Source organism: Rhineura floridana, chromosome 9 (genome assembly GCF_030035675.1).
Source record: "Rhineura floridana isolate rRhiFlo1 chromosome 9, rRhiFlo1.hap2, whole genome shotgun sequence".
Lineage (NCBI taxonomy): Eukaryota > Metazoa > Chordata > Lepidosauria > Squamata > Rhineuridae > Rhineura > Rhineura floridana.
The window spans coordinates 49059028-49193976 of NC_084488.1; the positions used below are offsets into that span (position 1 = coordinate 49059028).

The following is a 134949-nucleotide window of genomic DNA, read 5'->3' on the forward strand; positions in this document are numbered from 1 at the left end:
ATAGTGGCAGCAACATACTGCTTTTTTGCTGCCCTCACTGCCCCTAAATATAGCTTACCATAGGCACTTACCAGTGTGTAACTGCACCTACCAGGAGTTCGTCTCCATCTGCACTCAAGCCATCTCACTCTCAGCTCTGGGGTATATACCAACTAAAATGTAAATGTACTGCCTTCAAGTCGATTCCGACTTATGGCGACCCTATGAATAGGGTTTTAATGAGACAGAGGCAGTGACTGGCCCAAGGTTACTCAGTGAGCTTCATGGCTATGTGGGGATTCGAACCTGGTCTCCCAGGTTGTAGTCCAACACCTTAACCACTACACCACACTAGCTCTATGTTAGTCTATTTCTTTTTTAATTCTATGCAAAGTGCCTGTGCAAACGTTTATGGGACAGATAGCATAATTACATTCATTTATACAGAAAGACATGTACTACAACTTAAGAACCCACGTTCATTAATTTTTTTGAGTTTTTTTTCTAGCATGTACACCAGGAGCAGAAAAGGGGAGAAAAGTATAATTGTGTTAATTCAATTAATGTAAAAAGTAGAGTGAATTTGAAAAGTAACATAGGAATGTTACACAGAGAAGTGAAGACTGAGGGGAGATATGAGAGTACTCTTCAAATACTTGAAAGGTTGCTACACAGAGGAGGGCCAGGATCCCAGAGTGCAATCATCCCAGAGTGCAGGACACGGAATAATGGGCTCAAATTACAGGAAGACAGATTTCAATTGAACATCAGGAAAAACTTCCTGTTAGAGCAGTATGTGATGTTCCTATATTAATGTATATATGGTAAGTGTTGGTTGTTTAGAAGATACATGGTAAGTGGAGTGAAAGAGGGGGAGTGAATGGGCAGTAGAATGCGAGATGATTGGCTGAGTGTTTAAAATGGCTGAATGTATAAAAGGAAGAGTGAGAGTGGAATCTGGGGGGGAGAAGAGAACTGAGTGGGTTGCTTGGTGGGGTTTAGAGAGTTGTTTACCAGGAGGGAGGTGGAGTTCGGATTAGTATTGAGTAAAACCATATGCTTATGTGCCTTAAGAAGAAATCTTGTTAATCTTGTTAGCTTTGTTATCTGTAATAATACTTAATTTGGTTTACCAAAGGCCTGATCCTTGGCTGGGGTTTCACAGACCAGAAGGGAGGGTGTCAGGCCCAGGATGTGACTCAGGAACCAGACCAACGGCTGTAGTTAATTTGTGTTTTATTAGGGTAATGTCCAAACAAAGACTGCGTTTTCTCATGAAGCAATACAGGGATACAGGTCCTGCGGCATTGGGAGAAAGTTGACAGAGCAAGGGACTTCTTCCCGCCTGTTCTTTAAGAAGGGGCCAAACGGGCGCGCAATCTTTCGCTCCTCCTTAACTGCCCCTCAGGTACTGCCTGCCTTCCCCCCTTCTCTCCTGTCTTTTCAGCTGTCTGCGTGTGCGCGGTGAGGGGGGAAGCATCACCCCCTCCTCTTCTGAAGTTTCCGATTCCAGGACGGGGGATAGGGGAGAGGCTGATGGTAAACTGCCTCCCCGCTTTTCGGCTGTGAGCAGCCCTCCCTCTTTCCCCTCTTGCTCTGAGCCTGAAAGAGGGGGAGGCGTGAGAATGTCCAGGGAGGGCTCAGGCTCCCCGTTGCTAAGCGACCTTATCACTGGCAGTTCCTCTGTTTCGTCTTCGCTCCAAAGGGGGGAAGTTCCTCCCCCTTCCCTCTGCCATCCATCCGAATACTCTTCTCCCAACTCTCCGGGATCCAGCTCCCCGGGATTGGGACCCCAGCTCTGCCTTCCGACACCATCCCCCCTCCCAGGCTGTGCCCCCCTCCCCTTGTCTGGCTTGGGACGGTGGGGAAAACGTTGATGGAAAAGTTTTACCAATTCTGGAGCATGCACATCAGCTGCATCTTCCCATGATCTGTCAGCCACCCCATAGCCTTTCCAGTGAATCAAGTACTGCAGCTTGTGGCGTCTGATCCTGGAATCTAAGATCTCCTCAACTTCAAACTCAAGCTGCTCATTTACCAGGAGTGGAGCTCCGGGAGGTTCCTCTGGCCGTAACTCACTGGGAGGGGCGGCTTTCGTTAAGAGGGATCGATGGAACACAGGATGTATTTTAAACGTGTCAGGCAGCTTCAGTCGGTACGCCACGGGATTGATATGAGTTTCTATTTCGAAAGGACCCACCCTCTTGTCTTGTAATTTTCTACATTTGCCCGGCATCTGGAGGAAGCGGGTGGACAGCCATACCTGGTCTCCCGGTTGAAGGGGGGGGCCTCCTTCCTGTGCAGGTCAGCAACTCGCTTGTACTCCGTTTTGGCTTTGTTTAACTGCTGTTTCAGTGTCTGTTGCGCCGCTTGCAATTCCTTAAGGAAGTTCTCAGCTGCCGGTACCAGCATTCCTTCTGAGCTGCTTGGAAAGACTTTAGGATGGAATCCATAATTAGCGAAGAACGGGGTTTGTTGAGTGCTGGAGTGCAGAGAATTGTTGTAGGCGAACTCTGCAAAATGCAAATATGATACCCAGTCAGTCTGTTGATAGGACACATAACTTCGTAAATATCTTTCCAAAACGGCGTTCAAGCGTTCCGTCTGCCCATCTGTCTGGGGGTGATGGGCGGAGGAGAGTTTTAATTCCGTCTGCAACTGTTTCCACATTGCTCTCCAAAATTTGGCTGTGAACTGAGTTCCTCGGTCTGAGACTACGCTGTTTGGCAATCCATGCAGCCGGTAGACTTCTTTTATGAATAACTTGGCCGTTTCTTTAGCCTCTAAGGCCCCTGCACAAGGAAGAAAGTGTGCCATTTTGGTAAGTAGATCCACCACTACTAAGATGGCTGTCATTCCTTGGGACTTGGGTAGATCAGTTATAAAATCCATGGAGAGGTCCTTCCAGGGTTCGTGTGGGACAGGCAACGGTTGTAACAGTCCTGCTGGTGTCCCTGTTTGTGTTTTTGTCCGCAGACAGACAGAGCAGGACTTTACATAACTCTCAATATCCCGACGCATTTTAGGCCACCAGAAGTCCTTGGCCACGTTCTGAATGGTCTTGTAAATCCCAAAGTGTCCCGCTGTGATGGAATCATGACACTGGCGTAGGATTCTGAGCCTTAATTCCCCTTCTGGCACATATCTGGCGGTTTTGAACCATAACAGTCCATTTCTCCAGTGAAAGGTTACTTCTGAGTCTTGACCTTGTCCCGTCTCCTGCTGATATTTTAGCATGTCTGCATCTTCTTGTTGTGCCTTTTTGAGTTCCTCTTCCCATGAAGGCTGGCATACTCCCAACGTTAATTTCTCTGGCGGGATTACGTACTGAGGCTGGTCCTCGGATTCACTTTCTTTGTATTGTGGCTGTCTGGATAAGGCATCCGCTCTCTGGTTTTTGGCTTGGGCATGGTAAGTAATCTGGAAGTTAAACCTAGTGAAGAACTGGGACCATCTTATCTGTCTCTGGTTCAGCTTTCTGGCTGTTTGGAGGCTTTCAAGATTCTTGTGGTCGGAGCGCACTTCAATTCGATGAGAGGTCCCCTCTAGGTATTGTCTCCAGTTTTCAAAAGAGTCCTTGATGGCCAGCAGCTCCTTCTCCCAAACTGTGTAGTTCTTCTCTGCAGGCTTTAACTTCCGAGAGAAGTACGCACAGGGGTGCAGCTCCTTCCCTTCTCGGTCTAATTGTAGCAGGACCCCCCCGATGGCAAAATCTGAAGCATCTGCTTCCACTACGAAAGGGCGGTTCGGATCAGCAAAGTGCAGAATGGGCTCAGTAGCAAACCTTCTCTTCAGCTCCTCAAAGGCCTCGGTGGCGTTCTCTGTCCATTGAAACTTCTTCTTCCCCCTTAAACAGTCAGTCAGAGGAGCTGTTAATTTGGAAAACCCTGGAATGAACTTTCTGTAATAATTGGCAAACCCCAAAAACCGTTGTACATCCTTTTTGGTGACAGGTTGGCCCCAGTCCAATATGCAGCTTACTTTCCCTGGGTCCATCTCCACGCCTTCCGCTGAGGTTCGATATCCAAGGAAGTCTAGAGACTTGAGGTCAAATCCACATTTCTCTAATTTAGCATACAGGTGATTTTCTCTCAGTCTCTTCAACACCGTCTTCACATGCTGGTCGTGGTCTTCCTGGTTCTTTGAGAACACCAGGATATCATCTAAGTAACAGATTACATACGTGTCCAACAAGTCTCTAAACACGTCGTTCATGAATTTTTGAAAAATTCCTGGTCTTCCACAAAGCCCGAACGGCATGACCAGGTATTCATACTGTCCGTAAGCGGTCAAGAATCCTGTTTTCCATTCATCTCCCTCCTTCATTCTGATCAGATTGTACGCTCCTCTCAAATCCAACTTCGTGAAGATTTTTGCAGAGCGCAGTCGGTCCAGCAACTCTGAGATCAGGGGCAACGGGTAGCTGTTGGGGATGGTGATCTGGTTCAATGCGCGATAGTCGTTACAGGGTCTGAGTTCCCCCCTTCTTTTTCACAAACAATAGTGGCGCTCCAGCAGGGGATTGTGAGGGGCGTATGAATCCTCGCCTCAGGTTTTTATCCAGGAATTCCTTCAGGGCCTCCCTCTCATTCTCTGTGAGAGAGTAGATTCTCCCTGATGGGATGCTGGCTCCTGGCACTAGGTCAATCGCACAGTCGTAAGGGCGGTGGGGGGTAAAGTCTCTGCCTCTTTTTCATCAAACACATCTTTAAATTCTTCATACTTTGGCGGCAGGGTCACTTGCTCGATCTCTTGCACTGCCCCCGCTAAGGTGTTCTTGATTCCTTCAGGTTGACAGTTCTCCTGGCAATACTGTGAGGTGAACCACACCACCGCCTCCTTCCAACTTATTTTGGGTTCATGCTTTGCTAGCCAGGGCATTCCCAGAATCACCTCAAAGTTCGAGAGATCTGACACGTATAGCGAAATGAACTCTTCGTGCCCAGGGATTTGAAGTTTCACTTCCTCCGTGGCTTGTGTCACCCCTCCTGACTTCAGGGGTCTCCCATCGATAGTCTCCACAGCTAGGGGAGCGTCCAGTTTCCACCGGGAAATTCCATGACGCTTGACTAACTTTGCATCAATAAAATTTGTGGAGGCTCCACTGTCAATTAAGGCAGTGGAATTAAACACCACTCCTCTGGAAGTTGTAATCCGAATAGGCAAGACCAACACCCCCTTTGAGGGAGGTTGGATTGTTGGGGGGCCTTTATACAACGCTGCCCCCAGTCCACCGGCCTGCACGTGGACTGGGTGTTCTAGTTTCCCGACGGCTCGGCTTTCCCCCCTTTCAGTCCACAGTCTCTGGCCACATGGCCTGGCTTTGAACAATAAAAGCATAAACGTTCCTGGCGTCGTCTTTCCTTTTCTTCTTCCGACAGTCTTGGCCTAGCCCCTCCCTGTCCCTCAGTTGCATTACCTGCCATCCCTGTAGTGGGAAGGGTCTTGTTGCGGGATGCCGAGGCTGAGTATCTCGGGACCTCCTGCTTCCTTTCCAGGCGCCTTCCTTCCATCCGGTGATCTATCTGTAGGCATAGCCGGATGAGCCCTGGTAGGTCAGCGGGTGGGGAGGTCCTGGCCAACTCATCCAGGATTTCAGCATTTTATCCACTCCGGTACATAAACATCAGGGCGGCGTCATTGTAACCAGTTTCCTGGGACAGAATTTTAAAAGCGTTAGTGTACTCGGAAACAGTCCCTTTAGCTTGCTTCAGAGCGCCTAGTTGCCGCGCTACTGTTTCAGCCCTCTGCGGGTCTTGAAACATCTCGGTCATCTCCTGTATAAATCCTCTGTACCTTCCTAAGACAGTATCCTTTCTCACGAGATACGGAGTCACCCATTTTGCAGCTTCTCCCTCCAGGAGGCTAATCACGAAAGCTACTTTAGCCCCATCGTCTGGAAATTCCGTGTGCCTGACATCCAGATATAACTCACATTGAGCCATGAAGGTTGCCAACTGATCACTTTGTCCCGCGTATTTTGGGGGCAATCCAATGGGAACCTTTACTACGGCAGCTGGAGGGGCTGTTCGCATCTGGTCTATCGTGGCCTTCAAGGTTTGATTATCCGTCTTCAGCGCCTTGACTGCTGCTAGCAGGGCTTGAACATCCATCTGCAAATCAGCTACCTTAGTCCTCAAGAGTTCCACTTCTTCCGTCTCAGAAGTGGGGTTCGTCCCCCCCGCTGCTCCCTTTGACATCTTGTCCCAGTCAAGTGAAGAGAGCGTTGAGGGCGATTTAGGTGGCTCTGTCAAGCTGTCAGGCCCAGGATGTGACTCAGGAACCAGACCAACGGCTGTAGTTAATTCGTGTTTTATTAGGGTAATGTCCAAACAAAGACTGCGTTTTCTCATGAAGCAATACAGGGATACAGGTCCTGCGGCATTGGGAGAAAGTTGACAGAGCAAGGGACTTCTTCCCGCCTGTTCTTTAAGAAGGGGCCAAACGGGCGTGCAATCTTTCGCTCCTCCTTAACTGCCCCTCAGGTACTGCCCGCCTTCCCCCCCTTCCCTCCTGTCTTTTCAGCTGTCTGCGTGTGCATGGTGAGGGGGGAAGCATCACCCCCTCCTCTTCTGAAGTTTCCGATTCCAGGACGGGGGATAGGGGAGGGGCTGATGGTAAACTGCCTCCCCGCTTTTTGGCTGTGAGCAGCCCTCCCTCTTTCCTCTCTTGCTCTGAGCCTGAAAGAGGGGGAGGCGTGAGAATGTCCAGGGAGGGCTCAGGCTCCCCGTTGCTAAGCGACCTTATCATTGGCAGTTCCTCTGTTTCGTCTTCGCTCCAAAGGGGGGAAGTTCCTCCCCCTTCCCTCTGCCATCCATCCGAATACTCTTCTCCCAACTCTCAGGGATCCAGCTCCCCGGGATTGGGACCCCAGCTCTGCCTTCCGACAGAGGGTAAGGTAATGACCAAGGCTGAAGGGGAACTGTAACAAATGGTGGCAGCGGTGAAGAGAATAACAACACCAGTATTCAGAGTCTCTGGAAATACTAGTATTGGGACGTTACTGGTGGTTGCCTAGCAGGGGGATCTGTTGAGATCTGTGCTAGAGCGGGGAGAGAAACCATAAGAGAGAGCGGTCCGGACTGGTGGAGTCCCTGGTGGTGCCTAGTGACAGGCAGTAACCACGAGCAGGTAGGAACCTGACAGGGAGAGCCAGGGAAGGACGCCTCACATGTGGTGGCAATAGCGGTGGGATACGAACAACAGAGAATCCAGATACGAATACTAGAGAATCCCTAACAGTGGTGTGGCAAACAGAAATAACAAAACAAGATTACTTGTGAGAGTGACTGGGAAAGAGTGTGTGGCAAAGAGTGAGTGAACTCAAACACCATGGCTGAATATATAAAAATGAAAAGAGAAGAGCTGGTGGAGAAGTGCATAACATTCAATTTACCTCACGAGGGTAAAGGGGTAGATGAATTGAGGGTAGCACTTATAGGATTTGCAACTGCCCAGCAAAAACAACCTGTCAGGGAAGAGACCCCAGAAGGATATTTAAGCAATCCCGCTTATACAGAGTACTTGAGAGAGAAGTTAAGATGGGAGGCTGAGGAAAAAGACAAGCAGAGGGAGTTGGAAGCTGAGAGATTGAGGAGGGAGGCTGATGAGAAAGAAAAGCAGCGGGTCTTTGAGGCTGAGGAAAAAGACAAGCAGAGGGGGTTGGAAATTGAGAGATTGAGGATGGAAACTGAGAGAATGAGAGTGGATGCGGAATTACAGGCAGAAAAGTTAAAATCTGAAAGAGAGAAGTTTCATTCTGATGAAACAAGAAAGGACAGAGATGGAGCAAAAATAAAAATTACTCCAAAGGACTTTGCTGTCTATGAGCCTGGTCAAGATCCTCAAATTTACCTCAGCACCTTTGAAAAAGCAGCTCAGTTGTGGGGGCTACCTGAAGATAAATACATGCAGTATTTATCAAACCTGATTAAAGGGGAATTGGCTGAAGTATACCAATATTTCCCCTCAGACAGGCCCGTCACCTATGCTGAATTCAAAGAAGCAGTGTTTAAAAGATTCAGACTGGGGCCTGATTATTTTAGAAAGATTTTCAGAAACTGCCAGATACAGACAGGGAGGTCTTTCGTGGAGCTGGGGGCAAAACTGATGGACATATTTGGGAAATGGCTGACAAGTGCAAAAGCTCAGTCTGTGGAGGAGGTGAAAAACCTCATGATATTGGATCAATTATACCATCAGTTACCACCAGAAATAAGGCTCCTGGTCAAAGACCGTTCCCCTACATCGGTGCAGGAGGCCGCAGAGATGGCGGATCACTTCGCCTCCAACAGAACTGGCTGGGTGGGGAAAACATCAAGAGATTTTAAACCCAGACCATATAACGCTGGGAGAGGGGATGTGGTATCACAGCGAGTGAGTCCTCCAGTAAAATCTGAAGGGCACAGGGCACCCCAGAGTGGATCTGTGTACCCTAAAAGTGAGGAGAAATTATGCTACAAATGTGGTAGACCGGGGCACCTACGTTTTCAATGTGAGGTTGCCAACCCCATTAGTAATCCTGCTCAGACAAGGGCAGTGAAAACAGAGCCCAAGGCTTTAGAAACAGCGAAAAAGGTTCAGTTCTGCCAGATAAACTGGACAGAAGTAACAGACCTTGCTTCAAGTCTGAGAGAGGAAGTGAGTGTACAAGGGGCAAATTATTGGGCATTGCTTGATACTGGTGCCGCTCAGACATTACTGAGGCCAGATTTAATAAAATCTGAGGTAATATTACCTCAGGAAACTGTGACTATCCAAGAAGTGAGGGGTCAACCAGAAAGTTTGCCTGTGGCCCTGGTGGATACGACTTGGAGAGGCCGAGAGGGCCGATATAAAGTAGGCATTAATGCCCAGCAACAAGAACCAGTAATACTGGGAAGGGATGTAATGGGTGCCCAAGGAAAGATCTATGTAGTGACCAGACAGCAAATTGGCAGAGAAAAAGAAGCCATATTAAGGGGGGCTGAAACAAACAGGGTGGAATCTGTTAACCAGCCTCAGGTCACCATAGCAACCACTAGCAGGCCTGCTGAAGGAGACAAACTGTATAAAGTGGTCTCTGATAATGATGAGGCAGATCAATTCAGGGAAGAGCTGCATAAAGATATAAGTTTGAAGCAGATAAAGGAACAAGCCCTGACCCAACAGATTCCTTTCACTGACAAACTGAGGAATCAAGTTGTGTGTGAAAATGGGATTTTATATAGACTGTGGATGCCTGCTGAGAGAAAGGGTGAATGTGAACCAGTGAAACAAATGATGGAAGTGGTGAAAGAGAATTTGAGTCAAGCTCAGCAGAAGCAACGTTACTGGTATGACAGAACAGCCAGGGAACGTGTGTATAATGTGGGAGATATGGTTATGGCGTTCATACCCAGGAAACATGACAAATTACAGGCTAACTGGGAAGGACCATATACCATCAGAGAAAGGCTTGACACAGTGACGTATGTAATCACCACAGACCAATTAAACAAAAGCAAAGTGGTTCATGTAAATATGTTGAAGCCTTACCGTACCAGGGATGTACAGGTGTTGCAAGTTACCTTATTCCCTGAGGGAAGTGGGCCTGAACTTCCAGATTTGGTACAGGAAAGCAAAGACAAAGGAGGGGTAGATCAAGTGGAATGGTCAGAGGAGGTGAAGGAGGAAGCAAAAGAAGAGATTCTGAGAGTTTTGAAAACCTATAGGAATCTCTTTAGCAACAAACCTGGCCGAACCAGTATAGTTATACATTCCATTGATACTGGAGATCATGCCCCAATTAGATCTATGCCGTACCGTGTGAATGGGAAAGTTTTGAATGAGATCAAAACGGAGGTGGAAGATATGCTGGAATTAGGAGTGATCAGGGAATCCATCAGTCCCTGGGCCTCAAGTATTGTCCTGGTTCCGAAAAAAGATGGAACGACAAGGTTTTGCATTGATTATCGGCTAATCAATAAAAATACTGTCCCAGATGCATATCCTATGCCTAGGGTAGACGCAATGTTAGAGTTATTGGGGGCAGCAACCATTATCTCTACACTAGATCTCTGTAAAGGATTTTGGCAAATGGAACTAGACGAGCAATCCAGAGCCAAAACTGCCTTCAGTACACCAGATGGGTTATATGAGTTTGTGACCTTACCCATGGGACTAAGGAACTCACCAAGTTCATTTCAGAGGCTAATCAATACTGTGTTGCGAGGCATGTCAGATTTTGCAGTGGCCTATATCGATGACGTGGCCATTTTTAGCAAGTCGGTGCCTGAGCATGTCCAACACCTGACAACAGTATTGGAGGCCTTAAGAAAAGCAGGCCTCACAATAAAAGCTAAGAAATGCCAGTTTGGACTAAAGGAAGTAATCTATTTAGGACATAAGGTGGGGAGTGGGAAAATCACCCCCTTATGGAGCAAGGTGGAGGCAATACAAGCATGGCCGATCCCCTTAACCAAAAAACAAGTAAGGACATTTCTGGGTGTGGCTGGATTTTATAGGAAGTTTGTGAGAAATTTTGGGGAAATAGCAACCCCCTTGCATGAATTAACAAAGAAGAAGTGTTCTGAGCGTGTGGTATGGACGGATGAATGTCAGAAGGCTTTTGATCTACTGAAGCAAGCCTTGTGCCAAGGACCCATATTAATAGCACCAGACTATGAGAAACCATTCATTGTGGCTACAGATGCGTCGGACCTGGCGCTGGGAGTCGTCTTGCTACAGGAGAGAGAAGGCACCAGACATCCAGTGGCGTACCTGAGTCGCAAGCTGACGCCGAGGGATAAAAACTATTCGTCGGTCCAGAAGCAGTGCCTAGCGGTCGTGTGGGGACTGAACAAGTTGCGCCCATACGTGTGGGGACGAAGATTCACAGTGACTACGGATCATCGGGCCTTGTTATGGTTGCAGACTATGAAAAACCATAACACTATGCTGCAGAGGTGGTCCTGGGCCCTACAGGACTATCAAGTGGACTTCCAGTTCATAAAAGGCAAGGACAATGTACTGGCCGATGGACTTTCCAGGCAAGTGGCTGGGACTGCAGTGACGTGACCAGACAGAGGAACAAAGAAAGACATTTTCCCCATAGAGACTGTTATTTGTTAACGCGACGTATAAATCCTGGAACAGGAATAATACTCTGCTGTTGTTTAAGGGGGGGGGAAATGTGATGTTCCTATATTAATGTATATATGGTAAGTGTTGGTTGTTTAGAAGATACATGGTAAGTGGAGTGAAAGAGGGGGAGTGAATGGACAGTAGAATGTGAGATGATTGGCTGAGTGTTTAAAATGGCTGAATGTATAAAAGGAAGAGTGAGAGTGGAATCGGGGGGGGAGAAGAGAACTGAGTGGGTTGCTTGGTGGGGTTTAGAGAGTTGTTTACCAGGAGGGAGGTGGAGTTCGGATTAGTATTGAGTAAAACCATATGCTTATGTGCCTTAAGAAGAAATCTTGTTAATCTTGTTAGCTTTGTTATCTGTAATAAATACTTAATTTGGTTTACCAAAGGCCTGATCCTTGGCTGGGGTTTCACAGACCAGAAGGGAGGGTAAGGTAATGACCAAGGCTGAAGGGGAACTGTAACAAATGGTGGCAGCGGTGAAGAGAATAACAATACCAGTATTCAGAGTCTCTGGGAATACTAGTATTGGGACGTTACTGGTGGTTGCCTAGCAGGGGGATCTGTTGAGATCTGTGCTAGAGCGGGGAGAGAAACCATAAGAGAGAGCGGTCCGGACTGGTGGAGTCCCTGGTGGTGCCTAGTGACAGGCAGTAACCACGAGCAGGTAGGAACCTGACAGGGAGAGCCAGGGAAGGACGCATCACACAGTACAACAATGGAACCAATTACCTAGGGAGGTGGTGGGCTCTCCAACACTGGAGACGTTAAAGAGGCAGCTGGACAGCTACCTGTCAAGTATGCTTCTCTGATGTCAGCAGGTCCAGTTAATGTTAATCTCATGTCTCCTATGAATTCTACTTCATAAGAACAAGTGCAAACAATGTGCATGCATATAAAGGAAAAAATCTATAGCGTTTTTCGTTCTTTTAAAATATTTATAAACAAGGTTAATATTTTAAAAAATTTCCAAGCAAACATAAAACCATTGAACAATATCATTAAAACAAAATGTCATAAATCAGTAAAACAGTAGTACAAAATCCTTTAATCCTAATAGCTGACACATCATGATAGAGATTTTGGCTGGGTCAGATGTATAATTCCCAGCTTGTTGAACCGTAGTTCAAAAGCTGAAAACAATAGTTACATGCTCCCCCCTTGCCTCTTTCAGAGCAGCCCACTGATCCTAGTTAACTTAAATGACAATTCTTGGTTACACCAAAATGGGTAACTTTGCTTTAATGACAGCTTACTAACCAGGACCTTAAACAACACACAGTTTAAGATCCTGTTTAGTAAACCGTTATTAAACCAGTTTCCCAGTTTGGACTTACCTGTGAACAGTCATAGCTGAGCAGTATCAGTGGGCTGAGGAAGAGACAGTGAAGGGGAATGCATGGTCCTGACTTACAAGCTTTAAAGGGAACTACCTGTAGAAGTCTGAGAAGGTGTTGTTTATTAAGGGTTGTGTTCTGTTCATAGATCATTTCCCACTCAGGGAACACAGTTTTGATTACTTGTTGGGTCAATTCATTTTGGTCCACTCTCTCATACTTTAAAGAAGAGCATTGTAGTGTAAAAAACATTTCAGGGTGGGTATTCCACATGAGTCTTTAGGTTTGGAAAAAGAGGGAAAGAACTTACATGGGAGGGCAACATGTAATATTAAAACCCTTTTCCACTTCATGCACCTCAATATAGCCTTCCTGTGGGACCAGACAAAGCAGTACTGATACAAGTTGCAGTCCTACAACAGTAACATAGTCTCCTATTTGTATGTAATGAGTAAGAGAAATTGCTTAGTTGCTGCCCACCTTTAAAATATCCTTATGTATACTCCAGTAAGAATCAAGCATTATTATTTTTTAAAAAACTGTTATTATTATATTTATATCCTGCCCTTCCTCCCAGCAGGAGCCCAGGGTGGCATTTTAAATGATTTTAAAATGCTGTTTTTCCCCCATCCTCTTCCAACCCTTACACTATTTTCCTCAGACAATATAGTCTCAGAGTCCCATGAGCTATCAAAGCAATGGCAAGCCCTTCTCAGGGGGTTCTACTTTACCTTCCTCTTTGCCTGGGTCCTCTCCAGTGACATCTGCTGGAAAGGCCAGAAGTTCAGTCCAGTCCCAATAAGCTTGGTGAATCCACAGTAAGGTCTCCCCAGCTTGTGAAGCCTATGGTACTCCAAAAGCCCCTTTTCCAGAACAAGGAGTGATAGGTCCAACAGTCCACTTGCTAGCTTTTTCTCAGGATACCCTAGATCCACACAAAGTAGCCACTTTCCCCAATATTTTCTACGAAGAGATTTAGAGCAGTAAGGGAGACCTCTTATGAGAGCCCCCTGTACCTTCCCACCGGCAGGGGACACAACTGCCTTGGTACCAAGAGCGAGTCATTCCTCAGGCCTCAGCTCTCCTTCTCTAGCAAATCAGTCTCCCGCTGCTTTCTAGCCCTAACTATTTAAGCTCTTGAACTTCAAGAGTCTTTCATTAGACCTTGCTAATAACAGCTGCTCCCTGCCCCACCCTTCTTTTGTATGGGCTGTCTGAGTTGCAGCAGCAGTGAAATACATATGTAGAGGAGGATTGGGGCTCCCTTAAAGGGGCAGTCATGGTAGGCCCCTTCCAACTTTACTATTCTGTGAATCTTAAAGATCCCCTGCAGAACTTTACACAAACTGGAAGGAATCTCTTGGCCAGTAAAATAATGGTGTATGTGGCGGGGGAAGAGACTTTTAAAAGTTCTAAACATGTGGCAGGAATGTTGAGTGTTGCTCACGATGAAAAGCTTTACAGGAAATACTCTACAGGTATATGCAACAAGCACAATTAACTTAGCAGAGTATAGCACACAGCTTAGAAGGGGGTTGAATGCTGAATGAGCAGACTTTTCTTTTGATTATATTTATTTATGATTATTAAATTTATATCCTGCCCTTCCTCCCAGTAGGAGCCCAGGGGGGCATTCCAATCAGAGACTTTTGTCATGGAAAATAAGAAATCTTAGTTTATTATATGAAATACATGTTGTTGTTGTTATGTACCTCCAAGTCAACTATGACTTATAGCGACCCTATGAATCAACGACCTCCAAGAGCATCTGTCATGAACCACCCTGTTCAGATCTTGTAAGTTCAGGTCTGTGGCTTCCTTTATGGAATCAATCCATCTCGTTTGGCCTTCCTCTTTTTCTACTCCTGTTTTTCCCAGCATTATTATCTTTTCTAATGAATCAAGTCTTCTCATTATGTGTCCAAAGTATGATAACCTCAGTTTCCTCATTTTAGCTTCTAGTGATAGTTCTGGTTTAATTTGTTCTGACACCCAATTACTTGTCTTTTTTGCAGTCCATGGTATCCGCAAGGCTCTCCTCCAACACCACATTTCAAATGAGTTAATTTTTCTCTTACACACTTTTTTCACTATCCAAGTTTCACATCCATACATAGAGATCGGAAATACCATGGTCTGAATGATCCTGACTTTAGTGTTCAGTGATACATCTTTGCATTTGAGGACCTTTTCTAATTCTCTCATAGCTGCCCTCGCCAGTCCTAGCCTTCTTCGGATTTCTTGACTATTGTCTCCATTTTGGTTAATGACTGTGCCGAGATATTGATAATCCTTGACAAGTTCAATGTCCTCATTGTCAACTTTAAAGTTACATAAATCTTCTGTTGTCGTTACTTTAGTCTTTTTGACGTTCAGCTGTAGTCCTGCTTTTGTGCTTTCCTCTTTAACTTTCATCAGCATTCGTTTCAAATCATTACTGGTTTCTGCTAGTATTGTAGTATGGTATCATCTGCATATCTTAAATTATTGATATTTCTCCCTCCAATTTTCACATCTCCTTCTTGGTCCAATCCCGCTTTCCGTATGATATGTTCTGCTTATAGATTAAATAAATAGGGTGATAAAATACACCCATCTCACACCCTTTCCGATGGGGAACCAGTTTGCTTTCTCCATATTCTGTCCTTACAGTAGCCTCTTGTGCGGAGTATAGGTTGTGCATCAGGACAATTAGAAACACGACTTCCGGGAAGGGTGACTTAGCCTGTGCCTGCTTTTGAGACGGGCTCCTGCCTCAAAAGAAGCTTATTCAGATATATCAGTCAGTTTTTTCTTTTTTTTTTGACTGATTAAATTTCTCCCGGGTAGGGAGAAACGAAGAGATTAACCTCAAAGCCTATTTTTGTTGGGACGACCAGATCTCATTAATTTATGGGACGAGGTCCAGCCGACGAAGGTGGGACGGATTTTCAACAGCAAGCTCTATCTGATAAAGCGAACGTTCATCTTATCTTCTAAGAGAGAACGCACTAACAGGCAAGCACCCTTCTTTCTATATTTTTCTTTTACTTGACTTAAATTGTTGCTGTTTAAAAGAGATTTGCCAGATTGATCGGTTTTTGACATCTCACTGGGGAGCCATAACTTCTCTCTGCTACGCACTAATTAATAGCTTATCTCTGTTTTTGTTGCAAAAAGCTGTCCTGGATTTGCATTCTAAAGATATACACAGAAGAGGGATTTCTATTCCAGATTTTTATTTTGAAGAATATTATATTGTCTGAGACTACTCTCTTTTTGGTCTATTTTATTTTGACGAATCTGTTTTCTGACGACTGCCATTAATTGTTTCGATCCTGGGAACTGCATTTTGTTTACTTAACTATGGAGAGATAAGGCTGTCTGCTCTGTTTATACTGTGATGTCACCAAGTTTGGAGTATTAACCCAATTGTTGCTGAAATAAGAAGTGGTTTTCCTATATTTTTCTTTTAAAATGGCAATTAAGAAAGTGGCTGAGAATCTGGAAATAACTATGTTTCAGAAAATAATGGATGAGATTGAGATAACGAAACAAAACCTGCGACAGGGTTGTAAGGAGTTGAAAATTGAATTGAGTAAAATGACGCAGGAGATTAAAGATATAGGGGTCCCTGTGAGAGAGGTGACCCTGGAAGGGGTCCCTGTGAGAGAGGAGACCCCGGAGATTGGAACAAACGTGGAACAGGAAAAAGATTTGGAGTCTATGGACTTTAGAAATAAAATCTATTGTTTGGAGACACAGGAGATTAAAGACATAGGGGTCCTTGTGAGAGAGGAGACCCTGGAGACTGGAACAGGGGTCCCTGTGAGAGAGGAGACCCTGGAGACTGGAACAGGGGTCCCTGTGAGAGAGGAGACCCCGGAGATTGGAACAAACGTGGAACAGGAAAAAGATTTGGAGTCTATGGACTTTAGAAATAAAATCTATTGTTTGGAACTCAATGTTATCTCTGAAGAAATTAATGAAGATTCTAGAGATAAAGTTATCAATGGCATGGATAATCTTCTGGACTGGAATGACGTGATGGAGCCCAATATAGAGAAAATCTATGGAATTAACTGCAGCCATGTGACAATGGAAAAACTTTCAAGAGATGACCCAGTGTATTTTGAAAAAAAGAACAGAGATATGATTTTACAGCAGTATTTCAGCAACCTATTCAGAATGGATGGCAAGAAAATATTTGGGATAGAGGTAATTCCCATCAGACTCTTACTATATGACTATGGCTTTGACAGCAAGATTATTATGGAATACTGATAATGGAAGATTGGATACTGAAATTACTGGACTTAACAAGACTACTGAAGATGGAAGATGGAAAATGGAACTAATAGGGATAATAGAACAATGGCTACTGAAATTACTGAACCTAACAGATTCTGATGTGATGGATTAATTGAAATGTTTATTTTGACTATGGTTATGACAATAAGATTATCATAATTAGTAATGAGATGGATTAATCGATATGCTTATCTGGAAAAAAAATTGATAGATATATTTCTTAAAGAATTGAAACCTCTCTTTGACTTTTTGTGGAAAGAATAAAGTAATGTTTATGAGATTTGATGATTAAGTAAGATAACTATTGGAGGAAAGTGATTTTATAATATGACTTAAGAGACAGGATTGTTATATATTATAGACTTATAACTGATCTGATCTTTGACAAATGGGAAGTCAATATTTTACTCTTTATTTTTTATTTTTATTTTTATTTTTATTTTTTATTTTTTGTTTAACTATTTTTGATTTTGTTTTTTGTCTTTGAATGTTTTATGATTTCGTCTTGTATGTTTTATGAAAATTTGAATAAAAATTATTGAAAAAAAAAAAAAAAAAAAAGGACAATTAGAAACACATACTTAGATAGAAAATAGTTCCTAGTTCTAGCTAACTAAGTTTGCGATGTGAGGGAGCCATGCTTGCTCTTTCAAACTCTGTAGGAGGGGGGGAAGGTGTCTACCCTACCAAGGGAGGAGGGAGGAGTCAGAAAGTGAGGTCAGCAACTAGTAGAGGCTAGTCCATTCAAGGAAGTGGGGCACTGCAGCACCAACCTCAGTCTGCCCTCTCCCCTGCCCCTCCTATCTGCCTTCTTACAACCAGTCCAGGAGGTGGCAGCACTACCCTGTCAGCTTCTGTTTCCTTAGGCTCAGTACTGCCCCTGTGGAACTCAGGAAGGAGGAGGAAAGGGACAAAACTAGAATTAGGTGGCTTTGCCTGTCATTGGCTCTGGTGCAACCTGCTGTTTAGGCTCCCTGCCTTCTATCCTACCAGTCTCAATGGGCATCAGCCACCACTGTCAGCAGCCCTAAGAGTATCAGTCTAGCACCTGAAGGAAGGTCAGCACAGGTTAGATCAGAAAGACAGTCTAGAAAGTATGGAGGTTCCCTTCTCTACCCTTTCCCAAGCTGAGTTGAACACCAACACTTCCAACACACAAGGCATAAACGGCTTGGTGGTTAGGATCTTTTAGTACCCCCCTACTTTAAGATACAGCTGGTATAGCACAGTGGGAAGGAGAGCTTGGCTGGGAGTCCAGAGTCTGTGAGTTCAAATCCCAGCTCATGTCTCCTGGGTGTCAAGGGCCAGCTAAAGATCACCCCCACAGTGAGTGGCTCAGGGGTTACGTGCTCTGCCACCTGTGCAGCCATGAGCAAGCTGCATAGTCCCAAGGAGCCCAGTTGCCCCCCAGCTGGCAGTTGCGGACAAGAAAGGGGCTGGCTTGTGCAGCTGTGGCAAGCTGAGCAGGCCCTCGCCTGCTAGGAAGGGCAAGCCTCAGAGGGAGGTAATGGTAAACCCTCTCGGAATACCGCTTACCATGAAAACCCTATTCATACAGTAGCCATAAGTCGGGATCGACTTGAAGGCAGTCCATTTCCATTTTCACTTTTAAAATAATGCAATACCCTCACAACAGTAACGCAATGCAAGAGGACATGCCACAAATATATATACATGCATACTCACAAACACCCAATCATGGGAAAAGGCCCTAAAGCATCCAGTTAGTTCAGTCAGGAATGGTCTGCTGAGGTTTCTCATTTTCCATCTTTATTTTGATAAATTTTCAGGATGGCTATGTTTGTATGTTATAGGAAACACAGCAATATCCCCATCTCTGTTTTGTTGTTCATTTGCTTAACATCAAGCATGAAGAAGAATTCTGAATGAGTAAAAAAATTGCTGATTGCTTTGTGACATTTAGTTGGTCACAGAACAGGTATTATTATTTGTTTGTTTATTTATTTAGTATATGTGTATGCCGCTTTTCATCACCAGGTGACCTCAAAGTGGCTTCCATAGAAAGAACAAAACAATATAATAAAAACAATTCAAAGCATAATAATAATAAAAACTACAACAGTATCAATAAATAACACCACAAAATATCACAACACAGGCGGAAATCTCAAATCAATCTAGTCTGCAAAAGAGAGAGAGAAAACAAATATACAGAGGCAGTATGTTTCTGAAAACCAGTTGCCAGACGCCTCAGGAAGGGAGAGTGGTCTTGCACTCAGGTCCTGCTTGCAGGCTTCCCCCAGGCACCTGGTTGGCCACTGTGAGAACAGGATGCTGGACTAGATGGGCCACTGGCCTGATCCAGCAGGTTCTTCTTATGTTCTTATACAGTGAAGTATTACCCAGCTGTGTCACAAAGTTTTGTAGCACATTAAACTAGTATTATAGCATAAACATTTGACAAAGTGGACTCTAATTCACAAAAGCTTATGCCACATAAATCTGTTAGGGAACAATCCTGTGCAGGTCTATTCAAAATTATGTCCCACTTAATCCAGTGGGACTTAACTTTCAGGTAGGTGCATAATGGATTGCTGTCTCAGGGTGCTTTCAGTTGGGAGGTATTTGTGAAATTGGTGCACAAGTTTTTAGCAGCATCCACATGACGACATCGTTACTGAAATGCCAGCCTGTATTTTTTTTTTTTTACATTTAACATTACCACATAAAATCTAATAAGTAAAAAAAGCCCATTATATGGAAGCTTGTTAGCATATTTTGGGAGGTGAGCAGTTTGTCACATGTGCGGTGACTTTTCAACGGGTATCTCTATTGCTACATCCATATCTTTGTTCGTTTCTCACCTGGCGCAATGTAGCCATTTTGTTTCTGGAAGCCCCCAATACCAAATGAAAGCCACATGTTCAGATTTCAACAACACATTTCAAAGCAGTTATTTCCTTAAGATCTCCACATAGTAAATGTGAGGAATTATCTTCGAGACTGTCATAATTCATAGTACATATGACTTATAATAATAATGGCCTGCACAATACCTCTTTATCTGACTCAATCTCTGAGGTCTTCTGACATTATTGGTGATCCTACATGCCCCTGAGGTTTGGTTGACCTTCACCAGGGGCCAAGCCTTTAGTGTGGCTGGTCTTGCCCTGTGGAACTTCTTGTCAACTGAGGTTCAGCGAGATAAATCCCTGCTTGTTTTTAGATGTGTTCTACAAACTGTATTATTCAGACAAGCTTTTTGACTCAGATTCTTTGCCAATGAACACTTTCTGATGCTTTAATATTTTTATTGTAATGCTATATTTTTAGGCTTTATACTATCTTATGAAATTTTATATGAAAGTGTGGTTTATAAACATTCTAAATCAATCAATCAGGTATTTTATGGCTGGTGTTTTGGGGGTTGGGGAATGTGTGATTATACTTTTGTTAAAGGAACCTTTGGGGCATTCTGAATGTTTTTGGATATTGCCCCTCATTAAATCAAACAGCAAAAACTGCAAAATATAATTCTTGCACAAAATGGAGAAAGATATTTCACACACACGCAAAGCATAAGCCTCCATTTTGCCTATTGTGAAACATAACTAAGGTCTGGCAATAGATTTCTGTACACATCCACAAAATTAAAAAGTTTAAAAGGTACACAAGTGTGCTTGCCCAGAACAGAAAACACAGTGGAGAGCAGAGGAGGAATGACTGAGAGGGGGGGGGAACCCAAGCAAATCCCACAGCCTGGATACCTTCCCTCAACTTCAGCCACTAATGCAGATGGCAAATGGAAGACGAATATCCTTGATTTAGAAAATGAAATGTGTAAAAACTAAGTCCTATCATGTAATGTGCCCAAACGGCTTTTCTTTGTTTGAGTCATCTTTACCTTGTCACTGTCCACTACAGAATTATGGGCATCTGCAAAATCATAGGTGTCTGGTGAGACTAGGTTAGTTTATCACAAAAGGGGGGGGGATGATGTACATACTTTTTGCCTCCTATCTCAGGTTCTACAGATCCTACAAACTTACTTTTTTGGGGGGGGGGATGTGAGGTGTCCTTCCCTGGCTCTCCCTGTCAGGTTCCTACCTGCGCGTGGCTACTGCCTGTCACTAGGCACCACCAGGGACTCCACCAGTCCGGACCGCTTTCTCTTATGGTTTCTCTCCCTGCTCTAGCACAGATCTCAACAGATCCCCCTGCTAGGCAACCACCAGTAACGTCCCAATACTAGTATTTCCAGAGACTCTGAATACTGGTGTTGTTATTCTCTTCACCGCTGCCACCATTTGTTACAGTTCCCCTTCAGCCTTGGTCATTACCTTACCCTCCTTTCTGGTCTGTGAAACCCCAGCCAAGGATCAGGCCTTTGGTAAACCAAATTAAGTATTTATTACAGATAACAAAGCTAACAAGATTAACAAGATTTCTTCTTAAGGCACATAAGCATATGGTTTTACTCAATACTAATCCGAACTCCACCTCCCCCCTGGTAAACAACTCTCTAAACCCCACCAAGCAACCCACTCAGTTCTCTTCTCCCCCCCCCGATTCCACTCTCACTCTTCCTTTTATACATTCAGCCATTTTAAACACTCAGCCAATCATCTCGCATTCTACTGCCCATTCACTCCCCCTCCTCTTTCACTCCACTTACCATGTATCTTCTAAAACAACAACACTTACCATATATACATTAATATAGGAACATCACATTTCCCCCCCCTTAAACAACAGCAGAGTATTATTCCTGTTCCAGGATTTATACGTCGCGTTAACAAATAACAGTCTCTATGGGGAAAATGTCTTTCTTTGTTCCTCTGTCTGGTCACGTCACTGCAGTCCCAGCCACTTGCCTGGAAAGTCCATCGGCCAGTACATTGTCCTTGCCTTTTATGAACTGGAAGTCCACTTGATAGTCCTGTAGGGCCCAGGACCACCTCTGCAGCATAGTGTTATGGTTTTTCATAGTCTGCAACCATAACAAGGCCCGATGATCCGTAGTCACTGTGAATCTTCGTCCCCACACGTATGGGCGCAACTTGTTCAGTCCCCACACGACCGCTAGGCACTGCTTCTGGACCGACGAATAGTTTTTATCCCTCGGCGTCAGCTTGCGACTCAGGTACGCCACTGGATGTCTGGTGCCTTCTCTCTCCTGTAGCAAGACGACTCCCAGCGCCAGGTCCGACGCATCTGTAGCCACAATGAATGGTTTCTCATAGTCTGGTGCTATTAATATGGGTCCTTGGCACAAGGCTTGCTTCAGTAGATCAAAAGCCTTCTGACATTCATCCGTCCATACCACACGCTCAGAACACTTCTTCTTTGTTAATTCATGCAAGGGGGTTGCTATTTCCCCAAAATTTCTCACAAACTTCCTATAAAATCCAGCCACACCCAGAAATGCCCTTACTTGTTTTTTGGTTAAGGGGATCGGCCACGCTTGTATTGCCTCCACCTTGCTCCATAAGGGGGTGATTTTCCCACTCCCCACCTTATGTCCTAAATAGATTACTTCCTTTAGTCCAAACTGGCATTTCTTAGCTTTTATTGTGAGGCCTGCTTTTCTTAAGGCCTCCAATACTGTTGTCAGGTGTTGGACATGCTCAGGCACCGACTTGCTAAAAATGGCCACGTCATCGATATAGGTCACTGCAAAATCTGACATGCCTCGCAACACAGTATTGATTAGCCTCTGAAATGAACTTGGTGAGTTCCTTAGTCCCATGGGTAAGGTCACAAACTCATATAACCCATCTGGTGTACTGAAGGCAGTTTTGGCTCTGGATTGCTCGTCTAGTTCCATTTGCCAAAATCCTTTACAGAGATCTAGTGTAGAGATAATGGTTGCTGCCCCCAATAACTCTAACATTGCGTCTACCCTAGGCATAGGTTATGCATCTGGGACAGTAATTTTATTGATTAGCCGATAATCAATGCAAAACCTTGTCGTTCCATCTTTTTTCGGAACCAGGACAATACTTGAGGCCCAGGGACTGATGGATTCCCTGATCACTCCTAATTCCAGCATATCTTCCACCTCCGTTTTGATCTCATTCAAAACTTTCCCATTCAGACGGTACGGAACAGATCTGATTGGGGCATGATCTCCAGTATCAATGGAATGTATAACTATACTGGTTCGGCCAGGTTTGTTGCTAAAGAGATTCCTATAGGTTTTCAAAACTCTCAGAATCTCTTCTTTTACTTCCTCCTTCACCTCCTCTGACCATTCCACTTGATCTACCCCTCCTTTGTCTTTGCTTTCCTGTACCAAATCTGGAAGTTCAGGCCCACTTCCCTCAGGGAATAAGGTAACTTGCAACACCTGTGCATCCCTGGTATGGTAAGGCTTCAACATATTTACATGAACCACTTTGCTTTTGTTTAATTGGTCTGTGGTAATTACATACGTCACTGTGTCAAGCCTTTCTCTGATGGTATATGGTCCTTCCCAGTTAGCCTGCAATTTGTCATGTTTCCTGGGTATGAACGCCATAACCATATCTCCCACATCATACACACGTTCCCTGGCTGTTCTGTCATACCAGTAACGTTGCTTCTCCTGTGCTTGACTCAAATTCTTTTCCACCACCTCCATCATTGATGTTAATTTATTGCGGAATTCCAATACAAAATCTACTACAGATGTTTTGTACTCTCCCAGGGTTCCTTCCCATGAATTTTTTAATAGTTCCAAAGGTCCCCTCACTTTTCTAGTGAACATGAGTTCAAAGGGTGAGAAGCCTGTTGACTCCTGAGGGACTTCTCTGTATGCAAATAAGAAGCATCCCAACCATTCATCCCAGTCTTGTGGGTGATCTTGAACATAGCTTCTGATCATGCCCTTCAAAACGCCATTGAATCTCTCTGTTAACCCATTAGTGGCGGGATGGTAAGTAGTGGTCTTTAGATGTTTTAGACCACAACATTTCCACATACATTGCATCACTTCTCCCATGAATACACTGCCTTGATCCGTCAGCACTTCATGAGGGAAACCCAGCCTCATAAAGATTTTTAATAAAGCCTCTGCCACTACAGGGGCTTCCACGGATCTTAGTGCTTCTGCGTCTGGGTACCTGGTGGCAAAATCCACCACCACCAATAGATATTTCTTGCCATGCCTTGTGGGTTTGGAAAAAGGGCCCACCAAATCTATTCCCACTCTATAAAAGGGTTGTCCAATTATAGGAACGGGCTTTAAGGGTGCCTTAGTCTTTACTCCACTTTTTCCCACCTTTTGGCATATTCCACAAGATAGACAATGTTGTTTTACATCTTTGGAGATGTTTGGCCAATAATAGTGTGCTGCCAATCTCCTCTTGGTCTTTTTTATTCCCAGATGTCCTGCACATGGGACATCGTGGGCTACCTCTAGCAATCTGGTTCTGTATTTGCTAGGTACTATTAATTGCTTCACTGGTTCACATTCATCCTTTCTCTCAGCAGGCATCCACAGTCTATATAAAATCCCATTCTCACACACAACTTGATTCCTCAGTTTGTCAGTGAAAGGAATCTGTTGGGTCAGAGCTTGTTCCTTTATCTGCTTCAAACTTATATCTTTTTGCAGCTCTTCCCTGAATTGATCTGCCTCATCATTATCAGAGACCACTTGATACAGTTTGTCTCCTTCAGCAGGCCTGCTAGTGGTTGCTATGGTGACCTGAGGCTGGTTAACAGATTCCACCCTGTTTGTTTCAGACCCCCTTAATATGGCTTCTTTTTCTCTGCCAATTTGCTGTCTGGTCACTACATAGATCTTTCCTTGGGCGCCCATTACATCCCTTCCCAGTATTACTGGTTCTTGTTGCTGGGCATTAATGCCTACTTTATATCGGCCCTCTCGGCCTCTCCAAGTCATATCCACCAGGGCCACAGGCAAACTTTCTGGTTGACCCCTCACTCCTTGGATAGTCACAGTTTCCTGAGGTAATATTAGCTCAGATTTTATTAAATCTGGCCTCAGTAATGTCTGAGCGGCACCAGTATCAAGCAATGCCCAATAATTTGCCCCTTGTACACTCACTTCCTCTCTCAGACTTGAAGCAAGGTCTGTTACTTCTGTCCAGTTTATCTGGCAGAACTGAACCTTTTTCGCTGTTTCTAAAGCCTTGGGCTCTGTTTTCACTGCCCTTGTCTGAGCAGGATTACTAATGGGGTTGGCAACCTCACATTGAAAACGTAGGTGCCCCGGTCTACCACATTTGTAGCATAATTTCTCCTCACTTTTAGGGTACACAGATCCACTCTGGGGTGTCCTGTGCCCTTCAGATTTTACTGGAGGACTCACTTGCTGTGGTACCACATCCCTTCTGCTAGCATTATATGGTCTGGGTTTAAAATCTCTTGATGTTTTCCCCACCCAGCCAGTTCTGTTGGAGGCGAAGTGATCCGCCATCTCTGCGGCCTCCTGCACCGATGTAGGGGAACGGTCTTTGACCAGCAGCCTTATTTCTGGTGGTAACTGATGGTATAATTGATCCAATATCATGAGGTTTTTCACCTCCTCCACAGACTGAGCTTTTGCACTTGTCAGCCATTTCCCAAATATGTCCATCAGTTTTGCCCCCAGCTCCACAAAAGACTTCCCTGTCTGTATCTGGCAGTTTCTGAAAATCTTTCTAAAATAATCAGGCCCCAGTCTGAATCTTTTAAACACTGCTTCTTTGAATTCAGCATAGGTGACGGGCCTGTCTGAGGGGAAATATTGGTATACCTCAGCCAATTCCCCTTTAATCAGGTTTGATAAATACTGCATGTATTTATCTTCAGGTAGCCCCCACAACTGAGCTGCTTTTTCAAAGGTGCTGAGGTAAATTTGAGGATCTTGACCAGGCTCATAGACAGCAAAGTCCTTTGGAGTAATTTTTATTTTTGCTCCATCTCTGTCCTTTCTTGTTTCATCAGAATGAAACTTCTCTCTTTCAAATTTTAACTTTTCTACTTGTAATTCAGCATCCACTGCTCGTTGCTTCTCCCTCTCCTCAAACCCCATTCTCAACTTCTCAGTTTCCAACTCCCTCTGTTTGTCTTTTTCCTCAGCCTCAAAGACCCACTGTTTGTCTTTTTCCTCAGCCTCCATCCTCATTCTCTCAGTTTCCATCTTCAACTTCTCAATTTCTAACTCTCGCTGTTTATCTTTCCCATCAGCTTCCATCCTCAGTCTCTCAGCTTCCAACTCCCTCTGCTTATCTTTTTCCTCAGTCTCCCTCCTCAACTTCTCTCTCAAATACTCTATATAAGCGGGATTGCTTAAATATCCTTCTGGGGTCTCTTCCCTGACAGGTTGTTTTTGCTGGGCAGTTGCAAATCCTATAAGTGCTACCCTCAATTCATCTACCCCTTTACCTTCGTGAGGTAAATTGAATGTTATGCACTTCTCCAGCAGCTCCTCTCTTTTCATTTTTATGTATTCAGCCATAGTGTTTGAGTTCACTCACTCTTTGCCACACACTCTTTGCCAGTCACTCTCACAAGAAATCTTGTTTTGTTATTTCTGTTTGCCACACCACTGGTAGGGATTCTCTAGTATTCATATCTCACTGCTACAGCCAACAGCTGTGACGTATTCTCCTTTGTCACCACGTGTCTTTGGGATTCTCTTTGGTTCGTATCTGGATTCTCTGTTGTTCGTATCCCACCGCTACTGCCACCACATGTGAGGCGTCCTTCCCTGGCTCTCCCTGTCAGGTTCCTACCTGCGCGTGGCTACTGCCTGTCACTAGGCACCACCAGGGACTCCACCAGTCCGGACCGCTCTCTCTTATGGTTTCTCTCCCCGCTCTAGCACAGATCTCAACAGATCCCCCTGCTAGGCAACCACCAGTAACGTCCCAATACTAGTATTTCCAGAGACTCTGAATACTGGTATTGTTATTCTCTTCACCGCTGCCACCATTTGTTACAGTTCCCCTTCAGCCTTGGTCATTACCTTACCCTCCCTTCTGGTCTGTGAAACCCCAGCCAAGGATCAGGCCTTTGGTAAACCAAATTAAGTATTTATTACAGATAACAAAGCTAACAAGATTAACAAGATTTCTTCTTAAGGCACATAAGCATATGGTTTTACTCAATACTAATCCAAACTCCACCTCCCTCCTGGTAAACAACTCTCTAAACCCCACCAAGCAACCCACTCAGTTCTCTTCTCCCCCCCCCGATTCCACTCTCACTCTTCCTTTTATACATTCAGCCATTTTAAACACTCAGCCAATCATGTCGCATTCTACTGCCCATTCACTCCCCCTCCTCTTTCACTCCACTTACCATGTATCTTCTAAAACAACACTTACCATATATACATTAATATAGGAACATCACAGGGGAGAATACAGGGAATCAGAGGATTATGGTTCATAGGGAAGAGCAAATGTCCCCTTGCTACTCTCCCTCACACCCATGCATAGAATAGCCTTATTATAAGGGTATCATGAGGGGTTCTTCTGTTTTTGAAGTGTTCAAAACCGCTATCTCCTTTTTCCCTTTGGGCCAAAGAGGTCAGAGGAGCAGGACTCACCATTTGTCACACTATGGAACAGCCTTTTAAAGCAAAGGACAGCCGTGTAATGGGCCATGACACAGACTTTGGCGGGGGGGGGGGGAAGAGACTAAAAACAGTCAAGAGGAGTAGCAACAGGTGGCAACAGCAATGTGAAAACTTGTTTTTGTTGCCTAAAGCAGTAAACAACATAAGCCAGAAACTCAGGAAAGAAGCATAGCAGATTCCTGAGGACTACCATCAGTTACAGCAAGAATGACGAAGAATGGGTGTGGTACTTCCTCAAAGACAACCAATCATTTATTGCTGCGCAAGACAGTCCTTTCCTCACTTCAGTCAAAAAGGAGGGAGGCCAAGGAAGACAATGGACGTTACCTGAATAAACATACGTAGGATTGTTGTACTGCAAGGCTACAATCCTACGGACGATTACTTCCAACAACTTTACTACAACAGAAAAAAACAAACTCATATAAAGCCCACACCCGAGTTGTCTTTTTTGCTAGCATCTGCGCCCACCAGCATCTTTTTTCCCTTCCTCCGCCCGCCCGCCCCCCCCCCGTCTTGTTTTTCTCACTTCTTTTCCCTCCCCTCCCCGCCCTCCTCTTCCTCTCCTCCTTTGTATTTTTAAACCCCGCGATTTCACCCTCCTCAGACCAATAGCAACACTTAATTATATCCTTGGCCAATAGTAGGGGCATCTATGGCATTTTTTTCCAACTCTATCAATCCTCCAATCGGAGACGTGCTCTTAATCCCACTCTCTCCACACTCCCTAACCGGTTTCAACGGGTATGAAGCGCAAGCCATCCCACCCCCACCTTTCTTCCCGCCCCTTTCTCGACCAAACCCAGTAAGTTCTGCTGGTGGCGTCGTCTGTACTCTTAGCCAATCGAGTACTTAAAGAAGCATGGGGGTGCGGCTTTTCGAGGTTCAAATCAACCTGCCAACCAACCAGAAAGCTTAGAGGGTGGGCCTTACGAAGAGGTTTGCGGGTCAAGTTACTGTGGCGGGTAGGACTGTGGAAAACAAGAGGCTATCAAGTGCGTTGGAAACGACCCGTTCTACTGCGGTGAACGAAGGAGGTGATCCGTGAGGGTTTTTTTGACATCCTCCCTCGGCGTCGTTAACGGTTGCGGCTTCTCTTCCTCAAGGGCTACCAGGCAAGGAGCTAAGTACTATACACGTGCAATTTTCCTCCTTGGGAAAGCGGGGCTTGGGTGGGTTGTGTTCTCGGGCGCGGCTAGAAAACGGTGACTGGGTTATTTGGGGTGGGGGTAGTGCACGCTGAGGGGTCAATGTGTTTTTGGAGGTGGGGGAGAGGAGAAGAGAGTTTATACGAAGCTGGCCTGAGCAGGAATGAATTGGGAGTGGGGCTGGGGATCTGGTAAAGTATGGAAAGGCGGGAAAGAGCGGCTGTTGAGCGGGGAGTAAATAGCTGGGGTGGGAAAGTGTTCCTCCCACAGATCTGCGGCAGGTAAAGGGTGGGACTCGGCGGGTAAGCGGCTGGTACTTATTTCCTTGTTATTTTCTCTTTTTCTCTCTCCCTTTCCCCCTCGTCCGTCTTCAGGGACGGTTGCCATAGCCATGGGCAAAGGCGACCCCAATAAGCCTCGGGGCAAAATGTCCTCGTACGCTTATTTCGTGCAGACGTGCCGCGAAGAGCACAAGAAAAAGCACCCTGAGTCTTCGGTCAACTTTGCTGAGTTCTCCAAGAAATGTTCTGAGCGATGGCGGGTAAGAAGCGACTCCGCCAGAGGCCCAGTCCGGGCCCGCCTCGCCTTGCGTGCTAGGCCCCGCCTCCAGCTCTGGACCTTCCCTCCTGTGAGGTTGGCGCGCGTTGCAGTTGCAAGCGCCCGCCCAAGTGCTTAAAAGGCGGTAACTGAGTTGGAGCCGGCCCTTCCACTGATCCCGCCTGATTAAACCGCTTTAACTGTTGGATTCTTTCACCCTCCCCCCCAAAAATTCCAGATTTTCACTGTGTGGCCACGGTTTATGGAAGCGTTAAGGTCAGGAAGTGTGAGTGTTGTGACCAGGGCTGGAAGTATTTCAGCAAGTTTAAAGTTGTTAGACCTTTCCTGGGAATGTGAGATTAGGTATGTTTTTTAAAAAGGAGAGAGGAAAAAACATCCTGTGGCTGGTAATGAGTTACAGAAAATAAAATTAAGGCTGAAACCCTCTACCACCTTCTGAGTAAACTTGAATTGTATTCTATTATAAATAGAAACCATTTTTAAACAGCTCTTAAGCTTTGCTGTTTGAGAACTGATTTTGTCACAGACACATTCTTGCTGTTCTACCTGGCAACAATATGGTCCAGGGTAGTGGGCAAGCAGAATGTGCTGAAATCTAGTATTAGAAATAGGCTAACTGCTTCCAAATCACGTTCACAAAATTGAGTGCCCAGCTCCCAACATTAAAATGTGTTTTTCATTACAGAAAAGCATTGGGAGTTCCTGCGTTTGTCATTTTTAAGATCCTCAGAATTTCTTCAGGACAAAATTGCAGATTACCAGGACAGCTTACAAAGCAAAATTGACTAAAACTATGATAACAAATGTAAAACCCGCAGTATAGAAGCAGTCGCCATAGGGAAGTTGTAATTGTTTGCACCATGTTACCCATTCCTGCCTCTCATATTTATTATTGTTATTATTTGTATGCCACCTTTCCACAGCTGAGCCATGCTGAAGGCAGCTTACAATGTCGAAAAATCACATGATTCATTCTAACAATTACAAAAATAAAACAAAATATAGTCAAACCACAGTCATATATTTAGATATATTCTGAGGTGGTTTACATAACACCTTTGGTTTTGGTGATGTTGCTTTACTTTAAACTGCCTCATGTACAAAAGGTGTGGATAAATGCTATACAAATGTGTGTCATTTCTCAAGGCAATATCTGTGGCATTTGAAAAAGGAACACCTGTAGGGACCTTTGGTGCATCCATATAAGCAACAAAACATTTATAGTCTTGGAATACCCCTATTATTTGAAGTCTTGCAAATGGTTGTAGAAGAAATCAGTGAATCCCAACTCTTTTCTTGTGGCTTTTATTTGGCAGAAATTGCTGTTCTTCAGTGACCCATAGGGTTCAAGGGTTCCTAGGTCAATAAAATGCTGCAAGCTAACCAAATAACATTAAAGAGTTTAAAACAATCATTTTTAGGGTTTATTTTTGGGGCAGTGTAGAAGATTACTACTTTTCTCTGCACTTTCGCTGGGGGCTCTTGGGTGCCCAGAGTCCAAATGAGAAAAAGAGCATACTTCACATAGGAGGGGGTTTAAACACATTTTTCCTCTTCATAGACAATGTCTGCAAAAGAAAAGGGCAAGTTTGAAGACATGGCAAAAGGTGACAAAGCTCGTTATGAAAGGGAGATGAAAAACTATATTCCTCCTAAAGGGGAGAAGAAGAAAAAGGATCCCAATGCCCCCAAAAGGCCACCGTAAGTTAATCTTCATTAGTCATAGATATCTGTTTTTGTTATCTATAGCTTAAACCAATTTGCCTGCTGGTTACTGCAAATTAGATTTCAAAGTTAATGAAACTATTAACAAACATTTTAGAACACTTCTATCACCTTGAACTAGAATCATTATGTTGAAAAGTTGTGTGTGACATCTTGTTCTTGTTTATCCTTTAGATCTGCTTTCTTCCTGTTTTGTTCTGAGCATCGTCCAAAGATAAAAAGTGAACACCCTGGCTTGTCTATTGGGAATACAGCAAAAAAACTAGGTGAAATGTGGTCTGAGCAAACAGCTAAAGACAAACAACCCTTTGAGCAGAAGGCAGCAAAGCTAAAGGAGAAATATGAAAAGGTACTCTTACTTTTAATTTTCTATCAATGTGCTTTATGCTATAGCATATAAACAATATCTTGTATTGTGCACTGAAAACTACTGGAGCTGGGATTACTTGGCAAATATTAATTTTGATACAGTAATGACCTAGAAAATAGTCTATGGGCACAGGATACAACTTGTACTGGTGAGCTTCAATGGCGGTGGCCCTGAGCATGCTCTGTATTGAGACACCACCTGAGAAACTGGGTAAAAAAGTAATAGGATGCTAAGTCTTCCTGTAGAGCATTGCTGTAGTTCCTTAAGTTTCACGCTCTTACATCCGATGTTGGTGTTAAAGGGACATGGAAACTAGGGTTATTTGTTACTTTTGGGGGTGGGAGAGTGAATAGAAGCTGTCAAGACATGGCATGACTGTCAGAAAAGAGTGAATGTTTGAAACCAGGACCTGAAGAACAAATGGGGGGGAAATCCCAGTTAATATTTCTGAAGATAGGTTTTCAAATTAAGGCTGTGAGTGCTCAACTTTCTGTGTTGCTGTTGCAGGATGTTGCAGCATACCGTGCCAAGGGTAAGAGTGATGCAGGAAAGAAAGGTCCAGGTAGGCCAGCAGGCTCCAAGAAGAAGGCAGAACCTGAGGAAGAGGAGGAGGAGGAGGAAGATGAAGAGGAGGAAGATGATGAAGAAGAGGAGGAGGAGGAAGATGAAGAGTGAAGTTATAACCTGCTGTAAAGATTTTGTGCTCAAAAAGTCCATGATTTTGCTAAGAATGTGAAGTGCAGCTCATTGTTAGCTTCAGTATAAAAACTGTACAGAATTGTGTATAGGTGATGTGATTCTCTGTAGGGAAACCTGTATTCTAATGTAAGTAGTAGCTAAAGGCCGCTACTGTTAGATTTTGAAAGCTGATATTGTCCAATGTTCAGGCATATTTAATGGTTCTTTGAAATTCAGTGACTGCTTGATTTTGAGCAAAGTAAGAAAAGGTAGTAAAATTGGTAGTAACCTTGTCTTGCATACTATTGCATTGTATTACTTTTTTAACAATTTTGTAATAAAATGATGTACATTATTCTTGTTACTATAATGTAGCGTTAATTTGCTGAAGCTGTGTCATTAAGGGTATTTACAACTAAAACCTTCTCCAAACCAGTAGGCCAAAATATTTGGAGGGTATGACTCCCATCATTCCTGCCTATTGGCCCTTGGTGGGACTAATGGTAGTTGTAGTCCAAAACTTCTGGAGGGCATCAGGTTGAGGAAGGATGATGTAAAAAGCTACATTACATTTAATTCATATTGCCACTTTGGAAACTGAAGAGTTGCTGCAATTTTTCTTGCAATTTTCATGTTGTAAAGCAGGAGTGGTGAACTTGAAGCTCTCCAGAAGTTGAGACTACAACTCCCATCCCTGACCATGCTGATGGTAGTATCACATGTTTTTCAAATGATACTCTAGTGGTACTTGCACAAGATTTTTCAGACTACGAGTTCAGGCCTAATAAGTATAGGAGATCATTAAAATGTCAGATTTTGCACATTCTTAGTTGGTTTATGTTCAAAAGTGGCTTGAGACAGCTGTGGGTGGGTTTCAGAAGTTGCTTGCTTTGTGGTTGGACTTAAAGGACAGACATCTCCCCAAGAAGTGTTTCTTCAGCTCATCCCCCTCATTGAGGCTGCAATATAAATTGCTTAGGAATGAATGGCAAACTTGATATACTTTGCAGAAGAGGCTGTGAGCTCCTTGCTCACTGTTTTCTGTTTTAACTTACGGATAGTATGTCAGGTCAATATAGTATTTTGCATAAGGAGCCTTGCGATTCCTATACATTGGATCCCAAGGAGTAGTTTTTGCCTGAGTAGTACTTGCACAACTTTCTGGTACATGATCTTTGACACTGCAGACCAGAACGCAATATGTATTTTTGGGAGGCTAATGTGAATTTTTGACACAGGCCTTTTTTAGGATGGGGTGAATTTAGCTAGAGATCCTACCTTTGGCTCAAGGTACTTGGGCAACCCCTAATACTGTATGCAATTTTGCTAGTAGACAAGTGAGTGTTCATAGGTAACAGCATAAAGATTATAAATGCTATAGACTAGGAGTGGGAAACTTCAGGCCTCAGTCTGGTCCTTAGGCCTCCCAAAACCATGTTCCTTGGTTATCTCTGTTCCATGCCATCCTTGAATACTTGAATGGGTGAAATTAATACTCGTAAACATACTGAATTGTAGTAATGCCTTGTTTGCCTGATTGGAGAGAATGGGGGTATGTAGAAACCTGAATGTGGCTAGAACATAGCTTTACTGTGCAAAATTCATTTTTGTCTCTGGCAAATGCCAGAGGATGCCCGCAAAGGGATGCATCCCTTGAGCAGAAAAGGCTTCCTGTCCCCAAATATGACTTGTACATTTTAGTCCCATCAGATCTGTAAAATAAAAATTAATGGAGATGTTTGGCACTTACATTGCCTTTAAGTGATTACTTTTTCAGGAATAGATTGCCATAGTTTACTAATGATGTAAAGCTATTGACTTGTGATTTGGATCAAGTTTAAAATAGGAAAACAAAGTGATCTTGTTAAAAACATTTTTGTAGTAGCTACCGCTTGTATTCTGTAAGCATCAATGTAATTGGTACAGGAGATGCTGTTTCCATGCTGCTTTAAAATGAGAAATGTTTACCCTCCTGTCCTTGTAGTTCTGGCTTTGGAACAGAAGATGCAAAAATGTCCCATTTCCAATTCATCAGTGTCTTAGTATCACAATGTACTTTCTAGCTGTTAAAATACTAATATAGTGAAGCTCAAATATCTTTATACAGAAGTTAGCAAACACAGGACTCCTGTAGACCACCACAGCTCTTTTTATGTATTTATTTACAATGTTTATGTTCTGCCTGAGGACAGGCCTCCAAAGCAGCTGGCAAATGAAAACACATCAAAAGGCAATGGAACTTAAGACTATGGGAAGGGACAGTGCAAAGGTACACTTCAGGCCTTAGATGGTGCTGCTGGTATGGCTGTTAAAACTGCTACTCTTCAAAGATTCTATGAAGTCTTCCTCTAACGTATGCTGCTTAGTAACCCACAGCCAGGTACTACCAGAGGTTTTAGTCCATGGGAGGATGGAGCATCTCATGTGAACTGTCTATAGTGGATGGGGTGGGATTCACTTAATTACAAATATTCTCTGTCACAGGCCAAAGATTTTTTTTTTAAATTGGACTTAACAGTTTCAGTCTTGTAACCAGGGTTTCTTGAACTGAACATCCAACTTCAGCTTTCTAGAAGGTGGCTTGGAATAAAGTTGAGCCAAATTCATGCTTTGTGGACCTTTAAAACTACAATCCCTGAGTTTTCTTTATATGCTTTAAATCTGGAAAACAAAATTGTACTTTCAGGCTTTTAGCACAGATGAACTATGCCATAGCTGTTAAGTGATCTTCAGAATACACTTGGTCAAGATCTGATCTGCACATAAAGCTGAATGAGGCAGTAAGATTGAACTTCAGATAACAGGAAGGTGTGTCTTTTTTATGCTTTCCTGAAAGTTCAAAACAAAAGTTTATCATTGGAACAAAGATTTTGCTCCTGCTGTGCTAACTTCTACTTGTAGTAGGAAGTGTTATGTTTAAATTTAGACAACATTCAAAAATATAATCACCTGTAAAATGGTACATTTTACTACCTTATTCTCTGTGGACCAGGCCTCAGTGCCACAGTTCAGCAAGAGTCCCAGCTACTGATAGGCATAAACGCAGTGACAGCTGAATTGGAAGTATGCCAGGTTTAGAAACCACCAATATATATATGTAGACTGAGATGTGTGTGTGTTTGCCTCTTTGAAATGGAAGCTTGCTATAAAAAGAGGTAACTTACAGGAAAAGATAGATATTCAATCATTGATCATGAGGCTGACAGGAGTTGGAGATCCACAGGTTCCCCTCCCTATTTTAATAAATTCCATGATTGCTTTGAATTTAGTACAACTAGATTCCAGGTTGCACCAAAAGCTAGCACAAACTAGCTGTTGCCCATTTTTTGAAAATGTAAGTTGGGATCCTGAGATGTCTTCTGCAAGCAGAAATGCACTTCTAATTTTCCAGTCCTTCACAAGCACCTGCCCCTCTGGTGTTCCATCCTGTGGGGGGAGGTAGGAAAGCCCCATTGTCCAAGTGGAGTTAAGCATAATCTTCTCTGAATCCAACCTATAAGAAATATAGAGGCACTCTTGCTCCTCACCTTACAAAACAGCAACTAGATTTTTTAAAAGAAACAAAAACAAAACCTCTTATGTATTCTTTTAGAAGCATGTATAACAACTGCAGCTATAGTGAGCCACTTAAGGAAGATGACTTCAAAACTGTAATTTTGTAGTAGTAATACCTAAGCAGATTGGGGTGGTTGTGGAGTCAGAAAATAAATGGTAAATAATACCATAGTAAAAGGATGCTATGGAAATGCAGCCAACAGGGCCGGCCCCAGGCAGGCCGGGGCCCTTGGACACCTGGACACCAGCCTGCCCTGGGCCCCTCCACTCCCCTTCCGTGGAAGCAGGCGCGGCTCAAAGGACAGGAGCTTCTGAGCCTCTACCATTCCCCGCTTCACCTACCTTTCTCTCTGCTGTTTTTTGCAGCTGCGTGCGCAGGTTTGCCATCAATCAAGATGGCAGCCGAGGTTTCCCTATGGGGCTGAAGCTTCTACCGCCATCTTGGTTGATGGCAGCAATGCGCACGTGTAAACACCAGAAAGGTAGGTGAACCAGGGGGATGACAGGTGGCTCGGAAGCTCCTGTCCGGTGAGCAGAGGGGCCCCAGGCCCTCGGGCCTGTGCCCCACCTGGCTGCCCTTTAGAACCAGCCCTGGCAGCCAACATACATTGTGGCAGTGTTTGTCACCAACCATAATTGAAACTGATATAATTCATTCATCCAAATAAGAGAGTATAGATATAAATGGTAGAAGTAATGTAATTTATGGGATTTTTGTGTGCAGTACACGGAATGAACTAATGGGAAAATTTCTGACTACACCCTAAAGTAGTTTACATAATTGCTGGGTGAATTATGTTCATTTTGGGGTAGAACTTTGAACAACTAGTTAATCTTTATGTTTATTTGTTCCTCTGCCTCCCAGGAGGAGGCCTGGAATCTTAGTTTTAATTAAAAGAAAACAAGTTTTTTCCCATAAAGTTAGAAAGCAAAATGTGGAGGCAATGTTCTAAGGGTCATTAGGCAGATACAGAGGTGCTGCTGTTGCTACGCATTCTTACACAATCACTGTTGCTAAGCAATCAGAAGGAAGTAATGAGAGACATTTCAAGTATCTTCCCTGCTGAAGAGATCCACTCTTCCAGCAGAAGCAAGCACAAAGTAAATTATGCCTTGTGCCTTTTACAGCTGTGTGTGATTTATCAATTTGGCATGCAAACAGTGCGGTGCCAGGCTATTTTGCACCCTAGGCAAGGCTAACTACTTGTACCCCCCCCAAAAAGGGCTAACTTCAATTTTCAAAAACAGATGTCTTGTAGAAATAATGAAAAGCACAAAACTTGAAACTGCTAAATTTATTTCAAATTGCAAGAATAAGTAATACAACAATCTTTTATTATCTTTCTCAAATACAACAGAAAATGGTTTAGCACACAAATCATTTTGAATAATCTTGTGAATTGTGATGTTAAGTTTTAAGTATCTTAAAAGTTTCCGTTTCAGGCACATCAAAATCTCACTTTGCGTGCCTTTTCCTTTGCAAATTTTGTCACCAATTCCTTCAGGTCAAGTGCTGATGCTTGGGCATGTTCAATTGATATAGTTGCCAAGCCAACTAGTCTCTCTTGCAACATTGTTGAGCGTTTTTATAAGTTTTTATAAATTTGAGCTTTGAGAAACTGCGTTCACCACTTGCCACTGACACTGGAAGTGTAAGAAGGATCCCACAGCCCAACAAAAAAACATTTTTTTTTTTTTTAGTTGCCAAGGATGTTTGAATGACTTTAGGGTATTTTGGGGGTGCTAAATCAAAAAATGACATTAGTTTTGCCGAATTGGCTCTAGTTTTTGAGATAATGGATACCCCTCAAATGACGATTGTACCCCAATACGACCTGTAGCTGCTGCCATATGCAGCAGGGTTTGGTCTGTCTTTTTATTCTTGAACATTGTTTTGCAAGTTTATCCATTGCATATAATATCATATTGATACTTTTTTTTTTTTTGAAGAGGAATATGAGTTTGTCACGAAGAGGCTGCTTAAACAATCCTAATGCATTCTGCTACATTTGTGGCGAATACACTCTGCAAAAACAAAGAAAAAACATCACTGACTTTGTAAAACAAGCATATCTTGCTTATTTTGGAGTGAAGCTTGGAGATCAAGATAAGTCTTGGGCTCCCCGTAAGGTTTGCAAAACCTGTGTAGAGTGCCTACGACAGTGGAAAAATGGAGAAAGGAAATGTTTAAACTTCGGTGTGCCTATGGTGTGGAGAGAGCCGCAAAACCATCACGATGATTGTTATTTTTGTGTTGTGAATGTGAAAGGCTTCAATCGCTACAAGAAACGTAAGTGGGAGTATCCTGATTTGGACTCAGCAAGGCAACCTGTGCCACACAGCGAAGACGTTCCCATACCAGTGTTTACCTCATTGTCTGACCTTCCATTGTCAGATGTTGAAGAAATGCTGGACATAGAGTGTAGCACAGGTGGTAGCCCTGGAAGTGGATATGAAGAAAGCTTTTCAACACTGGAGCAGTTCTCCCAAAAAGAACTCAATGATCTGATACAAGAGCTCAGTCTGTCAAAGCAAGCATCTGAACTTTCAGCATCCAGGCTAATGGAAAAGAACTGTCTACAGCCGGAGCTAACATAACAGCTTATCGGACAAGAGAGGAGGGACTTCTTCCATACTTCAGCCAAGATGAAGAACTTGTATACTGCAATAACATTCCTGGACTTCTTCTCCAAATGGGACTACCGGAATATCGACCAGAGATTGGCGGCTTTTTATAGACAGCTCCACCAGAAGCTTGAAATGTGTTTTATTGCACAATGGTAACCGCTATGCATCTCTTCCAATTGCTCACTCAACAAAACTTAAAGAAGAATATGAAAATATCAAAATGGTCTTGCAGAAGCTCTGCTATCATGAGCACCAGTGGTCTATTTGTGTTGATCTAAAGATGGTGAACTTCTTGCTTGGGCAGCAAAGTGGATACACGAAGTACCCTTGTTTCATCTGCTTGTGGGATAGTAGGGCAAAGCGAGATCATTGGAAAAAAGTGACATGGCCTTCAAGGGAACACATGACTGTAGGTGCAGCGAACATCATTAACAAGCCATTGGTTGACAGAGAAAAAATCATTCTCCCACCACTCCATATCAAGCTTGGAGTGATGAAGCAATTTGTTAAGGCCTTGGACAAAGATGGTGATTGCTTCAAATACATTTGTAGATCGTTCCTTGGACTGACTATGGAAAAACTAAAAGCAGGAATCTTTGATGGCCCTAAAATTTGTAAACTCATCAATGGTTTGAATTTCACTAAATTTATGAATGATGTTGAAGCTTCTGCCTGGTGCAGTTATGTCTCAGTTGTCAAGAACTTCTTGGATAACCACAAAGCAGACAATTATGATGAATTGGTGCAAAACATGCTCGCTAACTTTAAACATTTGGGTACTAATATGAGCATAAAGGTACACTATCTCCATAGCCACTTAGACAGATTTCCGGATAATCTTGGTGATTTTAGTGAGGAACAAGGGGAGAGGTTCCATCAGGATATAAAGGTGATGGAGGAAAGGTATCAAGGCAGATGGGACAGACACATGATGGCAGACTACTGCTGGAGCCTCCAACGTGATTGTCCTGATGCTCCACATAAAAGAAAATCGTACACACAGTGTTTTTCTATGCATTAATTGTGATTATCTGAATCAGCTTACTTTGTTTTAATGTTATTGTACTGAATACAACGCCATTAGGTATTTCATGTGTTTACTTTTGTATGATTTGAGACAGTTTCCATGACATTTGTGGGTAGGCTATGCCTGACCATTAAATTTTTTGAATTTGTTATGTTTTTCAATGAGGGCATCCATTATCTCAAAAATTAGAGCCAATCTAGCAAAACCGATGCCATATTTGGAATCAGCAACACAAAGTTACCCTAACATCAATCAAACATAATTGGTAATAAATTAGTGTTGACCAGTGAGAGCAACAGAAACATCAGGCACATTATCCAGGAGTTTTTGTTGTAGTATGAAGAGAAGTACTCCTCGTAGACTTTGGAAGTCTTCGAGCTATTGCTATAAGTTCACACAGCACAGATCTTCAGCATCAATATCTTTGTTTCCATAGTGAATCAATGATTTTTCGAAATTCTTGCAGGCCTTAAGTACATCTTCAGTAGATTTTTTGTTGATACTGTATATATCATACAGGAAGCCAAATAGGGAATTATATTGTTGTAGCTGTTGGAATCTCTCTTCAACAGATTGTATGGCCATGTCTAAGACAGCATAGTAGAAACCTACTTTGAATTTCTGCTTTGGATCTTGTGGTGCCTCTTCTTGGGCCTCATACTCAAACTGCCGTTTCTTTCTCCTTTTTCTAACCTGTTCTGTCTCAAAGTTTGGTAGTATTTCTAGCTCCTTTGCAATCGCAGTAGCAACTATCAAAACTTGTTGAAAAACCTCATCACACCTGCAGCCCACAAGGTAATTCTTGATCACTTGCAATTGGCTTGTAGCTGAATTTAAATCAGCTTCTTTATTTTGTAGTAGCTTGCTTGCAAATTGACTTCAAAAAGGATGTTGTACCATGTAACAAGGGATACCACAAACTTGAACTTACAAATTGCATCAGCAAGGGCCTTAGCTTCAATTTGGGAAGTATTTCCAGATAAACCTTTTAGGCTTGTGTCATCAAAGATCTCTATTAAAGCATCATATATACTACCAAGATGATATCTCAGTGGTTTCAAAGCATCAATCCGACTCTCCCATCTTGTTTCGCTCAATGGCTTGTTATGCCTAAGTCTGATACATGCCTAGTTAGAATTCGCCAACGCTGAGTCAATGCAGAGAAATAATTATAGATCTGTTGAACCAAACTGAAGAAACTAGTTGCTTCCAGACAACACTTAGCGGCATCATTGACTACCAAGTTTATAGAGTGTGCATTGCAGGGCACAAAAAAGGCACGTGGGTTTATGTCCAGGACTCTCTTTTGTACGCCATTTTCTTTGCCTTTCATGTTACTCCCATTATCATAACCTTGACCACACAGATTCTCAATTGGTAATCCCATTTGCTCAAGCTGTCCAAGAAGAGTTTCTGTCATAAAGGCACCTGTAGTCTCCTCTAGTGGAACAAATCCCAAGAAATGTTCTCTTATGATAACCTCAGGCTCAGACATCTCATGATCTGATGGTTTGATTACATCAACATAACGTACAATCGTCATTTGTTCAATATGACTGACATCAGGTGTGCAGTCCAGAATAATTGAGTAGTATTTGGCTGAGTTTGCATGTGCTAAAATTTTCTGCTTTATAGCACGTGCTAGAAGTTGTATAAGCTCATTTTGGATATCTTTTCCTAGGTACTGAACCATTGTTTCTTGATCTTTAACTCTGCGCAAATGTTCATTCATGACAGGATCAAAAAGGGCTAGATATTCTACAAACTTCAAAAAATTTCCATTGCTAGCACTGCACAACTTTCAGTTGTACCACAGAATGCTAAGTTTTGCATGCCAAGAACTCTGACCAAAGCAATCAAGCGTTCCAAGATTTGTCGCCAATATTGTTCTTCTTGCCTAATTTTCTGCTGGTTAATATCATCAATTGTTTTTCCTTTATATAAGCACAATTCAAGTTGTCTCCAGGCCTGATAGTTTTTTAAATGGTCAGTATTCCTCTCATGTGAAGACAGAATTGCTCCAATGTTCTTCCAGTCTTTTGAACCTGTTTCTTGTAGAGTTGATCCACTATTGTTTTTGCTGAACAACTTACAGCAAAAACAAAAAAACACATCTTTTGAGGTTGAATATATCAACCATTGACGGCACACTTCTTCACCATTTGCTAGTCTCCTGTTGTAGTGTATAGGAGAAAACCTTCTGTTTTTTGAGTCTTTGGGGAAATCATGTGATACAACCTGCTGTGGTCCATGTTGTATTATAAGCTGTCGCAAATTATCACTGCAATAGTTAGGCCAGTTGGCAGGGTTACTGTAATTCAACTCAGGCACAATACCATTTTCTTTTGCAGACTTTGCAGTACTCTCACTTTTCTTGACATCCTCTTTTTCCTCTGTGTGTTTTCCAGAAATATCTCCAGTTTGTGAAACTTCTGTTGTAGAGTTTGTATCATTTGTAGTAGGAGCACCACATTCAGCTCCCTCAGTGCTAGTTTCAACAAGAGTATAGTAATATTCTTGTTCTTCAATTGCTTTCTGTGTACAAAGGTATTTCAGGAAGAACCCCTCTTGCTTTCCTTGCTCCTTAGCTTTTTCTGCCTTTCGTTTGCGGTACTGAGCTCCCGATGGTCTTTTTTATCTGCCATAGCTCACTAGAAAAATGAATACATTTTCTAAATAAGATTAAGATGTGACTGTAAGATTAAAAATTAAGTGCATTTTCACTGTGTGTGTGTGTATTACATAACCTCCAATTAACTCTACTATCTATTTCATATATACATAAAAACAATTCTAATGTATGAATTACTTCAAGAATGATAAAATTCTTCAAAATATAAAATAAAAGTAAAATATCAGAAATTTATAAGATATAACAAAAATTATGCAAAAATTGCACAATCTAGCCTACTTGCTTTAGGCAAGAAGGGTTTAAGTGCCTTCAGGCTAGGCCAGTCACCAGAAGGCCTCTGTAGGAAGAAAGGAGCCTAGTGTTTTAAAGTCTGTTTTTATGATTTTTAAAGTGTTTTTAGTGCTTTTGTTTGCCGCCCTGGGCTCCTACTGAGAGGAAGGGTGGTGTGCTGCCTCCGCAGGGTTTAGAATTGTATATAGACTCCTTCTGTTGTGCTAAACAAGGCATTTATTAGGTTAGAGTTGTGGCACTCTAGTGGTCTGTCTCTATGCTTCCTTAGCCTTACAGTAACTTCCTGTCAGGTGACATCACCCCTCTCTTTAATTGGTTAGTTAGTTTTCCCTCCAAAACCTGCCTCAGTTTGTTTCAGTCATGAGTGAAGGTAGCAGCAGGCCTAGTAGCCTCAGAGACAACACTCCTTTTTTACCTCTCTCTCTCAGAAGATATTTCTCTGCCAGAGTTCACCATCGCCAGATTTTTTACTCTTTCTTTGAAGTTTCTGTGTACCTTTGTGTTTTCTGGTTTAATAAAATAGTTCTGGTTAAAAGAGAGAGACTGAGTTGACTGTCTGGCAAAGTGGGTTTCAGAACCAAGGGCTCAGAACAGGGGGGATATTATTCCTAATGGAGTTCAATGGAGTTTACTCCAGGTACATGGAAAGCAAGTATTGGATTAATATTTTCATATTGCAAAGGTTTTCAAAGCACTGCCCTCTTCAATAGCCCCTAGGGTGTGATTCTAAGTTGCACACAAGAGAGAAAAAACTGTAAGCCATATTCTTACTTACTCAAACTGAGAATCTCAAAATTTTCTGACTTTCCAATGAAGTCTAGGCACTGCCTGGCTCAGCAAAACACAACCCTGGCTTCACTATTGGCTACAATCCTGAAAGGGCGAGGTTAGATCCACAGCTTGGAAAAGTTACTTTTTTTGAACTACAACTCCCATCAGTGGCCATGCTGGCTGGGGCTGATGGGAGTTGTAGTTAATTATATTCCATTGCACTGTTGCGGTATTTATCTTAAAATAAAAAATATAAATTGTGAGTTGCATTTTTACAAGGGTTAAAACAACTAATCTATATAAACCTGTGCCCCTCAAAGGTCAGTTCTGTGCCCCTCTGAGGTCTGCACCCTAGGCCGCTGCCTAGTTGGCCTAGTGATAGCACCAGCCCTGCATGCAAATAATGAAACCTGGCTTCCCCTCCCCCTTCCTTTGCCCATCCTACCACTTCCCTCCCTCTTTTTTCTCCCCCATGATCAGTTTTACCTATCCTAAGCATGATCGCAGAGACATAAATCCCATAGAACCCGATTTGCATGCAAATGATTAATTCATTCTCAGCAAATTTGCACAGGATTCCATTTCTTACCTCCTGGATTAAAAAGCAGAGAAATTCACTAGGCAAAAAATATTGCAGTCTAAGAATGTACCTATAGCCAGCCAACAGATATGTTGATCCAAACTTTAAAAAGCAGAGAAATTGGGCAGCTATAGTGAATGCACAAGGGGAACATGAAACCTAACCTCTCTGAGATATTGTACTGCCCTACAAATTTCTAAAAATGCAAACACAATTTGTGTAGCTTGGAAGAATTTGGTAGCATGTGCCTCTGAGCGTATGGTGAGAGGTGGCAATACCTGCAATCAGCCCAAATAACAGAAACAAGATATGTGCTGTGCTGATCTTTTTTTAGCAGGCAGGAAGCAACAATATTAAGACAGATGATATAGTTCAGATTGTCACTTTAAATGTTTGATTTATTTTGCAATTTTAGTGAAGCATTTTCTTTTGTTTCTGTTTCTGTGAATATGTCAAGTACAGCAACACTCTGCATAATTTACACTAAAAATACCTCCAAAAACAATTGTGGAATAATGGCACTGACTATTCTCCAATGGTCATAAGATGTGTCTCAGTTTGCACAAGGTAAAACAGTGGGAAGTGAAATATATTCTAGCAAAATTCTAGGTATGCTCTTTGCTTTTAATTGACCATGCCAACCCTTCCTTAAGTGGGGTGATTTAAACATAAAAGTCTGAAAACATACATCTTGGGCAGGCCAAGCTTGTTTTTTCTACACCTAAATTCATTGCTTAAGTAGCAACATACTGCAACCAGTCTGATTTTACATCAAGGCCGCAGATTCAGATTCAACTGTTAATGTGCCCAAAACAGAAATAGAAAATAACTTCCATTTCAAAACACAAATGGCTGTCTTCACCATCATGACATTAACCAATAAAAAAGGCTCTGAAATTAATAAAAAATAAATTTGACAGAGATTTCCAGGATGAGATATAGTTCTCTAGGTTAGATGTTCCATAGAAACAGTAGCGACACAGGAAAGAAGCAAAGCAAGAAGAACACCAACAAACATAAAAAATGTAATTCTCCATCTTTGGAGATGTAGTCCTGACTGCCGGTGTTGCCACCACTCACCATATGTTCAGAGGCATGTTACCAAATTCTTCCACGCTACACAGGAAGTAGACTGGACTGTGAAAGACCAACCCAAATTGTGTTTGCATTTTTACAAATTTGTAGGGCAATACAGTATCTCGGAGAGGTCAAGTCTCCTGCTCCTCTGGTGCATTCACTATAGCTGCCCAATTTCCCTGCTTTTTAAAGTTTGATTGGAATATCTGTTGGTTATAGGTTATGTTCTTAAACCGCAAGACTTGTTTCTGTTTTTGCCTATTAGTGAATAGTTCATTAATATATAAATTGCATACATATACAGACATACACTTACCTGTCTCTATCCTCAGTCAAGGAAGAGGCATTAACATGGCTCTATGACACATTCTAACAGGGCACTCAAGGGGTGTATGAAGCAGGATATGTGAAGGGCCTTGCTGGGGAGAGGCGTTAAGGATAAAGAGGCCTGGAGGGCTACCTTCAGTTTTCTCCCTTTGTTGTAGTAGAATCTTTATTTAATTGGATGGCCGAAGGGTGGTGTGGAACTTACTCTATACTAATGTTTATGGCTCATATTGTTTAGGTACTTTATTGGTATGCAGCATTTGTAATCTTTAAAAAATTAAAAAATCCTTTAAAGGGATTCAAATGGAACAGCCTGCTGTAGTTTTCAGCTATGCAGGCTACATAACTGAAATTAAGGTAGAGTCATGAACAGCATTAACACCAAAACAAGTCAAGCATTGAACTTGAGTACAACCATGTGTAATCATACTTTTCTCAAGCAATTTTTTAAAATATTGATTCATTCCAGGATTGTATTAAAATGCTAACGTTTTCCATTGTTTAATTGACAATATTCAGTAGAAATTTTTGTTAGAACTTTATTTGGCTGTTCAATAGTCTGGGGAAAGAATTGTTTTGTACACTGTGTGTATGGAGTCAGCTTGCACCCATAATGTTCTCCAGTCTCAGTTTTGTATGAGAAGGAGCTGCAGAAGGGTATCTGATCCTACTGTGGGAAAGCATTTGGGAAGAGAGAGTACATCTTAAATGACAGCAAACTGCATTATGCTAATGGAGTAAGTGTTGATAGCTAAATCAACATGTGTCAGTCGGCCTAAATATTCTGCTTTGAGACTGTTATGACAGTTTACCAAAGAATCATTTGAAATCTAGCCGTCTGAGAAAGCAAATTGAGTATGCAATATAAAACTTAAATGGAAAAACATTTGCATTGCAGATTTTACTTCCTTGAACTCCCCTTGGAACAAATGTTTTTCCTTTAACTGGTGTTCAAAAAGAATGAATGTAGAAGTAGAACCCTCCCATGAAATGTTCCTATTATGGTGTAGTAAGCCTTGCCATACCACTAAATAAAACATGCCATAATTATGCTATTAAACATTATGCTGTCTCCTGTTGTTAATCCTATAGTAACACTCATTTGTATCTTCCGACCAGCATCCTTTTTTACATGAGTTTCCTCATGCAGCCAAGTGCATCTGACCCTATAAGGTGGCTCAATGTAAGAAAGTTTATTTTCTATTAATTTCAGCAAAGCAATCATAAACCCTGATATACAGCACTGGAAGGGGTTAGAAAGCAGCAATAGTACAGTAGGGCCCTGCTTATACGGTGGGTTAGGGACCAGGCCCCCACCGTAAAGCGGAACCCATTGACTATAATGGGTCACGTCGCACCAAAATGCCGCAAAAGCGGCTTTAAAACGGGGAATTTCCCCTAATTGAAAGCCGCTGCATCAGTGGAACGCTGGAAAATGGAACGCCGTAAAGCGGGGCCCTACTGTATCTCTTTGTCCAATTCTGCTGAGCTCAGCTAGGCTCTGAGCCCCCCCCCCCGTACTTGCCCTTCCACCGGTGAGTGGAAGCTACTATCAATGGTATTCCCACAAGCAGAAAAGACCTGAAATGGAATTTCTGGAGTGGAACTGAACCAGTCAAGGATCCATTGGATCCTACTCTGGTCCAAATATGGGCACAATCTGGATCTCTGTGCTGCACAAGGCTGAAGCTGGCACAGAGGAATACAGTTTTTCACTGCCTCCTAATCTTCCAGGCCAGCTGGCACAAGCAGCAGACCTGCGGGTGTTGTGGGTGGCTCTGCAGTTCAGTTTAGTCCGTCCCACTGCTCTTCTGGCTGCGAGTTAAAATTGCTCCCTTGGGCTTACTTATATTAGATAGTGGGTAAGAAAAATAAAATAAAGGATTCTATTTTACTTTAACAATCACATATACATTACATGTATACACTCTCTAAATGAGTTTTGATTCAATGGGAACACATTTAGAAAAATAAGTTTTGGGTGCAAATATATAATAAACCTACAAGTTAAAATTTATTTTCCTCACCTAAAAACAGGCAACCCAGAATTAAGATACACAAGATACCCAGATTTATCCCTATTAAAACTTTTGAAGATTTATACAATCTTTACAGAAACATACAGTATATCAAAATCTGCATAAATCAAATTTATAAAATGTGTAGAAATGCATAGTGATCAACTTACAAAGCAAGTTATGGAACATTTTTTTAAAAAGCAGGTTACAGTAGGAAAAGTCATTAGGAGTAAGCTTATGTTGTCTTGTAAGATTTGGAGTTTAAAAATACAGATTCATATTCACATACAGTATTGGATTTTAATGGAATTGCACACAATACCCATTTAATACATACACACCTGGACAATCGATGTGCAGTCTTTCACTTATGCATAGTAATGTGATTAAATTAAGCTCTATCCAACAAAGAAAATGAAACTTGGTTTTCATACACACAAACAATAAAATGTACCCACACCTTTATTACCTTTTTTTAAATTTCATCCTCCATTTTCAAATTTAATTATTCACACCCTTTAAAAGAGGCCCAAAATGACTGATGCCAGAAAAAAAAAAGATTCTAAACTATATGTACCTGGCCTTCTTACGGCCAAAATGCCACGTTGACTAAATGTTATATGCAACACTGAACTGCATCTAAAATAAAATTTGGCCTTGTAACTGAAGTGCCTCCATTGCTCATTTTAAGGAGTTGGTTAAATGAGAGTCAAGGAATTATTATTATTGAAACTCAATCAAATCACTTAGGAGTTTAATTTTGAGCTAAAATTCTGCAGTCACATATATAGGAACTTAACTGATTTCAGTAAAATTCAGGTGTGCATAACTGCACACCAGGGCCACAATCTAAGAAGCATCTTGAAATCTCTATTGAATTGTGGCCAAGACCTCTGCCTTTGAATCAGAATTAAATACTGCAGTAGCTCTTGTTTTTTCATTATTCTTCTCCCCCACCCCATGTTGACTTTTAGGGTAATATTTAACACAAATGTTTTAAGAAACCTTTCCTTAATTTTTCTTCTTTGTATCTTTATTATTCATTTCCTGTTCATGTCATATAAACTTGGGTTCACAACACAAGGTGTAAACCCCCCCCCCCAGGTTTCAACCATTCTCTTAATTATTTGAAGGAATGGAGAACCTGTGAAGCCACTTCTGTACAAAATTTAAAAAAAACACTTTACCCCGTTTGCCTATTTCTAGTCTATATATGGATCTCTAACTCTAACTAGTTGACAATATCCCTTTACATGCTGAGTGCTTGTAAAATCATTTTGAATTTTAAAAAACATTTTAGTTCATCTTAGATTTCCATTTATCAGAAGAAAAGTAAAGAATTGGATCAGTTTTACTGTTCTACATTGTGCAGATATACACATATTTCAATTTTGACATATACGTTTTGTAAGGCATGACACAGCAGGGAAGTTAGTGCTTGAATTTTTTAGCTGAAATTAGGAGTGCTCACTTCCACTGAATGCATCACATAGTGCTAGAATTCAGTTTCCAGTTTATATTGCAAAATAGTAGACTCAAGCTGCGTTAATGCTATTTTACACAAGTGGCTCATGGATTTAAGTGCTACCCAGTATGTTAATTACAATCTTCTTTAAAGGTTCCAATGAAATTTGCGCATCACTATTTCAGGTTCCTCTCACAGCATTCCTGGTATAACTTGTGTCTCAGTTGGTTACCTTATCAATACAGAATAAAGAGTATTATTGTCAAGTTGCCAATATCTTTCTCTTTAATCATAATGAGAGCATTACCAACTCATCCCTATTAAGGAGACACTTCAAACTTGTTCTATGAGAAATGTTTTTCTTATGAATTACCGAGGAAAAATTAAAGAGGCACTAAATATGTTGAAAATTCACCTTTCAAAAAAGCAGCATGACTGTGAAAGGCCACCCTGGCTAAAAACCCATGGCAGTGCTTGGTAAGATGTAAAATCAAAACAACATACAACAGGTTGATAATCACCATTATAGCAAAGTCTGGTTACTCCAACCTTTTTCAAGTGTGTTTAAAAAAAAACTGCCTGCAGACCCCTGAGTGTAATCCCAAATACGAGAATAAAATGCTTAGATCCAATCCCCCTGCTTGTACACAAGTGGATAGCACTTGTACACACACGCATATGGGAAGCTTCCAATTCTAATTCCCAGCCCTTTTTGCCACTCAAAAAGCCATTCCAGAAGTTTCTTCAGCCATCAGGATAGGCTTTTTGGAATGGGAGCTGCCACCAAAAGATGAAGCAGAAAAGCACCCTTGCATGAGTGGAAGCAACTTCCCGCTACTTCGGATCCAAGCCAGTGCTTTTAGCTTTGTTCCAGTAAAACAGAAACAGAGTCAAAAGCACAGTACATTAATAACTAAACACATTTAACAAAACAAAAATCCTAGAACAAAATAAAAAAGAGATGTAAACATCTATTAAAGTTTAAGGTAAGAGCAGTTTTTGTAAACATCAACTGCAAGTTGATAAATCTATCACCATCCATCTATGTCCTTCATCCAGATCAGGAGGTTCCAGGCTCGCAGCTGTACAAAGTTAATAGTTGCAGCAGTTTTCAGGCTATTTTCAGTCCTATATGAATTAAATCTGTCAGTAGGTAGGTTCAAGCAATTTTGTCTACACACTAAGGATATTGTTCATTTCCCATTTTTGTGTTGCTTTACTTGAGTCACACTCTGAAATAAACACTTGGTGTAGAACCTCTGAACGGTCCAAACATTTCCCGGAAGGGATATGAGTAAATCTATGTAGATTCTGGGGGGGGGGAAAAGAAAAGCATATTACTTCCCAAGAGCAATATGTCAATTTGTTAACATTCCAAGTCCTACTGAAACTACTGTTCTCACCTGTGGCTATATAGTTTGACTAAAATAAGGGTATTAGGGGAATGCATTTTACTCATGGATAAAGAGGCTAGGAGAATACATACAAGTATTCATTAGATTATTAGAGTTCCTGTAATAACTGCTTATATATAACTGTAGGGCAGGATCTAAATGTCAACTCAGTTCTGTGAACACAAAAGGGATTTAAACTTCTGTGCAGGGGTGGTGAGGAAGGAGAAGCAACAGTTTCTCAAGCTACATAGGCTGTGATAGCCCATGGCAGTCAACCATTCAAAACCTATCTTCCCCACCACCAAAATTCCACAGAATTTGACCCATATCTGTTAGCTGTTACTTAATATATTTACAAAGGGGAGAGGGAGAATGAGGGAGAACGCTGGCAAGGCCTTTTCCTGGTGACTTATCTCCCATGTTCCTAGGCCATCAGCCACTCCAATTTTCTTTCCTGTACCCTTCCTCTTAGCTCTTCCAAAGGTTATTTCAATCCTTCATTTTGTGTTCTTTTTCTTCTTGTTGTTGTGCCCCCTCTCATTCTCCCCCCTCCCTAGAGCCTATAAGCGTGCTTTCCCTTATTCCTATCCCTCTATATAATAAGGCTCAAGCCTGTTGGAAATTCGGTTCAGTTCACAGATCAGATAGTGTAATCCATGACTCCTAATCCAAGGTGACAGGAGAAAAGATTTTTTTCTTTAGTTGGGAAGGAAAACCACCTGAACATGCTCAGATAAATTCTATTCATAAAGTACTAGACCTCCAATTAAGCCCTGTATAGGCTCCCTGGCTACTCTATCTAAAATATTGGCTTTCTAATGGAAGAGAAGATGAGAATGTACCAAAGAGATAAGATTTATTATCTCATCTGTGCACTCATATTTCCATCTTTTGTGTCCAGTAAGCTGGCCCTTATGTTTTGCAGTAACATAAAATCCACAACCTTTCCTTAACAGGATGCCTTTTAACAAAACTTTACCAGATACCCTTAATTCTGTTATTTCTTCACCACTGAAAGCCACAAAACTAACTAAGAGTTTTCAGTTTGTATATACCTAATAAGACAAAATGCAAACTGAGATCACTGAACATGCATTAGATACCTTGAAGTACTGCCATTCCTTGTATTCATTTAGATTGCAGTGTGTAATCATAACTTTTGATCCATCAGGTCCTTTAGTTAAGCACTGGTCATATTGCATGAGCTGGTTAGCTTCATTAATTCTGAACAGCTAAGAGGAAAAGTATTACATTAAAAACACTATATATATATTATACCAGTAACTGCAAAAATGCTAAAGTAATGATTAATTTTAATATTATTTGGAAGCAGGAACATTTACAACATGTCAATCTACTAGTCTTTTGCTTTAAGAATTCAGTACACTGAAGGTAACAGATGTTTACAGAATGTATAGCACATGTCTACTCAGAAGTAAGTCCCACTGATGGCAAGAAGTCCAGCATGGATCCAAGAAGATGCAAGGTTCATGACAATGTTCAGTTATGTAATAATTAATAAGCTTGTTCACAAGAGGCATTGGTACAAATGCACTGTATTCACAGGCCAGTAGATGCAATACTGATTTGGAGAAGTAAACTGTGTAACTAGAAGGAACGTAAGTTTACTGAGCATCAGGAAGTATAGTAAATTTTGAAATAGTCACACCACATGAACTGTGAATAGATGTTGAGCCAAATGGGGAAAATAGCATTATTCATCAGAAGCAGGATTTGGACACATCTTCCCATTTAAACTGCAGCACTCTAATCACTGTCCTACTATACCAGCAAAGAGCTGAACTAATCAAAGGTCAGGGCGACTGGTCTCAATCCCTGCAGCACTCTCTGGCTGTGCTCTGAAGTGATGGAAGAGGAAGAAAGAAGTTGTACGTTGCTGAAACTGTATCATGGAAGGCTGACTCATCAGGTTGAATCCAATGGTGTCACTCAGCTGATGGTAAGGCTCCTATCAGTGGCAACAGAGAGGGAAACAATTTTCGGTTGTTCTCCCACCCCCCCTAGAGCACCCTGTGAAATGTGCTCTAGAGAGTTGAGGACCTCTCTGGAACAGATTTAGAGGAGTCACAGCACGTCTGCATTGGGTGAAACACTAAAATTTGCTTCTCTCCCCATTCTGCTAACAGAAACTTTTTATAGACAGCTGAGTGACACTTTTTGATTAGAAATATGTTTAGGTATGCTAGATTTTGATATTTGTATGTCTCAGAGATTTTAAAGTATTAAGCAGTTTAGAAATGCTGGTGGAAGTGGGGAGGCAGCAATTCCCCTGAAGCTGCCCCAAACTGTTACAGAGGGGGCCCCCTCACCAGATTTTTGGATGGTGCAAGGGACTGCAGGGAAAATGGGAATCAGCTTAAGTTTGGATTTAAGCCATCAATAAGAATTCGTTCCATAACATTTCCCCATAAAAGACAATTCAAAACAATTTCATGTTTAGTAGTATGACTTATACTATTACTGTAATAATGCAGGAATGGCCTTCATACATATCCCAGCTCCCAGTGCTGTGTGTGTGATTTTTCTTCAATTTAATTTAACACCATTTGCAGCAATACAAAATTCATTGGCAAAAATTTAATGATCTTTTGGCATTCCTCATAGTTCCAAACATGCTGTTTTGAGACTACTTACTTGATTTCCTCCCATTCTGTGGCATGGTCCAAGTTCCAAAAAGCCCCCATTGGAATGCCCCATACTGTCTATGCAGTAAGCAGTTTCAAAGCCTCTAATCTGAAACACATTTATAGTTTATATTACAGCTAAACATTTCAAAAATAAAATTAGAAAGATAACTTGGTTATGGAAACAAGTATCATGCAGTTGTAGAGAGATTTCTGAATCAATGCAAACAACTCACTGAAGAACTCAGCTCAATGTGCTAGTCATACAAAAAGATATTCAGAATACTGAGAACTATTACAAGAAAAAAAAATCTATATAAACGTATGTCACGGACACCCTTTTGTTCTAATATGCAGAAGGATACAGTAGAACTCAAGCTTGGTGTTCACACCTTGCTAATAAGTAAATGCAGATAAGCAAGGAGAGCTCTGCCTTTACTAAATAGTGTTTATATTCTAATACTCCTTCCACAATGGTCTGATTCACCCAATACACTAACCGTGCAATCCTTTACATATCTTCTCAGAATTAAGCCCCATTGAGTAAAATGAAACTTATTCCCAAGTGTGTATTGGATTGCAGCCTAATGTTGGTTACAGCTGGTGGACAGCAAGAGAGCTTAACTGCAAGTCCCAGTTCAGATGACATGCTAAGCCGAACCTTGGCTTTCTTAGCATGGCAGCAAAAAGGACTGGGGAGGAGTGACATCAACTCCAGGAAATGGAGTTTTAGACCTTTCGGAGGCCCGCTGTGAATTGTTTTCAAGGCACTTTGAGGGTAAAGTTGCTTGCCTCCATAGCAATCTTGATGCCTCATCCACATCAACTGTAGTTCACAGTGAGGTGTCCAGTGCAACATCTGCTACAACTTCTTGGGATTGGTTTCAGTTGATGTGGCCTGATGACATGGACAAGGTGCTTGCGACGATGCAGCCAGCAACATGTCCTCTCGGCCCTTGCCCTTCTTGGCTTAATAAAGCTTGCCAAGGGGGTTTGACTGAGTGGATCCAGGAAGTGGTCAATGTGTCATTGCAGGAGGGAGTGGTTCCAGCCACCCTGAAAGAGGCGTTGATCCGACCGCTCCTGAAAAAGCCCACCCTGAACCCAATGGTTTGTAACAACTACCGTCCAGTTGCAAATACCCCCTTTTTTGGGAAGGTGATTCAGAGGTTTGTAGTGCAGCAATGAAACAGATTATCTGGAGCCATTCCAGTCTGGGTCAGGCCTGGTTATGGGACTGAATCAGCTTTGGTGGTCCTGATGGATGACCTTTATTTAGAGTAGGGCAGGGGAACCTTGCAACCTGTTAATCTTACTTGATCTCTCAGGGGCTTTTGATACTATTGACCATGGTACTATTGACCATGATATCCTCTGAGCCGACTTGGTGAGATGGGTATCAGAGGCACTGTTTTCAGTGGTTGTGATTCTACCTCCATTGTTGTTTTCCGAGAATAGCATTGGGTGATTGTCTTTCGGCCCTCTGGCAGTTGTGTTCTGGGGTGCCGCAGAGTACCATCTTGTCCCCCTTGCTGTTTAACATCTATACGAATCCCTTGGGAGTGTTCATGAGGAGATTTGGGGTAAGGTGTTAGCAGTACGCTGATACCCAGCTCTATTTCTCTTTAACATCTGAATTGGGGGAGGCTGTGCAAGCCCTGAACCAGTGCCTGGACTTGGTGGTGGGCCAGGTGAGGGCCAATAAACTGAGTCTGAATCGTAACAAGATGGAGTTGCTGTGGGTTGGTGGTTCCTGAGTTCAGTAATTGGTCAGTTGCCTGCTTTGGATGGGGTCGTACTCCTTCTGAAAGAGCAGGTTCATAGTGTCGGGGTGATCCTGGATCCATCTTTGTTGCTAAAGGCCCAGTTGACCTCAATGGCTACGAGTGCCTTTTACCAGCTGCGGCTGGCAAGACAGCTGAGGCCATTTCTGGACTGGGATAGCCTGACCACTGTTGTCCATGCCTCCAGGCTGTGTTACTGTAATGCACTCTATGTGGAGCTGCCTCTGAAGTTGATCTGGAAGCTGCAACTGGTTGAAAATGCAGCAGCGCAACTGCTCACTGGGGCAGGGTATCACCAACATGTCACCCTGCTGCTGAAAGAATTGCACTGGCTGCCCATTAGCTAAGTCCAAGGTTCTAGTTTTGGTGTACAAAGCCCTATACAGCTTGGGACCGGGACACCTGAAAGATTGTGTTACCCCTTATATACCCAGCTGATCACTACACTCTGCAGGTGAGGGCCTTCTTTCTTTTATTATTGAATTTTTAAGGGAATATATATAGATAAAGTATGGTTTACATATTAATATAGTTCATAGACCATATATACAAAAATTGATACAATATATATGTTTGTATTCAGTCTATCGCTATCCACTTACAATACAAATACATATTACTTAACATTGGTTATTTGATGATGATTAATTTACAAATTGACAAATCTCAAATCAAGATATTATTTTTATTACAACCATAAGCTATTAAAGGCAGGTGGAACCTGTGTTGGTGCTGATGTTTTGTTTGTATATGTAATAAAACACAACCATTCTGTAGCAAAACTATCTTTTTTCTTTTGTCCTCATTACTCTCAGACGTTGAGTGAGTTTCTCTGTAAGCGCTATTTCCCATACTATACTGTACCATTTCCTAATGTTTAATCCTTTTGCCTCCTTCCAACATTTGGCTATCAGCATATGTGCTGCTATTAGGATATACTCAATTTGCTTTTTGTGTAGTATGGTTTGATTTTGACCATCAAATTTATTAAGTAATGCCAATTCTGGTGTTTTTATTACTTTCGTTCCCATTATATTGGATATTTCTTCAAAGACCTCTATCCAGAATCTTTGAATACGTTCACATTCCCACCACATGTGAACATAAGATCCTCAGACTCCACATCCTCTCCAACACAAGGGTGCGTAGGACTTGTTTATCCTTCCTATTCTGGATGGCGTTAAGTACCATTTTTGTAATATTTTGAGTGATATTTCTATATATTTAGCTGATGTGGCTTTAAAAGGAAATTTCCCCCACATTTTCTTCCAATATTCTTGATCAATTTTGATAGCCCAGTCAGTTTGCCAACAGGATCATAACCCTTGTTGTGATCCCAAATCCTGTTTAGGTAGTAATCTATATAAGGTAGTTATTTGCCCTTTATCTTTTTCTGTTGTATTAACTACCATTCTTTCAAAATCTGTCAAATTTCTAGTGCCTTGTTGCTTTCTGATAAATGTAGATAGTTGATACCATGCTAACCATATAATATTTGAATTGTTCAATGATGTCCTCCAAACCGTCCTAGATATGGGTAATAAGTCAGTGTAGTAATGCATTAATCTATAAAGTTGATTATCTTTTAATGCCTTATTGTTTATCTTTCTCTCTTTTAGATAAAAATCCAGGTGTCCACAAATTGGTATCAGTGGGGATATCCCTGGCATCAAAGATTCCTTTCTATATTTCCAGACCTTTAATATAGAAATAATACTTGTGTGTTGTTGTTGTATTCCCTTTTTAATTTCTTTTTTAATAATAATAATAATAAAATTTTATTTTTGAGTCGCCTATTTGGCCGAATTAACAGCCACTCTAGGCGACGTACAGAATAAGATAAAATACAATATATAAAATACAACATAGGTCATAAACCTCAGACTATAATTAATCAAAACCAACCACAGCTGTATCACAATAAAACTAGTCCAGCCCAGGAATCTTGTATGCCTGCCTGAATAGCCAGGTTTTTAAGGCTTGGCGAAAACTTGGCAGTGATGGGGCATGGCGAAGGTCATAGGGCAGAGAATTCCAAAGGGTAGGGGCCACAATCGAAAATGCCCTCTCTCTGGTCCGCACCAGCCTAGCTGTTTTCACTGGTGGGACCGAGAGAAGGTCTTGTGAGGCTGATCTTGTCAGGCAGCATATTTGGTGATGCTGGAGGCGCTCCTTCAGATAAACTGGGCCAAAACCGTTTAGGGCTTTAAAGGTAAGTACCAACACCTTGAATTGGGCCCGGTAAACAACTGGTAACCAGTGTAGATCTTCTAACACCGGAGTGATGTGATCCCGGCGACGGCAGTTCTTAATCAAACGTGCCACCGCATTCTGCACCAGCTGTAATTTCCGGACCGTTTTCAAGGGTAACCCAATGTAGAGCGCATTACAGTAGTCTAAGTGAGAGGAGACCAGGGCATGTACCACCCGTGGGAGAAGATGGACAGGAAGGTAGGGTCGCAGCCTCTGTATAAGATGTAATTGATACCAAGCTGCCCGGCTCACTGCCAAGACCTGAGCCTCCATGGACAGCTGGGAGTCAAGAATGACTCCGAGGCTGCGGACCTGGTCCTTCAGGGGTAATCTTACCCCATTAAACACCAGGTCTATATCTCCTAGCCTTCTCTTGTCTCCCACGAGCAGCACCTCAGTCTTGTCAGGGTTCAGCTTCGGCCTATTACCTCCCATCCATTCACTTACGGACCTCAGGCACTTGGAAATGGTATCCACAGCCACCTCTGGTAAGGACTTAAACGAGAGATAGAGCTGAGTGTCATCTGCATATTGGTGACACTGCAACCCAAATCTCCTGATGATGGCTCCCAGTGGCTTTACATAGATGTTAAATAGCATGGGGGAGAGGATAGATCCCTGTGGCACACCACAATTGAGAGGCCAAGGGTCTGAAACCTCATCTCCCAGTGCTACCCGTTGATGCCTGTCTGAGAGGTAGGAATGGAACCACCGTAAAACAGTGCCCCCTATTCCCATTCCCTCCAGGCGATCCAAAATGATACCGTGGTCGACAGTATCGAAAGCCGCTGAGAGATCCAGGAGGACAAGGAATGCGTATTCTCCCCTATCCAACGCCCTCCTCAAATCATCTACCAGAGCGACCAAGGCTGTTTCAGTTCCATGTCCAGTCCTGAAGCCCGACTGGAATGGATCTAAATAATAAAAGGTAATACTGTAAGATCTGTGTCTTGGAATAAAGACTTTTCTATACAAACCCAATCTATTTCTTGAGAGTCATTAATTATGGACATCAAATTTCTAAGCTGTTAAGCATCATAATATAGTTTCAATAGGGGTATTCCCCATCCTCCTTCCTCTACCCTCCTATATCTCAAGTTTTTTGGTGTCCTAGGTCTTTTACTTTTGAAGATAAATATGCCAATTGTTGATTGCCATATTTTTTTTAAAAATTGTGCAATGTCCATGGGTAATACATAAAACAAGTACGTAAATTTTGGTAGCACCATCATCTTTATAACCAATATTTGACTCATTACTGACAAGTTCATTTTATTCCATCTTTTGATGTCTACTATTATTTGATTCCAGATCCTTCCATAATTTAATTGGAAGGATTTGTTCATTTTTTTTTGTAATTTGAACTCCTAAATAACAAAATGTCTTGTGAACCAATGGGATTTTAAGTTGATTGGACATACTAATTTGATCTTTAGGAGGTATATTGTAGCATAACAAATCTGATTTTGTGTAATTCAATCCTGATGTTTTTTGAAAATGTTCCAATTCTTCTTTAATATATCTTATACTTATTTGTGGATTTTCTAACATAAGTGCCATATCATCAGCATACAAATTTATTAAATGAGTTTGATTTTTAATTTGCACTCCCTTAATATTAACATTGTTTCTTAATTTGTCTGCTAAAAATTCAATTACCAAATCAAATAATAATGGAGATAGAGGGCATCCCTGTTTGGTACCAGATTGAATTTTAAAGGGAGATGTTTCTATGTTGTTAAATCTTATTGTCGCTGATGTTTCAGTGTAAATTGTTTGTAGAACATGTGAGAATTTTGGGCCAAATTTATATACTTGTGGAATATTTAACAAAAATTTTAAGTTTACACTGTCAAAGGCCTTATAGAGGTCTAGAGCCAAAATTGCTAATGATATTTTGGATTTTTTTGCGCACGTGATTACACTGTGTAATCTCCTAATTGGATCTGCTATATGCCTTTTGGGAATAAACCCAGACTGGTCTGGATGGATTATTTTTCCTATCATTAGCTTTAATCTGTTTGCCCATATAGTAGCAAAGATTTTATAGTCCACATTTAATAATGAAATGGGCCAATATGAATCCGGAAGTTCTGGAGCTTTACCAGGTTTTAGTAAGAGAATTATCCTTGATTGTTTCCAAAAATCCGGTAGTTGAGTTCCCTGTAACATTACATTAAAAACTTTCAAAAGTTGCGGAATCAGTAATTCGGCATATACTTTGTAAAATTCAGCTGTGAAACCATCAGGGCCGGGTGCTTTATGGGATTTCAAATTTTTTATTACATTCTTTATTTCTTCTTCCGATATAGGCTGTTCTAAATATGTTGACTGCTCCCTTGTTAAACCAATAATCTTACTTTCTTGTTGATGCTCTTTTATAGATTCCCTGTCTATATTTGTTCCTTTATATACATTTTCATAATATTTGGTTAATATTTTCTTATTTCATTTACACTATAGGATTTTGTTCCTTCCTTAGTTGTTAAAGCTACAATTCTATTGCTATTTTTCCTTTTTTTTACTCTATTTGCTATTATTCTTGATCCTTTTCCATCAAATTCATATTTTTGTTTAACATACAGCAAATCTACCATTGTTTTATCAATATCTAGCAAGTTTAATTCTGTTGTCTTCTTTTCCATTTTTTGTCTAATAACTTGTGAACCAGTGCATTTATATTGTACTGTTAGGGCTTCTATTGTTTTTTCTAATTCCGATTTCTGTTTTTTAGTATTATTTCTAATAATGGCCATTTCTTTGATATACTGCTCTCTGATTACTGCTTTCATACAATCCTATCTCACCCCTTCTGAGGTGTCATTAATATGATTTACTCTGAAATAATTTACTATCCCCTCCTGTATTCTATTTTTACATTCCTGTCGTGCTATTAGGGTAGGGTGTAATCGCCATATTGGTGTTGTTTTTTCTTTGGCACACATTGCCATATCCAGGAGCACTGGGGCATGGTCAGATATGTTTATTTGGCCTATATCTATTCTAACTAACCATGGTAATATACCCCTTGTGACCATTATTGTATCCAGTCTCGAGAATGAACCATGGGGTCATGAGTAAAATGAATGCGTGTAATCTTTTGGGTAGAATTCTGCCCATGTTTCATGGAGTTCATATTTTTGTAAACTTTTCATGCATTTCATTACTTGCTTATGGTGTTGAGATTCATCTCTGGTTTGTTTAATATTTTTCACATCTCTAACTACTGCTGCACCTTGTAGATTCCAATTAATGTCCCCTCCTATCAATAATTCTGTTTCTGTAAATTTACGTAATTTTCTTAGGGTTCTGTCTAAAAAAGTAAGTTGATTTGTGTTTGGGCTGTATATTGACGCTAATGTAATTTTTGTTAGTCCATTCAAAATTCCTTCCACAAATATAAATTTTCCTTCCTTATCTTTCATTACTTTTGTCTCTCTGAAGTCAATTTCGGTCTTGATTAAAATTGCTACCCCTCTTGCTTTGCAAGATCCTTTAGCTATGAATATTTTCCCCCATTGTTTACTGTTGAATATACTGTCCTTTAAAGTTGCCTTATGAGTTTCTTGTAACATCATTATTTTTGGCTTCAGATCCCTGATCAGTTTAAACATCCTGGCTCTTTTTATCACACTGCCTAACCCTTTAATGTTAAATGAGACTGTTTTTAAATCAGCCATGGAGATTGCCTAACTGTTAAAGTATTTATGCCTCTCTCTTTCTTTTTTAATATCCTTCCCGTTAATCTTCCCCTACCAACTGACCTCCCCCTCCCCACTTCCCAACTGAATTAAATTCAACCATTAAATTAACAAATAATAAATACAGCAACCAACCTCCCCCCCACCAAAAACAAACAAAAAACAAAAAAAGAAAAAAAAGATATATAATCCGTGTTGCCCCTCAGGAGTGCTGGGAGTACCTTCCCGCAATATGTACTTCTTAAATTAAAAAACAAAAAAGGAGGAAAGAGAGAAAGAAAAAGAAAAAGGAAAAAGAGAAAAAAAGTATATGAAACTGGTGAGGCAAATAGTTCAGATCTATTTGTGCCATAGATCTGACTACATGAGAGAAGAGTCCCTCTAGCCCTTTAAACATAATCAGAAGATACTATAGTCCCAAACCTTTTACCTAGAAACTACTAGGATATTCATTAATAAAAGTCCTTCCAGCTTATCTCTTTCAACACAGGTTTTTAAATAGCTGCATGGCTTCTTTTTCTGTTGCCACAATATGAGTGACCCCCTTATAGGGGACCACTAATTTGAATGGGAAACCCCAAGAATAATGAATCCCCATTTCTTGTAATTTTAAAGTGAAGAGGCATAGTCCTCTGCACATTTGTAGTGTTTCTGTGGCTAAATCCTGTAGTATCAGAACAGGTGCACCTTGGCATTGTATTTCTTTTAATTCCCTCAGATTTTTCATTAGTGCTTCTTTTTTATTATAATGACCAAAACATATGATTAAGTCTTGTGGTATATTTCTTTTCTTTGGCCCCAATGCACGATGAGCTCTTTCTAAATCATCCGGATCAATGGGGAAATCAGGCAGTAATGAAGTCAACCATTTTGTCACGAACGTTGTTGCATTGTTTTCTTCCAGATCCTCGGCTATTCCAAGGAGGCGCACGTTACAACGTTGATTTCAGTTTTCCTGATCAATCAGTTTTAACTTCAGAGATTTGCTTCTTTAGTATTTTATATTTCTCCTCTTGTACTGATACCTTTTCCATTGCACTCACAGCAGTTTTTTCCACTTCCATCACTTTCTGCTTTAAATCCCCTACTTTAGCATCCAAAATTTGTGTCCAAGTATCCTTAAGTTCTAAATTGTTTTAGGTACAGTAGGGCCCCGCTTATACGGCGGGTTCCGTTCCAGACCCCCGCCGTAAAGTGGAAATCGCCGTAAAGCGGAACCCCATTGACTTTAATGGGGCGTGTCGTGCAAAAATGACACGAAAATGCAGCAAAATCGGCTTTAAAAGAGGGGAGGAAAGCCGCCACATTAGCGGAATGCCAGGAAGCAGAGCGCCAGGAAGCGGGGCCCTACTGTATTGTAAAATTTCTTCCTTCATCTCTATGTTTGTAATCTCCAGTGGGGTTGAAGACAGGTGAGGGTCTTCTGCAGATACCACCTTATAAGAAGGTCCATTCTGCACAACATAGGAAGCGGACCTTTTAGTGCAGTGGCACCTACCCTTTGGAATTTCCTCCCCTTAAATATTAGACAGGCACCATCTGTTATTGTTTTGGCACTTACTGAAGACCTTCCTCTTTCAACAAGCCTTTTAAGTAGAGACGTTACCCCAGACTGCATCTGTGTTGGAATTGCTTTTTAAGATTTTTAAAAAGATTTTTTTAAAAGATGTTTTGTTTTAGTAAGTTCTTAAAGATGTTTTGTTTTAATATATTTTAATGTTTGTTTTTATGATGTTTTAGAGTGTTTTAGTTTGCCGTCCTAGGCTCCTACTGGAAGGGTAGGATATAAATTTAATAAATAATAATATACATAGTAACCAATAATACATATTGGTGAATAGTACAATGAACTTGGCAGTAGCTGCTAGCTTTATTTTAAAATATTTCACATTTTAGTTTCTTCTAGTTATGCATGCACTTATGTAACTTGTCTTCATTTAAAATTCAAATATTTGTAGTTCTGTAGCCAAACACCAAATCATCTCATACTCTGTATGCTTCAGCTTCTATTGATCTCTTCAACTGCCATCATGAGTAACAGCTCTCTTTGCATTCCCACCACCTTGGCACCCAAATTAGATCCCATCAGGAACACTCATATATTAACTGCAGACTTCTGTTGCCTTATTTCTTGCCAAGTTACACCCCACCGATCACAATACTTTCCCTAGAAAATTCACAAGGACTGTACATCCAGAGCATGGTTGCATGAGCAGCAGTTCCAAAATGAAAAAAAAAATACTAAGTGATAGAGACCATTGCAGTACAATCTGAATTAAATGTTGACCTTTCTCCAACTAAGATTTCTTATATTGAAATTTTCCCGTTGCCACTTTTTGCTCCACTTGATTAAACAGTAGCATAGGAAAGTTTTCACTTCTCCTTTTAGCATGTATTATGAGTCACCAGCTTGAGCCGGTCTTTTTCCTAAACATATTTTTCTGCCCTAGCAGGCATCCCTCCAGTACCTTTTCCTACCAGCTTCTGGTCTCTTTTACTGATATGCTATAACTTGGATACAGAGTGGAGGGGAAACACAGGGAAGCACAGCTTTAGGACTTTTTTTCCAGAACAGGAATGGAGACATCATCTGCCAGAGCACCAGGGTAATTGAAGGACCCTCTTTCCTCTGGCAAGTAAATGAGCAGATAATGAATCTTCCAAGTTAGTTTGTGACAGATTAGCATAAAGGAAATTAGACAATGAGGACAATCAATCTGGATACTTCTTTCTTTTTCCTTTGCATTTTTTGTTCTGTATGTGTGTCAACCACTCACTCTGATTCCAACCTACAGTCAGCTTTGAGTTACACATAGATATGCTAGCTATAGGATTAGATATTTTCCCAATTCCTGTACTGAAATTTGCTCAGATTTCAGACCAATTTAGCACTGGGTTCAGCAAGCCTGGGACTCTTCCAAGTAATGGATGCAGATCTAAACTAAACAGATCTAGCCACAATGAGACACCTATTCCCCTTGTCCTTCAAGTATACACTAGTGCAGGGGTGGCGAACCTTTTTGAGAGCATGTGCCCAAATTGGCAATAATATTCTAAAAAATTTTCTTGTGTGCCCATGGTAGTTTTGAGCAGCAGATTATCATTTATTATTTGTATTTTACATTTTTTTTATAAAGAAAGAACAAAATGCTTGAAAGCATTCTTAAAGAAGTCTGTTTAGGCAACCAATCACTCTTCTGAATTGTTTAAAATGGGACAGCTTTAAGAATTACATGTTATTAATAACTAGTAATTCACAACAAGTAAAATTAATAATGTTTCTGTTTCTTTGCTGGTTGAGCTGACATTCCGAACAAGCTGAAAAGGATAAATACAATTTAAAAATATCTCACCGATAAACGTAAACATGATAACATAATTTAGGAGGGAATTGCGACAGCCAATTGCCTCACTCTCTTTGCCTCAGGAAGGGGGCCTCTGCACTCCTGCCCAGTTGCACCTCTGCTCTATTTGGCAGTGGCAACAACAGCGGGTCTTAAAACAAAGCAGCCGACCAGCCTCCTTGCCCGGTCATAGTCTCCTGTTCTCCTTTCACGGCTAAGTCCCAAACTCGGTTTCTGTCTGTCTTTCTCCTCTGGTCCTACCGCTTGGAGAATCCCTTCCTCGTAGGCTAGACCAGCCAGGCAACCTCCCCAGAGCTCAGCGCAAAAAGACTCTGCTGGCCTCTCGCTCTCTTCCAGCTCTAGGGTGGGAACGGGGGGGGGGGGAAGCGAGGAAAGCAAGAGAACCCCAAAACTGTGCTGGCGGCTCAAGCCCCTCCTGCCACCTAGCAGCACCAAGGGTCTTCCCCTTCCTTTGTCTCCTTCTCTCCAGCTGCCTGCGGTTGTCCTTCTCCTTCCCCTTAATCCCCTCCTCCCACGCTCTAAGGAGGACGTGTAAAAGCACAGTGTGTTGCCTGAGAGCCCTGACAGAGACACATAAGGCTTCAGTGGGAGGAAGAGATCCCACAAGGTTCTCAGACCATGGTCTCTCTTGAGGGAGACAGAGAGCCAGACACACCACCTTGGGTACACGCGCCATAGTTTTGCCATCCCTGCACTAGTCCTTCCCAGGATTAATTCTAAACTAAAGGGACAAAGGTAATAGAAGTCTTTTTGTGGCTGTAACTCACAGCATTCTGAAATACTGACTTGGCTCAAGGAATGGATATACAAAGATACTAGACTTACCTCTCCCCACTCCAGATTTTTAGGTGGCAAAGGATAATGAGAAGTTATATCATAAGCTATTTCTTCCATAAACCATTTAAAACTTTTGCACTTGTGATCTTCACGAAATTTCTTCAGGTCAGATATATCACCATAGGCTAGCGCTTTTGTCTCAGGACGACTAGCATAGAAGTAGTCTTTGTATTCATCCCACCACACCTCCACAACTCGGACATAGTTCTGTGAAAAACACAAAATTATTGTATACATTTTACAATAAACCAAACAAGAGTTTACCAGAGGATAGATCGCTGTGACTAGGCTTTCTATTACTTTATGTGCTCCTACCTCTATTTGTAGAATACACTGGATTTTATCCCCAGAAAGAATCATTTCACAAAACTGATTATGCAACATTCACATCTATATCTCTTTACACAAGTTACTAGTATTATAAACGTGAGGGGTTTTGTATATTAAAAAATACTCTCTCAGGAATACTGGTATCATTAAAAACTCTAGTCAGTGGCGGTCCAAATCTAGTAATATATTAAGAAGCTGCACTTTTCAGTTGGGAGAGGAAGAATATTGACCAGCTCTTAAAATGGTCATCCAGCTATCAACTCGTGGAGTGAGTAGTGAGTGCTCTATACATACACACTTGGTTAACTTACGTGTTTTTTTCTTAAACAAATCACGTTTTCATTCATTTAGAATAAAGAGTTCAGTGATGAGCCTTAAAAACATTTTGAGGCTCACCACCCGGAAAAAAGAAGATATAGCATAAGATCTTAGATTCAGCAATCACATGCTAATGACATAGGCTTCACCTTTAGAGTAGGAGATGATCCAACATATGCTGGCGGTGGATTCCCTTGCCATCCCTGGAGACGATAAATATGTCCAACACGAGAACAAGGCGCAAACAGAAGCCTCCCTCCACACTGCCAAATCTGCAAATTGATACGAAATATATTGAAACAGGCAAAAAAAGGAATTAAACACTCACAGAATTTGGAATGTCAAAACACAGTGGTAAGCACTGCATCAAGTTACAGATGCTAAGTTACGGTGCTGTTATTATTTTTCAAGACATTCAGCATCACTGCAGGATGTCTAAAGAAAACATGGTCCTATAGTGCATAGTATTCACAAGGAATATGATTTCCTAACTGAATTTCAGCCAATTTCTGAAGGGAATATGAAGAACTCATTTTATTTAAAGATCTTTTCAATGATAAAGCCAGAAGGAAAACAATCTTACAAATTACTTTAGGGCATCCATTAAGTTTTAAATTAAAATATTTTTAAAACTGCTCATTTCAACACTTTGAGGAATTTTAACAATTTCTGAATTTATTGGTGGGGTTTGTAAATTTCTTAAATTGCAGTAAGCTCAGACATGGTCTGTATGACCTAAAACCTTCCTTCCCTACTAGGAAGCATTAAACCAAACATTTTTCTTTGTTGCATGGGACTTGATATTATTCTGGATTATTTAATAATACAAAACAGAAGCAGTTTGCTGGGTGGGATGGAGCTATATACTAGTTTTATAGGAACAACATAGGAAGCTGTCTTATACCGTGTCAGATCATTGGTCCATCTAGCTTGGTACTGTCTACAGTGACTGGCAGCAGCTCTCCAGGGTTTCAGACAGGGTTTCCCAGCAGATGAGATACTGTTGCTTCCTGGGCGCGAGAGGAAGAGGGGAAACAGCCAGGTGGCAGGGAGGTTGGTGTGGTGCAAACACATGGGCAAGAACACCAGAATGGCTCCACTGGCGTGTTTGCACTACACCAACCTCCCTGCCACCTTGCCCCTCTCTCTTCTGGTAAGCAACAGCAACCTACCTGTGCGAAAGCTAGTATAATGACTCTGCTCCACCCAGCAAGCTGCTTCTGGAACAGACACAGATCTAAGATTTCTAATATATTTCTTACAGTGCAATCTATGCAAGTTTACGGTCCTACAATGCTCAGTGGTATTTACTCCCTAGTAATTGTGTTTCAGTCTCAATGTCATTTCATCAAGTTGGGTAGTAGAGTGCAGAAACCTTTGAAGCAAAGATGTGCAAATTGGGACCTCTGTAACCTACGAAGGCTATCCATACTACAAAATAGCTCAATCCGATTTTGCTGTAGACTCAGAATTACAAGTAAAGATATGTTACTTCAAAAAGGTGCCATATGACAAAAACCTGCCCTGTTATTAATCTATAAACATATACAGGAAGAAGGTCTCAGGCTTTACTTTAGTAGCCCACTAGGTCAACAGAAAACTTCCCAAAATGAGGCAGATGGGACCTCTAGTGCTTCAGTTGTTGGTTCAAGAAGAGGTGAGAATGTGGCATCTTTTTTGGTCCCACTGAGAGAGGTACACCTGAGAAAGAAGAGCCCCACAGAAAAAAAGGTGCAGGGCCAACACTTTTCAAAAGCAGCGGACAGCATGAATGCAACAAGACATAGTTCCCTGCATGGCACTAACTAGGAATCAGCTGATGGAAAAAAAGTAAGATACTGTGTTCCCTGGGCCAATCAAGAAAACATAAGGACTGAACTGAAAGGTGGTCACACATTTTCATGAAGTGTGAGAGTTATTACCTCTTAGTATTGTTGCTTACCTTATAAGATATTTCAAAGTTTTCCCCACCCCAGATTTGAAGACCTGGATCATAGAGACCCAGCTCAAAAAAGAAGTCACGTTCAATGGCAAATAATCCACCGGCCATTGCAGGTGATCTAGGAGAGACAAAATGTAACCAAAGCTCATACACCATGGTTCAGGAGTGCCTTTTATATAATAGAAGCAACTGACAATTGTCTTCGATAGACAGAAATTATAAAGCTTTAATGGCATTTGGAATTATGAGTACCAGCTAAGGTACAAGTTACATTTTGGTGTGATGTACTCCCAACATTTGTTGCTTTTTTAAAATGTATAAATAGTCACAGAAGGCTGTGATCCAGAGTGGAGAAAACAGCTGGATTGAGGATCACTTCCCCCATAAGCTGTTTTCCTTTAAATGAGGAAAAGGGTAATCTAAGCACATCCCTAGTCTTTACAGTTGTGGAGAAACAGTTCATAATATTGCAACAGTTTGTGCCAAGTTCAGAAGAGCTGAAAACTAAAAACAAAAAACCAATATTTGGCCAAATGAAGCAGGATGTTCAGGTATCTGTTTCTAATACTGTAACTTGGTTGAATATCACCATACTGGAATGAAATGCAATGTGCATGTTTAGGCCACAATTTTATATTTCGAATTTTAATACTGACATAATCCCCACACCCATTTTCAAAAGGGGGAGGAAAATGCAGAATACAACATTTCCCTTGATAATTTTTCTATGTTTCAAAGATGAACCTCCATTTGATCCTAGTCCCATTTTCAGAGGAGCCAGGAAAGACCTAACACAAGGCAATATGATCTATACTTTGAGTGTTCATATCCAAGCTCTAGTGTCTATGCCCATTTTCAGACAGGGCTAGCAAGCATTTATCAAAAATTGTTTTCCTCTTTTTAAAATTTGACATACCTAGAGCAGTTGCAACTGAAAAATCAAAATGTCCCAGGCACAGCAGATAGTTCCGTAGAGCCAGTCCTCAGAACTTCTCTAGTGCTTGGATACTTAAGTAATAGCTGTGCAAAAACGGACTTGGCTCAAAAGAAATAATCCACTGTTATGTGAAAGATTACATTTTTCACCTCTTGCAAACTCATACACTTTCACTTAAATACTGGGCACTTTTGGCACCTGGCAGTTTACACTTTTTTTTGTCTGTTGCATTTTAAAGTTTTTTTAAATGTTTTTAATTGTTTTTAACTGTTTTATTGATCATTTTAATGTCTTTTGTAAACCACCTAGAGTTTTCTTTACAATCAAGTGGTATATAAATTTTAATAAACAAAAAAATTATTTTGATCAATGATTGTAGTTATCAGTTCACCACATGTAATGGAGGTTGTCAGAACTGTAAGTAGTTCACCAAATTAACTTAAATGGATATCATTTCACCAGTTCCCCTCACCTGAAACATCAAACTGCTTTTGTAAATTTCCCCAGTTTAACAAATAGTTTTTTGGAGGAGAGTGGGGTCAGTGTTTATGGCAATTCCAATACAGTAACTGCTAAGATAACTACAAACAAGAACAATACAACACACCAGATTATGAATGATATACAGCAGTAGTCAGACACGGAGTAGACCCAATGAAATCAAAGGATTTATGCAAAACAATGTTTAAATTTAAAGCCCAATGATTTCAATAGGTCTGCTCTGAGTATGACTTAACTGGTTATCACCCCAGTTCTACAACATATATAGCCTCTCAGAACAAAGTGTTAAAAAGGCTGAGCTTTATATATTCCTTCAGTATGAATAAAATTTAATTTCTATTAAACTGATTTGGATTAACCATACCCATTTTTGCTACCCGGAGCAAAACAGAGGAAGGATGGGATACATATGTAAACTATGACAATCTTTCTTTATGTAGCATTTTAGTTCTCTGTGTTCCCCATGTCCTAGTAATAATTCAACTAGCCAATACCAACACAATGCTAAACTTTTTCTCCACAATCATCAGGATCAGAAATTTTGTTTTTAAAAAGTGGTATCAGAGATTCCCAGAAAGTCATATTCCTCTGTAGATTCCAACTTAAAAACCTGCACACCACCCATTGCCAGGTGTCAATAGTCTAAGAAAAATATGAAAATATAAATGTACAGTCATGAATTTCTGTTGTGCTATTGACATCAACCATTTGAGTCTTCTTTCTCCCTTTAATTATTTTCTTACAAATGCTAACAATATGCTCATTTTTATGTCAGGGAGCAAACATTTCTGTTGACAGAAGCTTCATAATTTCTTGAAAATATTTTGGATCTTTAGTTCCAAAGACATCAGAAAGTGACAGTAAAATGAAAGTAGCACCAGTTCTTAAAATGGCAATATGACATATCCAAATAATACAATATATATTTTCTTAGGCTATAGGAGAAAAGGAGTTTTGATAGGAAAAGAATTCTGGTTGCAAGATTAGTGAAGCATAACTGAACCACAGCGGAACCACAGCCTAATTAGTTTAGGGAAGGTAGCAGGGATATTAGAAAAATCTCAGTCCTTTCTAGACGAATCTTGTTTTGAACAAGTCATATAGGTAAAGGCAGAATTTTGGAGAAACAAAACATGACACCTTCACCACCAAAAGAATGCGGTACTTAGACAAAAGATTCATTGCCCATGCATTTTCTTCCTGTAAATGTCTATCAGTTATACCTCCACTTGTCTGTTCACTTGGCTGGGCAAGGCAAAACCACATCCTCTTTCCCTGATCCACTCTTAACAAGACTGGTATGCATGTAACTGAGACAGGAGAGATGTTGGGCATTCTGAAGAGTATGAAGCAATTTCTAACACAACTCCTGAAGGCACAATGGTAGATTGCACGTTTTGTGTAAATAATCCAATTAACAGCCATCATATATATTTTTTCTGAAAGAACTGAGTACATAAGTACAGTCAGAGAAGAGCAAAAGGAATTAGTAAGGCTATGTTAGAAGAGCTTGATCACAGATTAGTGAAGAAAATGATGCATCTTGATAGAGCATGTGCTTTTCCTAACATTGTTTTAAAGATCTGGAGAGTTCATGCAAATATTTAATAGTGCAAGTACATCCTCAGGAAAAGGAGAAATGTGTAAGTGGTTTAGTGATTACCGATACGGCTCAGTTTTTGTTTTTCTCATTTCCTTCTCACGTTTGGTCAAGGGCACCCTCTTCCAGAGCATACTCCAATCCCATGCTCCTCTAGCAAACCCATCTTCATCACCACCCCCTTGGGGTACAATGTTGTAAGTGTTGCCATCTATGACATCTATAAGCGGCACAGTGCATGTGGTTCTGCAGGATTATGGATGGTGGCGGTGAGGATGAGAGCACGTACACGGCACATTGAAACGAATCATGGTTCATGGAAAAAACAGGGAAAAATTGAAGGATTTAGATAAGCCTGAGTTACAAAGAGCAATAAAAAGAAACAGCATTCTTTACCGATATGGCTCAGTTTTATAGTTTCTTTTTGCCTTTTCCTTGTGGCTTAATGGAATACGTTTCCATAGCAAGCTCCAGTCCCAGGCCCCTCTGGCAAAGCCATCTTCATCCCCACCTTGCTGTGGTTCAATAGAATAGTCATTCCCATCTATGTAATCTATTAGAGGCACAGTGCATGTAGTTCTGAAACATTTATGGAAGGGGAAGAGACAAGATTAAACTGTCTAATCCAATAACTCACCTACTATCTCTTACACTTTATTCTAATTTAGCTAGAATAAATATAGCATATACATACAGCACTATTCTCACAGAAGGAGGGCAGGAAGTGGAGGTTATGAATGAGCAGGGTAGGTTCAAACTCACATAATAATACATTAATGCTGAAAGCAGAAACATCAGTACCACAATCAACCTTGCCACCACTCACCATATGCTCAGAGGAATATGTTACCAAATTCTTCCAAGCTACACAGGAAGTGGATTGGACTCCGAAGGACCAACTCAAATTCTGTTTGCATTTTTATAGATTTATAGGGCAGTACAATATCTCAGAGAGGTCAGGTCTCCTGCTCCCCTGGTACATTCGCTAGAGCTTCCATTTTTCTGCATTTTAAAGTTTGATAGAAATATCTGTTGGCTATAGGTATATTCTTAAACCACAAGCATTTTTTTTTTACCTATTAGTGAATTTTTCTGCTTTTTCATCTGGAAGGTAAGAAATGGGATCCTGTGCAAGTTTGCTGAGAATAGATTAATCATTTCCATGCTTACTGAGTTCAGTAGGATTTACTCCTCTGCAATAGTGCTTAGGATAGGTGAAACTGACCCCAGGGAAGGAGGGCTGGGGGGAGAGGAGAGGGTGGATGGGAGCAGGAGGGGGGGCAGTTTGATCATTTGCATGCATATTGACTTCAGTGGGATTTACTCCCATGCAATCATGCTTAGGATAGATGAAACTGACCACGGGGGAGGAGGGGAAAGGAAGGGCAAGGGGAGTGGCAGGAGGGAGGAAGAGGGGATGGCAGGTTTGATCATTTGCATGTTTATTGAGTTCAGTGGGATTTACTCCTGTGCAATTATGCTTAGGATAAGTGAAACTGACCTGGAGGAAGGGCAGAGAGGGGGAAAGAAAGGCAGGGTTGGGGAGGAGAGAGGGGGTGGAGATTGGGAGAGTGGGCAGGCACTGGTAGAGGGAAAGCCTATTTCCTTTCCAAAATGAGAACAATGTTAACAATATCATTTTTCGGGGTTTCCTCCACCTTTTTATTCTACAGCAGACATATGTAGTCTGCACCCAAATTTAAACCAAAGCTGTCCCTGGTCACATCCACACCAAGTATTCATTCCACTTTAAACAGTCATGGGTTCCTCCAAAGAATCCTGGGAAGTGTAGTTTGTGAAGGGTGCTGAGTTTCTAGATGGTATCCTATTCCCCTCACAAAGGTACAATGACCAGAAAAGGGTCTGACTGTGGCCACTGGAGCACTCTCAGGGTAATAGGAGTCTAACAACTCTCAGCACCCTTCATGAAACTACACTTTCCAGGATTCTTTGAGGGAAGCCATGACTGTTTAAAGTGGAATAACTGTCTGGTGTGGCCCCAATTAGCCAAGCCAAGCAACAGTTAGTCTGGCTTTTAGAACATTGACAGTTGGTTCTTACTGAGCATAATTTAAAATAATCCAAGCATTTTTTAAACACTGACCTTCATCTTCTGCAGTTTTAGGGTATGGGGCAAGGCTAGTAATAGGATTACATGTACTCTGTGAACATGGCTGATTTTTAATTAATTTCAACAAATTATGATACCACTGACAGAAAAAAGTCCAACAGGGCTCTGGATTTTTTACTCTTATTTTAGACTTTGAAGTCTGGATTCTCTCTAAGTGTTTTATGTATCGCCACAAAAACTTAGTGGGTTGTTAAGCAAGCGTTTCTGAGTTCAGGACTATACGTTTTTTAAGATTTTGTTTTGCAATGAGCTGATGGGAAGCAGCAGAATGGCATGGGGGATATTCTTAATTTAACATGAATGAATGTGAAAAATCCATACTGGCTACAGTATACAGCCACTCTTGTGGTTGTATAATTACAGATTTGTACTCTCTTAAGAGTAAGAGAGACTGCCATCTCGTTAGATAAGACTGGTTTAATGTTTGAAAGGTTTGATTTATAGCTAGGCAATAAACTTTTAAAACTTTGCATATGTTCAACATATGCAAATGAGAAGTGTCTGTTTTTCTTGCTTGAAGGTGACAAAGCCAGAATCACTAAGTCCTTCACCAGGAGAGCTATTTAAAAAGGGGGAAGGAGGGAAAAGAATCAAAAGTATATTCCAACATCATATTTTACGATTCACTTTTTAAACACTGTTCTGGCTTGCACTTATGCAAGGATATCCTTAAAAGTAGACATTTATTATTTATTATTCTATACCTTGTTTCAAGTATCTTTGGTTTGCAAATTACATCCACACCACCGTACTGCTTTGTTCCCTTTCAATTTACTCAAATTGACAAAATCCCCTAAAACTGTTCTGATTAAAAAACTCATTAAAAACAAACATAATCCACTGTGAATTTAGTGTTTTCAACCTTGCAGATGTTTACACTGTATTTAGTGTGAAAAAATATCAAACCAAGCTTCTTCAAGCAATTATTTTTCTCACTAGAACAGCACTACAGGTGAGTTCTTTTCATCCAATCCTACAAACACCTCTTCAGGCGGTTTGGAGATGAGCGAGAAAGCTACAGAAAGAGCAGCTATATGTCCTGGGTGAATTACTAACTGTAAAGACTATTGTTAAAGGCTTTCTGAGGAATAGAAATAAGCAGAATATCATTACCTGTCTTTAGATATAGGAGCTATTAATGGTGCATACCAGTTTACTGCCACCTCACAGTGGGCATCAAGGTAAATTAAAACCTTTAAAATGAAGAGGAAAGTAGATTTTAACTCATTTGAGATTTCCTTACACAAAACATACATTGATTTAATTGATTAGTTTTTGCATTTTACAATGATACCAGTTTATAACTATTTTTTAAAAGATGATATGCCATTTTGCAATTAAGAACTACTTGAAATAATCAAGTGGTTTAAGATCTGTAAAAAGCAAAATTCAGACTGTAGGGAAAGAAGGGTTTTATTTAGCAAATGGTTTTCTACCTGTCCAAGTTTAGCCTTCTGGGCTCCAATGCTTCTAGCTTGAATTAAACCTTCTCTCCTTTCATTTCGAAAAATCTTTACAAGGCCATTCCACTGCTTAATATATTCCTCTAGTCTTTCTTTTAAGTGTGCTATCAAATAATAAAAAAGAAGTTTCCATGTATGTTATAAAATGTTGAGCTTAGAGAGCTTACAACACAAACTAAATCTAAATTAAAAACAAACTAAATATAATTGACTAAATATCTAGATGCTCAGAAGTTAATGATCTTATATAAATCACTCCTTGATATGTTTTTTGATAACACCTGCAAGCTCACTTCCAATGACACTTGGATTTTAAAATACCGTATATTCCGGCGTATAAGACGACTGGGCATATAAGACGACCCCCAACTTTTCCAGTTAAAATATAGAGTTTGGGATATACTCGCCCTGTCGTTTTATACATAAATGTGTGCAACTCAACTAAGGGAAAAATGCAGAAACAGAAAGTATTTCCCCCCTAAGCATAGAAGATAGGGTTTTATTTTTCCAAAGATACAGTTCAAGCAACTATTATATGTAAACGGACAAAGAAAGGGGGGAGAGATCAACAAAGAAACATAGCTATGCCGATGCCTTGCTTGCAAGGTAAATCCTGAGGTCAAGAGAGATGTGCAAGGCAATCCTAAACAAATTTATTAGAGAGTATCCCCACACACTGAACTTAATGGGACTTACTTCTGAGTAAACATGCATAAGATTGCACTGTCAAGGGCCTGCCTAATTCTCCCATTACAATCAAAAGGACATAAAAGTGGATTGTGCCCATATTTTAAGATTATGGGTGCAATCTGAGAATAATTTACCCCCATTTCTTAGTAGGAAAGGACGGGCGGGGGGAGGCTGCTGTCCTTCAGGCGTGCATAAAGGAGTAGTCCGGTACTATGCATCCAAGGTAGGTCCAATAAATTCAGGGAGGTTTTCTCCTAGGTAAATGTCCTTAGGATAGCCGCGCGGGGGGAGGAGCAGCCTCGAGGACGAGCAAAGGGCGCCCTCGGGCGAGAGGACTACTCTGCGGCTGGCAGGAGGAGGAGGGAGGCGGGCTGCCGCTGCCGCCGCTCCCGCTCGCTCCTCCAGTCTGGCGTCTTTCGGCAGCAGGATATGGACTGGGGGGGGCACAAAGAAAAGCGGAGCCTGGAAGCTGGCATCACTCTACACTTTCAGTGCCTCTGCGGCGAAAGACCCCGGAAGGAACGGAAGCTGGAAGCTGTTCTACCTTTCCCTCTGGGGAAGGAAGGTGCCGCTCGCCCCGCCCCTCCTGGCTTGAAGCTCCTATTGGGTAGCCCGCTGCCCCGGAAGTGCTGGCCTGCGCTCGCCCTCGCTTCCGGAGAAGAGGGATGTCTGCAGAGTACGAGGCCGTCCAGCGGGGTCCTCTGCGCCTGAAGGGCGACGCCGGAGTGGCACCCGCGGGGAAGCGGTAAGGGGCGCGCGGTGGAGCCCCGATGTTCTATCGGTGACGCTGAGACGCCGTCTAGATAGTCCTAGAAGGGAAACTTCCTGTATGCGGAGGCAGGAGTTCCTGATACTCTTGATGCATTTGTCTTCCTTTGAGTGGCAGGCGGGTGTTCAGCGTTCATAAATGCTCATTCGGTCTCTCTGGACCGCGACGCTCTCTCTGGACGGTGGCTGCGACTGCTTCCACTCCCGCTCTTTTTCAGCACCCGGCGTATAAGACGACCCCCGACTTTGGAGAAGATTTTCCGGGGTTAAAAAGTCGTCTTATACGCCGGAATATACGGTACATGTAGGGAAGTAGAAAAGGTGTGTCCTTACAGTGTTACAAAGGTCAGACCTAAGAAACTGATGGGTAAATTCTAGAGAAGGAAGACACAGATCTTATGCTTGTATCTGACCCTTTTGGCAATAGAAAGGCAGAAAAGCCTTCAGGTAATTTTCCAGTCATTTCCTCCACATAGTTTTAAGACACGAGTAAGGAAATGTAACAATGGAAGTTGCCCTAATACAATAAGTGTTCCAACTTTTTGTGTGTGCTCCTTATTGCTTTAAGCTAGTCTTTACTAACGGTGGGAGAGTGACACATTCACAGCTGTTCCCTGACTTGCCAAAAATAAATATAAGCAAGTCTTTAACTCGCATAATAAAATGTCAACATTCATAGGCAACAATATCCAGAAGGTGATACGGAGATGTACAATTCACTCTCCACAATAAATCTTAGTAATGTCTGAATTTGAAGACAAATGTGGATGCAAACAAGATTATGAAATACCTTCAAGGAAACACTCATGACTTTTATTAACCACAATTAAATGCTGCAGGAAAACAATGCTGTGGATTAGCATTTTCTCAGCATTATGCTATTGTTCCCCAAAATGCCACAAAAAGGTTTAAAATGCTCATTTGCAACTCTGTTGCAGTCTTCCCTGAAAGTCTGCTGATATAGATACTGGAGAGAAAGATAAGGGACAGTAGCATTCCCTCCCAATTCATTAGAAAATAAAGGGGAGGGGAGGCACAGAATAGGTGGAATATTGATTCATATTGCTTACATATTTGGCCTGATCTAATGCATCTAGAAACCCTTTACTCACTGGGTCAACTGTGGGCCAGCTGGGTTATCCTTCAACTGCATTAGTGTGGCTTGGATTATATCAGCCTCCTAGATCCTTCTCCTCCTCCATTCTTTAAAATATATAGTGACCCACACATAACTACACATGTAGTTAACTATCACATCATCTTGTTTAAGCAAGTATGTTACCCATAATTAAAGCTAATCAGGCTCATCTATTTGTCTGTTAGAAATTCCACCCCTACCCATATTTCAGTTAAAGATCTTCAACTCATACTCATCCACCCATCTCTCCATAACTCTGAATACAAAAGTGTGTGGAATAGTGCTTTTAGTCTGGCGAGGAGGATGCAGGATCTCATTATACTGTTATCTAGAAGTCTCTGCTACAGTAATAAGCATTTAAAGCAACGAAAATCCAAGTCTGACAGATGAAGTATCTATAGAGGCACAAGTGAAGCTTCCTACACTTCACATTTTGCACCAAGTTCAAACATTGAACACAGGAAGCCCTTCTGGCATGAAAACAACCATGTCGGGAAGGAGAGTAAGATTACCATTCTAAAAGGGGCTAATACAGAGAGTTTAAGGGTGCCCTCATGCTATCTCTGAACAGATGTAGTCTTTATTTCCGATTTGAGACCTCTGTCACAATTACTCTTTGGGGAGAGGAGGATTGAATTTGGTTGTAAAGTCTTTATTTAAAGAAACAAAAAGAGACAGATATTTTCCAAAAGTGATAGCACTTACGCTTCTTCATTCAACAGGCTGTTACTGGAGTATCTTGCTAGAAAATTATAATCTCTACAGCTAGATCAAACTGCATTAATTCACTCAAGCTTTTTTGGGGGGAAAACAGCCACCCTGATCTATGATGACAAGCATGCTACACAATGTACCCACAGATCAATCTTATTAAATCTACAAGTTGGTATTTTATCAAGAGCAGATACCACTGCATTATCAGCACAGTATTTCTCACGTTGGCTCATCTTTCCTTTAGAATGATAGATTTATCTCTTACTGGGTGTATAAATTAAATGCATTTACCTTTATTACTAAAATCATCTATTAAGACAATTTCAGCCAGGTATTTCCTTGGAGTTCTTTTAATTACACTGTGAACCGTCCTCATGAGTGTGGACCATCCTTCATTATGGAAGACAATGACAACACTGGAGGTGAGTAGATTTTCATCATAATGCCAATACTTGCATCTGCAACAGATAATTGTGTTATATTTGCACATATCTGGAAAATGTTGAATCAAATTGTGGTTATTCTCAGAACCAATTTCAATGAAAAAACAGGATCAACTAGACCACTAGTTCTAGCTGCAATAAATAAAAAAATAAATAAAATAAGACCACAACAATTTGGATAAAGTTCTTTCATAATATCTCTTTCATGAGCCCTTAATATTCCACCTCGATCACTGAGATCATCCAGAGGAGGGCTGCAAGCTATCCCCCACGGTACAGAAGCCCAACTGGCCTCCAGTAGAAGTCAACAGAAGTCCCTGGTGCCATGCTGTGGAATGCTCTTCTAGCAGAAATTTGGCAGATACCTTCACTTTTGATTTTCAGGCATATCCTCAAGACCTTTTTAATTTTTTTGATCATCTATTTCATTGTGATGGTGTTTTATATTTTGTTTGTAAATACTACTAGAGGTACATACTTTTTAAAAGTATAAATAAATAAAAGGTGGTCTATACATGAAAGTTCGGCTTTCACAATTAAACTAGTTGATAGAAGACACCCCCCCTATACGGTTTCGGCCCAGTTTATCTGAAGGAGCGCCTCCAGAATCACCAAGTATGCCGCCTGACAAGATCTGCCTCACAAGACCTTCTCTCGGTCCCACCGGTTAAAACAGCTAGGCTGGTGCGGACCAGAGAGAGGGCATTTTCGATTGTGGCCCCCACCCTCTGGAATTCCCTTCCCTTTGACCTTCGGCACGTCCCCTCCCTGATGGGGTTCCGCCCAGCCTTAAAGACCTGGCTATTCAGGCAGGCCTATGGGATTAGGGTGGATCAGTTTTATGATGTTAAACGGAAGGTTGGTTTTAGTCTGTTCTGATTGCTGTTTTAATATGTATATTGTGTTTTTATATTGTTGTACATCGCCTAGAGTGTCCATTAACTCGGACAGATAGGCGACACAGAAATAAAATATATTATTATATATTATTAATATGAATATACACACTATTCTGGATAGAATATGAATATGATGCTGGTTTAGAAGCTACGCTTACATTGATAAAGTGGTTGGACTGCAATTATTGCTGCTTCTGAAGTTTTGAAGGATCCTGAAGCAGGATTCTCAAAATGAAAAGCATGCTTAGGAAGTTCTTGTGTTCCATTAAAAACAACATGAAAGTTGGAGGCAATTTAACTTCTTTTTGGTTTATTTTGTTATGTTGTTTTTTCAGAGGGTACAATCGCAATGTTTTTGCACCATATATCCAACAATCGGTGCAGACCTCTCCTTCATGTAGACTCTACATACTTGTAAGTGAAGTTTCAAAAGTAACTGGGGGTTGTTATAATCACAACAGAGGGTGAAAACCTAATTTGTCATCAGCCTAAAGTACAGGGTTCATTCTTGCAAATTACCATATGCCTCCTCTCCATTAGGGACAGAAAGATCTGTCAGATTTGGTTATCTCAGTTTCTAATTTTTCTAATCTGAAATTCAGTTCTCCAAGTTTCTGCAAAAATTAAAAAAAAACTCACTTCAGCATTTTAGTGTGAATTTCTCCTACTAAATACAGTTTTGCATGCAGTTTTGACTTATGTCAACATTTTTGCAAGCAATTTCTGCTAATACAATACTTTTTGTATGTTATTTTCACTATTTTTTAATCTGGGTTTTAAGTTTTTACATTGTATGTTTTCAATTTTATTTTATACTATATGTTCTTAAATCTGTTGTAAGCCGCCTAGAGACCAGTAGGTATGACGTGACTAGCAAATTAAATAAATATTTTCACTTTTATGCACATTTCCCCCTAATATATCAATTTTTGTAAACATTGGTTGGTTGGAGAACTGTATTGCAAAACTCAGATAAGTGTGAATTTTGGATAAAGCTGTGTTTTGTTCCTTATATTGTTTTGGAAAGTGTGAATTTGATAGATTTGGCTTAAAATGAGAAGCAAAGCAAATTCCTCCCTCATCCCTATAACCTGTAATTGCATTGTTGTACCCATTCTGCTCTTAACTGCTTTCCAAGCCTGTCTATGCAATTGGGCTCCATTCATATCACTTTCAGCCCATAGCAGATACCACATATGTTCAATTTGTATTTGTGTGTGAGCAGGTATTGGGGGGAGAGAGAGAGAGAGACAGACAGACAAACTAGAGGTTGCTCATTAAACCCTCAGGGATACAAGAGATACAGTGCCTTGCAAAAATATTTTGACCACGGATCAATGCACTCATATTACTGAGTGACAAACGGTATATTGTAATTTCATTCTTTATGATATTTTATTTCGAAACACAAACTCAAAATCAATTATTGTAATGTGACATTGGTTTTATGTTGGGAAATGTTTGTAGGAAACAAACAACTGAAATTGCCCCTGCCTACACACAGTAAGAAGACACATCAACATATAAGAATCATATTCCACATGCATGTTCCGTGCATTCCACAATAATTTCTAGTGTCAAATTTTAGCTCTTTCAGTCAAAGCTTCCAAGGTGCTCAAGAAAAATGAGTAACGTAATTTAATACACTGAAATCAAAATAGCAAGCAGCAGATAAAAACAGCAACAAAATAATAAAAAGAACAAGGAAACAATAAAAAAGGATACAGAAATGAAATTGTCCACTAAAGCACCTTGGAGAGTAAAATTTCTTTACCCAGTGCCAAACAGAGTCATCACTGGAGAGAGTATTCCACAACTGAAGTGCATTACTAAAAGCTCAGGTCTCTATTCATCACCCACCTCAGTTCTGCAAGATGCCCAGTGCAAATGTTAATGAATGGACAGGTTTACATGCGAGATGATAACCCTTCAGATACCCCAATTCCAAGTTATATGGGCTTTACAAAGTAAAGTAAAATTAATGCCTTGAATTATACACACAAACACACACACACAAAAGCCAGTGAAGATGTTCCAGGCAGCCAGTAACAGCCAGTTAATCTAGCTCACCCTTTATGAGCCTCATGCCCTCTAGAGGTTTTGGACTACAATTGCCATTATTCTCAACTAGCATAGACTCAGATCTGCTTTGGATTTTTATTGGCAGGTAGCTATCACTGCCTGTGAATTTAGTGTCTGTACCAGCACATTTCCCCAGCTTTCAAGCCAGAAATCACAATGAAACAAGCAAACCCACTAACGAAGAGATAGGAATTTCTCTCACTGAACACATTAAAAAAAACTACTATATTCAGTAACAAAGCTACTGAATTGGCAAAAATGGTATTGAAACAGGGTGCAATGACATAGGATGAACATTTAGTTCCCAGTCTTTCAAAGTCTGAAAAGGGGCTTGCAACTGCAGTATCATTATGTATGCTATGGAAACCTAAGTTTAGCATCTGTGTATTTTGTTTATGGAGCAAGAACTGCAACATGTCCCAGCTGGATTTAGAAAAGGAAGAGCTACCAGATATCATATCGCAAGCATACATTGGACAATGGAACAGACCAAGGAACTGCAGAAGGAAATCACCCTGTTCTTTATAGATTCCAGCAAAGCCTTTGACTGTGTAGATCATAAAAAACTATGGAATGCTTTAAAAGAAATGGGGGTGTCACAGCATCTGATTGTCCTGACGCACAACCTATACTCCGGACAAGAGACTACTGTAAGTACAGAACATGGAGAAAGCGACTGGTTCCCAATTGGAAAGGGTGTGAGACAGGTGTATTTTATCACCCTATTTGTTTAATCTATATGCAGAACATACCATACGGAAAGCGGGATTGGACCAAGATAAAGGAAGTGTGAAAATTGGAGGGAGAAATATCAATAATTTAAGATATGTAGATGATACCATACTACTAGCAGAAACCAGTAATGATCTGAAACAAATGCTGATGAAAATTAAAGAGGAAAGCACAAAAGCAGGACTACAGCTGAACCTCAAGAAGACTAAAGTACAGTAGGGTCCCGCTTTTCGGCGTTCCACTAATACCGTGGCACCAGGAGGGCGATCAGCTGTTGTGCGGGGAGCTCCAGCTGCCACACTACAGCTGACAGCAATCAGCTGCAGCACAGGGAGCTCTCGCGCTATAGCTGATCGCTGCCAGCTGTAGTGCAGCAGCTGGAACTCCCCACGCTACAGCTCATTGTGCGCTACAGCTGACTGCTGTCAGCTGTAGAGCGGTGGCTGGAATACAGTAGGGCTCCACTTTCCAGCGGTTTTTGCTTTTTGGCAGGGGCCTGGAATGTAACCTGCCGTATGAGTGGGGCCCTACTGTAATGACAACAGAAGAGTTATGTAACTTTAAAGCTGGCAACGAGGACACTGAACTTGTCAAGGATTATCAATACCTCGGCACAGTCATTAACCAAAATGGAGACAATAATCAAGAAATCAGAAGAAGGCTAGGACTGGGGAGGGCAACATGAGAGAACTAGAAAAGGTACTCAAACGCAAAGATGTATCACTGAATACTAAAGTCAGGATCATTCAGAACACGGCATTCCTGATCTCTACATATGGATGTGAAAGTTGGACAGTGAAAAAAGCAGGTAAGAGCAAAATCAACTCCTTTGAAATGTGGTGTTGGAGGAGAGCTTTGCGCATACCATGGACTGAGAAAAAGACAAATAATTGGGTGTTAGAACAAATTAAACCAGAACTAAGCCAAAATGATGAAACTGAGGTTATCTTACTTTGGACACATCATGAGAAGACATGATTCACTAGAAAAGACAATAATGCTGGGGAAAACAGAAGGGAGTAGAAAAAGAGGAAGACCAAGCAAGAGATGGATTGATTCCATAAAGGAAGCCACAGACCTGAACTTACAAGATCTGAACAGGATGGTTTATGACAGATGCTACTGGAGGTTGCTGTTTCATAGGGTCGCCATAAGTCGTAATCGACTTGAACGCATATAAGAACATCATCATCATCTATTATTTGTTTTACAAAAGTCAACAACCTTCCCTTCAGCTGCTTAACTTGCACTTTACACTCAAATGGAAAGTTCAAGATAGCTTATAGTGGAAATGCTGGACAGAATTTCCAGTGTTCTGTATTTGTTCATCTTTTAAAAAGCTTAAAGCACCTATCTTCTATGAGCTATATAATTCAAATTTAATTCTCTTTTAAGAAAATAAATAAATTTGCCTTTTCAAAAATAGTCCTCAATGGTAATTGCAATGACCTACTGTTGGTTCAAAATAGGTTTCCAAGCAAACAGATAACTACTAGATAAAACCAACAGATATAGCACAGTGGGGAGGAGAGCATGGCTGGGAGTCCAGAGTCTGTGAGTTCAAATCCCCACTCGTGTCTCCTAGGTGTCAAGGGCCAGCTAAAGATCAGCCCCACAGTGAGTGGCTCAGGGGTTACGTGCCCCGCCACCTGTGTAGCCGTGGGCAAGCTGCATAGTCCCAAGGAGCCCAGTTGCCCCCCAGCTGGCAGTTGCGGACAAGGAAGGGGCTGGCTTGTGCAGCTGTGGCAAGCTGAGCAGGCCCTAGCCTGCTCGGGAGGACTAGCCTCAGAGGGAGGTAATAGTAAACCCCCTCTGAATACCGCTTACCATGAAAGCCCTATTCATAGGGCAGCTATAAGTCGGGATCGACTTGAAGGCAGTCCATTTCCATTTTCCATTGTAAAGAACAATAGTGACATCCAGTGGCTAGCTAACCAACACCAACAAGCAAATATTAATGACGTTATTAACTAAATACTGCACTGTATGTTACATAGGCAACTTGTCCACAAAAAATACAAGTAAGAACTCAGTGCCACTGTTAACTATCATTTCATCTACCTTATTCTAAATATAAGAGTGCCAAGTGAGATGCTAGAAGCTCAATTATGTATGAACGTGAACAATGTCAGTATTAAGCATATTGAATTATGTTTCCCAGGGTTGCCTTTCTCTCGCATGCACCTTCTAAAACCTTTACATTAGGCAATGGGTACAAAGGGAGTGTACTTTATGGAGCACCTTGTCAGCTATTGGGAACAATATGCTACCAAGGTCAGCCAAAATTTATAGTTCCCTGTACTTGTGAGCAATGCTACAGCAGAATTTTAAGAGGCAGATGCTATTCACTACTATTTATTGCCTGGAACTGAAAGACTCTGAAAAGCTTCTTTTCCGAAGTTTGGCCCAATGTGAAATGCACATTTTATGTTGCACTTTGAGGTGAAGCTTCAGAAAAGAAGAAAATTATTGTTCAGTGCTGTAAATTTAAGTCTCATAACTACAGCACTGAAGGTTCTCAAAGCACTTCCAATGTACTGTATCTTGCACAGTATAAAGAATAAGTTATTTAAATTAATGAAGGAGGAAGTGTTTCTGGCTGCAAACATGGAAGCCTTTATATATGTAGGATTTGTTTTAAAACAGTGTTTTGCTAGATGCATCCTGCCACCTAGTGATAGTTTTTTTGTATTTCTACTCAATATTGTAAAGCTGCCATTTTTGCAGCACTTTATATCTTATCTTTTATAGCTGCCAGAGCAAAGGCATTACCAGATATTCTTGTCTCCATATAGCATCTGCATTGTTGCTGTTTTACAACTCTAGAAGGTTGAGAACATGTGCACACCAGATACCCCAATGATTTCTCTTATTTTGTAATATAGGTCACATTTTAAGAGATAGTAGGGTAAAGAAAGCTTCCATCACACTATCACCACATACAGTGCCTTGCAAATGTAATCAGGCCCCTAACCAATACTCTTATATTACTGAATTACAAATGGTACATTGCAATTTCGTTCTGTATGGTATTTTATTTTGAAACACGAACTCAAAATCAATTATTGTAAGGTGACATTGGTTTTCAGACAGGAGTCTTTTCCAGTCTTACCTAGAGATACTGGGAATGAACCCAGGCATCTATTTTATCACGGAATTATTAGCCTAACCTCCAATTTAATCTTTGTCCAAAATATGCCTTACCTGCCTGGAAGGTAAGAGAAGATACCACAAGTTTGCCTATAGTCTTGAACTAGATTAAGCCACATGCCTGACCCTGCTCCTCTGTACAGTTGCCCATTGTAATATTAAAATAATGGTCAAGTGCCAATGCTAAATTATATAACATATACTTTATGTGTATCCTGGCATTTCAAGTTTAAACAGATCTTGGGTTGCAGAGCTTACAAGGATATCTACCTGAGACCGGGAGGGCTGCTCTTAATTAGAGCAGGTAATACTAGGCTAGTTGGAACAATAGGCTGACTGATTCAGTACAATTCAGTTGCTTAATAGCAGGTTCTTAAAAATGGACTTTGCAAGAAATGGGTTTCCAGCTCCTTCCCCAATTAAAGGAATGTGTTTCTCAGCAGGCCAGAAGTATATCCTAGATGCTGTTTCTCATAGTTTCAGAGCCATTCACACTTCAGCTCCGTATTTCTAAGCGGAAAAAAGCCCACACATTTGGGAAATTAACCAAATACGCTGAGAACAACTGTCATGGCCTTGTTTGCTTATTTAATTATCAGATGTGCTTCAGGGTCTGCACTGTTATCATTAGAATTTGGCTGCAGCTAGACCTTTGGGATGGGTTAATCTCCATGATTTTGTCATCTATTATATGCTGTATATGTAAATGTTTTTATAAATGTACTGATGACTGTCCAGTATTTTATTTATTGAGATTAATGTGACTGCATTTGATACTATTGTACTTTATCCCATTTTAATGTACGTCGCCTAGAGTGGCTATCTGCCAGATAGGCGACACACAAATTAAATATTATTATTATTATTATTTTGATATGCAACAAATGATATGTAAATATTCACCACCTGTACTGCAAATTTTCATACACACAAGGAAAGGATTATGCCCATCAATAATAAAATTATACTTAATTTCTTCCCTATTCTTACAAATGTATTATAAGATTTCTGAGCATAGATTACCAAGGTTGCTTTATTCAATCCATCTAAATGAAAAAAACCCAAAGACTGCCATCTATGGGGGGGAAAAGCTTGATACGATATTCACACTTAACAAGTTACATTAATGCCAACAATATAAATATTTTATGTAGTTGAAACAAGCTGTTCATGAAAATGGACTTGTCATTCAAGCTTATCAATCCCAAAAAGTTCTAAAGTAATGACAGAAATAAGATATATAGAGCACCGACAATCATGCACAGTAAAAATTATATGGAAACTATGTCTCTTGATGATAGCTTTTCTTCCTTCTTGTCAACCATCCCCCAAGTCTCTGGTTTCATGCAGTATGAGGGCACAAAAGCACAGAAATCAAATTCTAAAGTTCTTAAGTTACTGGTGACGAAAGAAAGGGAGGAAACCTGATGAGTTATATCAAACACACACACAGAACACATACAAGATCTTTGCACAACACAATAATATTTTAGTAGTTACAACAGAAACATGAAGAAAAATATTTTTTTGTAACTGTTAAAAGAAATGATTGTACTGTTCTCCCTTCAATTCACTCAGAAAGAACACATCCTGTAACAGACACCAAATTCAAAGAACAAAAACAAGCAGAAGTTCAAGCTGGTTAGTTCTGTTCATGGATCACACAGTGGAAAGCGGCAACAGTCAATGCAATGGTCCAGATGATGGTTGTCAGAGGTTGGCATCATGCCTTATGAGAGCAGCAAGGGCCATATCTCAAAGAATAAGCAGAACAAAGGGGAAGGAAAGTTGCATAAGCCTTTTTCATGCCGGACTAACTCTTATCTACCACCATAGAAAATAATTTCACATCAAATGTGATCAAAGCTTAAGCAACTACAATTTATTACTTGTTATTTGAATTTGAGCTAGAATACTTATGGGAATTAAGTCTGCAACATTGGGGAACAACCAAGTCATAAATCATTTTAAATTTCACTGATTTCAGAAGGAGTGTTAAGCATATGCTTCCATCTCTTCTAAAAAATAAAGCTTTTTTTAAAAAAATAGTACTGAATTGTGGATGATTATACCCTTGTTTATTCTTATGTAAAGCTGTAAGAGTGGTATGAATACAATACTACATATATAAATTTTGAACACATTGTCAGAGACATACTTCTGGGGATGCAGGCATTTTTCCTGAACATCTATGTGCATATTGAGAAATACAAGAGATATTAATGAAGTAGAAAGAAAGGCATCTGAGAGAGAAAAAAAATGGATACCTATCTGAATTGGTAAGTAAAAAAGAAAATATTTACTGCAACAAAATCTGGACGACAAAGCAAGAGCATGAAGCAAACGATCAGATTAAAGTTGCATTTGTTACCAGACACAGGAATGAATCACTGCAAAAGTAGTACATTAAAAGTGATGGACCAGATGAAAACTTAAGTTACAACACACATAGAATGAAAATTTATTAGTCTAATCATAATGAGTTACTGAAGTTAGATTACACATAAAAATGAAGGTTACAGATCCCATAATGAATACTCCCCCCCAAAAAAAGGGGGGGGAAGAGGGGGAAGAGGTAGAACATGTACTTACTCTTCTTGACGCAAGTCATTAATGCTTCGATCTAGTGAGATCATATCACTTGCTACCATGTTAAACCCAAATTCTTTAACGCTGGCTTGAACAGATTCTTTATATTCTGGTCCTAAAATATATGGCTTGGCTTCCTCACCAGGGCCACCTGCAACTCCATGAGGCTCAGGTTCTTTGGGTTCAAAGTTACCAAGAATTCCAGATCGCAATACAGGATCATGGTAGATAAGCGTCTGTGGCTTAAATGTGAGATATTGTCGCTGCATTATGTTTTGCTGATCATTATTGCCACCAACAAGAGGATTCCCTTCATTTTTGGCCTTATTCCTTCGCCGAATTGATTCCAAGTCTACTTCAACACCTTCAACATGAGGCCAGGGTAACACAGGCTTGAATTTGTCATTTCCAGGAACCAGGCCATGGTCTCCATTGTTTGGCATGAGATTGTTGGCTTCCCTGTTATCCTACGTAAGAGAGAAAGATGACATAATAGAACAAAAAAATTATCAAAGCTGAAGACCCAATTTAAGCTTTCCATACCTTTTTCACTAACGATTCTGTAATTTTAATCTCCATGAAATCTGTTCAAACAAACATACTCTTCAAGCAAGTTGATTAAATTAATGTCAATTAATTTAATGCAAGGGGGGGATAATGTTTGATGCTCACCTATGTGGCTGCTAATAATACTGTCCTACCTCAGTTTTGCAGGCTAGTACCCATATATTTCAAAAGTTGACAATATAAAAAGGCTGTTTACATTTATATGTGGACATTTGTCAGCCTTTACAGAGTTGTATCCTCCTTTAGAGACAACAATTTATCCCTAACCTATGAGACTTTTCCACAGTTAAGGAATGGAACTCATTCCCCTTTCCTTACTCTCTGCACACACTGTTGCCATCCATCCAACCATACTTTTGCCTGTTATAAAATATGAAAACACTGTATGAAAATATATCAAAATAACAATTAAATATTACATATGAAAAAGAGGCCACATTACATAAGGTTGTGTACTTCACTTAAGCAAAGAGTGAGCACCAAATTCCAGAAACTAATTGATAGAGGAGTATTGACTTGCAACCTTTTGTGACAGCAAACTCCAGACACACCAATCATCACTAGGGTGGCCAGGTCTCCAGTTTTCACCCTGAGATTCCGGTTTTTGGGGGTCCTCTCCAGGTCTTCGGATGAGTCACCTTAACCTCCAGACTCAGCTTTCACTTTAAATAAATTTCTAGGTGGTCTGGTTCAAAAGATATAAACCAAGATGTCAGCCACTGCCCCACCTGCACTTCTGTTAGCACAGGCTGCTCTAATCCCAGCCCTTTCAGGTTTTTAGCTAATAAGTGAAGTCCGGGTTGTGATTGACAAGATTAGCTGACCCCCAGGCAAAACCTAACCCAGTGTCAAGTTCTGAGAACTGTTTCCTTTTCCTGCTTGTCTCGCATCAGGAATTAAGTAAATATATAGCTTTCGCAGCAGAAAGAATGCTTTTCTTTATACAGGATTAGGACTTGCTTCTGAGTAAACATGCACTACAACAGAAGATCACAGCAGGATCTTGGTAGGCATACACAGTAAACAATTTTAGTTATAATTATAATAAAAGTGTACATGCAGGTTATTTTAATTACTTGCAAAGATGGCATATTATACATTTTATCTTTCAAATAATTTTTGAACAGAAATTTTAAAAAGTGTAAATGCTTCAGTGTTATACTTTTCTAATAAAGGAGTCAAACACGTTTAAATTTTACTGAATTGTTGAAGAGGGCAGTTTATTTGTCTTATTCATAACCTGTTTTGAACAACTTCCCAATATAAAGCTTTTCTGGGAGTAAAGCTGCAATGCTAATTCCACATACCTAGGCGTTAACCCCATTGAATTCACTAGGACTTACTTTTGAGTAGATATGGTTAGGATTGTGCTGAAAATCAATGGGATTTTTGAGTGAACATAGAAAAGGATTGTGTTGTAAATCTCTCCTGCTCAGATCCTTTTTTAAAAAGCAGTTAGGCAGGGCTTACTTAAGTGTCACTGCTGTTATTTGGCAGGAAACTAATACTTCTTTTTTAAAACAATGTTCTGCAATGGCCAACTGGTTTTGACAATAAATTATTATATGGGGTGCATGTATTTTCTCCAATGTGTGTATATATTTCCAACGAACCAAGGCAGCTCAAAACAAGAAATAAAGCCATTTAAAATCCAATAACCATAAAACAAGTATAAAAGAGTTGCAAAACAGTTTATAAAGTGGCATGATTCTGAATTTTTGATTGGGTGGGGACTTCCGGGAAGGGTGACTTCGCTTGTGCCTGCTTTTTGAGACGAGCTCTCGTCTCAGAAGAAGCTTTTTCAGCTTAAATCAGTCAGAACGTTCTTTTTGACTGGTGAAGATTCTCTCCCGGGCAGGGAGAAACGTAGAGATTAACCATAAAAGCCTGTTTTTGTTTGGGAGGACTGGATCTCATTAATTTATGAGAGAAGGTTCAGCCAGCAATGCCGGAGGACGTCCATCAAGCTCTAACTGAAAAAGCAACACGTTTATCTTTTCTTTAAAGAAGAACGGACTTAAACAAGCAAGCATCCTTCTTTCTATATATTTTTTTTCATTTGGTTTAAATCGTTGCTGCAAAAAGAGATTTGTCAATGAATCAGCTATAAAGATCTTCTGGGTGAGTTAAAAACTTTCTCCTTTATTCACGAAACTAAGGAGGAAAGAAATTGAAAAAGCCTATCTTAGTTTTTATTGCAAAAAGCTGGCCTGGAAGTGTATTCTAAAGATATAAACGGAAGAGGGATTTCTATTTCGAGAAGGGGAAAAAAATAAATAAATTTGATTTATGAACTTTGGAGCATTATATGTTTGGGATTATTTTCTTTTTGGTCTATTTCATTTTGACGAATCTACTTATTCACGATGCCATTAACTTTTTTGAAGCTGGGAACTAAATTTGTTTTGTATTCCTGAACGTAAGAGATAAGGCAGGCTGTACTGTCTACATTGTGACTTCATCGAGCATGGAATATTAACCCAATTGTGACTGAAATAATTTTTGTTTTTGTGGTTTTAAGAATGGCAATCAGGAAAGTGGCTGAGACCATGGAAGAAATTATGTTTCAGAAAATAATGGATGAGATTGAGATAACGAAACAAACCCTGAGACAGGGTAGACAGGAGATGAAAAATGAATTTAGTAAAATGACGCAGGAGTTTAAAGAAATAGTGGATTCTGTGAGAGAGGAGATTGTTGAGATTAGAGATGAGAAAAGAAAAATTAAAGGGAAGATACAAGCTCTGGAGATTGGAACAAATGTAGAATTGGAAAAAGATCTGGAGTTTATGGATACTAGAAATAAAGCTTACTGTTTGGAACTTAACGTTGTCTCTGAAGAAATTAATGAAGATAATAGAGATAAAGTTATCAATGTTTTGGATAATTTTTTGGACTGGAATGATGTGATGGAGCTTGATATAGAAAAAATCTATGGAATTGACTACAGATATGTGACAATGGAAAAACTCTTAAGAGATGAGCCAGTGCATTTTGTAAAAAAGAAGAACAGAGATATGACTTTACAACAATATCTCAGCAACATATTTAGAATTGATGGCAAGAAAAGATTTGTGATAAAGGAAATTCCCATCAGACTCTTATTATATGACTATGGCTATGACAGCAAGATTAATATGGGATACTGATAATGGAAGAATGGATACTGAAAATACTGGACTGAACAGGACTATTGAAGACGGAAGATGGAATCAATATTGATATTGGAAGAATGGCTACTGAAATCATTGGATCAAACTGGTTTGACGAGATGGATTAATCTATATGTTTATTTGGACTATGGCTATGATAACAAGATTATTATGGGATACTGATAATGGAAGAATGGCTACTGAAATTATTGGACTTAATAGGATTACTGATAATGGAAGAATGGTTATTGAAATTATTGGACTTAACAGGATTATTGAAGATGGAAGATGGAATTAACATTGATAATGGAAAAATGGCTATTGAAATTATTGGACCTAACAGATTTGAATGAGATGGATTAATCGACATGTTTATTTGGAGAAAAATTGAAAGATATATCTCTCAAGGAACTGAAACCTCTCTTTGACTTTTTGTGGGAAGAATAAAGTAATGTTTATGAGATTTGATGATTAATTAAGATAACTACTGGAGGAAAGTGATTTTATAATATAATTTAGGAGACAGGATTGTTATATATTGTAGACTTATAACTGATCTGCGATAAATCGGAAGTCAACATTTTATTTTATTGTTTAATAATTTTTGTTTTGTTTTGTTTTTTGTCTTTAAAAATTTGAATAAAAATTAATGAAAAAAAATGAATTTTGGATTGGGTGAGTGAAGTTGCTTATCACTGAATTGCAGTCCTGTGCATGCTTCCCTGTCTAAGTGAGCCACATTGGGACTTGCTTGTGAGTGAACATGCACAGGATTGCACTATAAATATTTTATTGAAGCTGCAATAAAATAGACAAGAAAGTTGGCCTGTTCATGGACATTCTTGACTTATTTTATCATTCAAAACTAGAAGGAAATGATTATTATGCACACAATATGTTTACAATATTTGCCATCCTGGGCTCCTTCTGGGAGGAAAAGTGGGATTTAAATTTAATAAATAAATGAATAATATTAAATATTAAAATCTACATTTCAATTGGTGAAGATAAGATAGTGACACTATGTGAGTCAGTTTCCACTTTAACACTGCATTAACTGCTGTACAATCAATGCAGTACCATAACCAATGGTATCTGGACTGCAGATGATAATATTTATCTACTCAATACAGGTAAATGGAATTTTCATTAGCTGTTTTAAATTTAAAGGTATGAAAATAATGTTATTATTCCTAATGTAGTTGAACTGCATGACAACTCCAGCAGTTATGATAACTCTCAACTGATCCATCAATACATAGCTGAACTCATCAAAAACATGACAAGAAGAGACAGTCAACTATGGGAAGAAAGCATAAAACAGTATGATCAGAATCATATTGCCTTGTATATCAGATAGCACCCACTATAATAGTGAGGATTTCAGTTATAATATCAAATCTTTCATAGCATATAATTTACAGAGCAATCCTACCAGGTTAGGAGAGGGAGAGATTGCAGCATATGAATTGCCAAATTGAAAGGAAGGAGGAGGACCTGCATTCCCTTTAAGATTAAGATTTCCTTCCCAATAGGAAGTATGTCAGCTATAGGGCTCCAGTACTCCAGTCCTATGCTGGGGGCATGCCAGGGGAACAAGAGGGGTTTTGGATCCCGAAGATCTGAAGCATTCCCTGATCTGACCCCAACTCCCCCCCCCCACTGGGAGAGGGAGATCTGTGTCATCCTATGATTGTTGGAACACTTATTCTATTTTATGTATTTCATTATTTTTCTTAAATTGCTTTGAGGTTATTTTAAGAAAAGCAGGATATACATTTTTAAATAAAGAAATAGCCAAGTTATATGATCACAGCCTTAAAATATGAATGGTAAAATAATCTCCAAAGATGATACCTGGGTAAAACATGAATGCAAAATGACAAAATGAAATTTGGTACAAGCAGCAATGTAAAAAAGCTCAGAGGAAAGATAACATATTCAGTATCATTCTATCCCCCACACAACCCAGTCATATATTCCAGTCAAGATGTCTGTGGAAGCCATGGGGCACAGCTGAATGGATCCTATGTATTAGAAACAGGAAGACAATCTATAGATTCCCTTGTATAGGAAAAGCTTTTATAGCTTTAAAATTCTTGCTAGATTTTTAATTAGAAGAGTAATATTTTACTTTTATTCAATAAGATACTGAGATATAGTATTTAATTACTAGGGCTAGGATAATTTTACATTAACATTAGCACACTCATCAGAAAGAACAATGAATCAAATAACTTTGTCTGACTGGTTTGATTCCCATGTGTATGATGATTCCCATGACTGCCCAAGTGAGAACCCCTCATATTAAAGTACTAAGCTCTTACATATTTGAAAAAATCTATTCATGTAGCACATTTCACATGTAGCACATAGCACATATCTTGGCTAAGAAGAGTGCTTTTCAGAAGTCTCTCTGTGACAGTTTTGAAGTGGCAGTTCAGAAAAATAGGAATAATCATAAATCTTAATAAGTGAGTATTAATTTCTTCACAAGAGCTGTTGCTGTTTGATATACAGACAGTAACATGGCAGAGCATACAGCAAGTAATAAAAATATGCTGAGCCACTTTTATAATTTAAATCTGAAAGATGTAAAGAAACATCACTGTACATCTACAGAAAAGCATTCACTCTAAAATAAAGGCTTTGAATATGGAAGTTGCAAGCTATGTCACTGGTCAGAAGTAAGTACCACCCTAGATCTGGTAAGCAGATTTTGACCAAGTTGCCTGAGATATTATTAATATTTGCTGACAAACTGATGGTATGACCTGCACTGCCAGCAAGTAAATGGGTATAAAGATCACCAGGCCAATGTTGCTGTATTACCTGATACACTGGGTCAATCTCATAAGTCAAGGAGACTGTCACATGAACGTAGTCAGAATGGTCACATTCCACTATGTGAGAAACTACCACCATAGCTTATGGCTTATACCACATGGTGGAATTTATTTGCTCTTTGGGGGGGGCATATTCTTGCAGGTACTGAAAGCAGGAACAAAAAAAATAACCCCAATTCTTCCACAAAACTGTACAAGCCACTTTCATTATGCTGAGTTGGTAAGGCTAATATCGGCAAAAATAAAATAAAAATCCATTCATATTCAGGCTTTCCTGTTCCTCAAGCTCTTTCCTCCCACATCATTGCAGTTTCTATTTACAAACATCTCAGGCTGATTTTTGCAAGTATTCTATTTAAATGATCAAAGTTGTCTTTAATAAATTTCCCTGTTCTTTACAGGCTATTTTTCTGTAGCTGAAGTATGGGAGACCTCTTTGCTAGAAAGCAAACTAGAAACTCTGTAGAACACTTACAGGTAATGAGTTCTCTAATAGAACATACCTATTAATCTCGAGGAGGTGGGTTAAAAAACCCTAATAACAGTACAATCTTATGGATGTTTACTAGAAACAAGTTCCGCTGTGTTCAGTGAGGCTTGCTCCCTTGTAAGTGTGTTTAGGATTGCAGCCTTAAGCTTTGTTCTTTTCCAGTCTTACTTCATCAGATTTTGAAGTTTCCAGCCTTAGGAGATTTGGTTGGTGCCAATAAGTCAAACATATCATTGCTTGCTACTATCTGTTTGCCCGCAAGGAAAAGACTTATTACTTCAGTGCTTGCCTGTAAAAAAAAAAAAAAGCTTATGATTTTGTGTCTCCTCTCTCCAAAGACTGCCTGACATTATCTTGGCTAGTTTTTCAGGTGCACTCTTAAGGCAGCTGCTAGAATCTGCATCTTAAGCTGTCAGCAGTTCGACTGAAACATTACAAAGAACGTAGAACACATCTTTAATGAATGCTACCCATACAATCCATTTGTCATCCTAATACTGAGGCAAGTTGTGCCAAATTTCAAAGTTGTACAACGAATTAATTCACGTGGATTTTAGAGCAGAATAGAATCCTGACACTTTAGACATAAAACTGCAAGCCCTAGTTTTGCACATTGCAGGCAGCTGCCAAATCTAATGTAATTTTCTAGATTTTAGTACCATAAAATAAGAGATTAGCAACAGTAAAATGGAAATGGACTGCCTTCAAGTCGATTCTGACTTATGGCGACCCTATGAATAGGGTTTTCATTCTAAGTGATATTCAGAGGGGGTTTACCATTGCCTTCCTCTGAGGCTGAGAGGCAGCGACAGGCCCAAGATCACCCAGCGAGCTTCATGGCTGTGTGGGGATTTGAACCCTGGTCTCCCAGGTCGTATGAAATCTGATGTAACATAAAGGTTATCCACACATCCTGTGTACAAGCCACAAAAAACCTTGAATAGAAAAGGGTGTGAAAAAAGCAGTTGGGCAGTAGGAAGAAGGAACAGTTAGTAAAATCATAAGATTTTAAAACATGTCTTAACAACTGAATTACTGGGGGCTCACCCACACTGGAGGTTTTGAAGTAGAGGCTAAACAGCCATCTCTTGGGTATTCTCTGCTACTGATTTCTTGCATCCAGCAGGGATTTGAATTAGACGGCCCTCTCTTACTGTATGGTTCTATTAATATGTTTGACGACAGCCTATGACTATTTTAAGCATTTATAATTACGTAGGTAGGTTATTTTATAACTTACCTACAGAACTCAAGACAACATACATATGGTTCTCAGGCAATCTCATGGAACAAGAAAAGGAAAGATTAATCAATTGTTTATTACTTTAAATAATGTATTTTATGCCTATTTTCAATTACATCACTTACATTATTTTAAAACCTCTATTTGTGCAAGAAACACTTTGCATTCTCACAAGGGAACTGAAACCTCCACATTACCCTCCCAAATCTTCCACATGTGAAAAGATGTTTTGACACCTCTACACCTGCAGGATTGGGCCAGGGCTGGGCAAGAATAACTAATTAATGCAATACTGATAAAGGCAATAATGGGAAGCTAAAAAACAGAATTTATATTTCAGTCAGTCAATAAATCTACTTTATGTAATTTCATGAAAAGCTAGAACTGGGGACTAGAACATAGCAACTGATAACACTGCTTGCGGGCATGCTCAAAAATTGCAGAAGGAACAGTTTCTAATTTAATACACTTCACATGCAGTCTGACCAAGATTTATGCCTTCTAAGGGAGAAATACATGGCTGAATGTTTGTATTTCTTGTACATGTTGCAGAATATGAAAATGTGCAAGAGTTGATACCATGCTAAGCCTAAGATGCAAATTCACTAATAGGCAAAAAAGCCTTGCGGTTTAAGAATGTACCTATAGTCAACAGATATTTCTATCAAACTTTAAAAAGCAGGGAAATTGGGCAGCTATAATGAATGCACCAGGGGAGCAGGAGACCTGACCTCCTCTCTGAGATATTGTACTGCCCTACAAATTTGTCAAAATGCAAAAACAGTTTGGATTGGTCTTTCACAATCCAATTCACTTCCTGAGAAGCTTGATGTTTGATTTATTTTGCTATTTTAGTGATGTTTCCTATAGTTAATTATTTGATTTTGCTTCTGTTTCTGGGAATGTGTGAAATACAGCAACACTTGCTCGCCATACAAGTATGTGGTTTCAAATATATGTGCATACATGGGCCCACCATGGATACAATTTCAGAACACTTCAATAGGTCTTCTATCACAACTATAATTGGATTTCATCAATATTTGAGAACAAACATGAAGGTGAATAAGTATATTATTCTGAGAGCCTATCCTCTTGAGAGGTCTACACCTCCGATTCAATCTCATTTTCTCCTGTGCCAGCATTCACACATACACGCAGATGAAGCTACAAGTTTATAGGGCAAGAAACAGAATCCTGAGCAAAGCTATTGAGGCTAAAAGGCAGGCTGCAGATGGGGACCCAGCAGGGGGAGGGCAGAGTTCTAGCAATACACAGACCTGTATGCCAAAATGACAGGTATTTCAACAGTAATTTAGCATTTAAACTAGCTCTTGATTCTTTATGAAATCACTAAAACAACTGTCTCACTTATGAGACAAGGTCCCAGATACTTAACAATATTGACTCTAAAACTAGTCAGAATTTGAGGCTGACTCCCAACTTTTTGGGGACGGACCAATATATTTTTCAGAGGAGAAAAAATAATTATGTCAAGAGAAGCATTCTTCCAGAGCATGATTTGGTGGGCAGGGGAAAAACAGAGAAGCATCTTACACATTTTGAAAGGTCGTGTTGAACAGGGTTTGTGGACACACCTGGTGAAACAGTTGAAAGGCACATGCCAAGTCCAATTTGTAGCAAATCTATACCCATTCATAGCTGCATATGGGAGAGACAGATGAACTAATTATCCTAGAGTTAGTATTATATTTTATAAAGAATAGGATAGATAGCAAAGGAGAATCAAACCAACTGTCTCTCATAACACAATGATTATTTTGCCAGTATCACCTTAATGCTTTTTCATATCATCATTCTTTTTTTGCAACTTCTGGGTATACTCCCTATGGTCTTAGAACCATAGAATAGTAGAGTTGGAAGGGGCCTATAAGGCCACCAGGTCCAACCCCCTGCTCAATGCAGAAATCCAAATCAAAGCATTCCTGACAGATGGCTCCAATGTTGGACAGCCCACTACCTCTCTAGGTAATTGATTCCATTGTCATATGGCTCTAACAGTTAGGAAGTTTTTTCTGATGTCCAGTCAAAATCTGGCTTCCTGCAACTTGAGCCCATGCACTCTGGGACGATCGAAAAGAGATCCCAGCCCTTCTCTATGTGGCAACCTTTCATGTACTTGGAAGTGTGCTATCATATCTCCCCTCGGTCTTCTCTTCTCCAGGCTAAACATGCCCAGTTCTTTCAGTCTCTTGCATTACCCTAGTTACATATTAAAGAAAACTAACAAAATTCGATACATGCTTATGCATGTTTATTCAGAATTAAGACCCGCTGTGCAGAAGTCCACAGAAAATATTGTTTAGGATTGCAGCCTCAAATCCTCAGTTTTGCCTCTTTTATGCAACATACACCATCCTCTCTTAACCTAGTCCCTTCCAGATGTTTTGGACTAATTGCCATCAGCCCCAGCTAGCACAGCTGTTGCAGTCTGAATTATCTGGAGGGCATCAGAATGGGAAAAGCTGACTTATACTCACTTATTTACCTCACATAAAAATATTAAGTATCTCTCATCAATCTACACAAAAGGCAGGGATTCTAGGAACAGAACGGAATTCTCTTATATCTGGTATTTAGAGCCTGAGGTCATATACAACAGCCAACTGCAATACCTGCAGTGCTAGACAGATAAAAAGATGGGAGTGCAGAATTGTTTAGCATCTGTTTTAAAAGGTTAGTATTACAAAAGAATAAATCATGATGTGTTTCACACAGTAATATTCAATCTCACTGTAAAAAAGAATTATCTTTCTGCCTTATCTGACATTCAATTGTTCTTTTAAAAGGCATTTACAAAAAAAAGCATCCAAAGCAATATTTCAAGTTCAATCAGAATTCTTCGTTGAATGAGAAACAGGGATTATAAACAAATACCACAAAAGCAAATGAAAACTGTTCTATGGGGAGTTTCATTATTCTATGATCTGACATTTTAAAACATTGTGCAAAAGATCTTATAAATGGACACTTGGCACCAACCTCAAAAGAACAGCTAGGTTCCTGTGGATTCCCTAACGTTTCTCAGCATCAAGTGTAAGGAAGGTTGATGTCTTTCAGATGCTGACAAAAGCCTTTAAAAATGTTACCTTTTTATTTAAAATGTAGTGAAATGTAATACCATTCACAACTCTGTGTCTAGCGAACTCTTAACATGTCAATAGTTTGATCTATAGGGATGTTGCATGAAACCTATGTCTTGCACAATAAACTAGCACAACAGCACACACAACCTCAATGGTGAAAGGATAAAAGCATTAGAGAGTTTTCACTGCACAGTTGGCAAGTTACAAATTTACTGAACTGAGATAGCAGTTTGTAATGCAAAACGACAGAATCTGTATCCTCTCACCAAATTCCAAATAAAGTTTAAGAGCAGCTGATAAAAATAGAAGCAATTTAGCCTGTTCCGTAATATTAATAGGGTAAGATTGCAGAGGGCAAATAGTAACTTTAATAAAATAACTGGGTATCTACTCTAAAGGAAAGCTTCTGGAAATTAGCTGTGACCCATCATTTTACCAATATTTTTAAGCATGACCTATTTCAAATCTGACCTCAGCCATGAACTCACTAGATAGCCTTAAGCAAGCCAATATCTCTCAGCTACAGAGCCCTCACTATAATACGGTGACAGTCATACTGGCCTGTTATCAAGATTAAATGGGGAACATGACATACAGTACTGCATGATCGTAAGGAAGGTGTTATATCAATACTAAATAATATTATTAAATAACCACTTTTACTTTCCTCATTTTGTTACCGTCTTTGTTTCACCACTCCTCTCAGGCAGGCTTTATCCTTGCACACTAAAGCTATTGCAGCAAGAGTCACATCGACACATAAGTATTGTGTGAGCACTATTCCAAGTTGTAATTTAAAAAAAATAAATTAGCAGCCATATAAAATTTAAGTACTATCACACAACATTGTGATTCAACTGTTTGGTCTTGAAATCCAAATAATTCTAGGGTAATCTAACTAAAAAAAAGTGGTACCTGCAAGAAAATGATGCAGTATATCCTTACCTCACACCAGGGAGTGTTTCTGTTCAGGGTCAGGCCAGACAGCCATGCCATTCTCGGGGACACCTAAGCTATTAGATAGTCAAGCAAACCAACCAACCTCCCCAGTTTTACTTTTCAAACTGACACTCAACATTCCACGGCTTCTGGAGAGCACTCCACTCACCCTAATATTAATGGCTAGGGTGTCAGGATAGTGTGCAGTCTCCTCTCTATTGCTGGCAGTGGTGGCTTCACACAGTGGAGGCCACAGCTTTGCCCAGTCAGGTACAAAGCACCACCAGCGAGTTTTCTACTGGAAGTAGGCAGCGGAAAGCCCTAAAAATGGGGTGTTGATGGATGGATTTCAGGCCCTTCCATTACACCAGCCTGGAGCTGGAGGACTAGAAAAATCAGGGAACTCACCACCAACTGCCATGGCTACCATGAGTCAGCAAAGCTTATGATCTTCCCAGCCAGAGTTAGGATTGCTCTCCCCTCAATAAATGTCGGAGAGGCACTGATCCAGTGAAGAGATTCACTGCTTGTAACTATACAGCCATGAATGTCAGCATGGATTTTTCTGCATTCTGCAATGTTAATTTGAAAATAACTCCCCATGCCATTCTGATGCTTCCCATAAACTCATTTCAAAACAAAACCTTACAGAACTTATAGTCCTGAACTCAGAAACACTTGCTTAACAACCCTGTAAATTTTCATGGCAATACAAAAAACAGTCAGAGAGAATTGAGAGTTCAAAGTGTAAAAAGAAAGAGAAAACCAGACCCCTTATGGACTTTTTTTCTGTCAGAGTTCTCTGTGATGATCCTGTATTAGTGTAAATAGGGTAAGTGCTGTTTGTTTAGAAGATACATGGTAAGTGGAGTGAAAGAGGAGGGGGAGTGAATGGGCAGTAGAATGCTGGATGATTGGCTGGATGTTTAAAATGGCTGACAGTGTAAAAGGAAGAATGTCAGGTAAATCTGGGTGGATGTGAAGTGGATGTGGTGTGGACGTTGGTGGACTTGAGAGGGTTGTTTTGGTGGGTTTTGAGAGGAGAGGGTGGAGTTCGGATTAATACTAAGACCAGTACCTCAGGAATAGATGTAACCATATGCTTAAGTGCCTTTTAAAGAAATCTTGTTATCTCTGTTATATAATAAAATACTTATTTGGTTTACCAAAGGCCTGATCCTTGGCTGGGGTTTCACAGACCAGAAGGGAGGGTGAGGTAAATACCAAGGCTGAAGGATGACAAATGGTGGCAGCGGGTGAAGGGAAGAATATAACACCACAAGTATTCAGAGCAAACCAGAATTATAAGCAGTCTGAGTAAATCAAAGGGATTGGGACAGCTTTAGCACTCAGTCACAGAGGTAACCAGATAGAGAGACTCAGGCAGAGTCTCTGGGACTACTTGTTATAGGACGTGACTGGTGGTGCTTCCTAGCAGGGGGATCTGTTGAGATCTGTGCTAGAGCGGGGAGAGAAACCATATAAAAGGACAGTCCGGACTGGTGGAGTCCCTGGTGGTGCCTAGAGACAGGCAGTAACCACGAGCAGGTAGGAACCTGACAGGGAGAGCCAGGGAAGAGCGTCACATTCTCATAATCTGTTGAAATTAATTAAATATCAGCCATGTTCACAGAGTACATGTAATCCTATTGCTGACCTTGCCCCACACTCTGACCTTCATCTTCTTCAGTTTAAATGTTTTTAAAATGCCTGACTGATTTTTAATTAATTTAAGAAATTTAGCATTTAACTCAAAAATAATGTCCGGCATGCTCAGTAAGAACCAACTATCAATGTTCTAAAAGCCAGACTCACAGCTGCTGGGCTTGCTTAATCAGGGGGCCTCGCCCACACCAGACTTTCACTTGAGACAGTCATGGTTTCCCCCCAAAGAATCCTGGGAAGTGTAATTTGTAAAGGGTGCTGAGAGGAGACTCCTGTTCCTCTGATAGAGCTCCAGTGGCCAGAGTGGTTTAACAGTCAGCTGCTCTGTTTGAAGATCTGTGAGGGGAACAGGGCATCTCGTAGCAACTCTCAGCACCTTTCACTAACTGCACCTCCCAAGATTCTTTGGGAGAAGCCATAAGTGTCTAAAGAGAAATAAAGGTCTGGCGTGGATGTGGCCAGCTTTGGTTTAAATTTGGGTGGGAGGCTACATGTGCCTGCTGTAGAATAAAAAGGTGAGGCAAACCCTGACAAAGAATGATACTGTTCACAGTGTTTTCCTTTTGGAAAGGAAAGGGGCTTCCCCTCTGCCCAGTGACCACCCATCCAATCTCCTCCCCTCCCCCTTCCTCCCATCCTCCTCCCCTTCCTGCCCCTCCCCCAGGCCCCTCCTAAGCATCATTGTACAGGAGTAAAACCCACTGATCTCAAAAAACATGCAAAATGATCAAACCTGCCCTCCTTCCTCCTCCTCCCTTCACCCCTCCCTTCACCTCCCCCATTCCTTTCTAATCCCCTCCTGCCCCCTCTTCCTCCTTCTCCTCCCCTTCCCCCATGGTCAGTTTTACCTATCTTAGGACTGTAACATGGGAGACCAGGGTTCGAATCCCAACAAAGCCATGAAGCTCACTGGGTGAACTTGGGCCAGGCACTACCTCTCAGCCTCAAAGGAAGGCAATGGTATTCATAGGGCCACTATAAGTCGGAATCTACTTGAAGACAGTCCATTTCATTTTCAAGCATGATTGCACGGGAGTAAATCCCATTAAACTCAATAAGCATGCAAATGATCAAACCTACACTCCCCTCCTCCTCCCTCCCATCACCTCCCCTCTCCCTTGCTTCATTCCTCCCCCTCTCCTCCTAATCCTGTCCTTTCCCCTCCCCCTCCTTCTGCTCTCCTCTCCCCCTTCCTCTTTCCCTCTACTCTCCCCACCCGCTCCTCCTCCCCCATGGTCAGTTTTACCTATCCTAGCCATGATTGCATGGGAGTAAATCCCACTAAACTCAGTAAGCATGCAAATGATCAGACTTGCCTTCCCCTCTCCTCTCCCTTCCCATCTTCCTTCATTGCTCCTCCCCTGCCCACTCCAGCCCTCCCTCTTCTCCTCCTCCTCCCCCCCGTTAGTTTTACATATGCTAAGCACGATTGCATGGGAGTAAATCCCACTGAACTCAATAAGCATGCAAATGATCGGGCCTGCCTTTCCCCTCTCTTCTCCTTTCCTCCTCTGCTCTTTCTCACCTTCCCTCTTCCTTCTTCCTCCTCCCCTGCCCATTCCATGTTTCCTCCCCAAGGTCAGTTTTACCTATGCTAAGCATGACTGCATGGGAGTAAATCCCACTAAACTCAATAAACATGCAAATCCCCGAATCCTCCCTCTCCCTCCTGCCTGCTCCCCCCTCCCCTCCCCATCCCGAGATCAGTTTCACCTATGCCAAGCATGATTGCAGGGGAGTAAATCCCACTGAACTCAATAAGCATGCAAATGATCAATCCATTCTCAGCAAACTTGCACAGGATCCCATTTTTACTTCCCAGATTAAAAAGCAAAGAAATTCACTAACAGGCAAAAAAAACTTGCAGTTTAAGAACATACCTACAGTCAACAGAGATTTCTATCAAACTTTAAAAAGCAGGGGAAATGGGCAGCTATAGTGAATGCACAAGGGGAGCAGGAGACCTGGCTTCCTCTCTGAGATATTGTACTGCCCTACAAATTTGTAAAAAATGAAACAATTTGGCTTGGTCTTTCACAGACCAATCCACTTCCTGTGTAGCTTGGAAGAATTTGGTAACATGTGCCTCTAAGCATGTGGTGAGTGGTGGCAACACCTGCAATCAGCCCAAATAACAGAAACAAGCATGCACTGTGCTGATCTTGTTTTAGCAGGGAAGCAACAATATTAAAACAGTTGATATAGTTCAGATAGTCACATTAAATATGCTTGATTTACTTTGCAATTTTAGTGAAGTTTCCTACAGTAAATCATTTTCTTTTGCTTCTCTTAGTGTGAATATGTGAAGTACAGCAACACTTTGCAACACTAAAAAAAGCTCCAAAAACCATTGTGGAATAATGGCACTGTCTGTTCTGCAGAATAGTTTCCAATGGAGATGAGGGGTATCTCTATTTGCACAAGATAAAACAGTGGAGGTGAAATATATTCTAGCAAAATTCTAGGTGTGCTCTATGTTGTTTATTGACCATGCCCAGCTTTCCTTAAGTGGAGTAGTTTACGCATAGCAGGCTGAAAACATGCATCTTGGGCAGGCCAAGTTTGTTTTTTTCCAACAGGTAGAGTAATTGCTTCTTGTTGATATGTGCCTTCAAGTTGATTACGATTTATGGCGACCCTATGAATCAGTGACCTCCAATGGCATCTGTTATGAACCACCCTGTTCAGATCTTCTAAGTTCAAGTTTGTGGCAAAGTATGATAACCTCAGTTTCATCACTTTAGCTTCTAGTGATAGTTCTGGTTTAATTTGTTCTGACACCCAATTATTTGTCTTTTTCGCAGTCCATGGTATGCGCAAAGCTCTCCTCCAACACCACATTTCAATGAGTTGATTTTTCTCTTATCTGTTTTCACTGTCCAACTTTCACATCCATATGTAGAGATCAGGAATGCCGTGTTCTGAATGATCCTGACTTTAGTATTCAGTGATACATCTTTGCGTTTGAATACCTTCTCTCATAGCTGCCCTCCCCAGTCCTAGCCTTCTGATTTCTTGACTATTGTCTCCATTTGGGTTAATGACTGTACCGAGGTATTGATAATCCTTGACAAGTTCAATGTCCTCATTGTCAACTTTAAACTTACATAAATCTTCTGATGTCATTACAGTAGGGCCCCACTTTACGGCACTTCGCTAATGCGACGGTCTCAATTAGACGCAATTAGACTAAAGCCCCACTCATATGGCGCTTGTTCCGCTTTTACGGCGGTTTACGGGCACTGCGTGTCATTCTATTCAATGTGTTCTGCTTTTCGGTAGTTTTCGCCATATGAGTGGGGTCCTACTGTACTTTAGTCTTCTTGACGTTCAGCTGTAGTCCTGCTTTTGTACTTTTCTCTTTAACTTTCATCAGCATTCGTGTCAAATCATTACTGGTTTCTGCTAGTACTATGGTATCATCTGCATATCTTAAATTATTGATATTTTTCCCTCCAATTTTCACACCTTCATCTTGGTCCAATCTTGCTTTCTGTATGATATGTTCTGCGAATGGATTACACAAATAGGGTGATAAAATACACCCGTCTCACACCTTTTCTGATTGGGAACCAATCGATTTCTCCATATTCTGTCCTTACTCTTGTCCAGAGTATAGGTTGTGCATCAGGACAATCAGATGCTGTGGCACCCTCATTTCTTTTAAAGCATTCCATAATTTTTCATGATCTACACAATAAAAGGCTTTGCTGTAATCTATAAAGCACAGGGTGATTTTCTTCTGAAATTTCTTGGTCTGTTCCATTATCCATCGTATGTTTGCAATATGATCTCTGGTACCTTGTCCTATTCTAAATCCAGCTTGGACACCTGGCATTTCTTGCTCCATGCATGGTAAGAGCCTTTGTTGTAGAATCTTGAGCATTACTTTACTTACATGGGATATTAAGGCAATAGTTCAATAATTACTGCATTCCCTGGGATCCCTTTTCTTGGGAATTGGGATATATATTGAACACTTCCAGTCTGTGGGCCATTGTTTAGTTTTCCATACTTCTAGACAGATTCAGTCTCAGTAGCTTGTAGCAACTCTATTGGTATGCCATCTGTTCCTGGTGATTTGTTTCTTCCAAGTATTTTAAGAGCAGTTTTCACCTCACATTCTAAAATTTCTGGTTCTTCATCCTACGGTTCCTCCGTGAATCAATCTGTCATCCTGGCATCTCTTTTATAGAGTTCTTCAGTATACTGCTTCTATCTTCCTTTTATTTCATCTCGATCAGTCAGTGTGTTCGCCTGTTGGTTATTCAACATTCCTACTATTGGTTTAAATTTCCCTTTCATTTCTCTAATCTTTTGGAATAGGGCTCTTGTTCTTTTTGTTGTCCTCTTCTATTTCTATACAATAACTATTGTAATAGTTCTTTGTCCCTACGTACTAGATGCTGTATTGTTGCATTTAGCGTTCTGACCATGTTTCTATCTCCTTTTTCTTTCCTTCTCTCTTTAACCATTTTAAGAGTTTTTTTCAGTCATCCATTGAGGTCTTTCTCTCTTTTTAACTAGAGGCATTGTCTTTTTGCATTCTTCCATGATAATATCTCTGACTTCACTCCATAGTTCTTCTGGTTCTCTGTCAACTAAGTTTAAAGCTTCAAATCTGGTCCTTATTTGATCTTTATATTCTTCTGGGATGTTATTTAAACTGTATTTTGGGATTATGATTGCTTTGTTCTTTAGTTTTACTCTGATTTTCAATACGACCAGTTCCTGATCTGTACTGCAGTCTGCTCCTGGTCTTGTTTTCGCAGAAAGTATGGAACTTCTCCATCTTCTGTTACCAATTATATAATCAATTTGATTCCTATATTGACCATTTGGTGATGTCCAAGTGTACAGGTCTTTTCGGTTGCTCAAAAATGGGTTCACACGAAATTATTGGCTTGACAGAATTCAATAAGTCTTTCTCCTGCTTCATTCCTATCTCCTAAGCCCCATTTCCCCACAATTCCTAGTTCTTCTATGTTCCCTACTTTTGCATTCCAGTCCCCCAGGATTATCAACACATCTTGTTTTGGTGTATGATCAATTTCTTTCTGTACTTCTGAGTAATCTCTCCAATTCCTCTTCTTCTGCATTTGTCGTTGGAGCATAGACTTGGATGATGGTTATGTTAATAGGTTTCCCATTAAATCTCATTGATATCACTCGTTCAGACCTTGAGTTATAGCTCATAAGTGCTTTTGCTACATCACGGCTCACTATTAAAGCAACCCCATTTCTTCTTAATTTCTCATTTCCTGCATAAAATATTTTGTAATTGCCTGACTGAAAATGTCCCATTCCTGTCCATTTTAATCCACTCATGCCAAGTATTGTAATGTTGATACGTTCCATTTCTTGCTTGACAATTTCTAACTTTCCCTGGTTCATGCTTCTCACATTCCATGTTCCTATTGTGTATGTTGTACAACTCCGGACTCTCCTTTCGCATCTGTGCATATCAGCCTCTGGGCTTCCTTTCAGCTTTGACCCAGCTGCGTCATTAGTCACAGCACTACTTGTCCTTGTCCTTAGTTCTTCCCCAGTAGCTCGGTGAGTGCCTTCTGACCTAGGGATCTCATCTTCCAGTACTATCTCATGTTGCATTTTGGATACTCCATTCACAGGGTTTTCATGGTAAGAGGAATTCAGAGGTGGTTTACCATTGCCTTCCTCTGAGTTTGGATGCATCTCAGTCTGGCGCCTCAGCTTTGACCATTCCGCCTTGGGTGCCCTTGCTAGGAGTCTAGCCTCTTGGTCTAGACTCCTGACGGCATTGCTCTCAGCTTCTTCAACACTCTCAAATCCCCTCACCACGTTAAGGTGTGCATCCTAGAGGGGGAGTGTCATTGCTTAAGTAGCAACATATTGTAATCAGTCTGATTTTACATCAAACTGCAGTTTCAGATTCAACTGTTAATGCGTCCAAAATAGAAATAGAGCATAACCTCCAGTTTGAAACACAAAAGGCTGTCTTCACCATCATATGACACTGATGAATAAAAAGGCTTTGAGATTAATAAAAATAAATTTGACACAGATTTCTAGGACGAATAATGAGAGAAATATAATTTTCTAGGTTAGATTCTCTGTAGAAACAGTAGTAACACAGAAAAGAAGTAATGTAAGAACACCACCAACAAACATACAAAAATGAAATTCTCCATCTTTGGAGATGGCAGGTATTGCCACCATTCACCATATGCTCAGAGGAACATGTTACCAAATTCTTCCAAGCTACACAGGAAGTGGATTGGACCGTTAAAGACCAACCCAAATTGTGTTTGCATTTTTACAAATTTGTAGGGCAGTACAAGATCTCAGAGAGGATGTCAGGTCGCCTGCTCCCCTGGTGTATTTACTATAGCTGCCCAAGTTCTCCGCTTTTTAAAGTTTGATAGAAATCTCTGTTGCCTATAGGTACATTCTTAAACCGCACGGCTTTTTGCCTATTAGTGAATAGTAACCTAATTATAGGCAACTTCACTGTTACAACTGTTTTACATCAAAATTTTGCTTTTTTAAAGAAATAGTCCACCTTGAACGTTACTTTATGACAATCTCCTTCCTTGCAGTCTCCTTTTTCTCCACTTTGGGCAGTACTAGAAAAGGGAGGCTAGGAGTAGGGAGAAATATGTCTCAAAGGGGTAGCTTGACTTCTTGAAACGTTGCATGGGTAGCAGCAGGGGTGGACTCACCAACTCCTGTAACAAAACTAGTGGTCAACCATGGCACTGGTTCATAATCAAGAAATAAATCAAATCAAATAATCTGATGATCTGGAGTGGACAATCCAACACCATCTCTCTTCTAACAAAAGAATGCAGTTTTCTAGCCTGTAGCTAAATAGAATCACTGAGGTGATGAGGTCATTATGTATACACGCTATAAGTAATCAGGCATATGGACTGATTCTAATTTCAGACCTGTTCTTACAGGGTTTAAGGGAAACAAATCTCAGCTAGAAGTAGTTGTCACACAAGATTTACAAATGGCCGGAGATGGCTTTCACTGCTTGAATGAAGCTGAAAGTATGCATTCAAGGAAATACATCAGTAATCCTGCTACTTTTGCCCGATACACAAATTTATTACAGCCTTGATGCTGAAGTTAAAAACACTTTCTTTTCAGTGTTCTGTAATGTGTTATCACCCTCCCAAAGTATACCACCCCTCACTACTCAGTTTTAGCTGACAAATCACTTTTATAGAGAGAGAATGTAATGAACAGTGAAGCCCATTATAGTGAATGTGACACTTTTGAAAATACTACAATCCTGTATTTTATTCTTTATAGTAAGCAGTATATCAGCATAAATTAGCACATACTATCTTACGCATCCAATATATCTTATTCTTACATTGTAAATAGCAGGGCTGTGGAGTCGGAGAGTCGAAGTCAGGAGCAATTTTGGGTGGAGTCGGTAGAAATGTACCAACTCCGACTCCTTCATTAATGGCAAATGTATATTAACTAGCAATAACAAATTTACTGTAGTAAAATGGTAGCACAAGGCATTTCATCACCACCAAGTTTGGATTGGGCTCATGGGAGTTGTAGTTCAAAAAAGTAACTTTTCCAAGCTCTGGATTCATGTTTCATTTATGAAGGAGTCGGAGTCGGACAGTAGAAAAATAGAGGAGTTGGAGTTGAAGGTCTGGCGTAACGACTCCACAGCCTTGGTAAATAGTTCCATAAAAATGCTTAGCACCTTGTCTACCCATGCATATCTATGTTAGTCATTCATGGCATATCAACCGCCTTCAAGAAAAAAGAGCCAACATTTTTTTCGGTTTGCAGAAAATTCTCTACCTTTTGCTAGCCACCCGTCAAGGAGATAAGAGCCAAAGTAGATTTTACGGGGTTCTTCAACAACATCATACCCTCTGCCTTAACAGAAGCTTCAGAATGGAAGGATGATTACATCAAGGAATCAGTGTGGGGTCACATGGTTAACATGCACTGATGAAAATTACACCCCCAACAGCAGGGTTTTGTGTTTTTTTAAAAGGAAAAATCTGTGGGCAATTCCAAGTATGGAATTCCCGTAACACCTATTTTGCCCTGAGCACTAGTCAGAAACCTAGTTTTAGTACTACAGCCAGCCTTCAGAGAAACACTTTTTACTCAGAAGACATTACATGTGCTTAATATCATTGGCACAGATCATAATTTCTAATAGGCCTTATTTTAAAATTAGATTTCAGCTATTTTAAATGGAAATGTCATAGGTTTATTATTATAGGTTTACAGGAACACATCTTCACCCTGAGGGAAACAGATATAAAGCAAGATACCCCAGGGTTTCATACATGAATTCATGCACAAAACATGGTAGTTTTCTTATACCGACCCCTTCTTCCCCTCAGCAACACTTCCACACAATCCTTCTTAACAGCATGCACAGAGAACAACAGCATCAACCCCTTAATGTGAAAAGTGCTTTATGTTTCCCCCCTGCTTGTCCTCATCACTATTTTGAACAGCAACCTACCAGAGGTAGCTCCTATAGTCACAACGGTGAAATAGTTTATCTCTTGCTTAGAATAAACTGACATGGTTTAATAAAGATTCTAAACAACAGAGATCCTCTGTAAAAGTTCACAGAGTTGTTGACCCTGCAAATCTGTTTCCTTGGCCTGGTCTCACACGGTACCATTTTTACAAACTACTGGCAATACAAATTTAAAAGAAAATTCTGCAACCAAGATATTCAGCCGTCCAGGATTTCACAAGCCATACAAGTGTCAAAAAGCTGTGATTTATGGCCCTGTTTGAAGCTTACTCTTCCTTCCCATTTCTCCTGTCAGTAGAGTTTTATCCATAAACGGCTAGAATCACACCTCTCACCTATAACAATCTGTGCTCTGTCCATATGTATAACACATTTGTGAGGATGTTATTTTTTCAGTGAAATACTTGTAAACCAATTTCATGGCACACTGCCCCAAAATCAGACAGTTCATTTTAAACAATTATTTTTAGAAAATAGTACTGTAGCACTGAATGCTTATTTACACAAAGTCTACAACCCAGCACAGATTTAGCTAAAATCCTATTGTGTGGGGTTGGAGTTATGATCAACAAGGATAATCAACATTTTCTCCAGAGAAATCTGAAGTCTCTGTAGTGTTATTTTATATATATATAAAATTCATAATTAATCATGTTTTCACTTCTCCTCTGCATACATTTTGGCACAGAGAAGATGCATGCCTAAGGCCACATCCTGGCAATTCAAGCCTTGCTGTCTACCACATAGGTCTTTCAATGTTCTCTTCACCACAGCTGGTTTAAATATAATGGTTGTTGTAACAACCACAAAGACGCACAATTTGAAATAGGATATCAGAATATTACTGGCTTTCATAAAACCAGAATATACAGAAGTTTCTCTTCAGGACTCATAGTCCATTTTTTAAATGCCACTGATTTATGATATGAACAATTATGACTATTACCTTAAATGTCCAAACTGTTGCATTAGCGACAGGCCTTGATGAACAATGGCACCAGACATTTCTGCATATAATTTTCCCTAGAAACATACTTGCAAACTTTCTTCAGCTCCACAGCTCATTAAGTGTGACCTCACTTTAACTGCGCTACACAAAAATGCAGGATTGTCACTTACAGGACTCTCCATCTGGGTTCATTCACCAAAAACAAACATCGCTAAGTACTTCTTTAGGGACTATTAATGGGCGAGGCCAAAGCTCAGTGCAAGACCACATGCTTTGTATGCAGAAGGTATCTTCTGGCATCTTCAGTTAGAAGAAACAGATAATGGAAGTGGGATCTGCTGGAGAGCCACTGACAGTCTGAGCAGACAACAGCAGCCTAGATGATCCAATGATCCAATTCAGTATGAAGTATTCAGTATAAAGCAGCTTTATATACAAGAGTCTAAGAAAAATTGTATTTAATGATATGTGAGCTATCTCCAACTGCTATTCCCAGTTCCCCATCTTCTCTAGAAGGAGTGAAGCAATATGTACACTATCAACATTCCCATGAACAAATAAGGATAGGTAAGCCAAGGCCAAAGAGGAATCCATACTCAGTTACCTCCTCGCTATAGTTCTTCTACCAGTGAAAACAGTACAGGAGTTAAAGCACATTAAGGATTTATAAAACTAAAGAGGCTGTTCACATGAATACAGCCTGTGAAATCTGGAGAGCTTTTAGAATCCTAAAACTCAAGAGTGTTTGGATTTCAGATTACGTCATTACTGTAGTCAAAAGCTTGAAAATGCATCCAATATAAACTGAAGGGCAAATAAACTGATGGGCCCTGCAATCCTATGGCCCATGGTAGAGTTCCAGTCTCAGAACAATATCTGATGTTGGATTTCCCCTCCACCACAACAGCCATTTCCATGGCTTTTGCCCTGCCAACAGTTGAGAGCTGAAGAAAGGGTGTGCCAGAGATGGTTTGAGGGTGTACTTAGAGATGTGAAGGCCTAAACAAACACAGGAAAATTTGGGGGGGGGACCTCTTTTTTCATTTTGGGAGGATGGGGAATTGGAAAAATTCAGAGAAAAAACTATTTTTTCCAAATTTATTCATTTTTTCCCCTGGGCCTTCATATCTCTAGACATGCTGGCAGTGAACAACAGGAAAACGTGGATCCAAATGATCCATAGCCTTCTTACTTTCCCGAGACCCTCCCTCCATCAGAAAGAAATCATGTCAGCTCAGGAGATGGTATATTTTAATTCCATTTAATTATGATTATTTTAAAGCTAGGAAAAGGACAGAAATGAACAAGAGCACCCCTCCGTCCTAACTACACAGCAGGGCATTGGATAAGGCACCTTTGCTTTCCCCTTCTTCTCCCTCACAAGTCCTTAAGATTGTGGAGCAACATATAGTCTGTTTTAATATATCATAGCCATCCTCATCTTCTGTGTAAAGCTTCCTTGTGACAACCAAAATTTGGATTCAGCAATCCTGAGCTTCTAAGACTGTCCTAGCAGCTAGAACAGACGTAACAAACATGGTACTTTCCAGATGTTGTTGGACCACATCTTCCATCATCCCTGACTACTGGACATGTTGGCTGGAGTTGATGCGAGTTTTATTCCAAAGCCATTGGCAGGGCACTATATTGGCTATCCCTGAACCAGAACATTCTGTTGGTAGAATGGCACTCACTACTGCTGGCACTTCAAGCAGAATTGTTTACCAAAAATGAAATGTTTCACAAGGCAGAGTCAAAAGTACTGTGGCTCATGGGGCATGAGACAGCTGCACATATGTGGTGAGTCTTGCATTCTCATAAATGTTATGTCTATTATTTATTTATTATATTATGTGCACATGCTATTGAAATTTGCTGTAATATTTGGTCTTACAAAACTGTTTAAGGCCAATTTCTGCTCTAGTTTTAACATACAGTAGAATACAATTCATGTGAGACATTATGTACTAATTTAAAAACAAAACAAGCTTTAAATCTAATTCAGCAAGGAATCTATCAGAAAAAGGCCAGACATGAGAAACCGATGCTGTTTGCACCACTCTCTGCATTGTGGGCCCCTTACATACATTTCCAGAGGAAGCACATTCTAAAGGCACTGGAAAGCAACCCCGAGGCTGATGAGATAGATATTAGAGTATATACCATTAGCAGTTAAATGTTGTGTTAATCATTTTGACTGCATGCGCTTCAGTCAGAGCCTTGCTATTAAGTTTAAATATAAAAACACTGCCACCTAGTAACTAATGTGAAGAATCCAGCTGATGTGGAAATAACCAAGCACAGCTTAGGGAGTGTACAGGAATGCACTGCTGATGCTACATTGTTCAAGAAGGCACAACACACATTTTCTCCAACTACATCATTCACACTAGCAATATAAACAGAGACCTACAACATTCTATGACCTTAATTAAACATGGTTGCTATCTTTTTTAACAGCCCTTCTCCCATGTCTTTAACAACAATCTAGCACACAGAAATTTAACAGTGAAGCTTTTTCTGGCTGGGAGAGAAGTGTTGCAAAAAGCTTCAACAGCTATATTTCTGTCTATCAGGCAGCTGTACAGGGAGCAGAAGCAGGACTAGTAAAGAGAGTGAAAACTAACAAAGGAGTGTTAGCATTACAGAATTCATATTCAAGGTTATTTAACACCATCAGGCCCATTTACTCAGGGCTCAGTTTAAATGTGATACCAGGCAGGCACGAAGAACTTACCTGCAAAGCAGGAACACACACAGACAACCCATCTCTCCTCTGGATTGGGCTCTCAGCTACAACCCTATATACACTTACTTGAAGGCAAGTTCCCTTGAACTCATCTTGACTTCTGAGTAAGTGCTGGTTTCCCAATGGTCAGTGTCAGACAGCAACACATCTGCCCAGTACAAATTCCTAACATGCTACAAGTACACATACAGGTAAGATGACCTGGTTTAAATGAACTACTAGTGCACGCAAACTCCTGTGGGTGTGTTCCTCTTATACATATAGCATGACATACAGTTAGGGCCTCATACCATAGTAGTCAGAGAAGTTTGAACTATCCTTGCAATATGCATTGATAGGCGAAATGGAGCTTCTAATTTGTAATAGTATGCATTTTCAGGGAAAACTGTTTTTTTCCCCCGAATAAACGCACAGAAAGCTGAATCTGCAGCAGCCATTAACGTAAAAACCGTACCTCAACAACCCCGGTGAAAAGCCAACACTCTTGAAACAATCTCTCAGCCCTATATAAATGTATGGTCCCCAGCCCTGTTACCTGAAACACCTTCTATGGGTGGGTGAATTGTTGGGTGAATTATTAGGAGGAACCTGAAGTCACAGCCAGGGTTGCTGCTTACCTCCCTACAACCAACCCACACAGCAGAGGGCCGTATGAAGCGTCCTGCCCCAAACAGTTCAAGGGTCGCATGGAGGCAAACTGTACACCTAAGGAGCCCGAACTACCTTTTAAGTGCGCCACCTACCTATCTGCCTGGGAGCCAGCACCAGGCAGCTCCTTCCCTACACCCAGACGGCGAGGGGGCGCCCGTGGCTTACAGAGGACCCTCGTCCGAAGCCGCCACACTCCCCTTCTCAGGCCTTGCCAACGCCACAGGCCTCAACAGCAGCCGAAACCGCCCCCTCCCAGCTTGCCGACCCAGGTTAAAGAGCAACACGGGGGGGGGGGGGTCGGAGGAGGCTTCGGCCCGGTACGGCGCCTCAGAGTCAGCCGAGAAGAAAGAAGGGTCGGCGGCTAGTCCGGACACAGCGACACCCCACCCCCCTACACACACACCCACCCCTTCTCTTCTTTTCTGCGGCCGGCTCGGAGACAGCGACTCACCCTAATCCTGTCTCCCGGGCTGGGCTCCTCTACGCGCGGCGAGAGCGACGACCAGAGTAGCAGCAGCCCCAGGAAGGAGCCGAGCAGCAGCACAGCGCGCAAAAGGAAGCCCAGCTTCAGCCGCATCCTCGGCGCCGGCCCGACCAGCTCCGCTCAGCCGCCGCCGCCGCCGCCAGGCTCCCGCTGTTGTCCCCACCCCCTCCCAGCAACTGCTGTTGTTGCGCCTCACTTCTGCTGAGCTGAGCTCTGCGTGGTTTCTTCCCCCCTTTCGCTGTTGCTGCTGTTGCCGCCGCCTTTCTCTCTCTCGCTCGCTCTCTCTCTGAGGCAGCAGGCGCCTGGCGCCGAGCCTCGGTCTAGCTTCCTTCCCTGCAGCTTCACTTCTCTTCCCCTCAGCCTTCCTCAATCTCTCTGCTGCTGCCGCCGCCGCCGCCTCTTCTTCCCCGACTCTTGCTGCTCGCTGTGTTGTCTCGCTGCAAACCACAAACTTTTTTTTTTAAAGATCCTCCCTCCCTCCCTCTATCTGCCTGGATGTTCCTGTTCTCTTGGTATATACGCGTGAGTCCTCTCCCTCTCTCTCCTCCTTGCTACTCTTTCAGCCCAGCTTGCTAAAATGAAGCAGGAAGTCACCACTACCATCACCCCCGGGAGGAAAGGCTCCACGTGGCTGATTTTACAGCCCGAAGGGCTGTTTCAAACTGACGTTAGACTGGGGCAGCCTTTTTGACACGTCCCCTTACGGAGATAGATTTCGAAGAGTAAACCTGGCAGAACTGTGCAAATACCAGACTGCTGCTCCTGGCTTTGGCAAGGTAGGAAGAAGGATCAGCGCGTTTGCCTGTTCTTGCTCTCTGCCCGTCTTTGTCTTGTCTTGGAACTGGATTGTCGCAGGAGAAAATCCTACAGTAAAAGGTGTGATCAAGAATTGCAACGTTGAAAAGAGTAGCAACGTGTTTTGGTACCCTTAGCATAACAGCGATGGCTGCCACCGAAAGCCAAAGATCATTTTGTGATGTGTGTGCGGGAATGAAAGAATGCCACTGTCTCAAACAAAGGAAGAAGTTAAAGTCACCTTAAAATCAGCTCACAATGCATTTCATCAGACTCCTGAATGTACCTTCTTTTTGTTACAGAGCAGGTCATACGGTGGGCATGATAAAAATAAAAGGCAGTTGTCCAAAAGGAATTGTTACTCACCCTGAACTGATGGAACCCACCAGATGATCATATATTTTGCAGTTGAAAGTAAGGATTCTCTTTCACAGGCTGTCTTTCAGCTCAGGGGGATGAGAGTTATGTGTAGGTCCATAACAAATAATATATTCTACTGATGGCTTCCTTAGGACATTTACAGGTGGAAAGTTTCATCCCAGTAGAAATCACTGGATGTAAAACTGACAGCTCAGGAAGGCAGCCCATCACAGTAAATAAATAGCATAGTTCAAAATACTGTGGGCTCCTCCCTCAGCTTACTTTCTTCTCTTTGTTCCTGTTATGTGTGTGTCGGTTGGTCAAGTACTTGTGAACCACTGAGTGAGGTGGCAGTAATTTGTTTGTAAATAAATTGTTTTGGTGCCTGGAATAACTGCTGTAATAATGCAAATGGCCAGGTTGGTTTTTCATATGTTAGAGATGTGCTAAGGCATAGCCACACTGTGCAGTGTCCCCCCTGTGCCATGACGTAATTATACATTGGGTACATTAAAATACAACTCATGTTACATATTAATATGGCCAATATAGCAGTGTTTTTATGACATCAAGAGCAGTATTGGGGCTAATTACCATGGAGTTAACTAATTTCAAAGGTTCCAGCTGCAAGCCAGTACACACTGACTTGGGAGTAAGCCTTACTGAAATAAATGGGATTTACTTCTGAGTAGACAATTAATTTATCAATTAACCTTAAAAATCATACATTTCCTGCTGTGATGGAGTTGTGGTTCCAAATAATTCCCCCCTGTTTTTACAGTGTTTACAGTATAGCAATATGATAAATGTTATCAAAACTCAGCAGGCTCAAGCCACAACAAAATTAAATCATTGCTTTTCTTTTTATTAAATACTTTTTTCCTTTTCTAGATTAATCTGATGCTTATTTTTAGCATTTTTGTAGCAATCTCCATAATAATTAGTAGGCAATATTTTTTTAAAAAAACTATATTCAGAAATGTAGCTATGCCAATTTGTTTCTTGGAGTAACATATATATTTAGCTTATATATATTTAGCTTACATTATTATAAGGACAGAATATGTGCTGTTCTTTGAAATCCTATGCATCCTACAAGTCTGTAGTACCTGATACTCATGAAAACTTCTTCTTGATTGTGTTTTATTTTAAAAGTAGAGCAAGTTTTGCATGAAGAACAATATGCTCAATAAAACAGGGTTAAAATGTATTCAGTAATGATAAAGAGGTTCAGCTTGACACACTTGGAAAGCAAAGTCTTAATTTGTTTCCAAATCTGGCTAAGCTCTGCCAGCAGCAGGAGCTATTTCTTCTGTCTGCAAAAATTGCTATATCTCTCTCCATAAAAGGCTTAAGCTACTGTAAAGTTCACCACAGAGTGTAAATACCCCCAGATACTGCAGGCACTCATCTTTACATGGGTTTACTGAGAGTACAAAAACTTACTAGTCACACATTGGTTAGAGATAGATAATACAAGTATAAATCTTCACAGATTTCATCCAAAAACAAAAACTTGGCTAAGGCTATGATCTTAAGGACACACTGGAGAGTAAGCCCCACTGAATATAATGGGACTTGCTTTCAAGTAGATATTATTATATTACACTGCACATTAAATTATTCCTAATGCAGTTTCTCACACTATGTAGTTGTGCTTGGTGGTCCATGTCAATGGTTTATGTCTCTTAGCATGGCATCACCTATTGAAACATGTACTGAATCCAGAACAGGAGCATTTCTATTAGGAAGTGAGAATACATTGCAATATTTTGCTATAGGTCGCTCTGGTTAGGGGAGATTATGCTTGGGGGCATGCCTTTCTCATCACCCCAACTCCTGCTGTATAGCTTTAAAATATTCAGGGTTGGGAGTGGCAGCCTTCTAACGCTACAACAGGCCCGGCCCCAGACATTTTGTTGCCTAAGATGGAACAGCAAGTGGTGTTTCCCTACCCTGCTTAAGTCAAGGTCCAAGGCTGGTCAACTTATTTTGATACCAGAGGCAGATAAGCGTCTCTTTCCCTCCCTGACAGTAAGAATACAATAATAATAAATTCACAATAATAATACATTCAAAATAACAATTTGCTGCCCTTTCATGACACCCAAAATCAGCTGTCCAAGGCAGCCACCTTACTCTGGCTAACAGTAGGGGAGACCTTGGTAACATGGTATAGCAGAATGCAGTGAGACATCAATGCCGCCCTCCCCAGCAGGCTAACATAGTTGTGGTAGTGGGCTGCAGTCTTCCAGCCTAGGTTGGGTGGTCCCCAGTGGTGGTTTTGGAACTTATATACAGATTTCCTATGATGGTCCTGGTATAGTAGAGTACTGGGGGAATTAAATTTGTGGCTCCTGACTCAGCTGCCGAGCATGGGGAGGAAATTATCTGAGGGTGGACTGCAGGGCTGGCATCAGCAAGCTGTGGGCCCTGCTAGGGCGCTGAGCCTCCGCAAGCTGTTTAGGAATGCCATGTGTTGATGACAGGTCTGGCTTGTCCTTAACAGCACAATCCTATACATGTCTACTCTGAAGTAAGCCTCATTGAGTTCAATTGGGCATAGTCCCCAGTCAGATAAGTAGGTAAGATTGCAAACTTATATCTAGTTTTGTCTGGGCTAACTCTCAGTCCAAACCCTAACTTGGTATTGTTTTCAATTTATGGAACATTTTGGTTGCAATCCATTTGTTCTAATTCTCCCACACATTTTGGAAAGTTGTTTGTTTGCTATGCATTTGGACACCTCACAAAATATCATATCCAAATTTTGCATGATGGTTCCAGAGATCAAAGAGCAGGTTTTCATCTGTGTTTGGCTACAGTTGGATGCCATTTTGAAACAAGATGGTGGAATGAACCTTTCAAAACTGCACTGTTTTGGTTTTTTAGAATTCCTGAACAACACCAGGTAGTAATTAATAAAGAAGTGGTGTTATGCTAGTTGAGCGTATAGGTAAGATGGAAGGCATGCACACATTAAGGATTTCCAGAGAGGATAGTCGTGTTAATCTCCTGCAGCAAATCAGCAAAGAGTCTTCCCATGTGACTCTTGTTTTACTGAGAATTGTGTGTCTAGGCCAAAATATGGAGAGTGCCACACAAGCCTGCTGGCTTTGCTTGCTGCTTGATATGGTTTAATTGATGGTTTAAAGTTGTTATGTGGTATGTGGCTTACTTGTTGTTTTTAGCTATGTGTAACCTGCCTTGAGACTGCATAGTGAAGGGAGGGCAATCAGTCAATCAATAAACCAAGTAATAAGAAACACTGTCATTTTCCTGCATACAGAAGCCTAGCAGATTCTGCTTAAAAAAACTTAAGATGCCATGTTTCATCTTAATGCTCATCCCTGAATCAACTGCTGTCATTTTAAAACTGGTTATATTTGCCTAACTTGTGCCAGCTAAAAACTCAAGGCATCATACAAGGTAACAGACAGAAATTTGTCACAGGACAGGTTTGACATAAAGAATGGCCAAATACCACGTTGAACTGCTTTACATAGATTTAAAAGCTGTCTTGATACAAAACAGTGAATAAATAGAACACATGTGTCTTCTATAAGCATTACAATATAGAATTACCAAACACAGAAACTCAGTTACTAACTAATGTGGATAGGGTTTTGTTTTGTTTTGCTGTAGTTGTTACTGAACAGCTTTTAAATGGTATTAAATGCCATAACTAAATTGGTGACCTATTGTAACTTGAAGGTGGAGTATCTCATTATGCCTCTCATAAGCCATTCAGGTCACTTTTCTGCAGAAGATTTAGGGATTGTACAGTATCCATAACAGGGCTGCAGGAACATCGGTTCCCCAGCTTTGCGGACATTGAACTAGACCTCAGTGTAGATGCGGTACTATAGAATAAAAGGCCAATGACATTGTAGGTGGATTCAACAGGAGCACTGTTTTCCCAGACTCAAGAAATTATTGTACAGATCTACTCAGCAGTACTTGGTATGGCCTCATTTAGCTGACTATTTTTAGTTCTGGGCATCTGAGGAGAGTTGCAAAGATACTGAAGAGTTTCCCAAGGCAAACTCTATGAGCACAGGCTGAAAGGATGCATTTTACTTGAAGAAAAGAGTAACATAACAATCCTACAATACTTAAATGGGGAGTAAGTTCCATTAAATTCCATAGGGCTTACTTACGAGTAATGATGTCTAGGACCACGCTATCAGGAAGGGGGTCTGCTCGCAGGCTTTAAATATTTGGGACATCAGAAAGAAGAGAAATGACAGTAGTTCACAGAGTCTTAATAACAATTCACAATTGCAACATTGGGTACATGCTGACAATGCAGGCCTTGTTCTCTCTATTGAAGTTTAGGGTGTGTGTGTTTGAAACAGTTTCTGTTTCTTTTTGTCCTGGGAAGTCCTCAGTAAAAAGTTTAGTTTGGTTTTATAAATTTATATACCACTCTCATAAACTAGAGGCTGCACACAAACTTGATCTAGAAAGAAGATCTGAACAAAAGATTCTAGACTTTGTTTTTAAAACAACAACAGTGTTGACATGCTTGAGGTCCCATTGAGTCTTGTAGTGGTTAGTGTCAAACTAGGGTCAAGGAGCCCAGGGTTCAGATCCTCATTTTGCCTTCAAGTTCACTTGGTGACCTTGTGCCCATCTCTCAGCCTTACCTACCTCATAGGGTTGTTGTGAGCATAAAATGGGGAGGGGGTAGAGAGATTGTGTACACTGGTGGAAGAATGGGATAAAATGTAATAATTGCTTTTTAGAGGATATGTCAAGCCTATTGGCTTCATCATATGCTTCCTTGCATGTCAAGTTTTTTTTTCAGATATCTGATATCGGCTATCACTTTGCTTGACAACCTCTTTGTTTTGTCTTACAATCTACTTAATAATTTCTTCTTCCTCCTCCTCCTCTTCTTCTGTTTAATAAAGAGGAAGGAAATCTGCCCTAGAATACAGTGAGAGTAGATCAAGGCAGCTGTGCTGTTCATTAACTTTTTCACAAGTTATGTGTTCCTCTGAGACTACATACTTTTAAAAGAACTATTTTACCTTGAGAGTACAAATTTCTGTCTAGAGATATTTGAAAATTAGATTTATATGTAGTAATTAATTCCCTTAGTTGTGATCGTTTTCAGCTGGAAATGTTTGTGAGGAGGCTGAGCTTGACCAGACTCTACTACTCCCAATACTCACTTCATTTTTAATGTCCAAAGGGGTTTGGCTTGGTACACCAATAACTGAAACCAATTTGTCATCTTAAGGCTCATGCCTCCGTTTCCCCAAGCCAAACAAACATAGTGCTATACGGTACTATCATCAGGGGTGTAGCAAGACATTTTTTTTGGTGGGGGGGGGCAGAAGGGTTGGGGCATTGGTCACTATAAAAGTTTTCTGGGGGGGGGAGATTTTATAGGTAATGACAACCCCCGTTTATGCATTTCAATTAGGAACTATGACTTGTGAAGTTTATAAAAAAGCAAATCAATTTAAATACAATATTTTCCACACGCAAAATAGTTATGTAAACTAAATAACAGTGACTAGGAAGTAAATGCATATCATGCAAGGCAACCTACCATAATAATCTGAACTGTTGATAAAGTCTAATGAACTGTGATTTCTATGCAAACTTGCAGAGGAACTGTTCACTTGAAATTCCTTCAAATAAGTTATTTTCAAAAGCCAAGATTACAAAGTTTGTTTTTCTGTGATGCAGCACTGAACACATGTATGGTGTCAACACATGTGTCAAAGTTGAGAATGAATTTTCACACACACCTGTAGATGCACCAAAGGTGAGTCCTGCAGCATACAAAGTGTACATGCGTGAAAAGGCTTTCTTGTACAGGTACAGTGTTTTAGTAAGCTCGTGAACTGTGAGTTCCTTTCTCCTGAGGCAGCTACTTCCTGGAACTAACTACCCTGGTTTCCTTTGCTCTGCCAGGAAAGCAATTAAGACAAGTTTCACTTTAAAAATTAAATTAATACCTATAAACATAACTTTTTATAAGAAAATTCTCAACAGCATGTCACATAGGAACTATATGTCTCTGTGAACTACAGGTGCTAGAATTAACTGTACAAGCACACAATCTCTGTTCTACATAAAGGCCCTGGGCCAGCCAGCTAACACTGCTTGTGATGGCTGTATCATCAAATGTCACATGCCCTATTTTGGTAGTACATAAGTTCACATGAGGAAAGTTAAATAAGGTGAATTATTTATAATGATTTGCGCAGTTGGGTGGAGGTCTAAAACTGTTGCAACTAAGGCTCTAGCCACATTATACTCTTCAAAACCATTCTGAAATGGAACTGGATTGAAAGGATATATTTTTATACTTTTTTTTAACAAACTAGGGAAGAAATGCCCCCCAGACATGCACCCCACACAATATTCCAGCTCCCATTGCCTGGGCTAAGATAGTAAGATCTCATTAGGCTTCCTGGGCCTTGGAGAGCCAGCTCACTCACCTCTTTGCTTCTTCTCAGATCCTGCCTAAGACTAGGCTAGGTTGCTGCATTGTCTAGGTCCACATGCCTAGGCACACCCACCAGATGCACTAATAGCACCCACCACCTACAGAGGTTGCCTGAGCACTGCAGGGGAGGGGGATATCAGTGCTGCCAACACAAAGTTTTTTCCCCACCAGACCCACACCCCAAATCCACCAAAATCTGACCTTAACCCAATAGACACCCTGTTTGATAACATGTTTGTGTTATTCTGAAACACTTATGAAAAATTGCTTAACAAGGTGGATAATAGAATTTAAAAGTACTAGCAACCATTGGTGTACTGCATTTAAGTTTGGAACTGCAGACATAAATGTGTGTGTGTGCCTTTTAGACAAAGCTTGGAAGTAATTTGTTAGGAAAAACAAATTATGTGTAATTTATTACTTTTTTGAGGAACGAGTGGGTAATTTCTTTACATTTTGATTCTAATAGAAAGAGGAATAACTTCATTACTTTTGAGCTGTAATTGTAATGTTTCCAGCATTGCTTTTGGGCATGGGGGGGGTGGGGGGAGAAGCAGGGGAAACATTCTATTTCTCTGATTCGTGGATAAAAATAATGTGCTTCTGTGTAGCATCACTCTTCCTTTGTACTCTATGGGTGTTTAGGAGGCGATGAGGGAGAAGGTAGAGAGCGAGATGGGGGTGGAGTAGAGAAAAATGGTTTAAAAAATGGATGGTCGTGGAGAAGAGTGCAGTGGAGGGAGAAAGAAAGAAAGAAAGAAGCTGGAGGACAAGGAGGCAGAAGCAGAAAGGACCTGAAGAACTGTGGAGGTGAGAGCTGATGAGGTGTGTGTTTGGCATGCAAAGGTGTGAGCGGTGGCCTCTGCCTCCTTCCCCACCTCACCTCTCTTACTAACGGACAGACAAAAGCCTCCTCACACCTTTCAGGTGAACAAGGGCCAGGCAGAAGTTGCATCAGCAAGCAGCCAGAGTCCTAAAGAGCTGCTGCTTCCAATTCTCTTTCCTGCCCATATTTTCTTCCTAACAACCAGGATACATTTTTGTCTTCTGAGGAAGGTATTCTCAGAAAGTTCTTTTGTGCAAACTAAAAAATCCCGCTCCCCATGAAAAATGCAAAGAATTCCAAACAGGCACTAGTTAAAAATGATTGTACAGTTAACAGTACAATATATACAAATCTACTCAGAAGTAAGTCTCTTTAGGTTTAATGGAGCTTACTCCCAGGTAAATCAAATTGGGTATAGGATTGCACTAGGGTTGCCAGGTTCAATCCCTGAGACTGATCCTGTGTCTTTAGGAGAAAAGAAAGTCAGCCAAGTGCAGGTGTTCTTGCAACCAGGGCTGTGGAAGTCGGTACACCAAACCTTTGACTCTGACTCCTCTATTTTTCTACTGTCCAACTCCAACTCCACCCAAAATTGCTTCTGACTCCACAGCCCTGGAAAGCACTGTAAATGTCTTTTTAAATTGGAAGCTCTCCTAGGGGCATTTTTATCGCTGCCTGAATATGCACTGATCTTGGCATCACAGCATTTGTCTTCATCTGGGTCCTGGGTCATACACTGACACACAAAATATTTTCCATCTTGAGATGGTGAAATGCTCAAATGCAGCTGAAGCTTCTTTGACATTTTGAATTTATATTTAAAAAAAATTGTCAAACAAAATTTATTTTGAAGCCGACGTCGGAGTCAGTACATTTCTACAGACTTCAACTCCACCCAAAATTGCTTCTAACTCCACAGCCCTGTTTGCAACCCTGTAATGGGAAAAACCACCAGGTGGAATTCTCCCTCCCCCCTGCACAAATTTTAAAGATACAAAAGACCTCTTGGTTGCCAGGCCCAGCCTCCAAGAGGTCTTTTGTATCTTTAAAAGTTGTGCAGGGGGGAGGGAGAATTCCACCTGGTGGTTTTTCCCATTACAGGGTTGCAAGAACACCTGTACTTGGCTGACTTTCTTTTCTCCTAAAGATACAGGATCAGTCTCAGGGATTGAACCTGGCAACCCTAGATTGTACTAATTAGGCAAGATAAGGACTGGTTGAAGCCTTGAAGCTGTACCAATGTGTGGGGGGAGGGGAGGAGAGAAAAATATGACACTTTATAGTACAAAGATGCATCAATCTGGTTAAGGCAAGTAAAAATTGATGCCTATTATGCAAGGACTAACCTGCAATCCAATAATATCTACTCAGAAGTAAGTTCCATTGGGTTTAATGGGACTTACTCCCAGGCAAGTGTGTATTGGAGTACACACTTACCTGGGAGTAAGTCCCATTGAGCCCCATGAAGCTTACTTCTAAGTAGACATGTATTGGATTGCAGCCTTAGTTTCTTTTTGCCACCATTTTAATTCTGCCTCCTGTATCTTCACAACAGCCATGTGAGGTAGGTTAGGCTGAGAGTTAGGGACTGGCCCAAGGCAGTAAATAAACAAAAACAATGATGAATAAATATTTAAAATGTGAAAATGCTTATGCTCAGAGTATATTTGTTGCTGTTGGTCAAGGCATTTTGTGTGTGTGTGTTTATATCCACTGTCTTATAATTTCTTTTTGCTTGAGAATGTCATATTTCATACTGTTACAGATGTTCTTCTTTAAAAAAAAATATTGCCCAAATTCTGTGGTGGCTATTTGTTTTCAACTTGAGTTCTTTGCATGGTTTAGGGTTGGCATTGCAGGAGATCAGGCTCTTGTGCATTTAACAGGTGTGTGGCAGGTAGAAATTAAATGGAGCAAGCCTTTTCTACTATGGAAATATAATTATGGGGAAAGCTTCACCTTTGAACATTTTGTCTTTCAGACATCTTATTACTTGTGTGTGCCCCCCTCCCCAGGTTTAATTTTGATTTGTGAATGCCACGACCACTGCCATTCCCTCCCCCCAGTTACATTTGCAACAGCCCTGTGAGGTAGGTTAGGCTGAGACAATATATGTACATAAGCAGCAGTGGGTACTTGTAGTTGGCACAGCATTAATAAAGTATAGTCCCTGAAATGTATTCTGGTGGAGTCCAGTCCTATATATGTCTACTCCAAATTAAGCCTCATTGAGTTAAATGGACAAGTATAAGGATTGCAGATTAATTTTTACCTCTGAACGAACATGCTATCAGACATGGAATTTAAGAGAAGTACTTTTCTGGAGGTATATGAAACAGGTGGATAGATGGGAAGGGTGTTGTGTTAATCTTATTGGGTCTTCCACATAGTGCCATCCAGATGTTGTTGGACTACAACTCCCATCAGTCTCAGACAACATAAGCAATCAGGAATGATGGAAATTGTAGTCCTCCAACATCTGGAGAACATCACATTGACTATCCCTGGTCTGTAAGACCCCACAAGTAACTTTTGTTGTTTGTTGCAATACGTACAAAAACATAAGGAGCCTGCTGGATCCAACCAGTGGTCCATCTAGTCCAGCGTCCTGTTCTCACAGCGGCCAATCAGATGCCCTAAAGGGAGCCCCATAAGCAGGACCTGAGTGCACAAGCAGCACTCTGCTCATTTGTATTCCCAGCAACTGATATCAGAACCATACTGTCTCTGACTGTGGAAGTAGAACATAGCCATCATTGCTAGGTGCCGCTGATAGCTTTATCCTCCATGAATTTGTCTACAGTAATCCTTTTTAAAAGCCATTCAAGTTGGTACCCATCACTGCTTCTTGTGGTAGCATATTCCATAGTTTGACCATATGCTGTGCAAGACTACATTTTTAATTGCAGAAGGGATAACGTTTATTCTGGTGGATTTTCCAGTTACCTCCGTTATGTCTCTTAAGTTCTGCTTGACAGTTCAACTGTGCATAGATGTCTACCCAGTGAGTTCAATGGGACTTACTCCCAAGTATGTACACGATTAAGTTACCTCTAAATTGTATTGTTGACAAAAAAATTACAAAGGCAACTAGTAAAGGACTAAAGTTTGCCATATTGATAAAAATGTGTTTTAGTTGAAAGGGGTACTGCAGTGTTTTTTGCAGCACAACACAGGCATGCCTTCAAGCGCCACAGTAGAACACCTGTTCAATACTGGTGGCAACGTAATGACTGTAAAAAGACATTCCTTGTCTGTCGTGCTTTGAGCAAAGATGAGACATAACAGAAATAATAAGCGCAGCTTTTCAAGTGTAAAATTTGATTTTGAGTGAAAAAGTATACGTGTGTTGGGGTATCACCATTGCTGAGGTGGAGGTGGGGGGTGGATGTGAGATTCTGTTATGTCATTCTGTTAATCTTATAGATAAAAAAAATTTCTGCTATCCTCTGAGTGTGTGTGTTTATTGTTAATGTTGTTTTAGGCTACTTAGATGTGCAGCAGCCAAGGCCAACACCTTAAAGGCACTCCATTTTTAAAATAAGTAACAAGTGTAATTGTAGTGATTACTTTTGAGTAATGATAAAATAAGTTACTTTCAGATCAGTTGTAATGGTAATGGTATTACTTTTTGGGCCTTGTAACAGTAATGGTAATTTATTACTTTTTAAAAGTAATCTTCCAGGCTCTGCTTTTATATCTGAGAGAAGCATGGAAATTTTACATTCCTGGGTTTTTTAGGTTTAAAAAATTATCTCCCTCTGTGTGTGTATTTGGTTGGCTACTCTGAGAACAGGATAATGGACTAGATAGCCCTTTGCCTGATCCAGCAGGCTCTTCCTGTGATGATTATAAGATGTATTCTTTATGCTAAGAATACGTACTCTGGAATCACCTTATTAAATACAAGCAGAGATTTCTCATTGGTGAGGCAAGTGCACTTTGTGCATGCTCAGGCCATTTATTTCTGAGGCTTGTAGTTCTTAATCATTACGTCTCCTTTGGTGGTGCTTAGGCTGCATCACACTTTGATTGGATAGAATATTGCCTACACATTTTCCTTCTCAGTCAGCCAACTGGCAAGAACCTCTTTGTCTTTATACCTTTAAAAAACAAGCACACCCACAGGATCTGGAGACTTGACTTAAAAATCCTTCTCTGTCACTGGTTCGTTGTGTTGGGTAAAGTACTCTTGTATCCTTTCAATCAAAGGGGTAGCCAACTAGCCATGACTTACAGCAGAAATGAAACAATAGCCAAGTAGCACTTTAGAGACTGTACATAGGAACAGAAATGCAAACACTGAAAAATACAAGAAAATATCCAAAAGCAGATTTTTTTTAAAAAAAAGGCTAGATTTTGGTTAGACAGTTTCATGAAATACATAATAGTGGAAGGAAAAAATGAAATTGAAGTAATTGTAAAAACTGCCAGATACTGACCATAAAATGTTTGACATCCACTAGATTTCCTACTAGACAGGAAAATTTGCACCAGATATGCACCGAAAAACACTAGATTTTAGTGGGGAAATAGTTAAATTGGCAACAATGGGGGTGCAGTGCATCACAATACTGTCCTTCCCGCCTTGCGAATCCTCCAATTGCAAACCCTTAGCTTTGCCAACTCCCTCCCCATCCATCAAGACTTGTGTTGACTCCATTCACATTTTCAACTCTTATATTTGCTGTGTTTGGTATCTACCCCCTTTTATCCACGAGACAAAGATACTGTGGATTCTTGAGGAGAACTTTATTGATCACGTCCAGTTACATTCTTAGCCTAATCCCTACTGGGCCCTGCTCAACTTTTTAAACTCAAACCTACAGTAGGGCCCCGCTAATATGGCTGGTTAGGGACCAGGCCCCCGCCGTAAAGCGGAACCCATTGACTATAATGGGCCGCGTTGCGCGAAAATGACGCAAAACGCCGTAAAAGCACAAAATCGGCTTTAAAACGGGGAATTTCCCCGAATTGAAAGCCGCCGCATGAGCAGAATGCCGCAAAACGGAACACCAGTAAGCGGGGCCCTACTGTATTGAAAAATGAAATGAACTGCCTTCAAGTTGATTCCAACTTATGGCAACCCTATGAATAGGGTTTTCATGGTAAGCAGTATTCAGAGGTGGTTTACCATTGTCTTCCTCTGAGCTGAGAGGCAGTGACTCGCCCAAGGTCACCCAGTGAGCTTCATGGCTATGTGGGGATTTGAACCCTGGTCTCCCAGGTCTTATTAACAGAATATAACACTGTGTTCACATTCCCTTGGTAATGTTGCCCTGTCCCTCTCTTTGGATGCCTAAACTGTATTTCTAAAAGCTCAAGTGAAGTTTTAAGTCACTGCAATGCTAGAAATTTGGGGACTGAAGGAAAATTTTATTTGGAGGGGCAGAAGTATCATTGGGGGGAATGCCTTCATTTGCCCCTCCTGTTGCTACACCTCTGGCTATCTTTATAAAACCTGGAAAAGAAAAGAAAAAAAAATCCTGTTTTTAACTCTGATCCAACCAGGGGATTTCTTGTTTTCTGTAGAAATTCATTTACTTACTCAAATTTCATCCTTTTTAGTTCACTTTGCTCTTCTGTCAAGTTGGTCAGTTGTTTGGTTCAATTAAATCAGGTTCAAGAGGCGTTCATGCATTATTTTGCTTGTGGGCATAATAAACCATAGGATTTATAGTTTTAAGAACAGCATGTCTATTTCACTCAAAGCCATACCTGGTGATATACGGATTGGTGAGATTGCAGCTGCTGGCTTGGTGTCGCATATTGTGAAGATACCTTTGTTTTGGCACAAAAATGTAAAAATGCTGCAGATGTGCAGATATCATGAGAATACATAATGAAGGTAGGCATAATTATGACAACAATAAAAAAAATCTTGGCCCAGGATGAACGAGTGGCACGTTTGTCAAAACAATGGTAGATTTTGGTGTGGCCATCGGAATGCTCAGGAAAAGGTTTAGGCATACTGAAGGTAAAATAACAAATCTTTTTCTTTGCAAATTTTGCTAGCAAACGTGACGTGACTGCATTACTTTGGATTTGATTCATTTTCATATAATGCAAGCAACTGCTAGATTCAAAGTTGTTTTTTCTAAGCAACTGATTTTGGTATTCTCCCTACCAATTAGTGCTTTTTTTCTTCATTATTTACTATTGTTTCCCCAGTTGTGACATGGAGATTATAATATTTCAACATGCTAATAAATGATCGGGAAGTTTATCTAGCTTCATTTTAATTCCATTGATTCTAATGATGGCTTCTTTTGTTAAGATATTATAATTTGCACTTCAATACCACCTTCCATTTGTAGAGCTCAAATAATACTGCAAGTATTAATAAATTCAGTCTGAAGATTGGACAGTAAAATGTTATTGTCCTCATTTTACATAAAGAAAAAGTACTGATGCACACAGAACTTTCCTGTTAGAGAAAGTCTGTGACACAGAAATGTTGAACTATTAAAGGCTTCCCTTACTGAGCATCAGTTACACTGGATATAGTCCCTTTTGTGCACTTAGCCCTAGGCTGTTATGCACATGTACAACCCTTGGGGGTTCAGCCTTCCACCTGGCACCACAGCAGCTGAATGTGAACAATCAGCACATTATACTCATTCAGGTGTTCTGTTGGAAACGGAAAGACTTGGGAAGTAAGGAGAAGAACTGTGTGCTCTAGTTAATTGAGAACAGTTGCTGCACTGTAGGCCTGGAGAAGATCTGCCCTGGGAGTGAGTACCTGAGCATCTGGGTAGTTGCTTGCTTGCTCCTCTGGGTTGCTGTCTCTTGAGATAGCTGAAGTCCCAGTTAAGTTCTGCAAGGAGTGGGACCCCCTGCTTGACCCTGATTCCAGAGAGAGGCTGCAGTCAGTTTTGCAGCCTCTTGCATCAACTCCTGGCTGGGTCAGCAGGCATAAAAGCCTGGCTGCCCTTGGGGAGCCCCGAGGACGAGGGTGCTATCCACTTGCATTTTTTAAAAAACCAATCTAGAGGAGATTGGTAGTGGAGAAGTGGATGGCACATGTGTAGTTCCTGCACAGGATGAGAGCCTGTGCAGTGAACTGAACGATAGGAGAAAGTCACCAGATGCCTTCAGAGTAAGAGTCTGTAACTGACAGAAGGCTGGCCCTCCCTGGGTGTGAGACAGGGGGAGTAGATGTGCCCTGTGTGAAAGATATTGGGTCTGACTGTTCCCAGTTCTCTCAGAGGCCTACTGGGATAATTGGCTCAGGTAGGTTTTGTTGATGGGCACTTGCTAGGTCCATATCAGGTGTTGAGGAGTCTTAGTAAGGAGGAACATGGGTGATGCCACCCCAATTTCAGTGATCATGGGTAGAGGGAGGTATAGCCATGGGGAGGTGGTGAACTACCATAGAAGATGAGTACAAGACTATCTGTGCCTTGTTCCTCTCTCCCACTCCTCTCATGGACAGGTTCCTTGTTGCTCATCTGCTGTGCCCACTGACCTGTGTATGCTATTGTTTAAGGCCAGATTGGTACACAATAAGACCACACTCATTTGTGATTTCATCATCGATTAAAGTGCCAATTTGGTGTGCATTACCAAGACCTGGGTGGGTGAGCTGGGAGGAGTTGGTCTGACCCAGCTTTGCGCACCTGGATACTCGGTGCAACAACAGCAGAGACTGCAGGATGCAGGGAGGAGTTGCTGTGGTCTACAAAACTTCCATCTCTGTCACCAGGAAACCACTTTGGCTTGGAGCTAGCTGTGAGGGCCTGCACCTGGTGTCAGCTCAAGGAGACAGTAAACTAGGGTTCCTGCTGGTGTACCCTCCACCCTGCTGCCCGGCAGCTTCTCTGACCAAGCTGGCAGAGACCGTCTCAGCTGTGGTATTGGAGGAGCCCAGTACAATAGTGCTGGATGATTTCAATGTCCATGCTGAGGCTGCCTCTGGTGTTCCAGCTTCAGACTTCATGGCCTCCATGATGACCATGGGGCTGTCTCGAGTTGTTACTGGCCCGGCACATAGGGCAGGACACACCTTCAACTTGGTTTTAGCTTCAGATGGAGGGGGTGGTCTGGAGATGGGGGGTGGATGTCACCCCATTGTCATGGTCAGACCACTTCCTGGTGAAGTTTAGACTTACAGCTTTGATCCTCCCATGCAGGACTGATGGACAGATTAAGATGGCCGACCCCCATCAGGGGATTCCTGAATGCCCTGGGGGAGTTCCCAGTAGATAGAGCCCGTGACCCTGTTGAAGCCCTTGCCGTGCTGTGGAACAGCAAAGCATGTCAGGTTCTTGAAATGGTTGCCCCCAAGCACCCTCTCCAGTATTGTGGAGCCTGGTTTGCACCTTGGTACACCAGTGAGCTAAGGGCAGTGAAACAGGCTGGATGACAGCTAGAGCGCAAGTGGTGAAAGATGAGCTGTGAGGCTGATCGGGCATGAGTAAAACATAATAACTACCTACTGTGCAGTGGTGAGGACGGCGAAGAAGACCCATTTCTCTGCCACAATCACATCCTCAAGTAGCCATCCAGTAGAGCTTTTCCATATTGTCAGGGGTCTGTTGGCATCAACTCCAGGAAATGGAGTTTTAGACCCTTCGGAGGCCTACTGTGAATTATTTTCAAGGCACTTTGAGAATAAAGTTGCTCACCTCCGTAGCAATCCTGATGCCTCATCCACATCTACTGTAGTCCCCAGTAAGGTGTCCAGTGCAACATCTGCTGTAACTTCTTGGGAACGGTTTCAGTTGATGTGGCCTAATGATGTGGACAAGGTGCTTGCCACAATGTGTCCAGCAATGTGTCTTGTCCACCCTTGCCCTTCTTGGCTTATTAAAGTTTGCCAAGGGGGTTTGACAGAGTGGATCCAGGGTGTGGTCAACACATCGTTGCCGGAGGGAGTGGTTCCAGCTGTCCTGAAAGAGGCAGTGATCCGACTGCTCCTGGAAAAGCCCACCCTGGACCCACTGCTTTGTGACAACTACTGCCCAGTCACGAATACCCCCTTCCTAGGGAAGGTGATTGAGAAGGTTGTGGTGCAACAATTGCAAGTACTTTTGGATGAAACAGATTATCTTAACCCATGCCAGTCTAGGTTCAGGCCTGGTTATGGGACTGAATCAGCCTTGGTCGCCCTGATAGATGACCTTTATCGGGAGAAGGACAGAGGGAGTGCGACCCTGTTGTTCTTTCTTGATTTCTCAGCGGCATTTGATACCTTTGACCATGGTATCCTTCTGGGCCAACTTGGTGAGTTGGGCATTGGAGGCACTGTTTTCAGTGGTTCTGTTTCTACCTCCACGGTTGTTTTCAGAGAATAGCATTGGGTGATTGTCTTTTGGCCTCCTGGCAGTTGTGCTGTAGGGTGCAGCAGGGTACCAGCTTGTCCCCCATGCTGTTTAACATCTATATGAAGCCCTTGGGAGCGGTCATCAGGAGATTTGGGGCAAGATGCCAGCAGCACACTGACAATGACCAGGTCTATTTCTCTGTAACATCTGAATCAAGAGAAGCATGCAAGCCCTGGACCAGTGCCTGGACTCGTTGATGGGCCAGATGAGGGCCAATACACTGAATCTGAATCATAGCAAGATGGCTGTGCTGTGGGTTGGTGGTTTCTGGGTTCTGTAATTGGTCAGTTGCCTGCTTTGGATGGGGTTGTACTCCCTCTGAAAGAGCAGGTTCGTAGTCTCAGGGAGCTCCTGGATCCATCTTCGTTGCTAGAGGCCCAGGTGCCTTTTACCAGCTTCACCTGATAAGACAGCTGTGGTCGTTTCTGGAGCAGGATAGCCTGACCACTGTTTTTCATGCATTGGTAACCTCCAGGCTGGATTAGTGTAATGCACTCTATGTGGGGCTACCCCTGAGGTTGGTCTGGAAGATGCAGTTGCTGCAAAATGAGGTGGTGAGACTGCTCACTGGGGCAGGGTATCGCCAACATTTCACCTCACTGCTGAAAGAATTGCACTGGCTACCTATTAGCTACCGGGCTAAGTTCAAAGTTCTAGTTTTGTTGTACAAAGCTCTATGCAGCTTGGGACCAGGATACCTGAAAGACCGTCTTACCCCTTATATACCCAGTAGATCACTGCTCTCTTCAGGTGAGGGCCTTTTGCAGATACTATCTTATCAGGAGGTCATAGGAAACAACACAGGAAACTGAACTTTAGTGTAGTGGCACCTACCCTTTGGAATTCTCTCCCCTTTAATATTAGTCAGGAGCTTTCTCTGTTATCTTTTTGGCACCTGCTGAAGACCTTCCTCTTTCAACAAGCCTTTTAAGTAGAGACCTTATCCTAGTCTGCATCTGTGTTGGAATTGCTTTTTAATATGTTTTTTAACCTTTAAAAAAATAGGTGCTTTGAAGTTTTTTTAAAAAGTGTTTTTACAGATGTTTTCTTTTAAAATGTTTTTAATGGTTGTTTTGTTTTCATATTTTTTTAAGTCTGTTTTTATGATGTGTTAAAGTGTTTTTAGTGCTTTTATTTGTGGCCCTGGGCTCCTACTGGGAGAAAGGGCAGAATATAAATCTAATGAATAAAATAAATAATAAATAAATATGCACTTCACACATCTCTTCATTGCGCTGGAGGAGAATGAAATTGCAAACTGAACTTAGGATTCGCTGCATGCTCTGGTGACTTGTATACATGAAGAGCAAATGTTATTATTATCATTATTATCATCATCATGTATTACCCGCCCCTCACACCAAGGTCCCAGGGCAGGTTACAACAATTATATAATATGACATTATAAACAATTTTGTAAAACTCCTAAAATCCCCAAATAGGGTGGGTCCTAAAAATACATGTCTCAGGTGTCAAAGGCCAGGGTAAAGAGGTACATCTTCAGCATTTGCCTAAAACTGTACAGCCAAGTTGCCAGATGCACCCCAGTGGGGAGAGAGTTCCACAACTTAGAGGCCACCACAGAGAATACTTCTGAGGGTGGCGAAACTACCAAAAGGGCCCCTTTGCTAACACCTGAGAGGTTCTGTTAGGATGGAGGCGGTCTTTCAGATATTTGGGACCTAAATTGCTTAGGGCTTTAAACACTAATGTGAGGACCTTGAATTGAGCCCAGAAATGAACTGGCAACAAATGCAGCTGTTTTAAAACAGGGGTTATATGAGTTCTAAAGGGAACTCCAGCCAGTAATCTGGCTGCTGCATTTTAGACCTGTTCAGGTTTCCAAGTCATCTTCAAGGGCAGCCCCATGTAGAGCGCATTGCAATAATCCATCTGGAAGTTACCAGAGCATGGAGTATTGTGCGCAAGTAATCTTTGCCCCAAAGGGGCCAAAGCTGGTGAACCAGCCAGATCTGAAAAAAGGCACTCCTAGCCACGGCCACCTGAGCCTCCCATGACAATATTGGATCTGGGAGTACCCCCAACCTTGATCCTTCTCCTTCAAGGGGAGTGCAACCCTGTCTAGAATATACTGTCTCCCCACCTCCCAGTCATGAGAACTCTGGACATATAACACCTCTGTCTTTTCAGGAAGCCTCAATTTATTGGCCCACATCCAGCCTATTATCGCCTCCAAGCACTGGTCCGGCACCTCAACTGCCTCTCCCCATTCAGATGGAACAGAGGGATAGAGTTGCATAGCAATCTGCATATTGATGGCACTTCAAATTCCTAATGACAGCTCCCAGCAGCTTTATATAGATGTGAAATAGTAGGGAGGACAAGATGAAACCCTGTGGAACACCACAGGACAGCTATCATGGTGCCAAACAGTAGCTTCCCATAACTGCTTTTTGGATGTGGCCTTGGAGGTATGAGTGGAACCACTGAAGCACAGTGCCTCCAACCCCCACTTCCTGAGACACTCCAGAAGGATACCGTGGTCAACAGTATCAACAGCTGCTGAAAGATCAGGGAGAATGAGCAGGGTCACACTCCTCCTTTCTCTCCTGACAGATGTCATCAACAAGGGCAGTTTCAGTGCCATGGCCAGAACTGAAGCCAGACTAGAATGGATCCAAGTAATCAGTTTCCTCCAAGCATGCTTGAAGCTGTACTGCTACTATCTTCTTGAGTACCTTGCCCGAAAAGGGGATATTTGCCACTGGGTGACAATTGTTAAAACATTTCTTTTCTTTTTTTACAATAATTTTTATTCAAATTTTCATAAAACAAACAAAACAAAATAATAAAACATTCAAAGACAAAAAACAAAACAAAACAAAAATGATTAAACAAAAAAATAAAATGTTGACTTCCCATTTGTCGCAGATCAGTTATAGGTCTACAATATATAACAATCCTGTCTCTTAAATTATATTATAAAATCACTTTCCTCCAGTAGTTATCTTAATTAATCATCAAATCTCATAAACATTACTTTATTCTTTCCACAAAAAGTCAAAGAGAGGTTTCAATTCTTTAAGAAATATATCTATCAATTTTTCTCCAAATAAACATGTCGATTAATCCATCTCGTTAATAATAATAATAATCTTATTGTCATAACCATAGTCCAAATAAACATATCGATTAATCCATCTCATCAAAATCTGTTAGATCCAATAATTTCAATAGCCATTATTCCATTATCCATATTAATTCCATCTTCCATCTTCAATAGTCCTGTTAAGTCCAGTAATTTCAGTGTCCAATCTTCCATTATCAGTATTCCATAATAATCTTGCTGT

General features: G+C 40.9%; 2 protein-coding genes across 11 annotated transcripts; one reads left to right on the forward strand and one right to left on the reverse strand.

Annotated features, from left to right (window-relative positions):
* Nucleotides 1-28082: 28082 nt before the first annotated feature.
* HMGB2 (high mobility group box 2) lies at nucleotides 28083-32080 on the forward strand. The gene is made up of 5 exons (XM_061584226.1): nucleotides 28083-28361; nucleotides 28769-28935; nucleotides 30514-30653; nucleotides 30852-31026; nucleotides 31555-32080. The coding sequence occupies exons 2-5, from the start codon at nucleotides 28786-28788 to the stop codon at nucleotides 31720-31722; spliced, it is 633 nt and encodes a 210-aa protein (XP_061440210.1). The 5' UTR covers nucleotides 28083-28361; nucleotides 28769-28785; the 3' UTR covers nucleotides 31723-32080.
* A 14549-nt stretch (nucleotides 32081-46629) lies between these two features.
* On the reverse strand, nucleotides 46630-121574 carry GALNT7 (polypeptide N-acetylgalactosaminyltransferase 7). Of its 10 annotated transcripts, none has more exons than XM_061583956.1 (13): nucleotides 113830-113871; nucleotides 93726-93846; nucleotides 86506-86969; nucleotides 76899-77065; nucleotides 73271-73401; nucleotides 72948-73027; nucleotides 69767-69949; nucleotides 66666-66783; nucleotides 64873-64995; nucleotides 64064-64282; nucleotides 52146-52244; nucleotides 50594-50722; nucleotides 46630-49407 (listed from the first exon to the last, which is right to left on the reverse strand). In XM_061583956.1, the coding sequence occupies exons 2-13, from the start codon at nucleotides 93789-93791 to the stop codon at nucleotides 49270-49272; spliced, it is 1917 nt and encodes a 638-aa protein (XP_061439940.1). In that variant the 5' UTR covers nucleotides 93792-93846; nucleotides 113830-113871; the 3' UTR covers nucleotides 46630-49269. The 10 variants fall into 10 exon arrangements, with proteins under 10 accessions (XP_061439940.1, XP_061439939.1, XP_061439942.1 ...); XM_061583958.1 differs by lacking the exon at nucleotides 93726-93846 and adding an exon at nucleotides 87593-87754 and having other exon boundaries at nucleotides 46631-49407; nucleotides 113830-113868; XM_061583957.1 differs by lacking the exons at nucleotides 93726-93846; nucleotides 113830-113871 and adding exons at nucleotides 87593-87754; nucleotides 93571-93714 and having other exon boundaries at nucleotides 46631-49407.
* Between the last annotated feature and the right edge of the window lie 13375 nt (nucleotides 121575-134949).

What these genes read in the sequence shown, in the direction of transcription:
- HMGB2 (XM_061584226.1), top strand. Translation starts at nt 28,786, where the DNA reads ATGGGCAAAGGCGACCCCAATAAGCCTCGGGGCAAAATGTCCTCGTAC. An exon ending in AATGTTCTGAGCGATGGCGG is followed by an intron (nt 28,936 to 30,513) that starts GTAAGAAGCGAC and finishes TCCTCTTCATAG; the next exon opens with ACAATGTCTGCAAAAGAAAA. An exon ending in AATGCCCCCAAAAGGCCACC is followed by an intron (nt 30,654 to 30,851) that starts GTAAGTTAATCT and finishes TTTATCCTTTAG; the next exon opens with ATCTGCTTTCTTCCTGTTTT.
- GALNT7 (XM_061583955.1), bottom strand. Translation starts at nt 113,955, where the DNA reads ATGCGGCTGAAGCTGGGCTTCCTTTTGCGCGCTGTGCTGCTGCTCGGC. An exon ending in GATCATCTCCTACTCTAAAG is followed by an intron (nt 64,283 to 64,872) that starts GTGAAGCCTATG and finishes TGTTTTTCACAG; the next exon opens with AACTATGTCCGAGTTGTGGA. An exon ending in AGGAATGGCAGTACTTCAAG is followed by an intron (nt 49,408 to 50,593) that starts GTATCTAATGCA and finishes CCCCCCCCCCAG; the next exon opens with AATCTACATAGATTTACTCA.